The sequence below is a fragment of the Notechis scutatus genome, chromosome 2 (assembly GCF_049901735.1).
Source record: "Notechis scutatus isolate UNSWTSFEM ecotype Mainland chromosome 2, rNotScu1.2, whole genome shotgun sequence".
Classification (NCBI taxonomy): Eukaryota; Metazoa; Chordata; class Lepidosauria; order Squamata; family Elapidae; genus Notechis; species Notechis scutatus.
Window position 1 is genome coordinate 162,276,989 of NC_142010.1, and position 144,179 is coordinate 162,421,167.

The window sequence follows — 144,179 nt, forward strand, 5'->3', positions numbered from 1 at the left end:
CAAATAGTTGTAAGTTGAGGACAATATGTAATGTGTAATAGGATTTGCAAATAATTGTGGTCTGAATTCAGTCTATAACATTTACATAGTATGATGCAGCATAATAGAGAGGCCTCATGTTTGAAAATCCTTTGGTGCTTATTATTTTAAATGCAGCATTTAACTGTAAAACCACTGAAGTTTCCTGGTCAGTAAATTTTTAAAAACAGTTCTTGATTAGTCTTCTCCCTAGCAAGAAGAATTAAGAAAACTACCAGGTTTCATGAATTCCATTCTGTATTAGAGTAATCAAAACAACAAATCTCAGAAATGTTGCTTTATTACTGCATGTTATAAACATTCAGAATTGTTGTTTAAATACAATCTGTGACACTTATCTATTCTCATAGATGGCATTCAGATGATAATGTTGAAGTCTAATTGGGTTGCTAAAATGGTATGGTTTGGGCTGCTGAATATTCTTAATAGACATTTTCAACTAATTTATTTGATTTATTGTATCATCACCAGTTATAAAACTGGTTTGTGGTAGTTTTCTTATGTTGACCATAAGAGGGCATTCCAAAGCAAAATGGTCACAGAGAACATTCCTCTTTTCCATATAGTAGTTTCCTTTTTCTCTCCCCACAAGAGGGCAGTCCATCACCGCTGCCACTTTTTTAGTCTTTTAAGATGAAACTCTTTTTTAATGAAGATTCTATTAAGTGAATAATGTGTGAATTTATTACAATGAAGGCATTCTTAATACAAATATTCATGCATTTATTTAATTCAGTGTTGATATATATTTTTGATTTGACTTTAGTTTATTATACTGAAGGGACCAAGACAGTGTTTTTGAAATTCAAGCAAGTTGTGCTCTCTTCAGTGAGAAACACTGAATATATTTGCCTGAAATGGTGTAGGGGTCTTCTGCTTGAGTGGGGAGTTGGAAGATCTCCAACATCCCTTCTAACTCATTATTCTGTTATTCTGATTCTACATGCATACCACAGTCAAAGCTTCTTCAAATGTAGAGATGTACTGTATGTTCCTAGTTTACTTGTGTGAAATAGATTATTGTAAGCTTTACTGAAAACATTGCAAAGTCTATGAGAAAATTGGCTGCATTCAAGTAAACTCCACCCACCGTCCAGGAGACTTTTATGGAACCCTAAATTTCCATGAAACAGATGTTTTGAAAAACTCTTGGCTTGGTCAACTCTTGTCTTCATGTGAAATTGTAAAATCAGTTCCTAAGCTACCTAGAAATTTCTTGATTCAGTTATGAAAACTATGAGCACCACTATTCCTAGTTTTTCACTGACTTATTGTGAATATTATTAATCAACATTTTACAATTGTTTACAACACATTGCTAAGCATTTATTGTTGGAATTACTTATAAATACATGTGTTTTATCAAATTAGGATGAATATATTGAACAATTTTCCTAAAATTAACTATTTCAGACCAATGGTTCCTAGATATCATGCTTCTCCTTAAAATATCCTATTTTCCTATGTTATTTTATATAGAAAAAGTATATCAATTAGTACATCAAGAAGACGACTAGCACTAACTCTGGTTTGATCCTTCTGGATGAGGAGTACTTAAAATGCTTATAATACAAAGTAATATGACATTTCTACTTTCTATAGGCAGAATGAAGACTCATATCTCATAGAGAACTATGTTAGAAAAAAACTGGTATCTTGTGTTCTTTATCCAGTAGTTTTATATATCTGTATGTGGAAAAACATTCAGTCACTTGAACTTGTGAGGCCATCCAGAAACTTTAAATTTTCTCCATTATAAACTCTAGTTATATCTAAACTGTAATTAATTTTATGTGAGCTGTCAAAATGAATAGATTGCTTTGTAATTCACATACATACAGAACTGGTTACAATCATCTGATGCTCCTCTTTCTCAGAGGGTGGTTCAAAGTTTCAGGTTGATATATTTTCTCCTCCCTCTGCCTTGCATCTTGGATATAAACTTTGAGCTCTCTATACCCTTTGCCAGTTCTCTTCTCAGACATTCAAGAAACAGAGAGACAGCAACATGGACTTCCTTTGGGTTGTTACAGTCACTATTTGTTTTATGCCAGTTTTTCATCTAGCAGAATCTTCCACTGCTCATTATGACAAGATTTTGACCCACAGTCGAATCAGGGCACGTGATCAAGGGTAAGCAATATGTTTGACATGGATAAAAATTATTGTAAGTTTTGTTTTTGTGGAGTTTAAACAAAATGTTTACTGTATTTTAACTTATTAATAAGCTGAGTCTTGTTAATGTGACTCTCCAGAATACTTTGTTTTAGTTTTAAAACTTATGTAGCTATTCTACATTTATCAATAGATATGATAAGATAAAGTCATGGAATATTATTAAAATTATCACTTTTGCTTTATGAACTGTTTCGCTTAAACTATAGCCATGTGGCAAAAGTATTGGTTAATAATTGAGTTTTATCAAAATTTTGACACAAGAAATTCAGAATGAAATGCATTTAATTAAATAGTTTATTAAATACATATATAATGTTTTTATGTTTGTATATTTTTAGTTATGATAAATACAATATTGCATATTTTGCAAAAGTGAACATTAAAGGATTAAATAGCAAATGCATTTTTATATAAAAGAAATATTTTAATTTATTACAATATTGTTTGAAATTACTAAAAAGGAATAATATTATAGAATGTATTCAAACGTATAGAGAAAATTATTTTTCAGTTTAAAATAATTCATTTTTATTAAAAATATTATGTTTTTATTTAGTTGTGGAATAATTTTATTTTAATGATTTTATTTCAAACATGGGTAATCAAATCAACCAACTGAATTATATAATATAGATATTTCCAATGGGAAAAATGAGAAGCAAAATACGTACCATTCTCCTATAATTTTACTTTTATTTTATTATTTAAAACATGTATATATGAATAAAGGCGAATATATGTGTCCCAGGAGAATGTTTCAGGATCCAATCTGCGTCAGACAAAACCTCTGATTCCAGTGACTGACCCAGATTGGCTTCTGCAACATTTATATAGCTGTCCATTTTATATCAAACTCTAACAGTAATCACAAATTCACCTGCTGGTGAGTTGATACATATTCATGTTACTAAACTATCATTTCTGCAGAAAAAAGGCTATATACTTTTCTATTAAATACTTGTGAGTATAATAAGGACAAATGCCTTCAGAGGCATTTCACAGAGTCATAGGGCTGGAAGGGACCTTGAAGTCTTATAGTCCAACTCCCTATTCAAGGCTGGAGTCCTTATACTATCCCAGCCAAATGGCTATCCAATATTCTTTGAAAACCTTTAGAAATGGAACACCACAACTCAGGGAAGCAAGCTGTTCCAGTGTTTAATTGTTCTCATTCTCAGGAAATTTCTCCTTAGTTCCTGATTGGATCTCTCTTTAATAGCTTCTACCAATTGTTTCTTCTCCTGCCCTCAGGTACTTCAGAGAATAAGTTGATCTCCTCTTCTATATGACATTCCCTCAAGTACTGGAAGACAACTATCATGTCACCCCTAATTCTTCTCCTTGATAGGCTAGAATGTAGAACATAGAAAAATAGGGTTGGAAGGGACCATTTCAGACAAATGGCTGTCCAGTCTCTTCTTGAAAACCTCCAGTGATGGAATACCACAACTTTTGGAGGCAAGCACAATGCATACATAATGGACATGCATTCATTCTATGGTCACAGCATCTGTTTTGCATTGTGGCAACCAGAACTGGACACAGTATTCCATGTAGGGCCATACTTGTGCATTGTAGAACATTGTGATATTGATGCTATCCCTTTGTTGATGAAGCCTAGGATTACATTGGCCTTTTTAGCAGCTGCAACATATTGGTGGCTCATACATAAGTGATGATCCACTAGAACACCTCAAACCCTCTCACAGTTACTAATATTACCGATCCATAAAATTTAGTCCAGGATTCAATAATTCACTTCAGTCTATGTTATGGATGTTTCCTTATTCCTACTCTTATCCAGGTGTGACTTACTCCATTGCTGGTTTCAGAACAGTACCACAGAAGTATAAGCCCATTTTATCTGGAAACAAACAAAACCTGAAAACAAATAAAGCAAGCAGAATCTGTGGATGGGAATAATTGTCCGGTCAAATATGATATTATTATTATTATTATTATTATTATTATTATTATTATTATTATTATTATTATTATTATTATTATTATTATTATTATTTATTATTATTATTATTATTTCTCGCACTGAGAAAAAGATTTTAGCTCTTGAATAGATAATGGAATGGCATTGTCACAACTATATGTATGTATGAAAGCTTAAGAGGCAATTCTCCAAGTATATGGATGGCACAATAAAAGCAAGATGATTTTGTATTGTAACTTGGCAAGGATTTTTAGAAATGTCTGCCATTGCCTGCTTTCTAGATCTACCCTTACACACCTATGAAAAAGTAATTATTGGTCTCCAGCCTTTAGTCATTTAGGCATGACAAAATGAGAATATAAGAGAAACAACTTTAGACAACAGAAAATTGAGTGATAATTCCAGCAAGTAACCAAACATGGCTTTATCAAAGTCCCATGAGGCATTTTCTGTTGATTTCTTATTTTTTATTATATGGAGTCAGAGTAAATAATCCTGCACCTGCAGGATTGAAGGCTTTCATAAAAATGATGAAAGCAGCTTTCCATTAGGATACAAACTTGGTCTTTTGCATACTTGCACAAATAAGAAGACTGAAACTTGTGATGTAAAGGCCACAATATTGTTTTTGTTATTTGCTCACTGTCCAGTAGATTCCACTCCCTCACAGCCATATTAAAGTGTTTTTGCTGCAGGCTCTGAAGAATCAGAAATTTTGCATTGCCCTCACTTGCTGGGCCTTATTCGTATTCAAGTTTCTAGGCCAGAGAGTCATGCTGCCTTACAGTTTTCATGTAGGACAAATCAAAGGGGAAGTGATTGGGAGAATCCTTGGACTGTGGACCTTTAGCTATATCTTCCATGCATAAATTGGCTGGAAATAAAAGGTGTCTTAAATATTTTCATCTGAATCAGTCAGTCAATCAGAATAGAGCTGAAAGGGACCTTAGAGATTGTCTAGAACAACCCACTGTTCAAGCAAGAGACCATTTCAGAGAAGTGGTTGTCCAGTCTTTTTTTTAAAAAAAAAACCTCCAGTGATGAAGCACCCACAATTTCTGAAGGCAAGCTCTTCGATTGAAGGAGCTGGCAGATATTATCTCAGAACCATTGTATCATATCTTTAAAAAAATCTTGGAGTGCTGGGGAACTACCACAGTACTGGAAAACAGCTGAATGTGGTTCCCACCTTCAAAAAAAGGGGAAAAAACAGACCCAGGAAACTACAGAGCAATCAGCCTAACTAGCGCCGTATAGAACATTGTGATCTTTTTTTTTTTTTTAAAACAAGTTTTATTAAAAGTTTCAACAACAAACAAATCATTACATATTGAATCTTTCCCTATCTTTCTACAATAATTTCCCCAATATTCTCATAAAACACAAACAAACACAAACAAACATAAAAAAAAATCTTTTAGTAAAGTACCTTGGCCCCAGTTACCTCTCTTTGCATGGGCTAAAATAATAGCACATATCACTCTTCACATTTCTATCTTATTTAATCCATCTTAATTAAATCATTAAATTTGTATCTTTTGCCCATTCAATTATCCCTCTATCTCTTCTTATAATAAAAAAAAAATTTCTCCTGAAATCACTAATCAGAGTATGATGCCTTTCTATCCTCCCCTAAGTTAGTAAAATTAACATTCAGCATAACAAATACCCAATTTGGTTCTGCTTGGTACATTCTATCCACCAAAAATGTTTAAATACATTGTATCCTCTTTTCCTTCGATATTTTATTACATTTTAAAAATCAATCATTATTAAAAACTTCAACATTTTAATTTCTTATTAAATCTTAAACCATTCTAATTTACTATTTCAAATATAAATGTTACAATACCATCTTCTGTACCTTAGCAGAATCTTTCTTACAGAAAATTACATTTCATCCTTTGTCTCTAAAAAAAATCCCTCTTCTCCCATCCAATTTTAAAGCTTTGAGGCTTTTCTCCGCCTTTCCCTTTCTTTCTTCCCCCACCAAATCTTCCTACCCCCCTTCTTCTTCTAACCTCTGCCTTGCTGGGATCCCTTCTCTGTTGTGTTCCCTTTTTCTCTTGTTTGCTATCATTATATTTACTTTGCATCATATTTTTCTCTTTCTCAAATGTTTTTTTAGATCTTAAGTCCTTCATTTTCCTTGCTCTCTTCCTTCCTTCTTCCTTAGATAAGTTTTGGAATTCAATGAAGATGGCGTCTTCATCTCTTCCTTGTTGTTCTTCTTCCGTTTCCATCTGTTCCATTGTCTGTTGATAATTGACCAGCGCCATTTCTAGAAATAGAAAAGCTTTTTCCATGCCATCTTTGCAGGCTGCTTTTGTTTGCTCATATTCATCCCTCAGGTCTTCAAAAGGAAAGCCATTATAAATAAATCTTTTCTTTTCTTTATTCTCTCTTTCTTCTTACACCAACCAAATATTCGAGAGAAAGGCAAAACAATCCCAAAATCCACAATCCTCAATAAATCCAAGCAAGCCAAAATTCCCCCTTCCTCTTCCAGGGGTGGTATCAAACAAATAAAAAAAAAGAATCCAAGTCTATATTTTAAAGCCTTATTAAGATTGTATTTCTGTCCTCAAGTCTTCAAGGCATCTCCTCCAACAAGATCCAAATTAATATATTTTCTTTATCCTCTCCCTTCCGGCTTAATTCCGTGGGAGGAGAGTAAACTTTCCCTTCAGCACCTCAAAATAGCCGCTTTTTTTTTCTCTTGTGGAAGAAATCATCAGAAAACCATCTTTTCCAGGAATTAAATTAGATAGATCTCAAAGCCCTGGGTCGACCAAGAAGAACTTTTACTTTCAATAACTTTCTCTTCTTCCTCCTGCGCATACTTGCCCGGCTGTCAACTTCTTTGTGGCGGCCATTACGGACCGCCGCTGCACCGTCCTGGTAACAGGGGGTTCTGCCGGCCAGGGAGGGGGTCTGCAACACCCCCAAACCCTTCCTCCGGATCCCCTTACCTTCAGCTACCCCTGCAGGGCAGCCTTGCTCCGCACCCGTCCGGTCGGAGCCCCAAAACTAGCGCGGCAGGATCGCGCAGCTTCGCGAATCCCTACCGCTCGCGAAGCCGACAAACCGGAAACCCTAGAACATTGTGATCTTGATGCTATCCCTCTGTTGATGCAGCCTAGGACTACACTGGCCTTTTTGGCAGCTACAGCATGAGAAGATACTAGAAAAAATAATAATAAAAAAAGATCTGTGAACATCTAGAAACAAACAAATAACAAATGGATTTGTTAAAAACAGATAATGCCAAACCAATCTTATTTCATTCTTTGACAAAGTGACTAAATTACTAGACCAGCGAAATGCTGTGGGCATAGTATATTTAAACTTCAATAAGGCATTTGACAAAGTAAACCATAATCTTCTTATTGGTAAGCTAGAAAAATGTGGGATAGACAGCATCACCACCAGATGGATTTGTAACTGACTGACAAACCGTACTCAAAAAGTAGTCCTTAATGGTACTATATCTACATGGAGGGAAGTAAGCAGGACGTATCACAAGGTTTTGTCTTAAGCCCAATACTCTTCAATATCTCCACAAATGATTTAGATGAGGGAATAGAAGGGGAACTCTCAAATCTGCAGATTATACTAAGCTGGTAGGAATAGCCAAAATCCAGAAGACAAACTCAGGATCCAAAAAGATCTTTACAGACCTTGAACATGGATGGGCCCTATCCAACAAAATGAAATTTAATGTGGAGAAAAGCAAGGTTTTACACCTGGGCTGGAAAAACCAAAGATACAAGTACAGATTAGGTGAAATCTGGCTCAAAAACAGTAATTGTGAGGGAGACCTTGGAGTAGAAGAGCTTAAACATGAGTTTAACAATGTGTGACAGCAGTCAAAAAAGCTAATGCAATCCTTTGCTGTATAAACAAAGGTATAAAATCAAAATAACTGAAGTACTCGCACTGCTTTATACAGCCTTAGTAAGGCCACACCTGGAATACCGCATCTAGTTTTGGTCACCACATTACAAAAAAGATGTTGAGACCTTGGAAAAAGTGCAAAGAAGAGCAACTAAGATGATTAAAGGCCCAGAGACTAACACATATGAATAATATTTGCAGTATTTGGATTTGGCTAGTTTAGAGAAAAGAAGGACAAGGAGGGACAATATTTCAATATTTGAAAGACTGTCACAAAGAGGGGGCAATTTATTTTCCAAAGCACCAGAGGGAAGGACAAAAAACAATGGATGGAAACTAAGAGAGAGAAGCAACCTGGAACTAAGGAGCAACTTCCTAACAGTGAGGACAATTAACCAGAGGAACAGCTTCACTTCAGATGTTGTGGGTGCTTCATCACTGGAGGTTTTTAAGAAGCAACTGGACAGTCACTTGTCTGAAATGGTATAGGATCTCCTGCTTGAGCAGGGGACTGGACTAGAAGTCCTCCTGGGCCCTTCCAGCTCTATTCTAATTTTGATTCTGATTCTTTCAGTCCCTGGTTAATTGTTCTCAGAAAGTTTCTCCTTAATTCCAGGTTGCTTCTCTCCTTGATTAGTGTCCACCAATTGTTTCATGCCTTACCTTCTGGTGTTTTGGAAAGTAAAAAACTCCCTCTTTTTTGTGGCAGACCCTCAAATACTGGAATACTGCTATCATGCCACCTGTGTCCTTCTTTTCTCTAGACTAGCCATATCCAATTCCTGCAACTGTTCCTCATATGTTTTTGTCTCTATGCCTTTAATCATCTTAGTTGCTCTTCTTTGTATTTTTTCCAAAGTGTAACATCTTTTTTGTAATGTGGTGACCCAAACCCCATTATGATGCAGAATTTCAGGTAAATTGAATTTCAGGTAAACTGAAATTCAGTTCCTTCCTCCCCTTTGGTCATTTATTCTGTTTGGAGAGTCGTTAGCACAGCCTCGATTATGTATTTTCCTGCTTCTTTGCCCCCACCAATTGCTCTTTTTTCTAAAGGTATGGATTTGGAGGACTGATAGAAACATTTGTGGTTTTTACAATTCTCCCTTTTTTCTTCAGCCAAGAGAAAAAAAATTGACAGTACTCTTATTTATTTCACTGATTTTTTTTAAAAAGAAAGAAAAGATTAACTTTTTATCATTTCTCTGCAAAAATGTATAGACAACAACAAAAATATAGACTAACAGTTATGGTGCTTGTGGAAAAAAAGAGAAGAATTGAGTGAGAAGGATGAACTGTTCAGTGTGGATTGTGCTGCAGAAAGTCGAACATACCACTTTTGAGTTGCTTTTGCAGTTGGTTGGAAGCAGGGTGTTTCTTAAGAAATTGTGGGAAGTGGGAAGTAGCCCAATCTTACAGACAACTTTGTCATCCAAAAGATATGGGAACCAGAGGGTCAGCTATGCTTGATTTAATTGTTACTAATAGGGATGAAATGATTGAAGGTGTGGAAGTTTGGGGAAGTTTGGGGGAGAGTGACCATGCCATACCAGAATTCAGCACAATGCAGACAAAAATAATACAACAAAGTCAAACTAGTGTCTTGGACTTTAAGAGAGCTGACTTCAACAAATTTAGAGAGAGCTTAGGGAAGGATGCATGGATAGAAATCCTAAAGAGGAAAACAACTCAAAATTCTTGGAAAATTCTAAAAATGATATTATAAAACTCCAGTCCAACGCAATATCACATGGCTTGGGTCTTTGAACTTTGATTGAATTTTGACTTCTCTTTTGTGTGTTCTTAAATAAAGTGAAACTACTCAGATAAGCTTTCTTTCCAAGATATTCTATTTGATTTACCTTGATTTATATTCCTTTGCTTGTCTGTTATTTTTCTACTCAGCCTAGTAAATTGCTACCATTTAACAATTTGGTACACATCAAAAACCTGAAAAACGGACAGGTGATGATAATATTATTGGGCGGGATTCAAATGTCTTAACAACCGGTTCTGTGGGTGTGGTCTAATTTGTGGATATGGTTTGGTGGTCATGTGACTGAGTGGGCATGGCTTGCTGACTGGGCATGGTTTGGTGGTAACATGACTTGGTGCGCGTGGCTTGTATGCAAATATTGTAAATATTTATGTAAATATTGAATTTTTTATTAAAGAAGAGCAACTTTTTACCCAAAATCAGGCAAAGCAGGCAGGCAGATTGAGTTGCTCACAGAATCACAGAGTCACTCACAAATCAACCTTTCTGCAATCTGCTGCCTGAGTCTGTTAACATAAAATTTTCTTGCAAGCAAATTCATAATATTTGCTAGCAAGCAAACTCACAAAATTAACTCACAGCACACCATGGATGTAAATATTGATATATATATTTTATAAAAAGCAACTTTTACCAAAAATCAGGCAAAGCAGGCAGACAGATTGAGTTGCTTGCAGAATCACAGAGTCACTCACAGATCTACCTTTCTGCAATCTGTTGCCTGAATATGCACTGAAAAATAGAAGCTTTAGTCCTAAGGAAGGTTCAGCTCTTGCTCTCAGGGAAGCCGCCTAGGTGAAGGTGAAGCAGTACAACAGCAATTTAGATTAGCTAGAAAGCAAGAAATCCAACAATTTTCTGCTTTCTAGCTAATCTAAATCATGCAGCACAGCTGATAGTTGGAACAGCTGATCATCAGGGGAAAAAAGCAAAAACAGCAACTTACCAAAAATTAGGCAAAGGCACAATGCAGGCAAGTTGGATAGTGTGCATGCAAGATAAGGAGTGACTGGGCGGGGTGGGTGGGGAGGGGAGGGGCCAACCAGTGGCACAATTTGCCAGTTCTCCAAACTGCACAGAATCGTGATAACTGGTTCTATAGAACCGGTCAGAACCGGTAGAAACCAACCCCCCCCCCCGAATATTATGATAAGCATTTTTCTGCTATGGTTAGAAAGATAAGCTGAGCACAAGTTTATTCCGAGCACACAGTGGACATTGTTTAATGCTGTTTTGAACTGTTCGTTTTTTTTTTCTAATCTGCCAAGTCAATTTTTGCCATGTATATGATTTAGCTGCTTCAGTAATGATATTGTTGGTGATGCAGTTCAGGGTGGGATCTACTGAGTTCCTATTGGCTAGTTTAGGCTGGTATAGGCATGCCTTCTCCCCACCAGTTGCTAGACGTAGGCCAAATTCATATTAATGGGTCTAGGATAGTATTGCTTTACACTTCTGCTTCTACAATATGTCAAATATAGTTAATACCATACATATACATCAATATAGATACATAAAGTGTCTGTTTAATATGACTGAAATATTTTAATATACTTTTATTTGCTTATGTTTTATTGTATTTTAAATTGTACAATGAAATCATACACTAAGGTCTAGTAGGCACTAGTCTAAGATTCCAAAGCTTCAAGGGCAACAATGCTGCCTCTTTCTGAATAATTCTAAAAATGTAAGTCTTCACCTCAGCAGTATAGAGGGCACCCTCAGTCGGGGTGGCTTAGAGCCAGCATTATTACTGTACAATCATAAAATGGTGTATAATTTTCTGAATATGACTCCATTCAAGCAGTATGATGATGATCTTTCTGGATCAACTCAAAAATGTGAAAGATACCAAGCAATGGGTTCCCCTGGTTAGGAGGTACCAATAAAGCTACAGGGGAAGAGCAAAGAGACTATTATAGTAGCAGGATCATTCATGATATAGATGGGGGCAGTGGTGGAATTCAACCAGTTCGCACCTATTCAGGAGAAACATTTATTAACTTTCTGAGCAGTTAGGAGAACTGATTGTTGGAAGAAATCTCCTTTTGTTTTTTCCCTACTTTACTTCCTGTAAGGAAGGCAGGAAGGAAACTTTCTGCTGTTGTTTCTAGCCTAATCTTTATTGCTCTGCTTATAGAAACTGCCTCTTGACTAAGCCTTATTACATTATAAGAGCTAAAGGTTCTTGGCAGTATGCCCAGACTTACTGTTGCCTGAGCTTCTCTGGAGTTTTCTTTTCTTTTCTCTTCTTTGCTGATACTTTGCTTTGCTTTATTAGGGGCTTGACTTTCTTAAAGGGGATGAGTTTTTTAAAGCTTTTTACACGGCTTTAGTGGTTCCTGGCACTATCCTTTTGGGTTGACTTCCAAGAGGCAGGATGCAAGCTTGGCATTGATATTTTTTACTGCCTTTCTGGGGGGCATGTAATCTTTTTTTAAATCTAGATGAGGTAAGTGAGATCAGCTATCTTTAAGTGGTGCAAATGGATCTAAGGATTGCTTCTCCTGGGTGTGAAAGGGTGCTTTGGCAGTTCACTGAGCACAGGAGTCTCTTGTTTATGGAGATTCTTCAGTCATCCAGGTCATGGCTGTCCCAAAGGTGCTTTTTTCAAGAGCAACTGGACTTCCTTGATTTCCAGAAAATCCAGTTGCCTCTTGAAAAAGCACCATGGCATATGATTGCTCACTGATAATAAGATTTAAGAAAATAAGTTAGGGATATGGATCCTCCAATTCGTTTTTGTTTTCTCTCATGATAATAAATACATTATTAGTAACATGGCACCAGGCTTGAAGTATATTTAGATATCTGTGACATGTACTAATTTTATTGTGATCCTGACAAGCTTGGGAGGCTTGAACCCGAGTAACCAAAGATCCACATACAAATACCCGCGAGAACCTCAGAAAACAAACAAATATATATATATATATATATATATATATATATATATATATATATATATATATATATATAAACATTAGTAAACAAAATAGTTATTCAAAATCATTCTAGTACTGGTATGAATCTTGTAAATCTTTCATGTTTCTTTTCAATATCTATCAATCTTTGAGAACAATTGAAATGTTTCCCTCCCTTCTTCATTATTACTTAACTGTTAATAAGCATACCATTGGATAGTCATACAGTTTTATCTTATAAATTATTTACTATTAATAAGCAAAATAATTATTCAAATTCATTCTAATAACTGGTATAAATTTCCTTATAAATCTTTCACATTTCTTTTCAATATTTTATCAATCTTTAGAAACAATTGCAATGTTTCCCTCTCTTCTTTATTATTGCATTAATTATAAATAAACATACCATTACATAACAATACAGTTTTATCTCATAGATTATTTACTTATTTCATTTCTAACTCATTACAGTATTCTACTGTCACAACACTATCTTTTGTACCTTTGTACCTAATTTAACCATTGTCTCTGGGTTTTCTAGCTGAGCAAATACCTTTAATCCTAGTATGTTTCCCCTTTTTTTTGTTTCCTGTTTTTGTCCCTCATAAGTTCTTTCCCTTTCTATCTTTCCCCCCTTTTTCTCATCCCCTTTTTTTATACCCTTCTCTCTCAAATTTTCCCTTCTGTAGTTTTCTTTTCTGCTTCTCCTTGCTGTTATACTTCTTTTTCAGACTATTTTTCTTTTTGGCTGTTCCCTTTGATCTCAAATTTTTAACTCCTTTCCCCCTTTTCCCCCTTATTACCACACTTTGCATTATTTGATCATTGAAAATGGCTTCTTCTTTGTCCCGCCCTTCTTCTTGCTCTTGAGGCTTTTCCTTTTGCTTTTCATAGTTCAGGATCTCCATTTCAAAAAATTCAAATACAAAGTCAAAGGATCTTCCTCCCCTTTCTGTATCTTCTTTCTGTTTTTTAAGACTCATCTTCAATTCCTCCAGGGGTGATGGCATTTTAAACACTTTTGAACAACCACCCGATTGACTTTAAGTAAAAACAGAAAAAGAAAGAAAAAAACAATGCCAAAAACTTTTTTTTAAATCACCAAATGATCCCAGACTGTTCCTTCTTATTTCTTTCCTTTAATTTTCCTTTCCGTGGGTTACTATATCTTTTAATAAGATTTCAGTTACAATGTATCCTCAGGAGTTTCAAAGTTTCACTGTTAATCCTCTTTATTTTTCCAGGTGGCACTCCATTTTTCCATTAGTCCAAGTCCCACCCTTTTGCCTCCACTCTTCTCCTTTTTAGGGCTTTAAAATGACCAAGAAAAAATATTTATTCTCCTTTTGACACTTAGATTTCAGTTTAAGATTGCCTATTAGTGTCAAAATAGATTAATATAAATTTCTTTCCATACCATTTGTAATTGTCAATATAAAGGTTAAAAAAAGGTTTTTAACCTCCTTTTCTCTCTCCGTCGCCACTTAAAGATCTTCTTTCAGAAGTATCCCTCTAGGTACTTTTAGATTCAGGGTACCTTGCTTAGATGTTCTCTGTTGTTTAGCCCGGTCTGTCCTGCTTTCCTCTGTCTTCCTCCTGCACAATCATATCCAGTTGGGTTCTTCTTTGAGGTGGCCATTCCTGACCACCGCTGCAACCGCCTTCGGGGAAGGGAGTTTAGACCAGCCAAGGAGGAGAGATGCGGCTCCCCTCCACTTGGCTAGCAATCTCCCCTCTCACACCTCGGGGGCTGCCCAACAAGGAGGGGCCCAGCGGCGAGCCAGTGAACCATGCATCACGGTTCTGTGTGCGAGAGAGCCAAACCGAGTGGGTCTGTCTCTCTCTGTGTGTGTCATCACACCCCCTCCATCTCATCCAGCACTATCCCTCCTCATCATCCCTTGCTCCATGACCACCCATCTATCCCACACTATCATCTACTACTACACACTACTACACTTCACATCATCTACATCCCACAACCATCCTGCACCCTCCTCACTACCCCATCATGCATCCACCCACCACCCCCTCATCTATCACACTCACACTACACATCTCACACACCATCTCCCATCACTACCTCCTCTCTTCTCTCTCACTCACATCACTATCACTCTATCCTCCATCCATCCCCATCTCTGCATCCCTCTCTGCATCCCTCCCTCCCTCCATCTATTTATCTCTCCCTCCCTCCCTCCATCTATCCATCACTGCATCCATCTACCTATCCCTCCATCTCTCCATCTCTCCCTCCATCTATCTATCTCCTGCCTAGCTTCACATATTGTGTGAATCCAACCACTTGGGCTGTGGAGGGAGAGTGGAGGCTGGCAGCAAAGCCAAGTGTTGGAGATCCATACAAAATAAGGCAACTCCAACCTGGATCCTGTCGGGAAGACACCCCTCTTCCCTCTCCCTCTCCCCCCATGGCAGGGACTCACCTCCAGCTGGCAAGAGCAGAGCAGGAAGCATGTACACGTTCTCCACCGCAGCGATGGCACATGCTTAGTCCAAAGAACTCTCTTTTTATTTCAATGCTGGGAATTATGTTCATTCCCAGCCCGTAATGAGTCCCAAACAGTCCCTCGAGATAAGCACCTACCTTTATCTTTTTGAATTGCTGCCAACAACTAAAGTGCCAAATTAACTGTAAAAAGCCAAACAAAGTACAAAGTCCACACAGAGCTTCAAGGTTTAATCTGAACAGAGCAAATAAAGTTGCTTCCTGCAAAGGCTCATGTACCTTTGCACTTCCTTTGTATCTTATAGGAGTGGCAATCAAGGATAATGAACATGTGATTTGAAAAATCCAAGCAGCAACTATACATACTGTGGCTATGTGGTCATGTGACTGGGTGGGCATGGCTATATGGTCATGTGACTGGGTAGGCCAAAGGAGAGAAACTCACTTTAACAATGCTCTTGGAGCAGGGGATTGGACTAGATGACCTCTGAGGTCCCTTCCAGCCCTGGATTGCTGTGCTGTTTCAAAGCATCCTCTGAATCTGTGTCTAGTGCCAGGGTTTGTGGTCCTTCCTTCCTCTCATTTTTCTCTCCTTCCTCCCCCTCGTCTATCCATCCAACCCATCCATCCATCCAACCATCCATCCATCCAACCATCCATATCTCCTTCACTTTCCCTTCCCTACACTCATTCTCCCTTCCCTCCCTTTCTTTCTCCCTTCCCTTCCCTTCTCTCTCTCCCTCCCTCCCTCTCTCCCTCTTTCTTTCGTTCCTTTCTCCCTTCCTTCCCTTCCTTTTTCTCCCTTCTCTCCCTCTCTCTCTTTTTTCTCTTTCTTCCTTCCTTCCTTCCTTCCTTCCTTCCTTCCTTCCTTCCTTCCTTTCTTTCTTTCTTTCTTTCTTTCTTTCTTTCTTTCTTTCTTTCTTTCTTTCTTTCTTTCTCTTTCTTTCTTTCTTTCTTTCTTTTGCTGCACCCCTTCATGCCCCATTTTGGGCCTAGCAAGCCTCCCTGGAGCCTCAGGAGAGCTAAAATGGGGTGCAAGGGGGTGCACCACACCCCCATGCCCTGTTTTAGGCCTACGAAGCCTCCCTGCAGCCTCCTGGGAGCCAAAATGCGGTATGCACCCCCCATTGCCCCATTTTGGGCCTAGAAGGCCTCCCTGCACTTACCTGGGAGCCAGAACCAGATGCATAGGGACTCCAGATGCATAGGGACTCCAGGGAGGAGAGGGATAGGGTGGGGCAGGGCTAGCTGGTCTTTGGAACAACCAGTTCAACAAACTGGATGTAAAATTAACATCCAGTTTGCCTAAATGAGCCCGAACCGGCTGAATCCCAGCACTGCCTAACCATGAAAATGTTCCCTAGTGCAGATTGTGAGTCCCACCATGAACTTAAATGACCATCCATGATTCAGAAATTTGATGTCAAGAAGATTCCCCTAGCATATGCAACTGAAATTAATAGATTTGAACTGTCCAACATCACAGAAAGACAACCAGATGAGCTATAGGAAGAAATAAAAATAACTCTTACTGAAGTAGCCAAAAAAATATTTTACTTACAAGAAACCAATGAAATTGCCCAAATGGAGATTGGAAGCTACAACAGAGACTGCAGAAGAGAGAACAAAAGCAAACACCATTGGTGACAGGGAAGAAATGAGAAAACTAAATGCAAAGTTCCAGCAAGTGGCAAGAAAATATAAAGAAAAGTACTGGGCTGAACAATGAAAGAAACTGCAGAAAGGAGCCATGAGAAGTCATACAAGAGAGAGTTTCACTTATGTAAAGAGGGCCAGAAACCCCTTTATGATAAGAAAGGCTATGGTCAGAGGACATGATGGGCAGAAATTGCATGAGCAACAAGCTTTCAGAGAAAGATGATGTGAATATGCAACTTTATGCAACAACTTTACATAAACGAAAACAAGGCCAAGCCATAAAAAGAGAAGCTGACCTACCAGAAATGGAACCAGGTATCCTGGAGGAGGAAGTAGTGTGGGCACTCAACCAGTTGCCTAACCTCAAAGTTGAGTTGCTGCTGAGTTGCTGAGACCACTGCCAACAAAAGCACTGACAGCACTTTGCTAAAGTATGTGAAAGTCTGGTCAGTGGCCAAAAGAATGGAAAAGGTTGATATTTATTCCAATACCAAAGAAAAGTGATGTGAAAGGCTGTTCCAACCACTAAGCCATAGTATTGATATCACATGTGAGTAAAATTATCTTGAAGATAAATCCAGCAATTTTTGAATCCAACTGCCAACAGAGAACTACCTGATCCACAAGCAGTATTTGTATTTCAGAAAGGGAGAGGAATGTGTGATAATATTGTCAATCTGCATTGGATGATGGAAAAAGCAAAGGAATACCATAAAGATATATGCTTCATTAACTACACAAAAGCCTTTGTTGACCATGACAAGCCCTGGAACTGCCTCAAAGTACTGGGAATATCACTACACCAAATCCAGCTCATTCAGTCATTGTACTCTGATCAGGCAGCCAATATAAGAACGGAATATGGAGACACAAAATGGTTCAGAATTGGAAAAAGCACCCAGCAATGTTGTATCCTGTTACCTATACTATTCAACATGTACACAGAAATAGTTATGAGAAATGTATATTTGGAGGAATCTGCCATTGCTTGCTAGTCATCTTAGCTGTCCAAGGAATATGCAGGAGCTTTCTCCACACCTCAAATGAGTTGATTTTTCTTCCTATCTTGCTTTTCAAAGGTCCAACTTTCACAACCATAAAGGCAATATATAAATATTTTAAGTAAGTAAACATTCAAATTGTAAAGGATGTTTTTTGTTTTCTTCCAGGCCAAATGTCTGTGCTCTCCAGCAAGTTATGGGAACCAATAAGAAATATTTCAGCACATGCAGGAACTGGTACCAGGGAACCATCTGTGGAAAGAGAGCGTAAGTCCTGTTCAAGACTATTAACTATAATGATAATAATAACTTATAATTTTATTTATTAATTTTGTGTGGATTACCTATAGTGTCTGTGTAGCAGAGCCAGCTTGATTTTCATGGTACTATTTAGATGGAAATAAATGTACAGATAGCCCTTATTGAATGATCACTCATTTGGCAACCATTCAAATGTATGGCAATGCTGAGAGGTATTTTTGATCGGTCCTAGTAGCTGTGACCATTGTAATATCCTTGTGTTCATCTGATTGCAATTTGGGCTTGCAATCACATTGCAGCATCCCATTGAGACATGATCAACTTTTGTTAATTCCTGTCAGCTTCCTCATTGATTTTGTTTGTTGCAAAGCGATATTGTGCCTTATGACTGTGTTCAGTTTCTATCAATAAACAAGGACTATTGCATATATATTTCAGAGAGCAAATTTTATAGATTAGAGTTAATCTTTACTGGAATGGCATAAAAGCTGTATCTAGGTTATGGGAACCTAGAATTCCTTGAGTTGTACAACATTTATATATTGAAAACTGTATTTATTTTGAACTTATTATGACTATAATAAAGACTGACTTGTTTTGATTGTCACTATAAAATGTTAGAACTGCAATACAAAACTACAGCTTCCAACTCTGTTTCTGGAAAATAGCATTGAAATTCGATAAATGACTTGCAGGAGGATGACTATTGGAATTTAGGAGGTTCTTTTGATCAAGACATGGTCCTGAACTTAATCAGAGTACCGAAGGAATACTGAGTAATGATATGCCCCATTTTAAGAGCAAAATGTTATGTAATAAATGGTAAAATAAGGCTCTGTTATACTGCAAACGAGTTTTGCTATAATTCTTAGAGACTATCTCTGTAGAAAATTAAATGTGCAATATAAATTATTGGGATTTCAGATGCAGGGTTTTCAATAATGATTAATTATCCTTCTTGTGGAAATCCCTTTTTAAACTGCCTTTTACTTCTCTGTGTATCTCTCTTGTTCCTAGCTTTTGCTCTGATTACAGACTTTTAATGCATCTGTTCTTATTGTTGCTTAAATATAGTTTTGTATTGTGTATTTTGTTTTTATATATTTTATATATTATATATTTTTATATATTCTATATAACTCCTCTAATCCACTTCAAATATGTTTACATTAAAAGTGATACTAAATAAATATTAAGACATAGGAAGATAAAATAATCTTGCATTGGTACTCTGCAGAACTGTTTTATATGAATGCTGCCCTGGCTACATGAAGATGGAAGGAGAACGAGGATGTCCTGCAGGTATTATCATGGAACTATTTAATATACCCAATGTATTTATTTTTAAATATTTTATATTTAAGACATATACAGAAATAAAAGAATGCCTTGAAAAAAATTAAAAGATGCCCTAGAAAAACTCTATTTTTCTTCCTTTAATGAAGAAAAAATTATTCTGGATTATTGGTGTTGCTACCACAAACAGTCTCATTACTTCAACTTCCTTTATTTCCCAATGATAAAATGATAGGAATAGATTCCCCTAAATGATCTAATATGTCAAGGCAATTCATGTTGGAGTAGGCAGCCTTCTAAGTGCACAGGTGCCAAGCCATCTATGTAAAAAAAATTGTACCTGGAAACTAATTGGTAGTCAGTGCAGGGCCTGTAGTATGTTCTCAATGTTGGAAACTTTTAAGCATTTTTGAAAGGTCCCATGTGAAATGTATTGCAGTAGACTAAACTGGTGGTAATTAGTGCATGAATTACTTAGGGCATCTTGTGCTAAGTAGGGTCATAATGGGTGCCAAAGCAGAGCCAAAGCCTTCTTAGGTAGCAGAAGCCATGAATTCAGAAGAATCTCTGATCATGAATCTGTTCTTTCAAAGGTAATGCCTGCTTGTCCAGAGATAACATAACTATTGATGGAGAGCTTTGATGTACAAACTGTACCTGAACCATGTCAGAATTCAATTCTACTTCTGACAGAAATCCTGTCAATTACAAGACACTATGAGACTTCAGTGGCATCTCCCCTACAGCCTGAAATGTTGATTTAAAGTTGGGTATTCTTAGCAATTTGGTGATATTATTCTGTTGGACGATTCAGCAGCTTTATAGACATGATAAAAAGGATGTTTGATTATCCTCTGCCATGTGCAAGTTCAACCAGGATAAGCACAGATCAAGCTTGCACATAGCAGGGGATAATCTAAAATAGTGCCCTGTCTGCTTCCTTGAATTTCACAGGCCAGAATAAATCCTGGGTTATTCAAGTCATTGATCAACACAAAAGATCCTAGGGAACTTTATTTGCATTAAAATCTGGGCATTAAAACAGGAAGCAATTTAATACTACAGTAAATTCCATTAATAATTCACTAGAAAAAGAGCAACTAATTTAGAAAAGGATTTGATAACTAGTATAAGTTATTTTTCTTTTTCAGTGGCTCCAATAGATCACATATTTGGCACTTTGGGCATTATAGGAGCTACCTCCACTCAACGTTATTCTGAGATGTCGAAACTGAAAGAAGAAATTGAAGGACCTGGCTCTTACACATTCTTTGCACCAAGCAATGAAGCTTGGAATCTTTTAGATCGTGTAATTATATCAATTTTGATTTTTTATAAAAAGTTTAATGCTAAGAAATTAATAGATGAATAAATTATGAAGAAACACTAACACTCAGCTTTTGTACATATTATTGGAACTATTGATTCTGGTTAACTTTATACACATATATTTGCAAGCAGGGGTAGGATTTTACCAGTTCGCACCTATTCGCTAGAACAGGTTGTTAACATTCTAAGCAGTTAGGATAACCGGTTCTTAGAATAAATTACTGGCCTAATTCTGTAAGGAAGGCAGGAAGGAAACATTCTGGTGTTGCTTACAGAAACTGCCTCTTCATTAACCTTTATTACATTCTTGGCAGGACTAGACTTCCTATCTCAGGAACGTTTCTGGAGTTTTTTTCCCCTCCTTTGCTGATACTTTGCTTGTGAGGAGTGACCATTCAAAGTTACAATGGCACTGAAAAAAGTGACTGATGACCATTTTTCACACTTATGATTGTTGCAACATCCCCACAGTCATGAGAGGCCAGGCGAGGAGATGCATGCCTCGATGTGAGTGATATTGAGTTGGCCACACCCAGCCAATAACATGACCACCAAGCCATGTCCACCCAGTCACATGACCACCAAGCCATACCCACCACCTAAGCCACGCCCACAGAACAGGTTGTTAGAAATTTGAATCCCATCCCTGTTCGCAAGTTCACTTGCAGACACACACATAATTCTAAATAATCAGTGTTTGGCATTGCAGGCATGAGGTAAGATGGCTGGAACAGTAACTTAAACTTGGGTTTTCACAGTAGCTTCTAGAATGCAACTTCTGGCTTCAGAAAGGCAGACTTTCAAATTCACAGGACTAGGCTGCAGAAAATCTGTTTTCTAGTCTATTGTAATAAAAATGTATTATTGTGACAACCAATCATGTCTTTCCCAATGTACCATGTAACAAGTAAAATTATGATTATGTTCTTCAATTGCTGACTCCTATGTGAAAAGCCCTAAGATTATGTAGGGAGAGCCCATGATCCTCCCTCAGGTTATCATTATATCTTAGAAAATGGAATTAATGCTGAAATGGAGAGAATGCCCAGTAAAGGCTTATTTTGCCTGGTTTTTAGGCTTTTCCAATTACCCAGCATTGATGCATTAAATGAATATAAGAAGCTAGGTGTAAAGTAAATTGAAGAGGATAAAGCTTAAAGAGACTGCACAGTTTCTGACAGTGGAATAACAATGATATGAAGGACACTGTTGGCAAGTGTCTTGAGTTGGCAAGTATTATGGCAGGTTGATCTAAGAAAATATTTGCTAATGAGGTAAGGAGGAATAGAAAAGGTGGGGGTGTGAATATAAATAAACTTTTTCTGAAGGAGAAAAGCTAGATGGAAAAAAGGCGATATAAAAATATAAAGATTACCAAGAAAATGAGCTGTAAGAAGAACATGCTTAGTAGAAGAAGTAGGCAACTGAAATAAAGGCAGTAGGCAGCAGTAGTAGCATGTGGCTGATCTTTTCTGGTTGCCTGCTTTGTACTTAATTGTGAGGTATCCAGAGAATTTCAGGGCCAAAGGCTGGAGCAGAAAGTTGAAGCTATCCTGGAAGAAGGAAATGTTTAGCCACTTGTTATTGTTGCCAAGTACTGGCTATGTCAATGAAATCACTACTAGGCTGGTAAGTCAGAAGATTCAGAAAATAGTCAAAAATATCTCACTAGTTAACTGAAATAATGGAATTAATGGAATATCTACCTGAATTCAACTCCCCTGCCTCCAGGAAATCTACAATGGTCTGATTGAGAATGTAAACATCGAACTGTATAATGCTCTCCACAATCATATGGTAAACAGACGGATGTTGACAAAGGACCTTCGGAATAGCATGACTCTGGTGTCTATGTACAACAATCAAAAACTGCATATAAATCACTATCCCAATGGGGTAAGCTTATTTGTATAACATAAATGAACAACAGGATGTGGCTTGTACTATTTACATCATACATTTTGGAAAGAGATCTAAGATTCAATGTTCTAGTTTAAATTTCCCTTGAAATTCATATGAGTAATTTGTTCATATAAGATTATTATGTTAAGATGATTTTCAAAAATAGAAAATAATCAAAAATAACAATATTTTAAAACCCCAGGTTTGGTATAGAGGGCACTATTGGTATTTATTAATTGTCCCATGGACACGGTGTTGATGCACTTCAAATACTGCTAAACTTTCATTGATCCTAATTAATTTCCACTTCCTATTAGAATCCTTGGATTAGTACTCAGACAACAATCTACCCTGTTTCTCCAACAATACGGCCTCCCCCAATAGGAAGTCCCAGCATGTTTTATAGGCATGAAATGAAATTAAGCCCCTCCCCCCAAATTAAGGCATGCGAATTAAAACATGCGAAATGGTGGGGAATGGTGGTGGGGGGGTTGCCGTTAGGAAGTACTTTTGTTGCACACCCAGATATGGTGCTGCCTGCATTGACCCCGATACGAAGTGCCCCACCAACACCGAGGTCAACATCCAAGCCATCGCCACCCGCCCGCCCAAAGATGCAAGGGGGGGGAATTAAGTCACCCCCAAAAAGACAGCCTAGCCATTTTTTCGGGGCTCAAAAAAAAAAAAAAAGACCCGGCCTTATTATATGAGAAACACGGTATATGAAAGCAGTTCAGTAATCATGTTTGCTATAACTTTTTCAGTCACATAAAATGAAATGTAACTTAAAGGGCTATGTTGCAAAATATTTTCCAGCTACTGTATTTTTCGGACTATAAGACGCACTCCCCCCCCAAAAGTGGGTGGAAATATCTGTGTGTCTTATAGAGCGAATGTTGCTGAAGCCCCGCCCACCCACCGGCCCCCACTCTTCGACCTCTGCCTCCCAGCAATTTGCCTCCTTGCAGCAAACAGCAAACAGCCTGGTCAGCTTCAGCACAGCCTGATGTAGCACGAGCAGCTGATTGGTGGTTGATCTGCCTTTTGGAATACTGATGATGAACTGTTCCAAGCTAAGGGGATTGCCACTGCCCATCGGCACCAGTGCCACCCATCATTGCTGCCATCTATCACCGCCTCTGTGTGCCCCATTTTTGCCCTCTGTGTGTCCTGTTTTCAGCTGCCGCACCCCCATTTTTGGCCTCCGTAAGTCCCATGTTCAGTCTGTTCCAGGCACCTGGAACAGGCCAAAAATGGGACGCACAGAGGCTGAAAATGGGGCACATGGAAACCAAAAATGGGATACGCGGAGGCCAAAAATGGGGCACATGGAAGTGGTGATAGGTGGCAGCGGCAATGGAAGGCAGCAGCACCAATGGGCAGCAGTGATCCCCACAGTCTGGAATAGCAAATTGCAGGGTTTTTTCTTGTTTTCTTCCCCAAAAGTTTCTTATAGTCTGGAGTGTCTTATAGTCCAAAAAATATGATAAATGGTTTCCTGAACTTTTAAAAACAAACAGTACAAGTTTCATAAGCAAGTTATAAAATTAATTGAAAAAAAAAGACTATGTAAAGCTTGTTTGGTTAAAGTGGGAAGCCAAATTAATGCAAATATTAATTCATGCTTTCTCCCAATTAGGTTGTGACTGTTAATTGTGCCAGAATCACCCATGGCAATCAAATTGCTACAAATGGTGTTGTTCATGTAATTGATCGTGTGCTAACTCCAGTTGGCAATACCATTCAAGACTTCATTGAATCTGAAGATGATCTTTCATCTCTCAGAGTAAGCTTTTATTTAATCTTATTTTCTTTGAATCTTGTCTTTTAAAATAGTTGGCATATATAAGTAAAAATCAAGCTAAATTGCATGTAATGGAAGAAGATAGTACAGTAAAATACTATTTTAAAAATAAAAGTAGTTTGATTGCTAATTAATCCTCCCACCAAGATCTATTATTAGGCCAGTGGTAGAAAAAGTTATGTAGAAAACTGTTGGTTTTCCAGAATTAGTAGTATCAAGTGATATTGTAAATAAAATATAATCTTCCCACTGACAAATCTGAATCTCACTCTCTTGAGCTACAGAAGCTACATTTTGATCATCTAAACTGCAAATGTGTGATGCCATATTTGTATCCCCCTCTAGAAACATTATATGCTCCTACTCAATCTACTAGTTAAAAAGTCCATTAAACATAGCTGAGTTGAATTGAATTATTCAACAATTTCTAAAGCTGTCTAATGAATGGAGCTTAGCCTAACCTTCCTTGTGTTGTATTGAAAGCACATCCTGTTCCCCAGACAAACTGGGAATATTTTTATCATCTGCTTTTCTTTCCTTAAAGTGGTTGAGAAGAAGGAATCCGTCTTTGCCATTGTGAACAGAACTGCAATATTAGATATCAACTATCTAATTTAGATTTTGCCATGACCTTTTGTTATAAAATAAAGGAATGTGTTAATTTTGTCACAGTTTGTCACAGTTTAGATTGTTCCTGGAATTCTTTTTAATGAAAGTTTTTATACAATAGAGAAAGTTATACTGAAGAGAAGGAGTGAAATTAATGGACTTTATGTTGATCAATTTTCAGTGTTAGAACATTGATTAAATTTGCAAGTGTAGGAGAAGAGTAGACAGAAATGAGGGTGGAGTTAAGCAAACCATCAGCCTAGCATTTTTACATTTGCACAAATGATCTAAGACCAGCCCCTCTTGAAATGCCGTGGCCTTTGTCTGATGTTAATTTAGTACTGAACTTTAGTTGACAAGATTCTTTTTATTTTTGGGACATAGAAAATAAATTTTATTCTCTGTTCAGGTGTCTACAAGATTCTTATGTATAGCTTTGAGCAATAAATCTGAACTGCAACTTAACAAATGGCCCTGATTCTTTGCACCTGATAGCAAGTCCGCTATTTTATATTTGAAATACTTTTTTCTTTACCTCTCTCTCTCTCTCTCTCTCTCTCTCTCTCTCTCTCTCTCTCTCTCTCTCTCTCTCCCTCCCTCTCTCCCCCCCCTCATATATATATCTCAGAGATGGGATTCTACCGGTAGCTCTGAAGTTTATCTGGGAGCAATCTGGTTCTCTCCGATGATCAGCTGCTTGGGCCCCTGCTCCATACTGACCTTTATTTCCTGCTTTTGAAGCTCAGCTGCTTCGTGTGGCACAGTGGATTGCTGCATGTCAGCTGTTAAGTGCAGGAGAAGGTCAATAGGAAAGCCTTTGCGCATGCATGAAGTGCATATTTGCCACCAATGCGTGCAAGGCTCATGTGTACATAAGTGCACACCAACCAAGCCATGCCCACAGAACTAGTGGTAAAACAATTTGAATCCCAACACACACACACACACACACAGACAAACATAGACACACACAGATATATATACTTAAGAAAATATATATGTTTTCTTAAGTTTTCGCGGGTACTTACATGTATGGCATTCAGCTTTGTTCGGGTATTTTCCCATGTCATTGTAGTTGTGCTTTTAAAGTTGTAGCAACGTTTCGGCAGAATCTCATCTGCCATCATCAGGCTTCTGTATAGTGTTCATCTGTGAGTCATACACACACACACACACACACACACACACACACACACACACAGTGTTTTTCACAAAATAAGGCTAGGCCATCTTTTGGGGGGTGACTTAATTTCCTCCCCCACTTAGAGCGGCCCATACGCACGTACCTCGCCGTGAGGCTGCTTCTATCGGCCGACGAAAGCTCCCCGAAGGCAGAGTCCCCAGCCGCTTTGGGGCGAGGCGTGGCTGCCCGTGTCCCCTCGCCATTAGGCAGTCTCTTTCGGGCGATGGAAGCTCCCCAAGTGCAGTCACCAGCCACTTCGATCGGCCGGTAGAAGCAGCCTCAGGGCAAGTGAACACACACACTCCCCTCACTGCAAGGTTGCTTCTATCGGCAGATGAAAGCTCCATTGAGGGCAGAGTCCCCATCTGCTTCAGGGCGTGGCATGGATGACCATGTCCCCTCACCTTTAGGCAGTCTCTTTCGGGCGATGGAAGCTCCCCAAGTGCAGTCACCAGCCACATTGATCGGCTGGTAGAAGCGGCCTCGGAGCAAGTGCACACACACACTCCCCTCGCCGCGAGGCCACTTTTATTGGCAGACGAAAGCTCCCTTGAAGGTAGAGTCCCCAGCTGCTTCAGGATGAGGCGTGGCTGCCCGTGTCCCCTTGCCTTTAGGCAGTCTCTTTCGGGCGATGGAAGCTCCCCAAGTGCAGTCACCAGCCACATCGATCGGCCGGTAGAAGCGGCCTCGGGGTGAGCGCACACACACACTCCCCTCGCCAAGAGGCCACTTCTACCGGCCGATCAAAGTGGCTGGTGACTGCATTTGAGGAGCTTCCATCTACCCTTTTCTTCTCCTACCTAAAGCATAAACTTATGAAGTTAATAGTAAGAGTTGGAAGGACCTTGGAGGTTATCTAGTCCAACTCCCTACTCATGCAAGTGATTTATACTATTTCTGACAAAGGGCTATCACAACTTCTGAAGGCAATTAGTTCCACTGGTTGAAGGTTCTCACTGTTAGGAAGTTGCTCCTTAGTTCCAGGTTGCTTCTCTCCTTGATTAGTTTCCATCCATTGTTTCTTGTCTTGTCTTCAGGTGCTTTGGTAAATAAGTTTACCCCCTCTTCCTTATGGCAGCCCTTCAAGTATTGGAAGACTGTTGTCATGTCATTCCTGGTGCTTCTTTTCACTAAACTAGGTATATCCTGTTCCTGCAATCATTCTTTGTATATTATAGCTTCTAGGCCACTAATTATCTTGCTCTTCTTGGTACTCTTTCCGAAATCTCAAGATCTTTTTTTGTATTGGGGTGACCAAAACTGATCCTTATAAAGTGGTACTATTACTGTTATATTCTGAGCATGGGTGCAAGTAATTGAACTATTACTTTGTGTGATCTTGATTCTATCCCTCTGTTAATGCAATCTAGTATTGTATTAGGTTTTTTTGGCTGCTGCTGCACAATGTTGGCTCATGTTTAGATGGTTGTCCACTAGGATCCAAGATCTTTCTTGCAGTTACTACTATTGAGCCAGGTTTCACCTAGTCTGTGCCTGTACTTTTGCTTTTTCTTCCCTAAGGGTAAGATCTTGCTTTTCTCTATGTTAAATTTCATTTTGTTAGATAGGGCCTAGTGTTCAAGGCTGTTGACATCTATCTGGATCATGATATTCTGAGCAGGGGTGAGATGCATATATTTTTATTATCGGTTCTGTGGGCATGGCTAGGTGGGAGTTGCCATGTGACTGTGTGGGTGTGGCTTCTTCTTTTTGCAGCACCCCCCCCGCACTCCATTTTTTTTTTGCCTCCAGGGCCTCAGGAAAGCTTTCTGGGGGGCATTTTTCTCCTAGGAGGCTTCCCTGAGGCCCAGGAAGGAAAATACCGGAGTGTGGGGGGGCACGCAGCATCCCCCCATGCTCCATTTTTTGCCTTCCTGGGCTGCAGGGAAGCCTCCTGGGAAGGCGTTTTTGCTCCCAGGAGGCTTCCTAAGGCCCAGGAAGGCAAAAAATGGAGCACGGGGGCTGTGCAGCACCTCCCTGTGCTCCATTTTTGGCCTCCTGGGCCTCAGGGAAGCTTCCTGGGGGCGTTTTTGCTCTCAGGAGGCTTCCCTGAGGCCCACGAAGGCAAAAAACAGACATGCAGCGAAGCAGTAAGACAGCAAGAGGGATCCTGGCACATCTGATTGTCGGAACAGCTGATCGTTGGGAGGAAAAATAAAAGAAATACCTTAAAGAGTGACTGGGCAGGGGAGAATGCAGTCAGAGATGACAGGCATGCACACGGTGTTGCGCATGCGCGATAAGGACTGACTGGGAGGGGAGGGGAGGGGCGGGCAGAGAGAGGCAGGGCCAGCCAGGGGCACAATTTGCCAGTTCTCTGAACTGCACAGAATCATAACAACCGGTTCTATAGAACTGGTCCGGTGGAATCCCCCACTGCTTCTGAAGTGTTGGCTATTCCTTCCAGCTTAATGTTATCTGCAAATTTGATGAGTTCTCCTTTATCCCCTTACCTAAATCATTTATGAAGATGTACTGGGCCTAATACAGAACCTTGGGGAGCTCCCCTGCTTACTTCCCTCCATGTAACTATAGTTCCATTAAGGACTACATGTTGTGTGCGATTTGTCAGCCAGTTATAAATCCATTTGTTGGTGATGCAGTCTATTTCACATGTTTCTAACTTAGCAAGAAGTAAGTTGTGATCTTTGTCAAATGCTTTATTGAAGTCCAAGTATACTATGCCCATTGCATTTTGCTGGTCCACTAATTTAGTCCCTTTGTCAAAGAATGAAATAAGGTTTGTTTGACATGATCTGTTTTTGACAAACCCATGTTGACTACTGGTTATAACTTTTTCTGCTTGTAGTTGTTTGTAGACCTGTTGCTTGCTTATCTTTTCTAGGATCTTCCCATGTATTGATGTCAGGCTGATTAGTCTATAGTTTCCTGGATCTGTTTTTCCCTTTCTTGAGATGGGAACCACATCAGCTATTTTCCAGTCTTCTGGTATTTCTCCAGTTCCCAAAATCTTAGAAAGTTCTGTTTAGTAGTTCTGATTTTGCTTCTGCTAATTTCCGGTCTACACAAAGGAAAATCTGTCACAATTCAATAGGGTTACTTCAAGTAACATACAATTTTCATGTGTATAAAGATATCATCTTGCAATATTTATGTATTTATATTTTATGCTAAGAAAAATTTTCAGTATAATTAATTACAATGTATTTTGGTATGATGTCAAAATATAACTATACTATTAGTTTTTGCATAAGAGTTTAAAAGATTTTTTATTCCCTATTTTTCATAGGCTGCTGCCTTTACATCTGATGTAATGGAAACTTTAGGGAAGCCCGGGCATTATACACTTTTTGCACCTACTAATGAAGCTTTTGAGAAACTTCCACGTGGAATCTTGGAAAGAATAATGAGAGACAAGGTGGCTTCTGAAGGTATTACAGTAACTTTACTCAAAATTACTTGATAATTAAATTACCAAAAGTAAAAATACAATGCTAAAACACATGTCATACCTATGACACAATGCATATTTTATTAATAACTATGACTAATACCAATTCATTTGCTATAAATCAGAATATGTAAAGCTCCATATTGAGTTGTTCAGTTTTGGATGCATGTTATACTGGAATCAGTTCATAGAATTCTGGAGTTGGAAGTGATCACAAGTATAATCTAATCCAACCCTTCTAATGTGCAGGAAAACTAATTAAACCATACTAGAGATGTGGTTTACCCATCTCATGTAAAGCACCTCCAAAGATAACAAGGCCACAAGCTTCCTTAGTAAATAATCAAGACGGTTTTCTTTTTATGGAAAATGGAGAGTTTTAAAAAGGGACTGGACAGCCATTTGTCTGAAATGATATAGGGTTTCCTGCTAGAACAGGGGGTTGGACTTGAAGACTTCCAAGGTCCCCTCCAACTCTATTATTCTGTTATAAATAAAATGTTGGTAGATTCCATTATTTTTAAAACTGATTTTTTGTGGCAAGGAAAAATAATTCCTTTTTTTTTTGAAAATTTTATTTGGATTTTCACAAAAACAAAATACAAATAAAACATCTTTTTTTGAAAATAGCATGGTCCCAGGTTATCACTTCTTCATACAGACACAAACTCAATTTCATGCTCATTTTTATGTTCTATTCCATATCTTATTACTGTTTTATGTTTTCTACATAGTTTTTCCCCTCTTTTAATTTTCTCAACTTTATTTTAATTATCTCATCTCAATTCAAATCATTATATTTATACTTTTGTCTGTCCTGTTGCAATTTCATATTATCTTTTCTCATTAAACAAATTTTCTCCTGTAGTTACTAATTGGAGTACGACACCTTTATATCTTTTAATTTTATCCATTCAAACTCTTATTTAAGCTTCAATGTATACTTTTAAAATTATAGCATTCAATATAATACATAACTTCCAATCGAATTCTGCTTGGTACATTCTTAAAATACACACTATATTCTTAAAAAGAAAAGATTATATATATATGTAAATAAATCACACATTCCATTCCAATTCAATTCTATCATTAATATTCATTAAAATCTTAACATCTTTAACATTTCTTTTCAATTAAATATCATACTTCCTTGGGAACACTTATAAACTTTCCATAATTAATTCTTTTTTTTTCATATTTCTCACTTATATTTTTATAAATAATTAATAATAATTAAAATGCTCCCATCCTTTCCTAATTTAATTATCTCATTCACTTTAATTCATTTATTTATTAACAAACATTCCACTACATTACAGTGAATATTTTATCCATCATTTTAGTCATATTTTCTAAAATTATTTCTATTTGTAATATAACAATGCTATCTTATGTACCTTTGCAGAATCCCTTTTACAATTAAATTTTCACCCATTATCTCTAAGCAGGCTTATGGTTTCAATCCTTATATCTTTTCCCTGTTTCTCTATATCTTGTTTCTGTCTTTTACAACTTCTTTTCCTTACCTTCTTCCCCCTCTTCTTCTCCCTTCCCTTTTTACCCCCTCGTCTCTCTACTTCTAATTCTCTCATCTGTAATCCCCTCTTCTGTTGCTTTCTAATATTATACTTATCTTTCAAACTCTTCTTCTTCTTTTTGGTTGTTTTTTCTAGTCTTAAACTTTTCACTCTCTTTTCCCCCTTTCCTTCCCCCCCCCCACTTAAAATAATTTGATCATTAAAGATGGCTTCTTCTTTGTCCCGATCTTCTTGTTCTGCAAGCGTTTCTTGTTGTTTCTCATAGCTCCAGATCTCCATATCTAAGAATTGAAATACGAAGCCAAAAGAACCTCTCCCTTCTTGTGCATCTTCTTTCCATTTTTTAAGTTCCATTTTCAGTTCTTCTAAGAGTGATGCCATTTTAAACACTTTTAAACAACCACCCGATTACTTTTAGTCATTTAGATGCAAAAACCAAAAATCACCGAGTAATCCAAATAATCCAGGGCTGTTTCTTCTTGCTTCTTTTTTCCACTTTCTCTTCCTGGGGTTCTATTATTTTGTTGCCAAGTTTCAGATAGGATGTATCTTAGGGGAATCCTGTTAAAGTTTCACTGTACATTCCTTTTAGTTACAGTTCCATTCCTTAGTTCCAGGCAGTCTCCTCCATTTTTCCAGATCCTACCCTTTTATTCTTTTTTTTTCTCCTTTCCTGCTTTTAAAAACTTTTAAATATCCAGAAATCTTTATTATCCCTTTGACTTTTATTTTCAGCTTAAATGCCTATTAATGTCAAAGTGGATTTTTTTTTTCAATTTCTTGCTTAAGTCTCTTAGCTGTCAGTATATAAAAGGGAAGAAAAAAAAACTAATCCTTTCCCTTTTTTCTCTCCTTCGCTGCTTCAAAATCTTCTTTGGGAATAATGGTATTTAGTTTAAATTCCAGGGTACCTTACATTATTGCTTTTTCAGTTTAACCCGGTTGACCAAAACTTTCTCTTCTTATCTTCCTCCTGCACATTCTTTTCCGGTTCAGTTCTTCTTTGAGGTGGCCATTTCTGACCACCGCTGCAACCGCCTTCGGGAAAGGGAGTAATGGCCAGCTGGGGAAGAGAGATGCAGCTCTCCTCGACCCTGCTGGCAGTCTCCCCCCTCTTCATCACCTCTATGGGGTGGCTTAGCCCCGAAGCCAGCCGGCTTGGGGCACTCCGGTGGCAAGCACAGATCGAAACCGCGCACGATCATGGATTTCGGTCTGTCGCTGAAGAGACTCAAACCGGAAGCCAAGGAAAAATAATTCCTGATCATGTTCACTGTAGCTTCTCTTTATGCATCTGAACATAGCTATCTTGTATCCCTAAATCTAAATTTCTACTGTCATCTTCCTGCCTTCAAGGATGCTGGCACTGCGAGAGGAATTTACAACGGTGTCTGATGCACTGGTTTCCCAAAACATCAGAACAGAACCTGATTGGACTACTTGCACAGGGGGGAGAGTTTTGGACATTGGGGATTGCTTTCAATATATGATTTTCACATGGTTTTCCTTCAAAGCTTGCCTCGCTCATGCTGCCCTCAGCACCTCTAATAAAAGTACCTTTTCTCTAACATCTAACAATCAAGGGTCATTCTTTCCTAGGGAGCAGCCTGTGGCCAGTCTGATGTCTACATTCCACATTCAAGTTCCTTCAGCCTGGCCTCTATTCATTTAGTCATTTATTTATTCCTCTGTTCATTTGTATTCTCCTTTGAATTTGACAACCGGACCCAAATCAATTTGGAAATGTTTTGCACAGTCCTCCATGTAGGATCTTATCAGTGCAGAATACATAGGGACAACAATTTGCAGCATATTTCCTCTTTCAATTGAAAGACTTTTTATTGCTCACTGTCCAGTTTTCTAACATGCCAGATTGCAATCTTATTTTTTTCATCATGTAAGGTTCACTGGTTAATAATTACTCTTTTTTCATTCTTGAAGGGAGAGCACTTTTGCTCTTCTCTAATCTTCTGGTACTTCCCCAATTCTCCAGGACTACTCCGAGACAATTGAAAGAGCTCCTGGCAGCTCTTCCACCAGTTATTTCAATATTCTACAGTATATTTCTTGGGAATTTGAGGTGTTCAGATTAGCTTTACTTCATTCCTACTAACTTGTAATTCCTTATTATATTCATTACTAATCTACAAAATCACATTTTTATTGGTGTAAAGTAAGTAATTCAATATTTATGCCTTTGACATTTTTTAAAAATCCTGGACAACTCACTGCAGTTTTCTTGGCAAGGATTTTTAGAAGTGGTTTGTTATTGCCTCCTTCCTTGGACTGGCCCAAGGACACCTGCTGGCTTCATGTATAAGGCAGGACTAGAACTCACAGATTCCCAGTTTATAACCTATTGCCCTAACCGGTATAGCAAACCTGTTTTGAAAGACAAGACAAAACAGGGACTGAATATGTCTGCTTCCTCCTGACCACCTATTAAGATGTGTCCATTTGGAATAAATAGTCCAAAATAAAAATCCTGTTTTCTTTGTGTTACTGATATAACTTAAGAAATCCTTCTTACTTGATTTTGCCTATCTTGCTAAGCCTTAAGCTTGCTTTTTATCTTTGTTGTCTTACCTCATTCCTACATTTCCAAGCTAAAGCTGTGTAGATTTTCTCTGTAGTCCAGGGGTATCAAACTCATGGCATCACATTGTCGTCATGTGAAACATCATGACTTTATTCCCCTTCACTAAAATGGGGTGGGCATGGCCAGCATATGACACATCTGGCCTGGGGGCTGCGAGTTTGTCACCCCTGCTCTAGTCCATCCTTCCTTCTACAATTTAGTTCCTTCATGAGCTGCCTATTCAACCATATTGGCTCCTTTGGATGACTCCTAGTTTTTGTTCTGAGAGGTGTTTTGAGGTTGTACCACCCTTAATACCTCTTTCTAGAAATCCAGCTGGCTGCATCTTTGCTTTTATGGTTTCTCACATGGCAATTGTTGTTGTTTTTTTGAAAAAGAAAGTGGCTCCCACTATCTTCTAACAACTCCTACCAGTTAGTAAGGGGGGAAAAAAATCCAAATTAACAGATCTCCCAGTGCCTAACTCAAACTTCTGAAATCATTACTAACCTATCAATAATTCATCTGATATCTTAGAACATAGAGTAACAGAGTTGGAAGGGACCTTGGAAGTGATATAGTCCAACTCACTCCACAAGCAGGAGAGTTTATATCATTTCAGACAAGTGGCTATCCAGTCTCTTTTTGAAAACCTCCAGTGATGGGGCACCCACAGTTTCTGAAGACAAGGCATTCCATTGGTTGATTATTCTCACCATTAAAATTTTTCTCCTTAGTTCTAGATTGCTTCTCTCCTTGATTAGTTTCCATCCATTGGCTCTTGTTTTCTGCTGGTTTGGAAAATAAGTTGACCCCCCTCTTTTTTATGACAGCCCTTCAAATACTGGAATACTGCAATAATATCACCTCTACTCCATTTTTTCTCTAGATTAGCCATACATACCTAATTTCTGCAACTGTTCTTCATATGTTTTTTTCCTTTAGGCCCTTAATCATCTTAATTGCTCTGCTTTTCACCTTTTCCAAAGTCTCAATATATTTTTGTAATGTAAAATTGCAGCATCTCCTTTTTTTGTGTTGCTGTTTCTTTGAAACAAGCTGTACCCATTAAGTCTAACCTATCAGATTCAAGAAAAGCTGGTCAATGGAAATGCCCATATACATTAAAGGAAAAAGGAAAATGGCATAGAAGATAAATCTGCTTACTCAGAGTCAGAGGTGGTATTCAGCAGGTTCTGACCAGTTCTGGAGTAGTGGATATTTGGAGTAGTTTGGAGAACCGGCAAATACCATCTCTGACTGGAGATTTTACAGTATCCTTCCCCTGCCATGCCCACCAAGCCACACCCACAGAATTGGTAGTGAAAAAAAATTGAATCCCACCACTGTTCAGAGTGATTGACACTTGTACATATGTGAAGCAGGGGTGGGATGCAAATATTTTTACTACCAGTTCTATGCACATGGCTAGGTAGGGTGTGGCTAGCTGGGCATGGGTGGGTGTGGCTTCTTTTTTTTTTTTTACAGCACCCCTCCTGGCACTCCGGTTTTTTGCCTCCTGGGCCTCAGGGAGCCTCCTAGGAGGCTATTTTTGCTCCCAGGAGGCTTCCCTAAGGCCCAGGAGGCAAAAAACAGAGCATGGGGCAGGGGGGCAGGCTCTGTTTTTTTTTGCCTCCTGGGCCACAGGGAAGCCTCCTGGGTGAAGCAGTAAGACAATGAGATGTCAACTCATAAAATATTTCTATGGTCTTTTTAGAGTTGCCAACAGAAAGGGAGGGGGGAAAGAGGTTTGAAAGAGCAGTGCAGTAGCTTGGAAAGAGAAAGTGTATTCCATAAATAGTTTTTCAAAGATAGTAACTAGGTCATTGAAGTTTCTGTTGCGCAAAATTCTAACTGGAGAACATGATTGATGACTCTTGGCTATGGATGTGTCTTATTGGAGAATATGAATTATGATACACCCGGGGGTGGAGGAAAACCAGGGTCAAGGGTGACAATGAATTATGTGTCTCAGAGTCGGCTACACCCAGGCAGTGCTGGACATGTTAACTCCCAATAAATCCTTTTGAAGTTTTGGAAGTTTGGCTCAAGACTCATGATTTAATTGGCTTGGCTGCTGGAATCCTGACACAAGGGGTATCCCAGCACAGCTGATCGTTGGAACAGCTGATTGTTGGGAGGAAAAAAAGAAATACCGGTTCAGCCAAATATGGATACAAGCTGTCCATAACCAAAGGATACTCAGTTCAACAAATCTCTGTGTTAATGTAACTAAAAAGCCTTCAGATGTAATCCCCATTCTAGGGAATAGGAGGGAATGGGGAATGTAATCCCCATTCTAGGGAAGAGGAGGGAATGGGGGATGGGATAAGCTACTTTCCCATCTTGCAGAACAAATGGTGAGAGATAAATGTGCAAATTATTTTTTTCTAAGACGGGAAAAAAATCAGATCATGAATGTGTTTAGAGATGATGGACTTAGATAACTATGTTTGCTACTTGACTGCATAACTTTTGACCAATCAGTGTGTCTCTGCTCAATTTAGGGCTGTTTATGATGGGACAGAATGAGGAGAGGACAGCCAAATTACTGCAATACTTTAATATGATAATCTTGTTTTTCATTGGAGCATGGGTCTTTTTGTTCTCTTTCTTATTCAGCTCTGATAAAGTTCCACATTTTAAATACTCTTCAGTGTTCTGAAGCCATCATGGGTGGTGCAGTCTTTGAGACCTTGGAAGGGAATACAGTTGAAATTGGCTGTGATGGTGAAAGCTTGTCAATCAATGGAGTCAAAATGGTGAACCGAAAAGATATTGTGACAAGTAATGGTGTCATTCATCTCATAGATCAAGTGCTTATTCCTGATTCTGGTAAGTGAAGCAGGAGTAAATTCAATCTCATATTTTTCATATTATTGGTCACCAGACTGGACCAATAGGTGATCTAATTTTTGTCTCAATTAAGGAGAGTCATGATATATAGCCAAAATTGATAACTATAATTCCTTAAATTTTATATGAAATATTTATCTGTCTGGTGACAACTTTGAAGCAAATCAAACCTCTGTTTTCTGTTTTATTTTCAATTTTAGCTAAACAAGTTATGGAACTTGCTGGCCCCCACCAAGCTACCTTCAAGGACTTGGTAGCTCAGCTTGGCTTGGCTGCATCTCTACGACCAGAAGAAGAATATACCCTGCTAGCTCCATTGAATAGGGCTTTTTCTGGTAGGTGGGCCATATTAAAATTGTGTAAGGATTAAAGAGAGAAGTAGTTGGAGTCCTATTTTTTGTCAGGATTTTCAAATAGCTGTCAGCTTTTAATAATTTAATCTACCATTTACTATTTTCTCCATGCTTTTGACATAATTATCCGCCACTGATATTATGGCATCATAGTGAGGATCATGATGAAAAAAAATCAGCTCTATTGTTTCTTTCCTGATTACTTGATGCTGTTTTCTGCTCATCTAAGTAATGGTGTGATCTGGGCTGCTTGTTTCCCTAGACTTTTGATTATATATTTTAAATGGTATGGTTTATCTCTGTGTGCCTGTTGATGGCTACTTTGGAACTGCTAGGAAGCCCCTAGCTGTTTTGGATTTGGCTTGATCTAAAATGTCAAAATTTTCAAGTTGAAATTGTAGTTTTTGAGAAATCAAGATATTTTCATAATGCCTTCTGATTGCCAGTTAATTTCATGGATACTTATGGGCTGATATCTACCTGCCTTTTTGTATCTTTGGTACGAAGGCATAGCTGGCAGGCTCTCTAACATATACATAATAGACACACTCAACTCATTTGCTATGCAACCCAGATCCAATTTACCTCAGTGTCAAACAATTTATTCCTGGCTCTGCACCACAAGAAGTGCTGATCCTTCTAGCATCAAGTGTCATCTTAGCCTCAAATTAGCCCCACCATACAAGATAAATGAAGGGACAACTGATTTTTCTGACCTTCATTCTCAAGCCCTGGTTGCTATCAGTTGACCAATCGACTTAGCAAAAAAATCTTACCACCTTTTCTGTTTGTGCTGGGGAGGAATAGACTACCAGCATTGATGATTGCCTCACCAACCACAATGCCAACTAGTTGCAGTACTGCCAAGGAAGAGGCAGCATGTTATTCCCCACAGAATGAATGAATACTGACTTCCGGTTTGGGCATCTTTGGCGACAGAACGAAATCCGCGATCATGCACGGTTTTGATCCAAGCTTGCCGCTGGAGTGCCCCGAGCCTTCCGGATTCGGGGTGAAGCCACCCCGTAGAGGTGGTGAAGAAGGGGGAGTCATCAGTGGGGTTGAGGAGAGCCACATCTCTCCTCCTCGGCTGGCCATTACTCCCTTTCCCAAAGGCGGTTGCAGCGGTGGTCAGAAATAGCCACCTCAAAGAAGAACCCGACCAGACAAGATTGTGCAGGAGGAAGTTTAAAGAAGAAAGTTTGACTGATCGGGTTGAATGGAGAACACATCTATTTAAGGTATCTGGAACTTGAATTATAAAGACTAATACTATTCCGAAACAAGATCTTTAAAGCGGCAAAAGAGAAAGGGAAAGGAAAAAGAATTGGCTTTTTTTTTTGTCTCACATTGACAGCTTTAATTGACTTTGAATGTTAAGAAGACGAGATCTAAACAAGAAATTGATATTAATCCACTTTGACATTAACAGGCTATTTTTAACTGAAAATAAAGTGTCAAAGGGATAAAGACTCTTGGATAATTTAAGAATTTTTTTTTAAAAGGAAGAAAGCAGAGGGGAAGAAAAAAAAAAGAGAGTGGAATCTGGGAAAATGGAGGAGACCACCTGGAAGTAAAAAGAATTGATAGTGGAACTTTAACAAGACTTGTAAAGCAGTGGTCCCCAACCTTTTTTGTACCAGGGACCGGTTTCAAGCAGAAAATTTTTGCAAGGACCGGGAGGGGGTGGGGGGAGAGAAGAGAAGGAGAGCTCGCTCTCTCGCTGCTCCACCAGCCCAGGAAGAACTGCTTCAAAGAGCGGGGCTTTTCCTGTCGCCGCAGCTATTGAGCCTGAGCGCCCGTTTCACCCCCACCCCCACCCCGCCCGCCCGCCACGCTTCAATCCACAGTGTCCCGTTCTGCCTGCCTGCCTGCCTGCCTTAATTTCTGGTTGTTTGGGAGCAGCTTCGGCTGAGAATAATAACTATTCGCCTCTTTTACTCAGCCGAAGCTGTTCCAATTCAACCATTAACGAAGGCAGGCAGGCAGAACGGAGCACTGGGTTGAACCTCGACGCGTGCGCACGTGCGCGGGCGGACGGGGGGGGGGGGGAGAACGGGCGCTTTGAGGCGCTGCGGCAACAGGAAAAGCCCCGCTTCTTTGAAGCAGTTTCTTCCTGGGCTGGTGGAGGAGCGAGAGAGCGACTGAGAGAGCTGACCCAGAGAGAAGGACAGGCTTCGGTTGCTTCCTCCCTCCCTTCTTTCATTTGTGTCCTTGATCCCGATCCCAGCAGCATTCACCGAAGGTGAAGAAAGCCGCCATTTTTAAAAAAAATTCTTTGCGGCCCGGTAGAGAGTGCTCCACGGCCCGGTACCGGTCCGCGGCCCGGTGGTTGGGGACCCCTGTTGTAAAGGATACGTTGTAGCTGAAACTTTGTTACAAGTTAACAAAGCCCCTGGAAAGAGAAAGTGAGAAAAGCAAGAAACAGCTTGGGATTATTGGGTGATTCCTGGAATCTTGGATGGTGGATCCTAATGAATTGAAATAAAATCAACTGGAGATTTTGAACTATGAAAAACAACAAGAAATGCTTGCAGAAAAAGAAGGGCGGGACAAAGAAGAAACCATCTTTAATGACCAAGCAACTTTAAGCAGGGTGAAAAAGGGAAAGGGGGGAAAGGGAGTTAAAAACTTAAGACTTGAAGCAACAACCCCCCAAAAAGAGTAATTTGAAAAGTAACTATAACATTAGGAAGAAGCAGAAAGGAGGATCACAGAAGGGAAAATCAGATAGAAAAGGGAACAAAAAGGGGAGGGAGAAGAAGAGGGGGAAGATGGAAAGGAAAAGAAGTTATAAAGGACAGAAACAAGACATAGAGAAACAGGAAAAACGTACAAGAATTAAAGGTATAATCCTATTTAAAAGACACAGAGACAATGGTTAAAAATTTAATTTAAAGAGAGGATTCTGCAAGGGTACATGAGATAGCATTGTTATATTAGAAATAGAAAAGAGTTAGAAAATATGATAGATGACATATAACATTTGCATTGTTATGTAATGGAATATTTGTTAGTAATTAAATGAAACAAAGAGGATAAGAGAATAAGGCTCTCAATGGTTTTTTTAAAAAAGTATATAATTGAAAAGAAACATGAAAGATTTTTAATGAAATTAATATCAGTTGACAGGATGAATTTGAATAAGAAGAATAATTTTATTGACTACTGTTAATAATTATTTTTTTGTTTTCTGTTTAAAGATAGTAATGAGTAAAATATAAAATATAGGTGATTAAAGTGAATGACAACTGATATTATTAGGTAATGAAATGTTTCTTAAAAGATGGAAATGTTCTAAATAGAAATGTAAAAGATTGCTATCAATATTAATGGTCGAACTGAACTCGAATAGAATAATTATTTCATTTACTAATGTTATACATATATATACACATACACACACACACACACACACACACACACACACACACACACACACACACTTTTTTTTCAAGAACTTAGTGTGTATTTTTAAGGGAATGTACCAAACAGAATTCAGTTAATAATAGTTATGTGTTATAAAATAGAGGTTAGAAAATGAATGTTATAACTGTAAAGGCATAAATTAAACTTTAAACAAGATTTGAATGGATAATAATTAAAAGATACAAAGGTGTTACACTCCAGTTTAGTAACTACAGGGGAAAATTTGTTTTATGAGAAAAGAAAATATGAAATTGTAAGCAGGACAGACAAAAGTATAAAAATATTGATTAGAAAGATACTGAAAATTAGAAAAAGATATGTAACTGAACTTAGAAAGGAATGAAATAATTAAAAATAAGGTTACAGAAAGCAAGGAAAGGGAAAAACTATTGAGAAAATTGCGAAAATAGTTATAAGATATGGATTAGAATACACAAGATGAATATGTAATTGAGTTTCTTATGGAGAAGTGATAATCCGGGAGCATGCTGTTCTCAAAAAAAGATATTTTATTTGTACTTGTATGTTTTGTGAAAACCCAAATAAAACTTTTAATTAAAAAAGCTGCTCCCAAACAACCAGAAACTAAGGCAGGCAGGCAGGCAGGCAGAACGGGACACTGTGGATTGAAGCGGCTGCTGGCGGGCGGGTGGGGGTGGGGGTGAAATGAATACAAACTGTTTGTGAATATTTTCCAAGCAAGGTTCCAGACCTTGGGCAGAGGAGTTGGACTAGAAAACCTCCAAGATCCCTTCCTATGAACTTCTATAACCATGTTTTTAAAAACCAGGGTAGAAGATAGCAAATGTTTTAAAATTAAAATATGTTAGGCTTCAAATAATTTAACAACCGGTTCTCTGCCTGGTTGCTGGGTAGGAGTGGCCTAGTCAGCCTCCTGCACCACCCTGGGAGTGAAAACAGGCCATGGGGGATCCGTTTTCATCCTCCCTGAGCTCCGGAGGCTTTCCTTGAGCCTCTGGGAGGGCAAAAATGGCCTCCCTGGGCTTTCCAGAACTTCCAGGAGGCCCATTTTTCACCTTCCTTGAGCTTCCATGTGGGCCCTGCACTTACCTGCGATCCAAAACAGACCATATGGGGACTCCTGGGTGGGGAGGGGTGGAGTGGGCAGGGCCAGCCAGGAATGAGATTTGGCAGTTGGCTGAATTGGCCATAAAATTAACAACTGGTTCACCCAAACTGGTGCAAACCAGTAGTAGTCCATCCCTGGTTATTAACAAGCATGTGACAAGCAGCACAGCAGTTCTATGAGTACTAGAGAATACAATGCCATCTAACTGAATAATTAATTTTCCTGACATATCTTTTGAACTTTAAAGAATGATGTATTAGAAAACAGAAGATGGTCTTCTTTTTTTCTTTCTTCTTCTTTTTTTGTGGATGATACTAAGCAGGCAGGAATAGCTAACATCCTATATCAGGAGTGTCAAACCTGCGGCCTGCAGGCTGGATGCATCATGTGCTGGCCCCACATCCACCCTGAATAGCAAGGGGAAGAAAGTCTTGATATGTCACGTGACGTTGTCATGATGACACGAGTTTGACACCCCTGCCCTAGATGATAGGCTCAAGATCCAGATGGATCTCAACAGATTTGAACAGTGATACCTATCTAAAAACAATAAAATTCAATCTGGAGAAAAGTAAAGTCTTATACTTAGACAAGAAAAACCCAAAGTACAGACTGGGTAAAATCAGACTTAATAGCAGTAACTGTGAGAGGGATCTTGGAGTATTAGTGGACAACCAGTTAAATATGAGCCGGTAGTGTGTGGCGGCAGCCAAAAAAGCCAATGCAATCCTAAATTGCATTAACAGAGGGATACAGTCAAGATCAAGTGAGGTACTGATACCACTCTATGAAGCCTTAGTAAGACCACACCTAGAATACTGCATCCAATGTTGGTCACCACATTATAAAAAAGATGTTGAGTCTCTAGAAAAAGTGCAGAGAAGAGCAACCAAGATGATAAGGGGACTGGAGAATAAGACATATGAAGAACGGTTGCAGGAACTGGCCATGGCTAGTCTAGTAAAGAGAAGGACCAGGGGAGTCATGATAGCAGTGTTCCAATATTTGAGGCTGCCACAGAGAGGAAGGGGTCAAGCTATTTTCTAAAGCACCTGTAGGCCAGACAAGGAATAATGGATGGAAGCTGATCAAGGAAAGGTTCAAACCTAGAAGTAAGGAGAAATTTTCTGACAGTGAGAACAATCAACCAATAGAACAGCTTGCCTTCAGAAGTTGTGGGAGCTTCATCACTGGAGGCTTTCAAAAAGAGATTGGACTGCCATTTGTCAGAAATGGTGTAGGGTCTCCTACTTGGGTGGGGGGTTGGACTAGATGACCTACAAGGTCCCTTCCAACTCTGTTAATCTGTTATCTTAATTTTATCTCCTCCTCCTCCTCCTCCTCCTCCTCCTCCTCCTCCTCCTCCTCCTCCTCCTCCTCCTCCTCCTCCTCCTCCTGCTGCCTCATTTGCCAGTCCCTATAATATATTAGTTCAACTGGCGTCTATGAAAAGACTGTTAAAATAAAACATGTGAGAGGGATTGCCTCAGTGAAGTTCCAGCAGTAATAGCAACAGTTGCAACTGGTAAATGAGAATAGGCTTGAGCCTGTGCAAGAGAAGCTCACAATCCATTATGTGCTTAAATACTTTTGGTTGCTGATGCTTCATTCCTAGTCTAAGAGAATAGCACAATCACTCTCTGTTGCTCTATTGGTTACATTGGGAAAGCAAAGTAAAATCAAGGTTTCAGACTTTTTAGATATCTAAAAAATTAGACATCTCTATGAGTGACTCTGCAAGTGGAAATAGTACAATGATGGAATCATCAGCCAGAAGATGGTTCTGTTTGACAGAAATTTATCTGGAAGAATAGAAATCCATTTGTGCTTTAGAACAGCTGCTCTTTGTAAGGAGACTGCAGGTATTTAGTTTCTTGTGATTGATTGCGGTCAAGTGGCTAGAGAGCCAAGGGAATTACAATATACCTTTCGCTTTTATACAGCCTGCATTGACATTTGGCAAAAGCCTCATCTTCTTAAGAACTTTATGATTTGATTACTTTAGAATCTGAGAAATATTCCAAAAGCCAGGGAAAATTGAAGACTCAGTAAGTGCCTTCTTTTTGAAATTAAGAAAGGGGGAAATGCTATTTCATAGGATTTTAATTTAAAAGCTGAAGGCTTAACAAGTTCAGGATCTAAGAAAGTTTCAAACAGATAAGGACAGCTATTTTAACAAATAGAGAAAATAGAGAAATAAAGAAAGTGTAATTGTGATTATGGAGAGCCAGTATGTATGTTTAGTTTTAGAACACTTGAAACATTAGTTTGAACTTAAAATGTTTTCCCCCCAAGTGATCAAAACTTATGGGAGAGAAGGAGAAAGAGAATGGTAAGGGAGGTGAATTTTAGATTTTGGCAGATGAAGCTGATTGAGTTGTAAAATGTCCTGTGAGAATCCTTCCTGTGCACTGGGTGTTTCAACAAGACCTAGATAGCCATTTGTCATGAATGATTTAATTTGGAATCCTGCAATGAGCAGGGGATTTGTTTCAATGCTGTAAATTATATTTTCTGTGATTTTATGAAGACATTTGGTGATCATGTACATGCAATTAAGATAAAATGATGGCATGTTAAAATTGATGTGAAAAGCTGAGCCCTAAATTATGACTATGTGTAGATAGCGTTTTATTTTATTTTATTTATTTATTTATTTATTTATTTATTTATTTATTTGATTTGCCAATTGTTTACAAGATAATAAGTATAAGTGTATACATAGTTGTGAATACATGAAATGGGTACATATAAGAAAAATAAAAGAATAAGAGAAACAATAGGACAGGGACGGTAGGCACGTTGGTGCGCTTATGCACGCCCCTTGTATTTAAAATTAATATCATGGATATGTTCCACAAAAGTTTTTCGTTCCACAAAAAACTTAATGTAGATTTTATGTTTTTAAAAAATTGTTAGATGATACTTTAAATATGGATCAGAGAATCCTTAAACTGATGCTGCAGAATCACATTTTGAAAGTGAAAGTTGGCTTGAATGATCTCTACAATGGACAATTCTTGGAAACACTAGGAGGAAAGAAACTAAGAGTATTTATATATCGAACAGTAAGTAAAATTAAAGATTTCAAAAATTATTATAGTAAAAGATGGTAAAAATTTAACTATGTACATCATATTTCAGTCAAAGGTTATGGTTATGCCATACAGCCTATTAAAAAGGTTAAGGCTATATATTGAGAGCGGAAAGTAAGTTATTTGAACATGCAGGGAAAATATGAATAAACTCAGCTGGGATAGTTGTATAAAATAATGGAACTGACTGGGTAACCAAATTTCAATTTGATATGGTTTCCAGCAACCTTATGTTTAATCAGTCTGTGCAATAGGTAGCTGTAAATGCTGTAGTTGGTCTTTTGTTTCTTTGTTTGTTTGTTTGGAATACATTTCCTGATCTGTATTACGGGAGCAATTTTCCAGCTTTGGAAATGAAAGTAGAATATTGGTGGATTTATTCAATATAGAATTTTATCAGCACAAAATCCAGTATCTAAACTCAATATCATGTTCTGATCAATTTATGTCCTTGATTTAATTGACTATTTGGATTGACACTGATTTCAAGATGAGCAGAATCTGGTCCTAAAACAGGAACAAAATGTGCTTGTTTTGTTTCTAAAGGTAATTTTTTCAGAGAAGAAATTTATGAAATAACATAACTTTTGGGACAAAAGTATATGAGTAATATATGCATAAACAGTGTGGTACAGTATTTCTTGGAGATAAGCTTCGTTTGAAAGATTGAAAGCAGCATGGCTTCATGTACTATAATTTTATTTTATTATAATAAATAAATGTAAATATTATGTTTATTTCATAAAGAAAATCTATGATTCTGGATTCAACAGCCTTAGTAAGATTCCAAAGATTTAGTTTCTGTGGAGTTATTCAGATAGAACACAATTCTTTACTGATTAAAGTTTTTATGCTTGGGCCTGAATGACCATTTTTGACCTGTTCAGAAAAAGTTATTAAAATCACAATGATGTTATTTTCATGGTGCCTTTTATTCAGCCATCAAAGAAAATATTATATTTATTTTAGCAGATTGCTTGCACAAGAACTAAATGGATAATATTTTACGCTACTTGAACATTTCCATACAAAATGTTTTTATGTAGTTTCCAGTGAGATTTAGCTCATATGTTGTTTGTCTTTTGTATTGCTAGGCTGTGTGTATTGAAAATTCATGCATGATTCGAGGAAGCAAAGAGGGAAGAAATGGATTTATCCATATTTTTAGGCAAATAATCAAACCAGCAGAAAGAACTCTGCATGAAGTATTGAGATCTGACAAACGATTCAGGTATAGTAAGAATTTTTAACTATTAGGAGGAAGGAGAGCAAAAATATGAAGCTATACAATAATGCTTTTCATATTTAATATTACAAATGTTAGTAAATATTAGTATATAATTACAAAAATTATGTATTGTTCCAGAAATACATTATCCTACTCTGGTTTAGGAATACACCAGCACAATTTAGAGATGCTCCAGAAAAGGATTGAGAAAAACAAAGTTTTGTTCTTTGTAGGGACATTTACCTTAGTCAAAACAAATTCTTATTATAGTCATAGACCGAAGTTAATATTTAATCTAAGTCTAATCAAATTACAGAGCTCTCTAGTATGACAAAATAGATGCTCATTAAGTTTAAGTTATGGCACAGGTCATACTATGACCAATTTTAAGCACTGCTATGCAGAACCTGGCAACAATGTAGGGTTGATATCTAAAGGTATAGAATTGAGAGGTATAAAATAGTCCTATGCACCTTGGATGTTTATGAAGTAATGGTGAGATGAGCTAATACAAATGTTTTTGTAGCACAGTCATCAAGAAGCATGTACTCTGTTATTTATGTGTGTTCAGATTATAGGGGCATTACCTCTCTAAGTAAGGAATCTTGGTGTATTAGTCTTCAAAGATACCTGAGGGGAGGTCATGACTTTGTGCCAGAGTAAAGGTCCTCCTATGTTTAGGTACTTCAAGATTAGTTATGCCATAGGGGAGGCAGATTACCTATGGGATTCACTGACAATAAATATTGGGATCCTGGCTACGTCCAATTTGTGTCTGCTACATGCTGTTTAATGAACCCTTTGGAAAGATCATATACTATGCTGATAAGAAGACCTGAGAAAAGTTCAAGGGTAAGAATTTCCTGACAGGGAAAACAATTAACTAATGGAATGGCTTGCCTTCAGAGTTTGTGGGTGCTCCATCACTGGAGGCTTTTAAGAAGAGACTGGACAGCCACTTGTTTGAAATGGTTCTCCAGCTTGAGCAAGGGTTTGGACTAGAAGACCTCCAAAGTCCCTTCCAACTCTATTATTCTGTTGTAGTTGGCAGTATCTTTTTACATGTGGATCACTCACAGTTAATCGGAGAAGACCAAGGGGAAGAAAAGAAAGTCTGAGCAAATGGCTGAGTATAGTCATCTACACACTATCTTCCACTTTCATGAGGCCTGTTTCTATTTGCAGGTGGCATTAGAAACACATTTAGAATATGAAGGGCTGATCTTAGAAATTTGGATTGTGTAGGTCAGAGGTGTCAAACTCAATTTCATTGAGTGCCGCATCAGGGTTGTGTTTGACCTGGGGGACAGGGGCATGGCCAGGGTGAATGTGGCCAGCTCAACATCACTCATTGAGGCTCCGTTTTCAGTCGCGATGGCCTCCTGGAACCCTTGGCCAGCAAAAATGGAGCCCAGTGTTCTGACCAAGGCTTCCTGAGACAGTAACAATCACACGCTGTTCCCAAAAACCTTTTGTTTTATTTCAATGGCTGTGAATTATATGCATTCACAGCCCATAATGAGTCCCAAACAGTTTACGAATAGTCCAACAGAAGTGTGCCACAGTCTTTTGGGATAAGGCTGATAAGCACCTACCTTTAACTCCCTTGAAATGCTACCAATGATTAAATTGCCAATTAGCTGTACAAGGCCAAATGGAGCACAGTCAACACAGAGCTTCAGTGTTTAAACCGACCAGAACGAACAAAGTTGCTTCCTGCAAAGGCTCATGTCCCTTTGCTCCTCCTTTATGTCTTATGGGAGGGGCCAATCATCTCCAAGCCTTACTTCTGAGTCGCCCCTTTTGTCTTAACTGTTCTTGCCTTCTGGCAGCTCTGCACAAGCGCACAGTGGAAAAGGATCCCCCTGTTCCTCTTCCTTGCTGATGTCAGATTCTGGAGGCTCTGGAGCAGGGGTGGGATACGACAGGGTTAACTACCAGTTCGGAATTTACGACCTTCCCTGCAGGCTGCAAGCCGTGCGCCTGTAAATCAGCAGCAGCAGCTGCCTGCAGAGAAGTAGCCTTTGAAACAGACCTCTTTTCTTGCTTTTCTAACTGCAGCTGTGCCTTGTTCGGCAGCTGAAGTTGAAAAATCAGGAAATAAAGATCAGGTAAAAGCCCGGGTGGGTGGGCGGGCAAAAACATCAGCAGACATAGAACCGGTTCTATGTCTGCTGCTCTTCAGAGCTACCGGTTCTACAGAGGTGGACAGAACCAGTAGAAACCCACCCCTGCTCTGCACTCAGCACATAACTCTCAGATGGCCCTGGCCCATCTCTGTGTCGGATGCAGATCCCTCGTCTGAGCCCTCCCTAGACTCCAGAACTGGCCCATGTTCCTCCCCACTGTCCAACTCTGCTGCCAGCTCCGCAGGCTGCCAGCAAACCACAATACCCAGGGAGGCTGCCCTGGGAGGCCCCAGGTTCCGTTTTTGCTGGCAAAGGGCTCCAGGAGGCCATCAATCATGGCTGCAAATGGAGCCCAGCTGGGCTGTGTTTTTGTTGGCTGAGGCACCACAGGCCAGTCCTTTGCTGTTTCCAGGGTGGGTCCATGGTTCAGATTTAAGCACCCAGTGGGCCTCATGCGGCCTGTGGGCCTTGAGTTTGACACCCCTGGTGTAGGTTCTAATGGTAAAAATTGGAGAAGGGGCTCAGTTGGCAAACCATAAAGAATATGTTATTGGCTTGACTTTGAATAACTTGAGTGTGGCAGGCATATAGTGTACACCTCTTGTTTTAGAGAATTTAAGAATGACAGATAAGCAACTAGTACATTTTCTGCAATATTTATGGTGGTGCAGCACAGTTATAGCTTTCTGACTATCAGCAGAAGGACGGACTACCCTCTGGTATTTGAATCAGGAGATGTGCTCAATTTTGTGTCATCTATGTTCCAAGAATGGCTCTTGGGTCTTTTGGCAAATGCCATCATTTTAGTTTTCTAATAATTGATAAATGCATTGGTGGTATAGTGGTGAGCATAGCTGCCTTCCATCATCCTTAGAATAATCTGTTCCTTTTAGGAATTATTACCCTAACCCCAACTTTTTTATTGAAAGACAGTTGGTGTCTAGCCACAGTAATCCAATTCAAGAGTTCAGGTCCATTTTTACCCCCCGCCTCTCCATTATGCACCTGTCTAGAGTTTTTCTACAGGAATTGCATACAGATAGCTCAAGCTGAAGACTGCAAAAGCACCCAATTATAAGACTATACTAGCCCTGCTCCAAGAATAATAGAATAACAGAGTTGGAAGGTACCCTGGAGGTCTCCCAAGACTTTAGGGTATGGGTAGTTGTCACTTATCAACTGCCTATTTATTGATTATTTGAAGTTATGACCATTGGAGGAAAAATTGTGACTAGTCCTCCAATTTACGGTTATGTCCGTCTAGCATTGCTATTTGGGCAATTCATAACAAGCAGAATTAAGCAGCTGAAACTGAATACAAAATAAAAATGGTTTTGATATTGACAATATTGCACATTCTTCTTTCTATGTACAATTTCATTTTAATATTCTGTCAAATGGCAAGAGATATATTATATTTGGTATTGTTTTCATCGCCAGCACTTTCCTTAGTCTTCTGGAAGCTGCAGGCTTAGAAGAGGTTCTGTCCCAGCCTGGTGATTGGACTTTCTTTATTCCAACAAATGAGGCTTTCAAAGGCTTGACTGAACAGGAGAAAGAAATTCTGATAAGTAAGTCATAAAAAGATAAATAAGGGCATTCCCTGGAATGAATTATTTCATTTCTTCTTTTGCATTATGTGAATTGTAATGTTATTTCTCCTGGTCATTTTGGTTTTTTAAAATGGTCTTTATGGTTCTAACATTATACTGCCAAAGTTTAGCAGCAAAATCTAATTACCAATAATGCAATTATTTCTTTTTTCCTCTTTTTTATAAATTAAATCTTATATATTAAACTTGGATTTTTTTTTAAAAAAAAATGGCCATTCCCCTCCTGTTGGTGAGCCTCCCCCCCAAATAAAATGAAGTGTGACTCCATGGCAAGTATTCTCTCTCCCTCCCTCCCTCCCCCCTCTCCCCCCCCCAGGAGGACCCTTTGGCTTATCAGGGAATTTATCATGGAATTGTTTCACTATCTGCCTTTATGTCCCAGCTCTTAACCCAGGTAGCCTCAGACAAAGGGTATTTGTCAATCAACCCTTATGTAGTTTAGAATCTAAAATTCTCTTAACTTCATAATGGATCTCCCCTTGTACCTCTATTGGCTTGAGTGCTGGTCCCTTTTGTGGTCTCAGTTTTGAACTGACAGCAGGCTTTAGCAAGCTGCTGTGAAAGACTGGATGCACTTTTCCTATTAAGCGTGGGAAGTTAAGCTGAACTATTACTGGGTTAATTATTTTCACTATCAGAAAGGGCCCTAAAAATTTAGGTCCTAGTTTTTTGCTGCACAATTTCAATTTAATGTATTTGGTTGACAGGTAGACTCGATCTCCTACATGGAAGGGGGGCTGGAGAGATCAGTGCTTGTCGGCTTGTTTTTTGAATGCTTCAGCAGCTTCTGCTAGGACTTTTTTGGTGTCTTCCCAGCCCTTTTTTAATGACTCCATCCTAGAGTCATGGAGGAGAGTGGCTCTCTCGGTAGTTCGGGCATGGGAACGAAATCCATGCCACTGGTGGCCTGAAATCCATGCCACTGGTGACCTATGCACCGTGTTGTTGTAAGCCACTTCTGCAAAAGGCAGCAGGTCTGTCCAGTTTTCTTGCTGATAATCCACATAACATCTTATGTATTAAGCTATCATGGTGTTTGTACATTCTGTGGCTCTGTTCGTACTCAGATGGAAAGCCAAGCTAAGCCCCTGGGTCAATCCGATGGATTTCAGGAACTCTCTTCAAAATTTAGTGGTGAACTGGATGCCTCTGTCTGAGATCACCCTGTGGGGCACTCTTTTCAGCCAATTGTCGAAGTCTGAATCCAAGGAGGAAGACGAACAGCTTGAAGGGAGTGGGAGAGGAGGCTGTGGAGGAAACTGGGGAAGGACAAAATCAGGCTGGATAGAACTGGGGAGAGGTAGAACAAGGGAGAGGGGGTTCACACACTCCCAACTGGTTTGATTTACTGCTGTGATACTTCACTTCTGAAACTCCTTATCTTGCCCTGCCGAATTTATTACCTTATTTTGCCTTGTTGGATTTATAACTTAAGGTTAATGGTTACAACATTTGGATTGGAATATCTGCAGCCAAAGGCTGTTGCAGGTTCATGGGAGAGTTTTTTTCTCCACACTGGAAGGTAACTGGGGCACTCGGGGCAAAGTTGGAGCTAATAAAGGGACCCATACTTATTCTCTGGCTGAGTTGCCTTTGTGCAATGCCCCAGGTCATCACATCAATAAATCTGTTTGATGAACATTTTTGCCAGCTTCTTTGCTGAGGGTAATCCTGAGCAGGCAGTGAAGTGGACTTGCTTAGAAAACAAGTCAATTTACAGTCCAGATGACTGTATTCCCCCCACTCTCCGGGACCTCTATGATGAAATACATGATGATTTCCTCCCAGGGCTGGCTGGGTTAGCCACTTGTTGGAGAGGCCCAGGAGGTTTTCTTGGCCTCATCTTCATGGTGGCGCAGGTGGCACAAATTTTTACATATTACTCCACATCGGCTTTTCGCCCACCAGAACTGCCTTTGGGCCAAGTGGAGGGTTTTTAGAAAGCTGAAGTGACCAGCCAGTCATGAATTGTGGCTATGTTGCAAGACTTGCAGTCCCAAGCTGGTGGGGATATATAACTTAGATCCCTTCCAAGCTAGCCCCTCTCATGGTTAGAGTGTCCCAGTTCTCATTAAACCATTGGTCGGCTGGAAGCACCATTTTTAGTGCCACTGTGTAAGAGAATTTGCAGCATGACTGCCATTATGAGATAACCCAGGAGCAAAACACAGCACACACAGATGTATACATTTAACAGTGGTGGTTTATCTACAACAGTTATATACAGAAATAAACATGGTAGGCAAAATAACTTACAAACACACTTTCTTATTCTCTACACGGAGAACTCTGCAATGAATACTAGACACAAGGAGAGAGAACACCCCCTTTATAATGGCTGCCTTATATAAACACCTCTTAAAGGGATCTTTAATCCCTAGTCTTAAAGGGAAATACCCATGCTAGTGTCGTGGTCCGCCAGCAGCCTGCGGAGCTTGCAGCAGAGTTGGACAGTGTGGAGGAACATGAGCCAGTTCTGAAGTATCTTTTCTGCCTGTCTTTTCTTTCTGTTTCTCTTTCCCGTATATATTATTGTTAGCCCTTTTATATAAACTTTTGCTGTACCCTATACGTTTTGTAGCGAAGTTTTCTCTTTTCTATTTTTCTCAAAGAAGAATTTCAATTCTTTTTCCATGTATTTAATGTACTCCTTTTCTCTTAGTATTAAATTGTTCATCGTCCATCTTGGCCTCTTTCTTTGTCCCTTCCATGTTGCCTACTTTTCCTTCCACATTCCCTATTTTTTCATCCATTCTCCCTATTTGCTCTTGTAATGCTTGTAGGATCATTTTAATTCTGCCTGTATTGCCTTTTCTTGCTGTAACATCAAATCAATAGATGTCTGTCCTCCTGGGCTGGAAGCCGCCAAGGAGGAGGCTGAAGATGGGGTGGATGTTGTTGCTTTTTTCATTTTTTGATATTGTATTTGTTGTCTCTTAATAATCTCATCGTAATCCATTTTGTGTTCAAAATCAATTTCTAATCTGCAATGGGATCTTTCTCCAGATTTCTTTCTTCGAGCTCTTCTATGCTTTAATCCAATAAATTCCAAAAGGGGGGGGGGACTGTAGAAATCCAGTGAGAAAATCAGCAATTTTAAAGCAAAATCCAATTTAAAAAATTCCAGGAAAAAAGAAATAAAAGTAAAAATGACTCAAAAGATACTTTTCTTATTATGCTAAGTATAAAAAGGTGAAGGAGATTGGAAAAAAGGATACCAATCTCCTTAAAAAGTTAAGAAAAAACCCCAAAAATTAAAAATTGAGAAAGAGAAAAAGAAAAAGAGAAAAAAGATTATATAAGAAAAATATGCATAGGAGAAAAAAAAGAAAAAATGTTGTAATATCCATAAAGTTGTTCTAGTATTATGTCCCAATAAAATTTTAAAAAAAACAGGAAGGGTATGGGTTAATTATCCAGTTATAATCCACATGTCACCAGGTCTCAGCATCCCCAGCCTTCAGTGGTTTCCCTGTGTTAAATTCCAGAGTGCAGCTTTGCTAATGCAATGAAAACAGTTCATGAGAAAGAGATTTAATCTTCTGTTTCTTTTTTTTTTTTTGAAACAAATTTTATTAATTTTAAAGACAAACAAACCATCATTAACCATTGAATACATAAAACCTCTTTCCATTATAAATTTTACAAGTCGAATAAAACATTATTTTATACAACATAATTCTATTTTACACCATTTCCATATGAACATATAAATATCTCTTAGCAAATTTCTCATTATTTCTCTTTACTCTTATTCAATTTTATTATTATTTTTTCCTATATTTATCCAATTTATAGTTATCATCTTCATTTCTCTCTGACTTGGTTACCGTTATTCTCATCCAACATTCCTCCAAGGTTTTATTAATTCTCACACAGACATAAACACACAAAACACAAAAACATAAAACTTCTTTTTAGAAAGTAACTTGGCCCCAGATTACCTCTCTCTATATGGACTTCAATTAAATTCGTGCTCATCTTATATACCATTACCTATCTTAGTTACCATTCTATATCTTCTATATAGCTTCTGCCCGCTTTTCACTCTTCTTAATTCTATTTTATTTAATTCATTCTAATTTAAATCATTGTGCTTGTATCTTTTGTCCATTCTTTCCAAATTATCCATTTATCTCATTCCCTATAGTAAAAAAAAAGGATTTCTCCTGGAATCACTAATCAGAGTATGATGCCTTTCTATCGTCCCCCTAAATTAACATTTAAAATAACGCCTAGTACCCAATCTGATTCTGCTTAGTACATTCTACCTACTAACTTTTAAAAAGAAGAAAAAATAATAAATCCAAAATGATTAAATACATAATTAGATAATAAATCTAAATATTAAATCTTGTAACATTCCAATTATCTATTTCAAAAACAAATGCTACAGTAATAAGTTTATAATAACATCAACACAATAGTCAATTAAACTCTTTAATTAAACTCAATATTTTAAACATTCCCTTTAATATTTTGTTAAATTTTAAAGTCTATCATTACTAAACATTTCAATATTTTAATCTTTTATTAATTCTTATAACATTCTAGTTTTCTATTTCTAATACAAATACTACAATACCATCTTATGTACCTTGCAGAATCTTCTTTTTTAAAGAAATTATACATTACCCTTTGTCCCATCTTGTTTTATACCTTTGTGGCTTTTTCCCCCCTTTTCCCTTCCTTTCTTATCCCACCTGACCTTTTTACCCCCCTCTCCTAACCTCTGCCTTGTTAGCTTCCCCTCTCTGTTGTATTCCTTTTTTCTTTTGCTTTCTAACATTGTGTTGATTTTGCATCTTATTTTTCTCTTTCTTGGGTGTTTTTTTAAGTCTTAAGTCCTTCATTTTCCTTCCTCTCTTTCTCCTTTCTTTCTTAATTAAATTTTTGGATTCATTAAAGATGGCATCTTCTTCTTCTTCTTCTTCTTCTTCTTCTTCTTCTTCTTCTTCTTCTTCTTCTTCTTCTTCTTTTTCTTTTTCTTTTTCTTTTTCTTTTTCTTTTTCTTCTTCTGCTTTCTCCATCTGTTGTTGTGTTTGCTGATAAATAGCAAGCACCATTTCTAAAAAATTAAAGGCTTCTTTCACAGCGTCCTTGCCTTCTTTCTTTATTTTTCCATATTCCTTTCTAAGTTCATCAACAGGTAAAGCCATTGTAAATCTTTTCTTTTTTTCTTCTTCTTAAAACAACTAAGATGTTTCAAAAGTTGGAACAGTTCCCCAAAGTCCCAGAGTCATCAATCAGTCCAAACAAAGCACAAAGTTCTCACTTTCTCTTCCTGGGGTAATATCAATAAAAAGAAAAGAAAAGCCCAATCTATATTTTAAAGCCTTGTTGCAATTAATTTCTAGTCTCAAAATCTTCAAGGCATCTCCTCCAACAAGATCTTAATATTTTTTTTGTCTTCTCCCTTCCCACTTATAACAAGGAGCCAAATTTTTACCTTCTATAAAAAGACAGGTTTCTCAATATCCATTTGTTGATTCCATAGGGAAGGAGAGTAAACTTTCCCTTTCAGCACCTCGAATTTGCCGCTTGAAATTCTCCTCTGGAAACAAAGTATCATTCAAAAAGTCATAGTTTTCAGGATGTTAGGTGTATCTTAAAGTCCTGGGTCAGCCAAGAAAAAACTTTCTCTTCCAAACTTTCTCCCTCTTCCTCCTGCACAGTCTTACCCAGCTGCCGGCTTCTTTGTGGCGGCCATTACAGACCGCCGCTCCACCGCCTTGAGAAAAGGGGGTTTTGCCGGCTGGGGAGGGGGTCTGCAACACCCCCAAACCCCTCTCCGGATCCCCCCTGTCTTCGGCTGCCTCTATGGGGCAGCCTTAGCCTCCAGACCCGTCGGGATCGGAGGCACCAAGACGGCTAGCGCCACAGGGATCGCGCATTATCGCGAATCCCTGCCGCTGCTGAAGCCGACAAACCGGAAGTTCCTTAATCTTCTGTTTCTTTGTATCTCCTTTGTTTCTTATACTGTCCAAGACTTACACTGTTTTCAATATAAGTTCTCAGTGTAGCTCTCTATGTCTGTCAACAATGTTTCTTTATCTCCTCGTTCTCCAGCTGTCAAGGTCAAACAGCCAAGTAATCAAATAGTTATTTTTTCCCTTCTCCCTCTGTCTTCAAATTCTTCTTCCCTGCAAGTGGCACTGCTACACTGCTTTCCCTTTCAACTTTAACAGTTCTGTTATCTTTCAAAATTTATATTTAAATGCAAATGTTTAAAAGTTTAAAAAGTCAGGAAAGAAAATTAAATTAGAAAAAGATCCAAATTTCTTTTTTTAGTCTTCTTAGTTTAGTCCAATAAATTCAAAAAATCCAGTCCAGTTTTTAAAAGGTTTTCTGTCCTTTAATCCTTAATTAATGGCTTCCTCTTTCTATTTATGCTGGAAACTGCTTTCCTCAACACTTTCTTCCGGGGGGGGGGGGATTTACCCACCACCACCTTTAATTTTGGCTTTCTCTTTTCCCTGTTCTTTCCTGGGGACTCTTCCTTTAATGTTTAAAAAGTTTAAATTTCTCACCCAGTTCGATCATACTCTTCCTTTCTTCTTTCCATCGGTAGCTGCCCCAGCCTTATAGCAGTTTGCAATGACCACTTTCCTTTTCAGTTGGCTAGAGAGGCTAAACCTGGATCTACCAGGGATATTGTGGTATCCCTGGGATCTACAGAATGTCCCCTCCTCGATGATCACCTGTCTGAGATGATTAGGTTCAGATGGACCACCAGCTGTCAGGATTTTGATGGGTGCCCCCCAGGAGCTCCTAGGGATTCCATTGTGTCACCATGGCGTCATTTCCGCCCTCCCAAGGGCCCTGCTTTTAGTAGCTCTATTAGGGGCAGTGCCACCTCTGCAAATGCTGGAATGAATTGCCTGTAGAAGTTTGCAAACCCCAGGAAGCTCTGGAGTTGCTTGCCTGTGTGAAGGGGTTGCCAGTCTAGCACTGCTTTCACTTTTCCTGAATCCATCTTGATCCCCTCACTTGACACTCGGTAGTCCAGGTAGTCCAGGGAAGTCTTATGGAATTCAGACGTACAGAGCTTTGCATACAGCTTTGCAGCTAGGAGTTTTTTCAATACCTGCCATACTAACGTAATGTGTTCTTCCTGCATTTCACTGAATATGAGAATGTTGCTCAGATAAACTATGTGTAACTATGATCCCTTTGTACAGATCCTCATGCAGCAGTTTGTTAATTAGCTGCATGAAAACTGCGGGGGCTCCCTGGAACCCAAACAGCATGACCTTAAACTGGAAGCTGCCCAGTGGGCAGTTGAATGCAGTCTTCCATTAATCTCCCTCCTAAATCTGTATCCAAGTCACACCTCTCCAAGTGCAGGCTGAACATCCTTGACTCCTAGAGAAAAGAATGTTGTTATGGCTATATATCTCCACCAATTCCATGCAATTCCCCTCCCATTTTCCCACTAAATGTGGCAGCCCTGAAGATCCAAAGAAAAAGATGGTCTTGAGCATCCGGCTGACGTCGCGGCAAGATCAGACATGAAGAGCAGGTCTTCACACTCTCATGCCGAGTTGTCCATGTTGATGACCTCCGAAAGGAGCTAAAGCTGCCCTATGGGGCAGAAAAGCAAAGAGGGGTGCCCTGCAAAGTCATGGAGACCCGCATCTCTCCTGCCTGACCCGGAGCTTTTTTTCCCTCTCAGCCACAATGAAGAGAAGAGGCTGTCCAAAGATGGCTGCCAGGAAGCTGGTACAGCCGGAGACCATTTAAGATTTGTGCTGGAGTGAATTTTGGTAAACAGTGTGGAATTGGGTAAGAGGATTCTTTTTTATTAAAACACAACCCAAGAAAAAGTTCAGCGGAACTATTTACTCAGAATTATTTTCAAAGCAGCAAGCACTTTGAGAAAATTACCAAACCGAAAGGAAAAGAAACTGGAAATCAACAATGATACCCACGGACCTGGCAATAACTAATAAAATCCACCAATGCACAGAAATGGTTAGATTAACCATGTTACTAAAAAACAAGGAAGAGGGGGAGTTTTTTACAATTTGGAATATATGGTACAAATGGTTGTATAAAAAGGAAGTAAAGATGTCTAGTGAAATTGATTAAACAAACAACAAGGAAAAATGGAAATAAGGATAAATGTATATATAGCTATGTATATATGTAAAATAATATAATTAAATAAATATTGTATTATAATTGTAATAATAACATAAATAAGTAAGGATTTCGGAAACAAGTTATAGATTTACTTGTAGCAAATGACTTTAATTGACACTAATAGAAATGTACACTACTATGAAAACGTTACAAAATGTGAGAACATGTTTCTCTTTTTTTAAAATATTCTTTTTTTTTTGAAACTTTCAATAAACATTATTTTTTTAAAAAATGCTGGCATTATGGATTTAAAAAATTAACACTGCTTTTATACTTGAATTACAATTCAAAATAATTAAAATCAGATATATTGTTACGTAGAGAGTGATATCTGCTGATGAGAGGAAAATATACAAGCTTGAGAACATTTATTTGAAGGACTGTGAAAATACTTACTGGGTTTCATTTACCTACCCTAAGACCACTGGAGATTTAAATATGAGAACATGGAAGATATTCAATTAAAATGACCTCTGGATGTTATGTTACATGATTGAACTTATAAAAGTGACTTAAGAAGGCTTGGATAACTCCCTAGACTATTTAAATGGAACTGACTGATTATCTGTGGGACATAAAGAACTGTGACTAGTGTGCATTATTCAAACCTCAGCTTTGAATAAAGGGTTCTTAAGCTATTGGCCAAAAGTGGGATTCATTAAAAGAAGACAAGATGCAACACAAGGAGGAAATGAGCAGAACTTTAAATGAGATGGAGCTGATGTTTCAAAGCATAAAGGATATTATACAGAAAGAACATAAGGCGACTAGGGAATTAATAGATGGCATTGATGAAAAACTGGAAAATATTATACAAGGGATAATGAGTAAAGACCAAGATGCTCAGGAAAATAAAGAGCCAGCAGAAGGAATGAAAGGAAAAGCAGAACCAGGAAATCAGCAAAAAGAAGACAACAAGGAGGAGATACTAATAACATTAACAATGATTGATGAATCTAACAAAGGGGAAAACACTTCAATAGATCTAAAAAGAGAATTGGAGAAGCAGGAAGATGCTTTGGGGTTTGAGATAGGGGTTAGAGCAGATAGTCATAAAGTTAAACAGTGGAAGAGGGTAGGGATGGGAGAAATATTTAGATTGAACAGTCAGGATGTAGATGTAGATCTAAATAGAGACAAAGATCCAAAAGAAGAATATGGGAGGCAAGTCAAAAAAAGAAGACTTAAAAGTTTTGATGGATAGAAAAAAAAGAGAAAAATTATTTTTATTTAAGAACATATTTTAACATAAACATGTGTATTAACGTTAGAATTATATAGACAGGATGAAAACAAAGAATATGAATAGAATTATTTTGTATGTATTGTGATAGGTACTAGAATAGTATACTGAAATATTGAACAATGAAATAATAATGAAATAATGAAGGACAATATTTTAATAGAGATAAATGTGAAGAGTGGAATATGGGGCATATGAATAAGAATTAAGTATTAAAATGGGAAAATTAGAATTTGAACGATGGTACTATTAAATATGCTTAAATAATATGATTAACAGTGAAATAATAAAGTCAAATAGCATAATGAAATAATGAAAGAATATATTTTAATATAAACAGTTGTATTAATAGCAGAATCATATAGACTGGATCAATGTATAGAATATGAATAGAATCATTCTGTATATTTAAATAATATTGTGATTGGCATCAGAATTGAATATTGCAACATTGAATAATGAAATAATGATGAATTAAAGTATTAAAGCAGATGAGAGATGAAAGACAGAAAGGAAACATCTTTTAATATAATGGTGACATGAGTAAAAGTTAGAATAGAGACAGAAATAAGAGAAAAGGGGAATAACAGTATACACATTTTTACATAATAAGATAAATGTAGTAACAAGAGGGAGGTTTAGAAATTGTATCAGGTATGTTCAAACAATATGAAATGAATATTATTATTATTACAATATGAAATGTGTATTATTACTAGAAATATATAAGCTGGATAAATGTAATAATCATGAGTAATAATATTATTTGTAACAAAATGTATGGCACCCAGGTGTCACACTGTTCATGCATTGATATGTATATGTAATATAAAATAAAAAACTTGACCAAAAAAAGAGAGAAAAGAATGGCCTCCAGGGCTGACACTGCCCCCCCTCCCCCCTCCCCCCCCCTCTGATTTGGGTACCACCCATTTTGTCCAGAGGTCATGAAAAGTTAGCACTACTTTATTATATGGAATTCATATTTGTTTATGTTTTGTTTTTGATACCTTATAGGTATATGATTATTGCTTTGGCAATATATTCTGCCTCTTGCTCTCTTAAGTGACCAGAAGATTCCTTATGTTTTACTGACAATGTTCTCCTTGATTTGATCCTGACCAATTGTCAGTGTTGAAAGGTGACCATAAAAGTCTGGAATTCTTGATTTTAAAAGGATCTGAAGTTAATATGTACATCTATTAATCTTCAAAGAGAGTGGGGTATTGCAGCAATTATTATATGAATCTATGGCAGAAGTTCAGTACTGTGTAGTCTTATATTCTTAAAAAAGGTAATACTAATAACAATCATAAATAATTTCTCAAAGAAGAGGTTAACAAAAGAAATTAAAATAGCTGCCCAAATAGCTTGGTAAAGATCTGAAAAATACATACTGGGTTTTCCTGAAAGTAAGACCCTGTCTTATATATATATTTTTGCCACCAAAAAAAGGCACCAGGTCTTATTTTCGGGGGATGTCATCTACTGACTAACCTCACTTGCGTGCGTCACCCTCCTTTTCGTGTCAGAGGCCTTCAGGAACTTTTTCTGCGGCCAGCAAGGCTTTCCTGAAGGCCTCTGCAGCTGATAACAGAGCTCCAGATCGATGTTATCAGCTACAGAGGTCTTCAGGAAAGCCGGCTGCAGAAGAAATGGGCTGGCAAGGCCTGACTACAACTATCCAAAGGTAAGTAGTAGGTCAGCTCCACCCTCCCATTCCCACCCTAGGTGAATTTTTCACCTGTGCACTCGAGTAGGCAGGATCTTAATTAGGGCTTATTTTGGGAGTAGAGCTTAAACTGGGCACATGTAAAAATCAAGCTAGGACTTACTTTCAGGATAGGTAGTATTTTCAGGGAAACAGGGTATAAGAGATAGAAATTGAGACAGGTCACCAAAGAAGAATAACAACTAGAAAATAACTAGTCAAAAAGCTAACAACAAGAACAAAAAAAATTCTATAGATATGTTGAAAATAAAAGGAAGAAGGAAAGTACATTATCTATTGAGTCAAAAAAGTGCTAACAGTTCTACCCATCTCTTTTGGTTTATTCTTATATCAGAAGTGTAATATGAATTTCACCAGGCAGCTATGTAGAATAGAATAAATTGAAGGACCAGAGTTATATTATGAATAAATTTAAATTTCCAGGATCAAATGAATTGTATTTTAGGATAATGAAGGATTTTGCTCATGTATTTTGAAAAACGGGGGGAAAAGGACACACCAGTCAGATTTTCATTGGTATTTGGAAAATTTCATAAAACAACAAATGTGTTGAAATCTGTAGAGATGTCTCAAGAATAAATCTTTCCAGGCTGGAAGGGGTGGGGAGAAGGAGAAGGGAAGATGGAGGGCAGAGAGAGAGATTTTGGTAGTCTCGTTATCACTGAATATGTTTTCAACAACTAACTGTTGTGGTTGATTTAGTTTAGATTTCTGTATGGGGTAGAGGATAGGATCCAAAAACACATAGATAACCACTTTATGATTTCCTTCCTAACCTCTTTCAAACCCAACCTCTCCCCCTTCCACATATAGTGTTATCCTACCTATAAGCATTTTCCATTCTTGTGTCATCCTGTGACATTGAGATCCTTATTCTTTCTGGTACATGAGCTATTTTTGGCTTGTTCTCACTTGTGAATTATATGTTAGATCTCAATAAATGATTTATTTTCAAAGAAGTTGCAATTTTGCTTTATTTTGTTTTAAAATTTATGTTTTCCTTCTTGTTGTTTTGGAAAATGTCAAGAGGAGGACTTCTTTGAACTCTCCCATAGTGCATAAAATCCAGTTGCAAGTCCAAATTGAAAACCTCTGTGTTTTTTTGTGGAATTGTAAGATGAATTAGATATACTATTATTGTTGTTTATAAGATTTCCATTGCATTCAAGATATAAAATCTCTTTGCTAATTACTTCATCTTAAGTTCAAGTTTTGATTAATTTGGAATTTTAAAAAAAACAGAGTATTGAAGTGAAGGAGTATTGAAGGAGTGTGTTGATTGAAGGAAAGTAAGCTCTTTGTAGCAGTGGGTTAGACTAACCAGTGCCCATATCTTTTGCATTTTTTTCACTAGGAGACCAAAACGCTCTTAGGAACATTTTGCTTTATCATTTGATACAAGGAGTTTTCATTGCAAGTGGAATTGAACCTGGTGTGACTAGCATTCTTAAAACTATCCAAGGTGGCAAACTATATTTGAAAATGGTAAGTAGTTATAGCTTTTTAAAAAAGGATCCTTACCTTTATTCACTGACCTTTACATATCCAAACTGACAATGAGGAGCACCCTTGCAAACACTATGCATTACTGTTGATTAAAATTCTATCAGCTTCTTTAAATTTACCTAAATCTCCAAATTTCTTTAATATTAAAGATGAAAACATTTCACTAATTGTGGATAATTTTCTTGTTTTAATTCTTGTTGATTATTGCTTAGATAAATGACACTCTGCTAGTAAATGAACTGAAATCAACAGAATCTGATCTCATGGCAACTAATGGTGTGATTCATGTCATAGACAAGCTTCTATATCCTGCAGGTAATTTAAGGATTATTACTATGTATTAATGAGATATAGTGGCTATGAGATATACCGATTTTTCCCACAGGTTCACATCATCATAGAAAAGTCAATATAGTAATTTTGTGCAATTGTTAAAGAGTGATAATGGACTGGGTGGGAGGGACCCATGGCTGGCATTTTTGAGAATTTTTGGAAGAAGGATAACTTGGGATGGTATTGTGTAAATCACTCGAGATTTTCAAAAATAGACTGGACAACCATTTGACTGGTATAGTATAAAACTCTTGCCTTGAGCAGGGGGTTGGATAGAAGATCTCCAACCCCCTTCCAGCCTATGATTCTATGAAGTCTGTGCTCTTGAAACAACTTCCAGTAAGAAATTTTAAGATCTCACTTAATGTGATGCAATGTCTAATATTATGTTTCATCATCCACTCTGCACAAGTTAAACGGAATAGGAAATTTGAGAAAGCAGGGATTTTGTAATTAATACCAGACACCAGTGACAATTTAATTCTTGTTTACAGTCCATATGGTCAGTATAGGAAGTTTGGAAGTAGTAATATGATCCATATTGACAATATATTGGAATGATTGGGGAGGGGTAAATCCATAATTTTTGTGCTATATTGGTTGGTCCTGATAAAAATATTTCAGAACTATAAAGCTGGAACATGTATTCCTGATTACGGTATTCCAACAAAATATCTGTGGCCTTTTGAAAATAGAATTCTAAACCATTGGTCTGAACCTATGAAACATTAAATATACTTAGTTTAATTATCACAAGCAAGGAGAAGTTAGTAGCACCTAGCAACAGAATTGCCAGTCCCAAGCACGAGGACTTCCTGTATTATATAACTGACATCAAAATCTATATTAGCCATGAGAAGAAATTTGTACTCCTAAGGAGCTGAACTCTAGCAGCAGCACTCAGGCTTTTTGAAGCTAAAACTTACCTGTCAGGATTGTCCCAATCAATTCTTAGGAAAGAAAACCCTTGACTCCATGAATTTAGAGAAAAAATACTTTTACTAGGAAAGATCAAAATGCAGCAAATGTCAGACAAGGTCTGAAGCAAGCGCATGTGAAAATTACAGATTGAAAGTCACCCCAGGTTGAGAGGTGGTATTCAGCAGGTACTCTGAATACCAGAGGTGGTATTCAGCAGGTTCTGACCGGTTCTGGAGAATCGTTAGCAGAAATTTTGAGTAGTTCGGAGAACCAGCAAATACCACCTCTGACTGGCCCTGCCCCCATCTATTCTCTGCCTCCCAAGTCCCAGCTGATTGGCTGGGTCTTCTTTCGTTGCCCTGCACAGAAGAACAGAGCTGGAAAGCAGGTTACTGAGGTGGGGAAGGAATGCATATTTTGTAGTTTCCTTCCCCTGGAGTGGGGAGGGAACAGAGATTTTACAGTATCCTTCCCCTGCCATGCCCACCAAGCTATGCCCACCAAACCAAGCTAAGCCCACCAAGCCACACCCACAGAACTGGTAGTAAAAAAAATTGAATCCCATCACTGGGCGCATCTCTCCCCCCCAATAGTCAGGCAGACAGAGTCCAATCATCATTCAGTAAGATGTTTTGGAAACATCTCCAATCCAGGTGTCCTGTGCTACCACTGTGCATGCCATTCCCAGGACAATTGGCTTTGAAAATGTGAGATAAACCCTTTTAGTCTCTCTGCCTACCATGAGTTCAATCCTCCCCATTGGTTCCTAGCATTTCACTCCCCCCCCCCCGTATACTCCCCCTCCCAAATGCCCATTGCTCCCTTTTTTCCATGGCAGCTGGCAACAAGCTTGAAAGAAAGTGATGATGACCAGGCTGACTTAGCTCAAATACTCGATGCAGTACAGGTTGTATATGAAGAATGCTTTAGAGACAGTAAAAGTGGAAATTTCTAAGGCCCTACTTGACACACCCTGGGGTATCCCAAAAGTAGTACTCATACTTGAGTATGAGATGCCTTAAATTGAATTTAATATGTTACATGTTGTTTAAGGATTCTTCTTTCAAACCCCACTCCTTATTAGCACTGATGATGATACCTAGTTTGGGTAATGAAACATCTGCAAGAAAACTATCAAGCTCAGAAAGCACCAAGGAGCTTTCTCCTTTAGTGTTTGCAGTATGATATGTTTTTAATTTCCCTGTTGCCACATGTACATGTTTGCTTTGCTATGGGGGTTTTAGTGTACCTGCCGGAGGGGAAGTTATTAAATCTTCTTCTTAGCCATGGAGCCATGGTGACACAGTGGTTAGAATGCAGTATTGCAGGCTAACTCTGCCCACTGCCAGGAGTTTGATCCTGATGAGGCTCAAAGTTGACTCAGCCTTCCATCCTTCCAATGTTAGTAAAATGTGGACCCAGATTGGGGGCAATATGCTGACATTGTAAACTGCTTAGAGAATGCTTAAGCACATGAAGCAGTATATAAGTCTAAATTGCTAGCTCTAAAAATGCTATTCTGTTCTTAAGAAAGGTTAGATTTTTCAGATATCTTGCTGGTTCCTATATACCACATCTAATCCTCTCCTGTGGAGGATTGACTTCAAATTGGAACTCCATATCTCCTATTCTGTTGAATACCAATTACTTGACTTGAATCATAGCCTAGTAAAATTAAGAACAATGGGGAAAGCCCAGTTTGTGCTCTATTGCCTGTTTCCTGGGAGAGGAGAAGTCCAAGGAGAAGTCAGGATTGAGGAGTCCAAGCTACCAGGAATAATTGCATTTTCTGCCAGGAAGTTATCATCTTCTAGGTCCCAACTTGAATTTGAAGAATTCTTGTCCAAATTCTCAACTATCCTGTTGGATATAACTACAATTGATCACAGGAATTTTGTTTTCATGGTTTCCAATGACTCTTTCATTAAAAAAAAAAAAGTGCCCTGTAGAGAATTGTCAATGTTTTAGCCTCAAAAAGGTTTAAGGCTGCAGGGACTAATAGTCCTCCACCTATAAAAAAAATGATGGCATTTGTGGACCTAAGGGCTGATTGCACCATGTAGTCCAGATGTGCCTTCCAAGTACAAATATTTTAATAAATATGAAAGATCAGAATACATAACTGTATCAGCTGATAGTAATGGAAATGAAAAGTTTATTTTTCTATCATCCCACCATCCTCAAAAAAATGACCCATAATTTCCGTTTCCCAGAAATTTTAGGCTAACAATGATTCCAAACTAGCTTTTATTTTTTCAAATAGAATAAAATAGAATAAAATAGAGCTGAAAAGGACCTTGGAGGTCTTCTGGTCCAGCCCCCTGCTCAAGCAGGAGAACTTATACTATTTCAGACGAGTGACTGTCTAGTCTCTTCTTAAAACCTCCAGTGATGAACCACCCACAATTTCTGGAGGCAAGCTGTTCCACTGGTTAATTGTCCTTACTGTTAGGACGTTTCTCCTTAATTCCAGGTTGTTTCTCTCTTTGATTAGTTTCTGACCACTGTTTCTTGTCCTGCCCTCTGGTGCTTTGGAGAATAATTTGACTCCCTCTTTTCTGTGGCAGCCCCTCAAATACTGGAATACTGCTATCGTGTCACCACTAATTCTTCTTTTCTTTAGATTAGTCAAACCAAATCCTTGCAGCCGTTGTTCATATGTTTTAGTCTCCAGGCCTTTGATCATCTTAGTTGCTCTTCTCTGAACTTTTTCCAAGGTCTCGATATCTCTTTTGTAGTATAGTGACCAAAATTATTTGCAGTATTCCAAATGTGGTCTTACTAGTATTTTATAAAATGGTACTAATACTTCAAGTGATCTTGATTCTATGCCTCTGTTTATACAACCCAGGATTGTATTAGCTTTTTTGGCTGCTGCTGGTTCATGTTGAAGTGATTATCCACTAACACTTTAAGGTCCCTCTCACAGTTACCATTTTTGAGCCAAGTCTCATTTAATCTTTACGTATACCTTTGATTTTTCCTGCCCAGGTGTAAAACCTCCCTATTCTTAAATTTCATTTTGTTGGATAGGGCCCATTGTTCAAGTTTGTCAATGTCTTTTTGGATCCTGAGCTTGTCTTCATGGGTGTTGGCTATTCCTAATAGTTCACTGTCACCTGCAAATTTGATGAGTTCCCTTTCTATTCCCTCATCTAAGTCACTTATGAAGATATTGAAGACTACTGGGCCTAAGACGGAGCCTTGTGGTATCCCACTGCTTACTTCTCTCCATGTCGATGTAATACCATTAAGGACTACTCATTAAGTACAATTTGTCAGCCAGCTACAAATCCATCTGGTGGTGATGATAACATTTTTCTAGCTTACCAAGAAGTAGGTTGTGGTCTACTTTGTCAAATGCTTATTTAACTAAATATATTTTGTTTTAGATATGCCAGTTGGAAATGATCAGCTCCTTGCAATTCTCAGAAAATTGATTAAGTACATTCAGATCAAGGTATGATTATTTGGTTGTGTTTTGAGGTAGAAGGAATGCAGACCATATTTATTACCTCTACCTACCTACGATTTTACCTCTTCCTTTCATTTATTATGATTATTAAATTTATATGTCACCCATCTCACCTACAGGTAAAGTATTTTAGAAATATTTTAGCAACATTTAGGGCATATGCACTAATAATTAAGGAGAATTCAGTCTTAAATAAGATGTGGAAATCAATTACCATCTGGGAATATGTCTATAATTTTTCTGTCACAAAACATTATTTTGGAAACAATTTAATGACCATGAATTCCATCAAGTCTGATGTAGATAATCACTCTTCCTCATGGCTATGTTAATGAGCATTTTCCTGTCATTGAAAAGTGTGTCAACATAAATTATGCTTCTCACACAGCTGAATGTTATTTTAACTCTGTAATGAAGTTGGGAGCTACAGCTGCCCTTTGAGATTTAATACCAAGCAATTTTAGGGCAATGATTGATGGACACCCTGGATTCTTTTCCATTCCCATTCAACATCACCTAGGAAGAACTTTGTGGAAAAGGTGGGGGTTATGGTTAGGATGCAGAGAATTCCATTCCATTTTATCCATGTCCTTTTAAGGCTCCAATGGACAGTTAGTCATGATAAGGGTCTTTTTCCATAGTAATTTCCTCGGACAGTGATAGTCCTGTCAAAAGAAAAAAATAAAAGGAAAAATACTCCCATCCTCCTCCTTCATAATATTTAAAAGCATTTTTTTTAATTCTTTGCTTTGAAAAAACACCAGTTTTAAGAAGTTTTTCTCTCAAAAATGATTCTTAAATCTATATTATTTATATTTCACAATAAAATGAATATAATTGGCATTTACTTCCCAATTTAAGATTACTCTAATCTTACACATATTTACTCAGGGATAAATCTCGTTAATGGTGGCGAATATTGGTAGTTCAGGTATAGGATGAGGGTGGAGGTTCGTTCTCTGAGCTTGCGGGTTAGTTTTCTAATATTTTATTACCAGGCTAAGTAACATCATTAGTGGAGTTTCCCCTAAATTCCACTATCAATGTTACCTAGCCTGGTAATGAAACATTGTGAAACTAACCCACAAGCTTGGAGAATGAACCTCCACCTTCATAAATCTCATTGTTAATACAAATATATTTACTCATGATTACTGACTGGGGTGTATGCATAGTATTTAAGTAATTCCCTGTCAAAAAAGAGCCCCTTTCTCCTCTTCTTTATATTCAGAATTATTTCTGCATCTTCCTTGTGGCTTTCAATGAGAAGGAAAACTTGCCAGTAACAACTCAGCCAAGACATTGGGTTATTAGTTTTGTTCTTTTCTTACACAAAAATATGTCTCCTGGGAAATCAAAATGCTATGTAAAAGAAGAAAGTTGTCTTGATAGAGTTTGTATGCAGAAAGACATAATTCCTTCTTCTTCATTCTGTGCTATTCTACAGCTACTTGGCCATTGAGCTTATTTTGTCCTAGATTTTAGTAGTCCAATGCAGTGGAGAAATGCTACCGAGAAATGCGGTATAGCCGAACTGGTAGCAATTCAGCTGAACCGGTAGTAAAAAAAAAAAAGCTCAGACAATCAGCTGGAAAGAGAAAGAAGAGAAAAGTGCAGAATTGGCCCTCCCACCTGCCCCTGCACTTTTCTGTTCTTCATCCTCTTTGCCGATTGGCGCGGCACAGCCTCAGCTGGTGTTTGGAAAGCTATGCATATGCACATGTTAGATGTGCGTGCACACACACATACACACGTGATCACCGAACCGGTAGGGAAACTGGTAGAATCCCACCACTGGTCCAGTGTCTATCTAACCAACCAACCAGCCAGCCAGTCAGCCAACCAACCAACCCTTATTGAAAGCTATTAAAAGAAAAAGATGGGAGCTATGCATCCCTACAGTAGATAAAATCATACAGTAGGTCAGAATATTACTGACTGCACCATTCCTTAAGTCTCTGATCCAGAATAGAGCTACTATTAAGGACTTTGAAAATCTTCCAGAAGCCATTCTCTGCATGATTTCTCTACTTTGTTTATTTTCAGGTTTTCATTAAGCTTTTTGTGTAATAGAATTAGCCCACTTAATGCACTGTAACTCAACAGTTTTCATTTTCTTGTTTCTTATAAATACATGTGATTTGATTGAATGTTAATTAAATTGATATCTTAATTTTTTTTCAGTTTATCCATGGTAGCACGTTTAAAGAAATTCCACTAACATTTTACAGTAAGTAGTTTAAAAACTAAAATGTTCAATTGCAAATAATTACAGGAATGGAAAATCATATAGCAGTTCAGATAAGGGCAGTGTTTCTCAGCCTTGGAAGTTTGAAGATGTGTGGATTTTGAATGTTTGAGGCAGTTTTAGTCATGTTATGCTGTACATGACAACATCACAGTGATCTTCATCTGCCAGAGAGGGTGAACATATGTGCAAACCTCATGTCTCATTGGGATGCTTTTAGCTCCAAAAAAGTTCTTTCAAAATTATCTTTAGATAATTTGAGTTGAATCCATAATATCCTAATAAAACAGATTATTTGTTTGCAGACTTTGTTATAAGGCTTTTAACCTTGATCAGTTAGTGAGTTGGAAACAGAGGAGTAGTATCAAGATCACATGAAGTACCAGTTTATACTGCACTGGTAAGACAACACTTGGAATACTAATACAGCTGAAATAAGCACAGAAAATAGTAGTTCTTTAATTCCTTTATGCAGCCAACAAATCATTGGTTGCCATCTGGCTTTACCCCAGGATATGATTAATATTGGAGGGTTTTTAAAAATCATTGCTTAGAATACCATTGCTGATGAGTCAACAATAGTCCTCTACTTTATATACAAAGATGTTATTTATTCAACAGTTTTTATAACTTTCTCCAAACCATAGACTCTGGGCAGCATACAACAAAGTAAAAATACAAAATGAAAAGAAAGACATATAATTAATTGAACTCCCTCAGATGGTGGCTAGAAACATTTAACCCATCTTAAAAATATGATGGAATAGTTTAAAAAAATAATGTTATGAAATGCCAGAAGGGGAAGAGCTGTGTGAACCTTCTGAAGCAAAGAGATCCAAAGTATAGAGACCACAACAGAGAAAGCACATCTTACCTCAAACTAAGGGGAGACTCTAAGCAGACATTCTTGATTTGTTATTATTAGAATGGCAGATTCAACCAAGGAAAGGTGGGACTTGAGAGAATTTGAATTGGACCTGAAAGCCTACTAATAACCAATGCAGTGACTTTTGTAGTGGTTTATTGTTTGTTGTGAAATCGTGTCTGACCCATCGCAATCCCATGGACAATGTTCCTCCAGGCCTTCCTGTCCTCTACCATCTCCCATAGTCCATTTAAGCTCATGCCTACTGCTTCAGTGACTCCATCCAGCCACCTCATTCTCTATTGTCCCATTCTTCTTTTCCCCTCAACCGTTCCCAGCTTTAGGCTCTTCTTCAGTGAGTCCTTCCTTCTCATTAGGTGGCCAAAGTATTTGAGTTTCATCTTCAGGATCTGGCCTTCTAAAGAGCAGTCAGGGTTGATCTCCTCTAGGACTGACCGGTTTGATCACCTTGCAGTCCAAGGGACTCGCAGGAGTCTTCTCCAGCACCATAGTTCAAAGGCCTCAATTCTTTGGTGCTCAGCCTTTCTTATGGTCCAACTTTCACAGCCATACATTGCAACTGGGAAAACCATAGCCTTGACTATACACACTTTTGTTGGCAGGGTAATATCTCTGCTTTTTAGTATGCTGTCTAGATTTGCCATAGCTTTCCTCCCCAGGAGCAAGCATCTTTTAATTTATTGGCTGTAGTCCCCATCTGCAGTGATCTTGGAGCCCAGGAAAATAAAATCTGTCATTACCTCCATTTCTTCCCCATTTATTTGCCAGGAATTGAGAGGGCCAGATGCCATGATCTTAATTTTCTTAAAGTTGAGTTTCAAGCCAACTTTTGCACTCTCCTCACCCGCAACAAGTGGCTCTTTAGTTTCTCTTCACTTTCTGTCATTAGAGTGGTATCATCTGCATATCTGAGGTTGTTGATATTTCTCCTGGCAAAGTTAATTCCAACTTTTGATTCATCTAGCTCCGCCTTTCTCATGATATGCTCTGCATAAAAGTTAAATAGGCAGGGTGACAGTATACAGCCTTGCCGAACTCCTTTCCCAATTTTGAACCAATCAGTGGTTCAATCCAGTTCTCACTGTTGCTTCTTGACCCACATATAGGTTTTTCAAGAGACAAATAAGATGGTCTAGTACTCCCATCTCTTTAAGGACTTGCCAAAAGTCCTGATCCACACAATCAAAGGCTTTAACATAGTCAATGAAGCAGAAGTAGATGTTTTTCTAGAACTCCGTAGCTTTCTCCATGATCCAGAATATGTTGCCAATTTGATCTCTAGTTCCTCTGCCTCTTCGGAATCCTACCTGTACTTCTGGTAGTTCTCGATCCACATACTGCTGGAGCCTAGCTTGTAGGATTTTGAGCATAACTTTATTAACATGTGAAATGAGTGCAATGGTGCAGTAGTTTGAACATTCTTTGGTATTGCCCTTCTTTGGAATTGGAATGTAAATGACCTTTACCAATCCTGTGGCTAATGTTTGAGTTTTCCAAATATGCTGACAAATTGACAAATTGAAGACACTTTTACTGCATCGTCTTTTAAGATTTTGAATAGCTCAGCTGGAATACTGTCACCTCCACTAGCTTTTTTGTTGCTCAGATTTCCTAAGGCCCATTTGACTTCAGATTTTAGGATGTCTGGTTTGAGGTCAGTGACCACTCCATCATGGCTATCAGGGACATTAAGCTCATTCTTGTATAGTTCTGCTGTATAATTTTGCCATCTCTTCTTAATCTCTTCTGCCTCTTCTGAATTGAGCCATTGTCATCTTCTCATCCACTTTTCCTAAAAAGGGATGGCTGGAGACTGATAAAAGTTGTCAAAGCTAACTTACAGAGAACATCTCCCAGAGAGGGTGAATATCTGTGCAAACCTCAAGTCAACTATGGAAATGTGTTGGCCATATTCTGTTCACATGTGGAAAAGAAAGATTTTATTTTTTTTCCTAGACTTTAAGGTGAGAAAGGCCATAATGAACAAAACTCTGATACCATATTTTTTCTTCTCATATTATGTATGTTTTCAATATGCCATGTATTTTTAACATATTTGTATAGAAAGATTCAATAGATTTTACAACTCCCATAAATAAAGGAAGATAAAACCCTAGCAGAATTAATTAGATTAGATTACTCTAATTGTGTAAGAGACAAAAATCATAAGTGAACAAATCATTTCTTCTCACAGATATTAAAACGATTACAAGGGTAGTTGGTGGTCCCACAATTCGAAAGGAGATTGAAGGTAAGCTGTGTGAAAGGGAACAAAGAGAAACCTCTCCAAGTATCTCTCTTGGAAGTAGCATGTAATGCTGGAATAAAGTTCAGTAACAATTTGTTCCTATAATCAATTATGCTTTAATGAAAACTTTACAAAATCTATAAATTTACTTGGAACTGCAGGAAAGCACATAGTCAGAGAGGAAGGATCAATCTATATTTTCAGCAGAATTCCTATACTTAATTTGAGATTGGAGATAGAAGAGATGGTGTGGCTTAGTGGTAATATCACTCCATCATCTGAGCCATGTTTACCCAAAAAGCAACAAAAACCAAAATGGAGGCAACTTCCTGTCCTAAAATAATAATATATATTGTTTTGTTGTTGTTCATTATTATTTTCTGCATGTTTATTATTTAAAAAGTTGCTTGGACATTCGAGATGCCTTATAAAAAATAACAAACAAATAAATGATGTTAAAAATCAAAATGGCAAATGGGAATTATGATTTCCTATAGTTATATCAAAGAACTGCAAATTTCTGAATCTGCCCATGCATGCAAACATCTATGATATTTTTGCTTACATAATATACATTATATCAAAATAAATAAATACCAATATAGGTTAAAGGATACAGTATTTCAACAATTTTTCTTATTTTAAATCTGGCCAACTTGAAACCTCAGTCAAAAGGATTTAAATTAGTTTAATGTTACACTTTGATTATGGTATGACTATATTGTTCTGAATATGCTCTGCTAAATTTAGAAGCTTTAGAACTGGCTCTGCAGTTGATTTCTAGATATTGTGTTTTCAAGAGTATTTTTCTCCGAGATATTTTTAAACTTACATAAAATTTTCATGTGTCATTTTCATAACACATTTCATGATGTTTTAACAATGCTTTGCAGTGCCATCTATTACAAAGTTCACCAAAGTGATTGAAGGGGAGCCAGAATTTAAGCTGGTCAGGGAAGGAGAGACAATAACTAAAGTGATTCATGGAGGTGAATATATTTCGTGGTCTGGGCAATACTAACTAGAAGGATTTGGGAAAGAGTTTCAAATACCAGTTCCAAAGTTTAAATACAAGTGGGAAGACTGAGTCTTGCAGCTATAGAATTGTTTTTAGCATGTTTTAATCATATATATTGCATCAGAAAATTAAATTTTAACTTTCATTTCTTTCTTATTAATGCAAATAAAAGAAATAATTTTTCACTCTGCATGCTAAAAAGTTATTGAATTGTAGACCTAAGATGCAATGTAGCAATAACAATTTGCCAATTCTATTAATTTCTTAGCAGAATAATCAAGAAACATGCTATTTTTGTTATTCAAAGCTCTCAATAAGCCAACAAAGCAAAACAATTCAATATATGTTTTAAAATAACTACCTTTATTCAGATTTTAGGAAAACAGCAATTTTTAGTTTGAAAGTATGTAGTCTTGGCAAAACTTGGCTTGCTCTTATTTTTTTTCAAGGCATTTCTATAATCTAATGAAAACATTTGAATGAACTATTTCTAACACTTTCCCCACTGTCTAAAAATCCAAAAGCAGCCCAGTGTATTGCAATGATTTTGCAATTAACCATTTAAATTTTTTTTCTTATAGAGCCTATAATTAAAAAATACACAAAAATAATTGATGGGCATCCTGTGGAAGTGACTGAAAGAGAGGTGACTGAAGAAAGAATTATTCAAGGTAAAATTCATTTAAAGTAGTTAAATGAATGGGGAATAATATGTACTATTTTAAATTTTCTTCTAAGTTCTGATTCTGGCACATTTGTGTTTAGTTTTGGCAACAAAAATAATCTCTTAAGAAAAGCCACAAGAAATAAAACTAAGCTTCAGTTATCCAACTAAAATATCCTAAATATATCCTCTGCTCTCTATACAAAAAGATGTAATTTGTGCTCAAAGTTTCCTTTAGTTGTATGTGTTCCACTTACTGATTTTTATTTTACTGTATGCATGTTTACAGTACATTTAAATCTCAGTCAAGTCAATAAAAGTTTAATCTTTTATAAATAATGCGATAATGAATTCTATGAGGACATCTTTCAACAATTCATTTACTTAGTTGTCACAAGTGTTCATCTTTTGAAATCTCATTCTGCATATGACATGCTAGCTACCAAACACATCACATATAATATAATTTTATAATCATATAACATTAAGATCCTAATGATCACAATTAAGAGTATAGAAAAGAAATTATAGAAATTCCAATTAAATTTTTTTGAATCTTTTTCAGGCCCTGAACTGAAATATACTCGAATCACTGCTGGTGGAGGAACAGATAATGAAGAGACTCTTAAGAAATTGCTAGAGGAAGGTTAGTAGGTTAGTTTAAGATTAATTTGAGAAGACTTATGGATTGCATTGAAGCATGTTCATTATCTGAAATGGCTACATTTCTGCAAATTCAACAATACAAATAGAAGAACACCTGAATTCTAAACTCAATTCAAAGCCTGCCTGACTCATATAGTATGTAAATAATGATTAAAAATAAAAAAGCAATCTCAACATCATTTACTGTACTGAATGTTGTCAATGGAAATCTTTATAAAATAAAGATTTTCAGCATTAAGTATCGATATTCAAATTGTTTCAATTGAATTTTACTGAAAAAATAGCCAAATACTGATTATTTATGAGTGAAATAATTATAAAATATGTTTTTTACATTTACTGTAGTAATATTTTTTCATATTGTCCTATAAAACATTTTCATGCCATAAATATATGTCCTGTCAGAGGTTACCAAGGTGACTAAACTAATTGAAGGTGATGGTCATTTACTGGATGATGAAGAAATCAAACAACTCCTCCAGGGAGGTTAGTGAGTCCAAGAAAACTAATTCCATCCTAATGAACTTTAAGAGTTGACAAGCTATTGTCTTAACTTTTTAAAGACTGGTTCAAGTAAAGAAAAATCTATGGATCAAACTTCAAGAATTGTATATGAAACAAGATATTTGGGTATTCTGCTTACTTCCACAAATCCATACTGAGGAAAAATAAATGTATAGTTTATGCTCAGTCTTTAAACAGTTTCAAGTGAGCACTGAAGATTCACCCCTCTCCCCATATAACCCAATACATTTGGAACTCCCAAGAAATGTTTATAAAAACATTGAGAAAATTCCAGATCTTTTGCCTTATTAATTATTGTGAATATTCATTGCTCATAAGTTAACAAAGGCATGCTTAATATTCTTTTCGATCATACAGATTCTATGCTTTAATCTTACAGTTAGAAACTTAATAATTACAATTCTTTGCATATGGAAAGTACCTCTTAATATTAAATATGTTGATGTCAGCTTTTTAAAAGTTATTAGTTAATTAACTTGAAGAGTTTCAAGATTCCAATCCTTTAATTTATCATTGTAATAAACACCCTGTTGCTATGGCTTGGCACCATGATTCAACAAACTAAAAGCCTTCAAGCAATACTCAGTACTGCTGGGGAAGCAGCAAGATGTATTGCCAGATATATATTATAGCACAGGGGTGTCAAACTTGATTTCATTGAGGGCCGCATCAGGGATGTGCTTGACCCTCAGGAGCTGGGGTGGGTGTGGCCAGGAGGGGTGTGGCCAGCTTGAGGTCACTCATGTCGGAGGCAGCTGCGGTGGCGTGAGCATTCTGCCAGAAAAAAACGGGCTCCCAGGCTCCGTTTTTGGCCATGACTCCCTCCTGCAGCTCATGCAGCCTCCCCGAGCTCCATTTTTGCTGGCAGAGAGCTGCAGGAGGCCGTCACAGCCAAAAAGGCAGTGAGGGCCACACACATTTTTTCTGGCAGACGCACCACAGGCCATTCCTTCACTGTTTCTATGGCAGCCTTGCAGACCAGATCTAAGCACTCCATGGACCGGATCCTGCCCCTGGGCCTTAGGTTTGACACCCTGTTATAGCAGTATCATGAAAACTTTAGCTGACATAAAAACTGCATGCAAATAATGAATGACTGATAGAGTTGAAGAATGATTCATGCATATATTCTAAAAAATTGTGAACTACTCTTGAAGAAGCTACTTCAGAATTATGAGAACCTCATGTTTTGAGTAATGGTCTTCAAATTCACAGCAAAGGTTTGATATTATTGCCTTTCAAAGGATGCTGTAACATGCTGTACATGCTGCTCCATTCCTAACCTCAGCTAGATATGCAAGGCAGATTTTACTTCCATTTTATTGTTAGCTTGTCATAACATATAAGGATTTATTCTATTACATAGTCAAAAACAAGATCCTGGCTCTTCAGCTTAAGTATTCTTTGCAAGAAAGAACTAAATTATCTATAACTTTTAAATCTCTACTTTATTTATCTTTATTACTTTAGAATGCTTTTGCTTACTTGGCAGATTAGAATTATCCAAATAGCTAGAATGAAGAACAGAACAGAACAGAATAACAGAGTTGGAATAGTCTTCTAGTCCAGTCCCCTCCTCGGGCAGGAGACACTATACCATTTCAGACAAATGGCTGTCCAGTTTCTTTTTGAAAGCCTCAAAGTGAAGAAGCACCCACATCTTCTGAAGGCAAACTGTTCCTCTGATTAATTGTCCTCACTGTTAGGAAGTTGATCCTTAGTTCCAGGTTGCTTCTCTCCTTGAGAAGTTTCCATCCATTGTTTCTTGTCCTGCCTTCTGGTGCTTTGGAAAATAAATTGATCTCCTCTTTGTGGCAGCCTTTCAAACACTGGAATACTGCTATCATGTCCCACCGTTCTTCTTTTCTCTAGACCAACCAAACCCAAATCCTGCAACCATTCTTCATATGTTTTAGTCTCCAGGCCTTTTATCATCTTAGTTGCTTTTCTTTGCACTTTTCCCACAGTCTCAACATCTTTTTTGTAATGTGGTGACCAAAACTGGATGCAGTATTCCACGTGTGGCCTTATTAAGGATTTATAAAGCATACTAATACTTCACATGATTTTGATTCTATGCCTCTGTTTATACAACCAAGGATTGTACTTTTTAGCTGCTGCCGCAAACTGCTGACTCATGTTTAAGTGGCTATCTCAGAGGTTCCTGTGAGGTCCCTCTCACAGTTACTGTTTTTGAGCCCGGTTTCTACCTAATCTGTACTTGTACCTTTGGTTTTTCCTGCCAAGGTGTAAAACCTTGCTTTTCTCCACATTAAATTTCATTTTGTTGGATAGGGCCCATTGTTCAAGTTTATCAAGATCTTTTTGGACTCTGAGCTTGTCTTCTGGGGTATTGGCTATTCCTGCCAGCTTAGTGTCATCTACAAATTTGATGAGTTCCCCTTCTATACCCTTTATGAAGATATTGAAGAGAACTGGGCAAATGCAGATGTAGTACCATTAAAAACTAGTCATTGAGTACTCTTTCTCAGCCAGTTATAAATCCATCTAGTAGTGATGCTGTCTATCCCACATTTTTCTAACTTACAAAAAAGTAGGTTGTGGTCTACTTTGTCAAATGCCTTGCTGAAGTCTAAATATGCTATGTCCACAGCATTTCACTAGTCTAGTGATTTAGTCACTTTGTCAAAGAATGAAATAAGATTGGTTTGGCATTATCTGTTTTTAACAAACCCATGATGGCTACTAGTTATAACTTTATTTGTTTCTGGATGTTTCTAAATCTGTGTTTTATTATTTTTCCAGTATCTTCCCAGGTATTGATATTAGACTGATTGGTCTGTAGTTTACTGGGTCTGTTTTTTTCTTCCCCCTTTTTGAAGATGGGAACATCAGCTCTACCTCTAGTAGTTCTTCACTGCCCCGAGATTTTTTTAAAGTTTTAACGATTTTTAAAAAAAGGAATTCAGTAGTTTGGGCACTATTTTTCTGAAGCTCTTGATTTTCTAACCTCATGCTAAAGTTAAAATACCGTAATGTATAACATTTTTATACATTAAAATTATTTATATACTTTCCATTTCTCAAGATTCTTGACAGGTTGCAGCATTAAATTACGTTTTATATTTAGCATATATGTGTATATGTACAGCATATAACTTTTTTACTTCAATAAAAGATGTACAGGATTATTATCTATGTGTATCGATCAGTAGATAAGATTTTAAAACAATGCATTACCTTAGTTGTAAAACAGATTCTATCACCTCAAGTATAAAAACAAAACACGTTCAGATATACATTCCAAATCACTAATCTATTTTTCTTGCAATTGCTTAAAAAATAGTCCATTAACAAAAATAACCTTTCCCCCCTTGTAATGAACATAAATTGGCCAGCCTTCCAAAGCAATGAAGCCATTGGTAAATTTATGAGTTAAAATGGCAGTATTCCTTTGCTTCCACCACCTCATCTTTACCTGATCAAGCTCACTAGGGCAAAAGAATGTCAACATATCTTTCTAGCAGGACAGTACAAGAATGAATCATGATGTATGTTACTGTTTTTTTTAAAGAGTCTTAAGAACCAAAATACATGTATTCCACAAATTAATGACAATTCTGCATTTAAATGAGTGAATGAATTCTTGTTGAATTTGGATAAGGCATATATTACCTCAGATTGCAAGCTATGAATCTAATAGCAGACAGATTTTAAAACAGCTGAACTGCTTGCCGCCATTGCTAAAATGCTCCTGTTAATAATTCTGTTTTCATGTACTGAAATGCTTGTTATAGCTTAAATGATTGCTAAAGCTTATTCAGACTCATGTATCAAATACAAATACAAAAATCTAAAATACCTCAGTCTTTGTTCTTAAGAGCTGTATGCATGCTTTGGGTGTCAAAGATTTCAGACTTCTCTATCTACAGTAAGCTATATTCTAGAATCTTTGCTGACATCTCTAGAACATTTCCTCTTTTCTGCAGCTCAAGCCTTTATCTCTAATTAGAGAGTATACAGCAATTTAAATTTCACTTGGCCCATAGACATTTGAGATAATATCCAGAACTGTTTAGGCCAAAATACCACAAACAAATTATTCTTCGTGTATAGCAACATAAAACCTTGGAAGCTGTGAGAAAAAGCTGCGTACTCCTTGCATATTTTATGAATGCATCAAATAAATGGCCATACTGAAGTGGGTGGGTGTGAAGCATTGAATCTTGGCAACTGTCTGGATTAGTCCCTGAAGTTTTCTTGGCATGGTTTTTCAGAAGTATTTTGCCATTGCCTCTTTCCTAGGGTTGACTGACCCAAAGTCACCCAGGTGGCATTGTCCCTATTGGTTTCTAGCTTGGGCCTTCATTACTTCAGCAAACTGGCTTTCTATACCTAACTACCAGTCCTAGAATAAAAGTCTCAATGGTAATTTCTAAGAAAATGTTTAGGAATTTGTCATTGCTTCCTGACTATTGCTGCCTCAATCTACATAATAAAATTTCAGAATATAATGCCTGGATTACTCTTTTGCCAAAAATATTCTCCTTATATTAACCATTGTTTTTTTTAATGCTTATCATAGCTGGATCTGAGTATACTAAAGTTACTAAAAGAGTTGAAGGACAGCCACAGATTATTGAAACAGAAATAAAGAAAATTCATCTGGAAGGTCAGTCATACAATAAATGGAATTATTCTTATAATTATTTTCCTTGGGGCATTAATTATCTATATGGAGGTAGTTATGGTGAAAGCTAGAAAAAACAGTATTTCTGGTAAAATTGCTCATTAGAATGACAAAAAATGCCTGAAACTTCCCTATATCTTTATCTTTATATCTTCCCTATATCTTTATCTATGCTAAATGAGAGGCTTTAGAAATGGTTTCATGCTTGCTCTCTCCCTCTCCGTCTCCCCCTCTCTCTCTGTCCTATAGCTAAACTGATGTGTATATGCAATACATTTATTTATAGATACAAAACATTATTTCCCATTTTATTTTTTGCATAGTATTGATTAAATCTTTTAAATCTGAATGAAATAAAAAACTTAAATTTTTGTCTTGTTGAAATGTTGACTTAGTAGTTTTACATTAAATTTTTAGCATTGTTGACAGAATCTAGAGAACTAACAATTACTGCCATGTTGCTTGAACTTTTCCCCCTATACTGTACAGTCAGAAAATTGAACTTTTGAACCTATGTTATTATTATCAAATGTTTACAACAAAGAATATTGGTTTCAACATTTTTAGACATCCCAGTAAGAAAAGTACAGTCATCTAGAAAGGCACAAGGTATGAAGAGGTTTCTAATATTAACATGTTCTAACTATGTTTAACTAAAATGTTTAAATATGTTCTAATTTAAAAATGGGGGCAAGATTCTTTATGTGAACTATCTTATAAAATATAATAATACTAAATATTTAGAGAGAAATTTGTTAAATCCATTTACACAAAATATGAACTTACATTATACTAGCCTGAGCATGTAATATCAAAGAATGAAACAGTTATCATATTTTTCAGAGTATAAGACGCTCCAAAGTATAAGACGCAACTAGCTTTTGGGGAGGAAAACAAGGGGGGGGGGAAATCTGCCTCTGCCTCCCAGCAATTTGCCTCTTTACAGTAAACAGCAAACAGCCTGATCAGCTTCCGCACAGCCTGATTAGCACAAGCAGTTGATTGTCAGTTGGATTGGCCTCCTGACGACCAGCTGTTTCAGGCTGTAGGGATTGCCATCACCTATTGCCGCATACATGCCTCCATTTTCAGCCTCCTCACCCCATTTTTGGCCTCCGCATGCCTCGTTTTTGGCCTCTGCATGCCCCATTTTCTGCCTGTTCCAATCCCTGCTGCCTGGAACGGATCGTTGGGAGGCTGATCCAACTGACAGTCAGCTGCTTCTGCTAATTAGGCTGTGCTGAAGCTGACCAGGCTGTTTGCTGCAAGGAGGCAAATTGCTGGGAGGCAGAGGCCGAAGGGTGGGGGCCAGTGGGTGGGTGGTGCTTTGACAACATTTGCGATATAAGATGCACAGACATTTCTACCCACTTTGGGGAGGGAGTGCATCTTATACACCAAAAAATATGGTAACTATTCTGAATCACATAATCTTTCCTCACAAATAGATATTGAAGGAAGAATACTACCTTTGAACTCATACATATTCTAGCTGTTTATGTGTATGATTTTTTGTTATAAGCATGTTTTTATTTTAAGCAATAATAATCATAATTAATGTATTTTGCTATATTTTATGAATATTTAACTCATAAAAACAATAAATAAAATAACCTTATCTGACTTATTTTTGGATTAACAGGATCACTACGGAGAAGAACAAGACTTGTTCATCCTGGCACAAGAAGACAAAATCCATAGAAAGAGAACTGAAAAAGCTTTGAAAAATTGAAACAAATTTTAAAAAATTAACAAGGGAAACTGTTTACTAACTCATGTGTTCGCATTAGGAATTGGGTATAGTACTCACTATTGAATAAAATCTCACAACATTTTATGTGTTAGAAGAAATAAATTTAGAATTTATCTGTTTTCTATGAATAACTGATTAGAGTAGATGTTCTGAAAGTATGCAAACACAGATAAGTTCCATTGATTTTGGTGGATCTTATTTCTGAGCCATTTGTATTAAATAACCTGAATAGAATATATATGCGTGTATCTCCATTATATCATTTATGTACAGAAGACAACTATAACGTTTCTGAAATATTTGCCTTAAAAATAAAAAGCAATCTTATTTGAATAATTACTTCTGTTGGGAAGTAATATAAAATTTAACATTCATTTGAAAATGTTTATAATACTATGCTATTAATCATTATTAACATGGTATTGTTTGTAAATTGTCATTTTTAATAACTACCTTATTTGCTTATTCTTCCATATTTTTGTATTACAAGAAGCTTTGTAAATGAAATAACAAATTTAGTCAAGGTGCTTTAATTCTGCTGTGTTTTGTCAAAAAGAATTCAGGATTTCTTTTATACTTCTAGTTCAAGAATTTCCCCTCCAATAATGTGTGTGAATTTCAATTTTTAGTAATATTTTTTTAATGAGAAAAAAGACATGAGATTTTCTGGATGGCAGGGGGTGGGGGTTGGGAGAATGGTTATTTTTCTGATTCCTTATACATAGTTTCAGGCTGTGTTTCTAGAAAGTCTAGAGTTCTGCAGTGAGATCAGAAACAGCCAACTACACACAAAAAGGCACAATACTTCAGAGAGCACTCTCAGACAAAAGGACAACGGTGAGACCCAGGAAGGCACAGAGATCCAGCACTGTAAGAATGTGTCCTGGAAGATATGTTAAGATCCTCTGCAGCTTATGAAGTCCTTTGAGAGTATGACTAAACTACGTTATTTATTGATTTTACTTATTCCTTGTCTTTCCATTTAGCCAGGACAGTTTCATAAATTGTTAAATACTTAACAATCCACCCACCCCACCTTTCCTGATTTTTTTAGCAGGCATGCACATCCCTCATGATATTAGTTTCTGGTGTAAGCAACTTTACAAAGCGTGCAAAAATGAATTAGTAGAAGGCAAAGGACATTAAAATAAATTCACTACATACAGTTTACATAAAAACATTCACTGTCCCTTTCTATATCTTTTATTCTTGCAGATCATTCTTGCTTTCTAACATATTCATACTTCATACATTCTCTTTTGTTTCTATACCTCTATTTTTGAGAAACTTAACAATTCTATCTAACCACAATTTTCTGTCTTATCCTTTCTCTTCATATATTTGTTTTATAATTTGATGCTCATTCAATCAATCAATCAGAATAGAACTAGAAGTCTTCCAGACTAATCCCCTGCTCAAACAGGAGACTCTATACCATTTCACACAAGTGACTGTCCAGTCTTTTCTTAAAAACCTTCGGTGATGAAGCACACACAACTTCTGAAGGCAAACTGTTCCACTGGTTAATTGTCATCACCATTAGGAAGTTTCTCCTTAATTCCATGTTGCTTCTCTCCTTGAGAAGTTTCCATCCATTGTTTCTTGTCTTGCCTTCTAGTGTTTTAGAAAATAGGTTGACCCTCTCTTCTTTGTGGCAGCCCCTCAAATACTGGAATATTGCTATCACCCCAATCCATCTTTCCCTAGACTGTCCATGCCCAATTCCTGCAACCGTACATATGTTTTTTTTTTCTCCAGGCCCTTAATCATCTTAGTTGCTCTTTGCACTTTTTCCAAAGTCTCAACATCCTTTTTGTAATGTGGTGATCAAAATTGGATGCAAGTACTCCAGGCATAGTCTTATTAAGGATTTATAAAGTGGTAGTTTTACATCACATGATTTTGATTTATGCCTCTGTTCATACAACCAAGGATTGTATTAGCTTTTTTGGCTGCTGTCACACACTGCTGGCTCATGTTTAAGAAATCGCCCACTAGGACTCCAAAGGTCCTCTGACAGTTACTGTTTTTGAGCCAGCTTTCACCTAATGTGTACTTGTAAACTTTGTTTTTTTTCTTCCTAGGTTTAAAAACCTTGCTTTTCTCCACATTAAATTTCATGTTGTTGAAATTGAAATCAGGTTAGTGGGGTGGGAGCGAATGGGGATTTTGCAGTAACCTTCCCCCAGGAGTGGGGAGGGAATGGGTTTTTTGCAGTATTCTTCCCCTGTCACGCCCACCAAGCCATGCCCACAGAACCGGTAGTAAAAACATTTGAATCCCACCACTGAACTATATCATATCTGCCTTCATGTACTAATACTTAAAGTTCACCCTGTTTGTTCCCTAAACTTTGAGCATTAATGTATAGGCATTTGAGTCCTTTATGGGTCTTGGGTATGTTTCTTATATCTCTTATTTTGTAACTGGGATTTCCATCCTTTCCATCACTCTCAACTTCATTATGTATTTTTTAATTTCTTCTTTCTCTTTACCCCCTTCCTCCTTATGTGATTGATTATCTAGTGGTTTTTGCTTGGACTTAGGTTCCAGAGGTCATTAAGATTGCCCCCCTCCCCTCTCAATTTTAGTTTAAAGCACTTTTGATAAGATGAGCCAGTCGTTTTCCAAATGTATATTCATTCTCTCTACATGTCCAGCCTTCTTCAGTGTTAGATCTCAGATCTAGGTAATTTTTGGGTAGAAGCAAAGAATTAAAGGGTTTAAAAAAAACAAAAAAAACCTTTGCAGCTCTCTTGTCATCATCCATATTTTAAGATTTTTTAATGTTTCATTTTTATATAATAATATTTTATTCATTAGCATTACCAGAATATAAAATATAAAATAATATAACATTAGTAAGAAAACAGAGTAAAAGACATAAGAAAAAGAAAAATGCAAATTAAATTTGTGAGTCATCCATACAATTTACCCCAATCCAATCCACATATACAATTATCAGTTGTATAGATTTGATCTGACAAAGGGCCATATCTTTGGGTTCTGACTGCACATGTCAAAACTGAAAAACTGCATATATTTTTTGAAATATGAAATGTATTGTTTCAATGTAAGAATCTCAATAGGCTGCTCCTTTTAAGGTGGGGTCCAAGATATTGATCTATTTCTTATACAACTGACATTCCCACTACTACTGTATGTCCTGCCTCTGGGGCTCAGCAAATATGGTTTATGTCTTATGCATTGGCCTTTAATTTTTAACTATTATGTGTTAACTCAACAAATGTGAACAGTTGTATGCAACTCAGAACCAGTCAGTTGATTGGAGATGTTCATAAATTAATCCATCCATCTAGTCATACTTGATATACTTCTAGCCTACTGAGTTTTCTCTTTCATAGTCAGTCCACTTTCAATCTTCATTCTTGATCCTATTTTTTGTTGCTTTACCACACACACTGTCAGATCCATGTATCTGCCATTCTTCAATGGAAGAAGAAGGGGGGAAGTTGGTACAAGTAATCCTTTTTGATGTAACCTGAATATCTTAAACCTTATATTGAATCTGTATAACTTGCACATGATATACAACTGGATGAATGGAGCCAGATGTCTAGAAACTTGTCACCTCTTGGAGAGATAGCAAGAGGAGAAGGTACCATTAAAAAATCCAGCTCTGAAAGATACTCCCTGGGAAACTATTTTAAGATATTTTCCCAGAAAAGGAGGGGGGGGATTAACATGTTGGTTCTTTGTTTGACTAAATCCACATCAGAATAAGGGGAGGGGTTCTAACTCCCTTTATCTATTACTGTATGCTGGAAGCATCTTAGATTCTGCTTTGACTAGTACCGAGATCACTTCCTTTCAATAAAGAATTCCTTTTGAAGTACCTAGCTTTCAGAAGTTCATTCTTTTCAGTTGAAGGGGAAAAGTCCGGTGCTTACATAAAGCAGAATCTAAGATTTACATAAAGCAGAATCTAAGATTTACATAAAGCAGAATCTGCAATAGAGGTAAATCTGGAGAGGAATTTTTTTTAAAAAAAGAACTTCACTCTACCGAGGGGACCCTGCAAAAATGTCTGAATATAGCAAGGAGCAAGGGGAAGCTGAATGCTGGGGAGAAACTTTGACAGCTACCCAGCCAGACACTGACTTTGTGTACCCCATCGAAGACAGTGAAGCTGCCTGAGAAAATTCCACAAAGCCCTGGTGGTCTATAGGCATAGGAAAGAGAGACAGCTGGGATGGAAGAACCAAGGGAGTAACCCTCACCCAGGGTAACCGTAAACCCAGGTGGAAAATGGAGCTGGAGGCCCTCTCCGATCAGGAAGAATGGGTCGAGCAACCACTGGTAGATGACTGACTGAAACGGTACATAAATCGCCTCATGAGGGAAGCCCTGGAGGACCTCAATGTGAGGGATGAGCCAGGTCGCCAACGTAGGAGAGCGAGTGAACCAGAAATTGAGAGAACCTGAGCCGTCACTCCTGATCCAGCTGAGAATGATTGGGCATTGGAAGAAGCTGGAGGACCAGCAGCCATACCAGGTACCCAACCACTTGCCGCTCCAGAGCAGGGGATTAACCCTGGCCAACCCAGAGACATACAACTGCAGAGAAAGGTCCCACCCTTGGGGGTAAAATTCGATGGGAACCCCCAGGAACTGGGATTTTTCCTGGCGCATGTCCTCACCTACATGCAAGAATACGGGTGGAATTTCCCGACCCAGGGGGCCCTAGTGCAAGTCATCACCCTGGCTCTTGAAGGGGCAGCAGCCAGATGGATGGTGACTCTCCACAATGTCATCGTCCCAGAACTGAGAAACTGATAGTTTCATGACAGCCCTATGCCACCGCTTCGAAGACTCCCTCGCCGATAGAAAAGCCCATGACCGCATTAGAGTCATAAAGCAAGGCTGTTGCCCGCTAGCTGAGTATACTGAGGAATTTCATAACCTGGAGGCCGAGTTAACTGGCCAGAAGATATCCTAGTCTGTTAGTTCAAAGATGGACTCAACGATGACCTGTACACTGCCTGCCTGGCCCGTGGGGCCCCAAACCTCCTGCATGAATGGTACCTGATGGCAAAGGAGGCGGAAATAGACATGACCTGTAACCAGTACTGCAGTGGCAGAGTTTGGAGAAGACCCCCACCCCAGGGAAAGTGGGAATTTTTCAAACCCCAAATCACCATGACTCCAAGACCATCTGGCTGCTTTAAGTGTGGAAAAGGGGGCACCGCACAGCAGAATGCCAGAAACCCTGCCAGAAAGCCAGACCACCCATTGGGGGGAAACCTGGAAAATCCAACCCTCGAGGAAAAGAAACTGGCCTGAGAAGCCGAGAAGCTATGAGGTTCCGGTTCCCCCCAACCCGGAGGAAGACTCCCCAATGCCCCAAGGAGACCTGAGCTAGTCCAAAAGCGATCCAGAAGATGACCCATTGGTAAGCGACCTAATTGAACCACTCACTCTACCCCTAAGACTGTTTATCCCCAGCTGAGGGAAGGGGGAGGAAGTTGCAGCATTACTGGATTTGGGATGCACCCGGTGCCTAATCAACCTCACCCTAACAGAGAAATTGGGAATCCAACTAAGGAAAATGGAAAATCCCATCGCTTTCTGCCAATTAGATGGAACTATAGGGGGAGGGGGGAGCCAGCCAGTTTTGCCACAGAACCATTGAAAATAAGACTAGGGAACCATAGTGAGATGCTCATATTCATTGTAGCATCAGGAATGGAAGGACCACTACTCCTAGGACTCACACGGCTATGGAAATGGAATCCAAAAATAAACTGGAAGAGAGGAACCATACATTTCCAGAAACATGTAGCATTTGCAAACAGCCCAGAGGAAAGGAAAAGAAAGAAAACAGAGAACAGAGGACCAGCCATGGCCGGTCAGCCGGCTGAACCCATTAACATCCCCAAAGAGTACCAGGATTTAGCCCAAGTATTTAGCAAGGAGGCTTCTGATGAACTCCCACCCCATCACACCACAGACTGCACCATTGAAATCCTACCAGGAGCTAAACTTCCAAAACCAAAAATGTACTGCATGTCTCCCAGAGAACTAAAAGAACTCCACTTATCGATAAAAATCTAAAAAGGGGTTTCATCGAACCTACCCGACCAAAAATAACAGCCCCAGTATTATTCCACAAAAAGAAAGATGGCTCGGTGCGCTTTTGTGTGGATTACAGAAATTTAAATACCATCAGTGGGGAGAATATGTATCCACTCCTCCTCATGAAGGACATGCTAGCCCACCTCTCTAAAGGAAATTTTTTTTCAAAGTTAGACCTACAAGAGGCATACTACCACATCAGAATAAAGGAGGGGAATGAGTGGAAGACAGCTTTGAATATCCCACTGGGATGCTACCAATTTAAAGTGCTCCCGTTTGGACTACAAGGAGCACTAGCCATGTTTATGCAATTAATTAATGAGACTCTCCATGATTTTTTGTACAAAGGGGTTCTAGTTTATCTCAATGATATTTTAATCTACACTGAAACAAAAGAAGAACACACCAAATTACTCCGAGCAGTTCTCACAAAACTCTAAAACGCCAAACTATATGCAAAACTCTAAATGTGAATTCCATCAAGAAAAAATTGACTACCTGGGATACAGAATATCCAACGAGGGAATAGAGATGGACCTACAAAAAGTAAAAGCTATCACCAGTTGGGAGTGACCCCATACTCGCAAACAATGGCAAAGCTTCCTGGGTTTTGCAAATTTTTACCGCCAGTTCATTCCAGCTTTTGCGAATATTGCCCTCCCCATCACAAACTTGTTAAAAATGAAAGTGGGGGAGAAACCCAAAGTGAGGCAACCCCTTACCTGGACGATGGAATGCCAAGCGGCATTCGAAAAACTTAAACAACTGTTCTCAGAAGAACCAATCCTGAAACACCCAGACCCTGAACAACCATTTGTCATCCAAGCACACAGTAGTGATGTAGCAGTTGGAGCAGTTCTACTCCAAAAGAATGGACGTGGACAGTTACAACCATGTGTTTATATTTCCAAGAAACTGACAGGAACCAAGCAAAGATGGGCCATATGGGAGAAAGAGGCATATGCTGTGCGATGGGCACTCCTCACATGGAGACATTTCCTAGAAGGGAACCAAATCCCCTTTGAAGTCTGGACTGATCATAAAAATCTTGAAGCCACAGAAACTCTCAGAAAAATAAGTAAAGGTGGGCTCAATACTTTAAATGGCTTAATTTCACTCTCAAATATCTCCCAGGGGAAAAATATTTCTTGGCAGATGCCCTGTCCAGGAAACTCCAATACAACAGCAAAAAGATTGAAGTTATAAAACCCATGATCCAACCAACCCAACTTGCAGCCAAAGTAATCACCTGGGCACAAGAGAAGAAAGAATCACTGACTGACAATGCAATAACTTCAATATTTAAGGAGGCACTACTTAAGGACAACTGGCTCCAGGCTAACAAAAACATTTGCTTACTCAAAGATGGTCTAGCCTGGGTAGAAAACAAACTTTATGTCCCTGCCAGCCAGAGGATGGACCTCATGAAATGATGCCAGAACTCAAAAATAGTGGGACACTTTGGTTTTGTAAAAACCCCGCACCTCATCAAAAGACAATTTTGGTGGCCATCTCTCAAAAAGGACATTGAAAACTATGTTGCTAGTTGCCCCATCTGTGCTGCTGCAAAAAGAAGACAAGGAAAATCTCCTGGATTTTCAGTGGCAGAAGCTTCAGCACCCTGGAAAGAGATCTCTATGGACTTTATAGTGGAGCTCCCTGAAAGTGCAGGAAATACTGACATTTGGGTTGTAACTGATCTTTTTTAAAAACAGGTTCATTTTATACCATGCCAAAAGATCTCAACAGCTAAGGCATTGGCAAAGATGTTTTTAATACACATTTATCGCCTTCATGGAGCTCCCCAAGGGATTATCTCAGGTAGGGGTGTACAATTCACACCCACATTTTGGCGGGCGTTTTTAAGCCTATTAGGCTCCACCCAGGGGTTGTCGTCTTCCAATCACCCCTAGACTAACAGTGGAGCAGAATGATCTAACAGCATATTAGAACAATATTTAAGATACTTTATTAATTATCAACAGGGCAATTGGACTGACCTTCTTCCTTTTGCAGAGGTAGCATACAACAACTTGGTCCACAGCAACACTGGTTTCACCCCATTCCAGGTAGCCACAGGCCAAGAATTCAACCCCATACTACCAAGGAACCTGAAATTCCCTCCCTTAAGGAGTGGATAAACAATTTGCAAACCACTTGGCCAGTGGTCAGACTAGCCTTACAAGAGGCTAAAGCAGCTTTTAAAGCTCAGGCGGACAAAAAACATTGTGATCCTAAACCATTCGAAGTTGGGGACCACGTATATTTGTCTACAAAATTCCTAAAATCATTGCAACCCTCTAAGAAGCTGGGACCTAAATTCATTGGGCCATTTTCCATCTCCGGAATTATTAATCCTGTTATGGTAGAGCTTCTGCTTCCCAAAACACTTAGACAGGTTCATCCAGTGTTTCACTGTAGCCTACTCAAACCAGAGATCACTTCAAACCGTAGACCACCCCCCGCTTCCCACACCTCCAACTCCCATTATGGTACACGGGGAACAACATTTTGAAATTAAAGATATCCTTGATTCGCGCACTCACCGTGGATCCACACAATATTTGGAAACACCTTCCTTCCTCAGAAAATGAGTGGGTAGCCAAACGACATGTAAAAGCACCCACATTACTATGGAAGTTCCACCTGAAATACCTTCACAAACCATCCTAAGTTGTAAAGGTAACACGTGTTTTATGTCTTCCAGGTGGACTTCTCAAATTTTTGAGGAGGGCAATATGTCAGATCCGTGTATCTGCCATTCTTCAATGGAAGAAGAAGGTGGGGAAGTTGGTACAAGTAATCCTTTTTGATGTAACCTGAATATCTTAAACCTTATATTGAATCTGTATAACTTGCACCTGATATACAACTGGAGGACTGGAGCCAGATGTCGAGAAATTTGTCACCTCTTGGAGAGATAGCAAGAGGAGAAGGGACCATAAAAATTCCAGCTCTGAAAGATACTCCCTGGGAAACTCTTCTAAGATACGTTCCCAGAAAAGGGGGGGAATTAACATGTTGATTCTTTGTTTGACTAAATCCATATCAGAATAAGGAGAGGTGTTCTAATTCCCTTTATCTATTACTGTATGCCTGGAAGCATCTTAGATTCTGCTTTGACTAGTACCGAGATCACTTCCTTTCAATAAAGAATTCCTTTTGAAGAACCTAGCTTTCAGAAGTTCAGTCTTTTTGGTTGAAGGGGAAAAGTCCAGTGCTTACACACACACCTCTGTTCTCACGTGTTAGAGCTTTGAAGTAGGCAAGATCAAGATCAAATCAGGCATGCAGGGATTTCAGGAATTCTCTTTATTTTAGTAAGACAAAATAACAGAGCCTATTCAAGTTTCTCTCAGTCCATCTAATAATAAAAACAAGATGTGTTTATTTTGATTGTTTCACCCTCATGCTGTTCTTTTTCTCAGGACTCGGTGATCTTTTTCTCAAAGTCTCACTATAAAGGCTCATTTATTCCTTCCCTATTCCCATGATCAGTTCTATGTTCCTTCACATCACTTCTCAGACTTATTCCCTCATTCCCTGCATGAAGACAGACTTTGTCAAGGGCAATGGACCCAGATTCTCTTCCCCAAATTTACTTGCAATGGGCCTTGGCAACTTACAAAGATCACCAGAAGTGTTTGGCAGAGAGGAATTAGTTGGAGGAATTAGTTGGAGTTCTAAATGCCCCTTTCTTTCTCTTACACAGTAACTGCCATCAAAACTCTAAATCTGTAGACTTAGGGTTTGCTGTATTTGATAGTGGCAGCAAGATATGGGGATTCCAGATAATACTGGCAGACAGGTTGAGGTACATGGACATTTCTTGTCCTTCTTCCATGGCCTATTTGATTCAAGGTAACCCTTCCAGTGAATATTTTAAGCATCCTCTCATGTCTCTAGAATCCAGAAAACATTTATCTTATTCATATCATAAACAAGGAACGACCAGTGAAGTACAAACTTCCAAGTCCATACAAAGTCCAACTTCATTAAAGCAGACAACTATAGATGGAAGGCCATTGGGTTAAACTGATGTGTAACTGGAAAAGGGCGAATAAATTTTGAAGCCAGCTTCTTGAATAGGTGGAAAGAAGATACAAATCTAATGGAAAGCAACACTAAATTCCCTCTATTTTGATATGTCTATTTGCATTTGCGGCATACCTGTACACAGCAATTGGCCAGATCTATTTCTTTAAGAAGAGCTGAGCAGCTGTCTCCTGGGGAAAGTGAAAAGCTGAAGGAACAATAAAGGCAGGAATCTTAGAGGGCAAGATGTGAAGATGGTAGCTGTAGACCATATGAAAGGGGAACATGCTGATAGAGGAATGCAATGAGTTATTCTATTGAAGTACTGCAAAAGACAAAAATTTAGTCCAATTGTCCAGCTGATAAAAAACATAGCACTGTAAACACTACTCAAGTAATGTCGTCATCTCAGATTGTACATTCAGTGCCAGATGATGAGAGATTACTATGATTGTCCAGTAATTGGAAAATGGTTTTCCAAAATGTGGGTGTAACTTAAGAGATGCAATATGAGATTACATGATTGACCAAGTGTTACACTGAAAAATGTGGTCTAGTAAAAACTGAGCAGTCTCCTGAGCTGATGGTAGCTTTATGCAAGGAAATAGAATATGCCATATTGCTAAATAAATTCATTACCATTAAAATGATCTTGAAGACTTTTGCAGTTGGAAGATCAGAAACAAAATCCTGGGAAAACATGTTCCTGGTATAAGTAAAGTTAATAATCTTTTTTCCAGATACAAATTTCTGGTAAAATTTTATCTCATGCGGACCATTCACGGCCAGCAAGTGCACTGTGGCCACTTTAATAGATGATCATGATCAGAAATATTAGGATCACTTTCAAAAGCAGCCTATTGTTTTTTCTTTTGGGATATACTCAACTGTTCAGTATTTAATTTATGCCACTTAAGAAATAAACTGAAGGATCTCTGAAACATATTTATTGTAGGAGAAGGTATGTTTTACTCTATAGTGGCAAAAAACCAGAAGTCTGGTAGTACCTTTCCCAATTAACAAACATTAGTAAAAGAAATGAACTTTCATCAGCTGCAATCACTTTTTAGATGGGAAGACACAATTATTTTATTTATTTATATCATAGATTTATATCATAGTCTGATTCCAATGAGTGGCTTATATTTTTAAAGAGTAAAAAATCATATTAAATAAAATAAACCACATGTGTTTGGACAAGACAAACTCCATATACTGTAAAAAGCTTATGTGATTGGGTCTAAAAAGCCAACCTATCCCAAGGCCTCAGAGAATAACCAAGTTTTTTTTTTAAAAAAATATAGTTTATTAATTTTTACAATTAAAACCAGTCACAATACACACACGAATAAGCAAAAGAAAGGAAAAGAAGGAAAAGAGGAAAGGGAGGGAGGGAAAGAATTTGGGAAAGGAAAGAAAAAGAAAGGGGGAAGAGAGAAAGAAGGAGGTTACAAGGTTAAAAGTATTCTTATTTTAACAGTTTGCAAGATCTTCTTTTGTTTTCATAACCTTAACTTGTGTCATATAACCACACCTGTTTTTTACTTATATCGCTACCTCGTTATTATGGGTTGATACTTTTCTTTTATGCCTTATGATATATAATTTATCTTTGGTCAATCCAATTATACCAACAATTCCAACTATCGTAGTATAGTGAAGTGTCTTTGTTTTTTAGCGCCAAAGTCAATTTATCCATTTCTGCGCATTTTGAGATTTTTTCAATAATCATCAAGGCCTCAGAGAATAACCAAGTTTTAAAGACTTCCAGAATACGATTAGGGTAATGGACCACATGGATTTCTGTTTAACAAATTAACAGAGTTGGAAAGGCCCTTGCAGGATTTCTGACAAATAGCAGTCCAATCTCTTCTTGAAAGTCCCAAGTGATGAAGCTCCCACAACTTCCGAGGGCAAGCTGTTCCATTGGTTGATTGTTCTCACTGTCAGAAAATTCTCTTTATTTCCATGTTAAATCTCTCTTTGTTCAGTTTCCATCCATTATTCCTTGACTAGCCTACAGGTGCTTTACAAAATAGCTTGACCCCTTCCTCTCTGTGGCAGGCCCTCAAATATTGGGAAACTGCTATCATGTCTCCCCCTCCTCTTCACTAGACTAGCCATGCTCAGTTCCTGTAACCGTTCTTCATGTGTTTTAATCTCCAGTCCCCTAATCATCCTGATTGCTCTTCTCTGTACTTTTTCTAGAGTCTCAACATCTTTTTATAGTGTAGTGACCAAAAATGGATGCAGTACTCTAGGGGTAGTCTTACTAAGGCTTTATAGAGTGTTATTAGTACCTCACTTGAATTTGACTGTATCCTTCTGTTAATGCAATTTAGGATTGCAGTCGCTTTTTTGGCTACCACTGCTGGCTCATATTTAGCTGGTTGTCCACTAAGATTCCAAGATCCCTCTCACAGTTACAGCTATTAAGCAGGGGTGGGCTTCAAATTTTTTAGCAAGGGGCTTTCTGCCCTAATGGCTGGCTGGCTGGGCATGTCTGGGTGGTCATGTGATTGGGTGGGTGTGGCCAACTCGACATAGCTTCTTTGTTCTAATTACCACACACACACACACACACACACACACACACACACACACATTGTGCTTTTAAATTTGTTTGGAATCTCATCTGTCACACAGGCTTGTATTGTGTTTGTCTACTTTTTTTTTTATATATGACTAATAAACCAGGCTTAATAGCAGTGACAGGGATCTTGGAGTCTTAGTGGCACTTCTGGTGAATTACATGATTCTTATTATTTGGGAATTAATCCCCTCGGAGGCTAGTGGCTATGTTATCTGATATTCTCAATGGTTCTCCCTTGCAAGCGCTGAGTAGATTGTTTATCTAGCTTACAAGACTTTTACGAGGTGTGAAATGCTTTTGGCTGAATGCTCAGAAGTTCAATTAAGCCTATTTGTATTTATCAAGATCAGACATGTGTTCTCTTACTATTTTTTTTGCTTATTTTAACTTTTATTTCTAATCTGTCTTTTATAGTTATGTTTTGGCAGTTTAAGCTATAGTTTCTTTTTGTGTGAAGACTGATGCAAAGAATGAGTTAAGCAGCTCTGCTTTCTCTGTTGCCTGTTACTTCATTGCCATATTCTTTCTTTTAATGGACCGACTATTTCCTTGATTTTTTTCTTGTCATTTACATGAAACATTTTTTATTATCTTTGACATTTGCTGCAAGTCTTTGTTCATTCTGAGCCTTTGCTTTCCTGACTTCATCTTTGCTGATATTCTGCCTTAGTTGTGTGTCCCTCTTTCCATTTTTCTACTTGTCCATTTTGTCTTTCAATTTATCAGAAAGATCTTTGTGTAGCCCTACTGGTGTCTTCTTGGATTTCTTGTTTTTCTTTCTCAGTGATATTGTGCTGGTCTGGACTTTTATTGATCATACTTTTCAGAGTTTCCCAAGATTCTGGAGTTGTTTTCCCCTTTAGGATTTTCATCCAAGAAATCTTTCCCACGTTCTCTGAGTTTATTAAAATCAGCTCTTTTAAAATCTAAGACTCCGGTGTCATTATTTTGTATTGCTTGTGTTTGAATTACGTTGAATTCTAGTATGACACATTCACTCTCACCCAAAGTTCCTGCAGTTTCAACTCCCTCTATCACTTCTTCTCTGTTTGTAAGAATTAAGTCCAGTATGGCTGTCCCTCTAGTTCCTTCCTCCATCTAACAAAGTTGTCAGCTAGGTTGGTTAGGAACCTATTTGATTTCTCACTTGGTGCAGAATTAGTTTTCCAATTGATATAGGGGTAATTGAAGTCCCCCTTTACTATTGTAGTATATTTCCTACATATATTTGTTAGTTGGTTTGGCAAAAAGGACATCTATTTTTTCTGCTTGATTGGGTGGCCAATAGTATACACTTATGGCCATGTCATTCTTTTACATACATAGATACATACATACATACATACATACATACATACATACATACGTGTGTGTGTGTATGTGTATGTGTATGTGTATGTGTATGTGTATGTGTATATATGTGTGTGTATATATATGGTATTCAGCTTTGTTCGGGTATTTTCCCATGTCATTATAGTTGTGATTTTAAAGTTGTAGCGATGTTTCGGCAGAATATCATCTGCCATCATCAGGCTTGTGTATTGTGTTCATCTGTGAGTCAGGCTTTCACAGCCGTTTCTGTTTTAAATTTGGTGCTAGCCTACTGCTGTGTTAGAATGTTTTTTTTTCTTCATCCTGATTGGTTGGGAGTCTTGGTCTGTGTTTATTGGTCTTGGAGTTTGCTGTGTTCTGCTTGATTGGTGTTTCTTATATCTTCTGTCTGTTTTGTAGAGTTTTTTTGTCTTGATTGGCTGGCAACATTGTGTTTCATGTATTGGGGGCTTTTAGTGCAGCTTGGCTTCGGGTGAATGACCAGCTATCATTTATTAGGAAGCTAGGTTTCATCTGGGTGGCTGGTTGGGGTATGTTTGGGCTGGAGGTATTGGGGGAGGGTCTGTTTGTGCCCAGGTGTTTGCTTGGCTTGTGGTGTGGAGATTTTTTTGTTTGTGAGTATAGGCTTTCAGATAATTGACAGTCTGCAGTCTGGTGGAGTCATCTTTTCTATTCATGCTTTCAGTTCTTTTTTCAATCTCTATGGCTTGTCTGATAATTCTGTAGCTAGGGTTTTCTATAGTGGCTAGGGTTTTGGTGCCATTGAAGTCAATGCTATGACCTGTTGCTTTCATGTGTTGGACTAGTGAGGAAGTGTGTTCCAGCTTTTTTACTGCATTTTTGTGTTCATCCAGGTGGGTACTTATTCTTCTATTGGTCTGTCCAATGTATGTGGCAGGGCATGATGCGCAAGGGACTTCATATATGCCTTGGTTTTCCAGGTCAATTTTATCTTTGGGGTTTCTTAGGATGGCTGCTATTTTTCTGTCTGTTTTGAAGGCAGTCTTGATGTCATGCCTGTGTAGTATCTTACTGATTTTGTCTGTAGTACCTCTAATGTAGGGCAGGACAGCTGTTCCATAGGTCTGTTCATCTTGTATATATAAATATATATATATATATATATATATATATATATATATATATATATATATATATATACATACATACATATATACATACATACACACACACACACACACACACACACACACACACATACATACATACATACATACATACATACATACACACACTGACCCATATGCATTCTACGAGATTTTCATCTTTGGTTTCATGCATTTCTGTAGCAATATAGTGGTCCTTTACATACAGTATTTCAACTACCTCCTCTTTACCACATTTTTGGAAAGGCAAAATACAATGCTAACTCAATGCTTGGACATTATATTAATTGATTTTGTTTTCAGTTTTCTGATACTGATATCCTAAGCACTCAGATCCTCTGGAAATAGGGCACTGTATAAATTGTGGTAATGAACAAGTAAATACATGTATGCATGTTTTCAAGGCAAATGTGTGTGACAAAGATTGATTTCAACTGGATTGAATTAATGTGTCTGGTTTTAAGAAGCACTCTTTTTCAGAAGTATGACTTCAGTGATGGGATTAAAAATTTTTTATTACTGGTTCTGTGGGTGTGGCTTGGTGGGCGTGGCAGGGGAAGGATACTGTAAAATCTCCAGTCAGAGATGGTATTCTCCGAACTATTCAAAATTTCTGCTACTGGTTCTCCAGAACTGGTCAGGACCTGCTGAATGCCACCTCTGGATTACTTTATGCCCCTGTAAATAGACCTTGACATTTCATGTTAAATGTGATTATTCTATCTTGGGAGTCTCTCTCCTCATAGCATTAGCTATTTTCATTGTTAGGAGTTTTAACCTTGTAAAACCTGCTGTCTGTGAAGGTTTTCTTTTCTTTCACTTTTAAAATAAAGACAATATTACTTAAGCAACTTAAGACAATATTCAAAGACCAGGTAAACCAAGTAGGAGTCTAACCTCTGTATTTCTAAACATGATTAAAACATTTAACATGATTAAACATTTCTAAACATCCATTACTATCAACTATGCAAATGCCATAATTAATATATTAATGTATTGTATCTAAATAATTCAAAAAGTAAAGCAACACTTCCCCAAACCAGTTTTCTTTTTCTTCAGAAACTGCCTCTCTTCAGCTCATCCTCTGTAAGTGAGCAGGTGAATGGTGGACAAACCTTCCAAGTTCTTATTGTCTTGGAGATAGAATTTAATTGTGTTGCTTTATGCAGAACTGGTGGTGTGGACTTCCACCCCTCTCTGCACTTTTCAAAATTCACTACTGTAAGTGGTGCCATTTTGATTTTGCAAAGGGGTGTGTGTGTGCGTGTGTGCGTGCGTGTGTGCATGTGTGTGTCCCTCTTTACCGAGCTTATTGGACCTGTTTAGGGGATAGCTTCCTCAGGGTCATTAATGCCTCCAGGTTCTTGTGGTCAATCCACACTTCAAATGGGATCCTACTACTCTCTAAAAACTGCCTCCAGGTCAGAAGAGCCCATCAGATTGCATAAGCCTCCTTCTCCCAAATGGTCCATGGCCTCTCAGTATCAGATAATTTGCAAGATGTGTAGGCGTAGGGTTGCAACCCCCCCCACCCCCTTTCATTCCTTTGGAGTAAAACTGCCTCTATTACCACATCACTGGCACTGCCTGCATCACAAAAGGCTCATCTGGATTTGAGTGCTTCAAGACTGGCTCTACAGCAAAGAGCTGCTTCAGCTTTTTGAAGGCGGCTTGGCATTTGATTTTTTTAGTTTACTTTATTGTCATTGCACCTGGTACAATGAAATCAAACACCATCTTTAGTATGACTGAAAATAAACACAAACACACATCCTTCATACCCTATACATTGAATTGAAAACCCCTGATATTGCATTAATATTGCACTATGCAGTAGAATTCAATAGAGTTATTGCCCTGGGATAGAAGCTGTTTTTCAGCCTATTTGTCCTTGTTTTTATTATTCTGTACCGTCTGCCAGATGATAATAGTTCAAAAAAAGAGTGCCCAGGATGAGATGGATCTTTGAGAATGTTTTGGACTTTCTTAAGGCAGCGGGAGCTATAAAGCTCTTCCAAAGAGGGGAGAGGGAAATCAATGATCTTCTGGGCAATGATGTTAATCCTCTGGAGTGCTGTCCTATCTGCCACTGTGCAATTGGCAAACCATACAGTGTTGCAGTAAGTTAAAATACTCTCTATGGTGCAGCGGTAGAAGGTCACCAGCAGTTTTTCATTCAGTTGTTGTTTTCTGAGAAGTCTCAGGTAGTATAATCTCTGCTGGGACCTTTTGACCAGTGCCGCAATGTGAGCATCCCAGGTCAAGTCCTCTTTTATGGTAACTATGGGTGACATTCTCTGACATTCTGTTGCTATCTAAGGCAGGGGTCCCCAACCGCCGGTCTGCGGACCGGTACTGGGCGCAGAACAAGCCTTACCGGGCCGCTGGTTGCTGGGCGCCGCCATCTTTTTGGTAAAAAAGCAATTTTTAAATCAAAAGATGGCGGCGCCAGCGCCTTGGTGAGCTTTTCCGGTAGAAAGCCATTTCTACCTGAAAAAGCTCACCAAAGCGCTGGCGCCCATTTTTTTGACGAAAAATCACTTCGTGACATCACCGGAAGTGATTTTTTCGTCAAAAAAGATGGCGGCGCCAGCTAACGCCGAACCAGGCCGCTGGCGCCCAGCTGGCCGGAACCGGGCGCGGCGTCGAAAAGGTTGGGGATCCCTGATCTAAGGTTCTCTGCTGTGCTTATACTTTGATATCTTTGTTTACTGTAAATGACAAAGGCAACCAGTAAGACTTTGTAGTTGGCTATTCTTTGGACTGTTAAACGTATATGACCTGGACCATTTATTGGACTGTGCTATTTCTTAAAGTAAACTTTAACTCAATTTAGTGTATCTGTGTGTGGCTGGATAATTATTCATAACTATTCTCATAAACGTTTCCATGTGCATATCCTTGTTACTCAAGGGTTATTCTGTACATATCATAACAGGTAGACCAGCATTCCCTCAGGCCAATCTCTCAGGTGAGCCATAAGGTTATGAAAATCTTGGATGTAATCTGCCATTGGCCACTTGCCTTGCCATAGGAAGTGGATGTGATCTCTCCATGCCAGACTGTTATGGGGGGTCTTTGAATCTAGAGAGGGGTGCAGCCTTATGGCTGGTGTCTCTCCATGACATGGGGCCTCTGGAGCTGAAACACCTTCCCAGCCTTATCTGGGCACCCACAGACAGAGGACAATACTGCTGCATGTAGAAGCACGGAGATGAAAGTTTGCAGGAAGCAATTTCCTTTGAGTCCAACTTCTGCCTTGACAGATTTCTGGAAAGGAGGAGTGGGTGGGTGGGGGATCTGCATGAGGGGAGGCTGCCCAAACAAGCCAGAATCCTTACCACGCATGATTGGAAATGGGGATTTCCTTTTGAGGAAGGCCAGCCTCCCTTGTGCAGGATGGGGGAGAGCTGCTGCCCTGCCTCCTCCTCTTGCTCTCCAGAGATCTGTCAAGGCTGTCAGCTTTGGAAGCTATGTTAGAACTAGAAGCTTCCACGCTGCCACATTCCTGTGTCTGGGAAAGTAGGAGGGGTGAATGATAGAGTGTTGATAGTTAGACATAATAGCATTCTTCTTTTTGGTCAAGGTCATGTTATTCGTGCACCTAGAGGAGTGGTTAAAGGGATGTCTCAAGTTGGGACAGTTGGTGATTGGACCATGTGATGGACCATGTGATGGGGCAGGGGTTGGGTTTTGACTTTTGAATTACTAAGGGAAAACCCAGAAGTCTCAGATTCGGGTTTTCCCAGATGTGCCAGTATACCTACTCTAATAAAATGAGTTTTTAATTGGAGTTGGGTTTTTCTGGAACCCTGACAAAGGCAGAACTTGGAGGAAACAGCTTCCTGCAAATTTCTCCTCCGCGCTTCTACATGCAGCAGTGTCTTCCTCCACCTCCTGCTTTACTGGGAGGGGGCACCAGACAGGGAAATGCCAATGATGTCTGGGATTGGGAGAAGAAAATCTCCTTTGGCATGCTGTGCACATGCATACACACACACACAGACACACACACACCATTCCAAATTTGGAGACTTTTATCTACATCTGAGCTTGCAAACTGCCAATCATGCCTGGGTTTGGGGAGAAGGCCCTCTCCTTCTTCTGTGGATAAAAGTTGCCAAACTTAGAATGTAGAGTGTGTGTGTGTGTGTGTGTGTGTGCATGTGCTTGGCTGCCAACAGTTTGGGGAGGCAAGGAACTTGTGGTGCACCAAATTGTCCCCATGTTGAGTTAACCGGTGCAACTTGTTCCGTCTCCACCCAGCCATCCCAAGTCAGCTGCACCCATTGTGTGGCATCAAGCCAGCCATGCCACCCAGCCACACCCACTTAGTCATGGCAACCTGGCTGTGATCACCCAGCCGCACCTACCTAGCCACGCCCACCTGGCCTCTGTGAGTCATCATAGTCTTGCATGCAACTGGCCTTTGATGTAGCCCTCAGTGAAATTCAGTTTGACACCTCTGTTCTAAGTGTTCATCAGTTGAGTCATTTAGAATAGAGACCAAATCTAATGGCTACTTCATTTCCAATATGGTAATGAAGCAATAAATATTGCTCCTGGTATGGAGCAATAAAAACCAAGTAAGTGGCAACTTGCTGAATCTAAGTACTATTGAACTGGAAGAGAAGAAATTTTGTCAGAATTCATTCTGGCACTGAAGTCCCTCATTAAAATCTTCTCTGAACTTAGAAATTGAGTTATCAGTTCTAGCAGTCACTCTTCAAGAAATGTTCCAAATTGTCTTCATTTGTGAGACAAGCCTGTATGGAGGAATTTATACATTAATCAGTAATAATTTTATGATCCACTTTTAATTCAGTAATCAATGCAAATATGTTGAGGGAAATGGGGCATGACATAGTTGTACAAAGTTTTGAAGAAATAAATGTAGTAATGCCTCCATTAGCACACCCACTCTTCAGGCTAGGTGTTATTACCAAAGAGTGTGTAGTTGTTCAATTTTATGGAGTGGAGTTCCCATCTTTCCTGGAGAAATTCAAATTGTCTGAAGAGGAAAGAAAATTAGGTTTTCATATATAGCATGCAATCCAGCTATAATCCAGGAAAGCAGATAGATATTTGTCACTTTGCAGAGGATAATAATTGAAAGAAATCTGATGAAATTTGTGTCTTCTTGATCAGAACCAAAGTGTTGGTTGTTACATTTATTGTTTTTAAAAGTTGAAGTGGTTAGATTATTAGATTTCTATTGGGTTTCATTAAAGACTCCTGAGTTGACTTTGTCTCTCTGTTTCTGTAATATAAATAAGTGGAAAGTGAGATGGATGTAAAGGGGTTGGTGGTCTGCTATTGTTCTGCTCTTGCTATAGAAGAAGTTATAGAAGGGTTATTAACTAGAGATGTATGGGAGGAGAGTATAATGAATTTAACTGATGCTACTGGGAAATTAATTATTTTGACAGCTTGAGTTTGAAAGAACAGATCATTTACAGCTTTTCCAGGGCACTAGAAGTTGGAGTCATAATCCCATATCAACTTTGAGATGTAAAGTAATAAAAGGTTTTTTTAAAAAAATTGTCCAGCCTTTTCAAATAGTGCAGTTTGTTACTTGGGAACTGTGAAAAAACTCTGAGATTTCTTCTGGTAAAAATGTCAGAGCTAAAAAGTTTTCTGGTCTTAGTTTCTGTGAAAGTGGAAAATAATTCTTGATTCCTTCCCTATGGCGTTTCTTTGTGTGCCTGAACCCTGATACCGTCTTCTTTTCTCTGGATTGAATATCCCCAGTTTCTTCAGCCTATTTATATTGAACATAGCCTCTGCATCATATTTCTCTGAACCTGCTGTAATCTGTAAATATCTGTCTGTAAATGTAATGTACAATCAAACACAGTATTGTAGGTCTGGTCTCACAAGTTCAGAATACAAAGAAGTAAGACTTCATGCATTTCTCATAAAATGCTTCATTTAATGCAACCAACAACTGTGTTTGTTCTTCCATCAGTTTGTTCTTCCACACTACTGGTTCCAAAACCAAGCTCGTCTTCAATGTAGTGTTCCTAGACATGAATCTCTTGTTTTCTATGCATATCCCCTTTTTTTCTTGCATAGTTTTAGATAGCTGATGTTATTTTATGCTAAGTCTAATAACATTCCTCATGATATGTTTATATATGTTTAATGATTGTTTTAACCATATTGCTACTTTAAGTTTCTGTTAGTGTTGAGCATCATTTGTTGGTAGAAAAGATAAAACATAAACCCCGGAATGATTACACTTGCTGCAACCATTTTCAACTACTATCCATCCATCAATCAATCAGATTTAATCAGTCAGCTTTTAAACACTGTTTTAAAATAGTTAATAAGTAACTTATATAATTATATGGCCATCAAGTTCCCCTGTTGAATCTTACTATAAATGAACAGAGTTCTCTTGCTGATTATAAATTTTGGACAGATAAATTTAGGAGTTGACTGTCTTTTAAACAGTCTGATTCCAGTCAATATTGGGATTTCAAAGATACTTGCATCTACACCTGGAGAGAAACCAACCACTGGGACTTGGAAGAGAATTAGTGTTGCAGTAACATGGATCTGGTCGTCACAAGCTAGTGCATGAACAAAACCTTCTGAATTATTTTCAAAGGCAGTTTCAATAGTTCACCAAGATAGGAATCCATATGACAGATTCTGATCTCCCTAAGTCTGGAGAACCTGGTAAATCAGCCACAATTGGGAAACCCCTTCTTCTCCAGCCACAGCAGCATCTGCTCCTCTGCCTATTATTACATGTAATTAAACATTTGAGGATATGGTTTACCATCTCTTTGCAAAATGACTGAATCAGATAATCTTTTTAGTTGTTCCTTTCTTTTCTATAATTCAAGAGATTATCTGATTTACAGATAGCCTTTTGGGAGGAGATAATGTCAGCTGGAAATCCTAGTCATTGGGGTAGGAGTGCACTTTTTCTATAGTGAAAAGTGCTTATCTGACCAAATTTTTTAAAAGTGCAAGCATCAGAAAGATTCCTATGTGGCAATGTCATTTTGAAAACTTTAAAACCTCATAAGTACATTTTTATCTTAAATAGATATGATAAAGAATAATATGACCTTGCCCAAAATAAAAGTCAGTTGGACCAGGCTCCCTTTGGTAATTTATGTTTTACATTCTCTGAACCCAAGCTCACAAGGCAGTTTACAAACAAAACATAAATCAAGGGAGATTAAAATAGAAGAAACTAATTAAAAACGGAACTACTTTTAAAACAAGAGAATCAATCAATAGCCTTCTCTCTCCCAATGCTTTCAAAACAGTTTTCATTAAATACATAAAAGACAGCCATGAAAAGACTAGGAGAGATTAAGGAAGGCTTAGATGAAGAGTTCTGAGATTGAAATAGGGATCATGTTGTTCAGCTCTGCTTATCAAAATAAATCAACAGAGAATGGAGATGATGGATAAGGAGTATTGTATGATGGAGATTTATTTACTTACTTACTTACTTATTTATTTATTTATTTTAATTCTATTTATTTATTTTAATTCTATTTATTGATTGATTTATTTATTTTATTTATTTTAATTCTATGCCCCAATCAAGATCATGATTTACTTCAATTCTCCACCAAGCAATTGTACATAGCTAGGTAATATGAATAACATCTATCTAGTTTGGCAATCCCGATTCTAGTAGCTATGAACTTAACTTTTTAAGTTATTCCACTGAAAATAGGTATTGAAAACATATTTAATTGTGTACTTTGAGACAAGGATACACAGAAATATCCTTGTTCCCAGAGAATCTGTTTAAATGGCTTGAAACTATTAAAATATCTGACAACGTATGGGATATCAGAATTATTTCTACACATATTTAACATCTGCTACAGTAGATATATTTTAAAGGCAAAGACAGAAAGTGAGGAGACAGCACACTTTTGCTGTAACTAATAGTTCCAATGTGTGCTTAATGTGCAATTTTAATAAAGTTTTGCCATGGCAGGAAAGGAGGTAAGGGAATAACTTATGGGAAATCCTTTGTAATGGAAAAAGAGACAAATTGCCTCATGTTTTTTTTCTGGCCAAGAGAATTCATGGCTCTCATACAGCAAGCCAAGCCATTTTTCCACAATCAGTCTGTACTGCAGAAAGACTGACAATACAACCCAATCTTTTTAAAAAATCCTTCACATTTACTCAGTTCTTCAAACAACTTTCTTGATATACCCATCAGTCTATTGTTTTAAACACAAACCCCAAATATTAACATTTACCCCAAGAATACATCAAAAGACTTTAATTCTTTCAAAGCAATTCTCAGCTCAGAAAATAATGGACATTCATAAATAATAGCTCTTATTATCTGAATGATTCTCAATATTATATGCCACCCAATTTCCAGTGACTCTGAGCGGTTGTTATGCCAGCTTCTATCTTAATTCTTACTTTAATCCAATCTATTTTAGTACTGGATAAATTTCATGAATGTTTATTTATTTATTTGATTTGCCAATTGTTTACAAGATAATAAGTATAAGTGTATACATAGTTGTGAATACATGAAATGGGTACATATAAGAAAAATAAAAGAAGAATAAGAGAAACAATAGGACAGGGACGGTAGGCACGTTGGTGCGCTTATGCACGCCTCCTACAGACCTCTTAGGAAAGGGGTGAGGTCAATAGTAGACAGTCTAAGGTTAAAGTTTTTGGGGTTTGGGGAAGAAACTACAGAGTCGGGTAGAGTATTCCAGACATTGACCACTCTATTGCTGAAGTCGTATTTCCTGCAATCAAGTTTGGTGCGGTTAACTTTGAGTTTGTAGCTATTGTGTGCTCTTGTGTTGTTATGGTTGAAGCTGAAGTATTCATTGACAGGTAGGACATTGCAATGTATGATTTTATATACCATGCTTAAGTCGGACCGAAGACGGCGTAATTCAAGGTTTTCTAGTTCTAGAATTTCAAGTCTGGTGGCATAAGGTATTCTACAACGAGTAGAGGAGTGGAGAACTCTTCTTTTTTATTGTTTTTTTTTAATGTTGTTAATAGGCACAATTGGTTACTAAAATAATGATAGTGAAAGGGTTGTTTCTGGCATATTATGGATGCCTCATCTTGAGATATCAAGATAGTAGGAAGCCTGGAAGCCTCCTCATGCTGCAACAACGTGTCTTCCAAGGTCAAGATGTTTCCTTTTCTCATTAACATTCAGGAGGGCCATGAAGAGCTTTGGCATAAAGATGGCCAGGTTTTTGCAGGAGCTGTTTAATAAGTATCTGGTTCAAGGTCTGATTATTAGCGCTGGTGATGTAAGTTAGTTTATTCTGTTATAACGGAATACCTTTATGAGTTGGGATTTTCATTGTTCTATTGTTTTTATGCTTGTGAGATTCTTGAAGTCTTGGATAGAGGCAAGCAAACAACTAATGGAACACACAGACGTAAACATTCAGAGCTACATTTGTATAAGCTTTCCCATCATAAAATCCAAAACTAAGCATGTATTTACTAATTGTTTTACAGTATGTGTTCCATGCAATTAGCATAATAAATCTTAGCATAGATTTGCTGGACAAGAATATTTTCCCACTGAATCCTAACTCAACAGAAACTCTCAACACAAAGGAGTTAGGGGAGAGTAAATCTCCAGCCCAATGAGATCCCATTTTAAGTATTTCCTATTTACATTTTTATTTTTTTAATTCGTTGTGTGTGATCACTGTTCCACTTAGCACATTGCACTCACACCTGTTAAATGCACTTGAAAACTGTTCACTGTTCTAATTTATTTATTTTTAATAACAGAGGGATAGAATCAAGATCGTGTAACATATTTGTACCACTTTATAAAGCCTTAGTAAGATCACATTTAGAATACTGCATCCAGTTTTGGTCACCATATTTTTTTAAAAAATGCAGAGAATCTGGAAAGAGTGCAGAAAAGAGCAACAAAGATGACTAGGGGACTCAAAGCTAAAATATATGAAGACCGGTTGCAGGAATTGGGTTTGTCTAATCTTGTAAAAATAAGGACTAGCTGTGTTCCAATATTTGAGGGGCTGCCACAAAGAAAAAGGGATTAACCAATTTTCCAACATACCAGAAGGCAAGACAATAAGCAGTGGATGGAAAATAATCAAGAAGAGAAGCAGTTCCTATCAGTGAGAACAATTAATCAGTGACACTGCTTGCCTTCAGAAGTTCTGGGTACACAAACACTCTATGTTACTCTTCAATAAGTAGCAGTACCCAGATCTGCTGTAGTCATCTACAATGACCAGCGCATACTTTGCTCCTCCCAAACTGGCTTGCATTGGCCCTGCCAATAATGCACATACCAGCTGTAGAGCTCTTGTTGTCTGTCTTGTGCTACTTTTGCTCACTGGGAATGCCTTAGACTTTGATGATTTACATATTGCACAATTCAAGTATGCCTTACACCCTTTTAAGTTCAACCCTTCTGCAAACTGTTGCATCTTTTGCAAAACTCTGAAGCTGGCATGGCCAAGCTTTCTGTGCAAGAATAATCATGAATCATGATGTACCACATTTCCAAATGTTTGAGCACATTGAACTTTTTGTCCCTGCAACACATAAAGATTATCCTGTTTTATGCCCTGTGCACATACACTCCCATTTCTCTTTATGAGACACTTCCCATTTACAAATGGTCTGAAACCCTTTGTCAGTGTTCCAGAAAACCTCAACTCCAATCAATAACTCCGAGATAGACATTTTCTCAAAGTTTTCTTTTATTAGAGTAGTAAACTGGCACATCTGGGAAATCCTGAATCTGAAAGTTCTGGGTTTGTCTTCAATAAGTAAAATATTACAAATCCACCTCCTGTACCCCTCATTGCATCACATGCCCCAATCACCATCCGTCCCAACTTGAGACATCCCCTCAACCACTCCTCAGCCTGGTGCAGAAATAACATGATTTTGACTTAGAACAGGGGTCTCAACCGCCGGTCCGAGGACAGATCTGGCCAGAAGGCCGGCAACAAGCCTTACAATATCCCCGAACAGCTGGTTGCCTGGGGCCGCCATCTTTTTGGTAAAAAAAAGCAATTTTTCAAATCAAAAAAGATGATGGCACCACTGCATGAGGTGAGCTTTTCCGGCAGAAAGCCATTTCTACCCGAAAAAGCTCACCAGAAGCGCGCGCCGTATCATTACGACGAAAAATCACCGGTGACGTCACCGAAGTGATTTTCGTCAAAAAGATGGCGGCGCCAGCTGACGCTGGAACCGGCCGCTGGCGCCCAGCTGACGCCGAACCGGGCCAGCGGCGTCGAAAGGTTGGGATCCCTGACTTAGAAGAAGAATGCTATTATGTCTAACCATATACACTCCAATTTTCCCAGGCTCAAGAATGTAGCAGCGTCTGGAAGCAGCGTGGAAACCCTTTTTGATCTAGAAACACTCAGTAAATTATGCTCCATTTCAGGCACAAAGTTTAGTTACTAAACTTTTCCTTCAGACATGGAATCACCACACTGCCTTTCCCAGTGATTTTAGCCTTCTAGCCATTTGCCAAGGCTACTGTGTCACCTCCAGCTGGATCCATTCTGAAAAACAATTTAGAATTATTAACAATTGTTTGACTAGCCCCACTGTCTATTAACCATTTGTCTCTGCTATTACAATAGCTAACTTTTGCAGCAGCAGCCTGTTCATCTGTTGTTTTTCTTCCTTGCAAACAGTCTTTATTCAAATGAGTCTTATCATCACAGATGAAACACCACCTTTCTGTCTTCTTTTTTGTTTCTTTTTTTTTTTTTGTAGAAAAACTTTGCGGGGCTGTAATCTGTTCTCTGCTCTTTCTCTGGTCTTTGTAGATCTCCTGTCTCTCCTCCTTGGGCCCCCACTTCAGGAATTTCTTCTCATGGCTTTTTCTAAAATGTCAGAGCTTCCATTCATAAGTCTTGTTCTGCTTGCACTCAAAAATTGCTGAAACAATGTTCCACATTTCATCAACACTGTTTAACACCAACAGCACCCTCTGAGATTCAGGAATCTTCATTCCATGCTGTTCCAACTCAATAAATAAAGTCTGCATGTGCAACAAATGTTGCTCTACACTCACTTGTGATTGCAGCCTGGCTCTATACAATTGTCTTGATGATTGCACAATATTGCATGCTGATGCACTCACATACACACTTCTCAAATTCAGCCAAACCTCATTTGCAGTCTTTAAATCAGCTGCTTTCAAAAATAATTCATCTTCTAAATTTAAGATGATGTAGGCTAGTGCCTTATCATGCTGCCTTTGATCTGCTGCTGCTAGTGGTGCCTGGAGTGGATTAATAATAATCCCAGAGTTCCTTAGCCTTCAGGAAGCATTCAAATTTTGCAGCCCAAACAATATAATTCTTCTGTCCAAATTGAGGCAGAGAGCTCTCTTTGAACTCATCAGCCACCCTGCAAGCCTTCTCAGCCTTGTTCTCTTTTCCTCTCTTTTAACACAGGCTGTCCTTCAGCTTAATTACAGTTCAGTCTTAATGTGTGCTTGGTGTGTTCTGGGCTCATAACCTGTTAGAGTTTGCAGCAATCCGACCAACACACAAGTAAATAATTCAGCAGGTTTCATTTATAGAAGAAACTTGTTTATATACAATAATATAAAGTATGATGCATGTATACAATACCCATGCAGAATCCAGAAGACATAATCAAAGAAGCAATATAAACACAGAAGCAAGATATTACAGAGGCACTTATACATATATATATATAGATCAGTGGACCTAAGCCATGCCCAGGCTCCAAGCCATCTGGGTCACCAAACAGTCTCCATTGGCTGACCTGTTACCAATTTAATGAACCTTATACACTGACACATTCTATGTTCTGGTTTCTCATCCCCATCCCCATTTGCTCTTCTAGCACACTTTTCTTTCCTTTGATATAACAGGTAAAATTCTTTGAATGTACCTTAGAGCTAAACTTTAGTTGTACTTGAAATCTTAATTTCTCCAGAAGAGCTCAAATAGTGGAAATGAGAGAGAGAGAAAAAGAAAGAGGGACAGATAGGCAGAGGTAGAGAGAGAGGTGTGTGGCCAAGCGTGGCAAATAATTTTACAATTGTTTCTCTGCCCTAATGATCAGCTGGGTTGGCATGGCTGGGGAGGTCATGTAACTGGGTGGGAGTGAGTGACATTGAGTTGGCATGCCCACACAGGTTTCATGGCTCCTGTTGTTTTCTTTTCTATAGGAAATGGGTCCAAATGTCTATTTGAGTGTTTAAAGTTGCTGACTCCTGGTATAGGTATTCCTGCTTGAGCAGGAGTAGAGTTGAGCAGGGGCTGGACTAGAAGACCTCCAAGGCCCCTTCCAGTTCTATTCTATTCTATTCTATTCTATTCTATTCTATTCTATTCTTTCTCTCAGCACACCTAACTTTTTTCATAACCCACTCGGCCTTCCTCCTCCTCCCAGAAGGTCCTGTTCTCCAGCTGACTCCACTTGCTTTCCAGAATTCACCAGTAATAGTCTGGTGGGAATAGCAGTGACTATCTTTGTGGCTAGTAAAAGCACGGAGGGGACAGGATCCAGCTGTCATCGGAGGGCTGTCTCACGCACACACTCGCTCTGACTTTTACTGTTCAGGATATTAAAACTATACTTTAAAATGGTACTTACCCTCTTTCCTCGTGGCTGTTGAGCGCAAGACTCAAAAACTCTCTTTACTACCTGGAGCCAACCTGGCAGGGTCTGTGGAGCTTACCCACAGATGAAAAGAGACTGTTGCTAGCAGGGTGGTGGCTCTTCCAGGCCCAGTCCAGTGGCTGGTTTAGCTGGGAGTCCCTTTGAGGTCACCATTTGTTGGAAGAAAAGCTCCCTCAGGTTCATTCTTCCAGTTGGGATGAAGCTGTTAGCGTTGGAGGACAAATAGACAAGGAAGTAAGCTGCCAGAAGGAAGTTTAATTTCAGAAGCCAGAGAACAAGTGACAATCTATCAATGGGTTCCGGTCTAGCTAGCTGACCTGGGAATCTGGTACTGACATTTTTTACTCTTTTCCCTCTTTTGAGATTCTGATTTTTCTTGCCTTCCTTTGGGGCTTGGTTATTCAGGAAGGAAAAGATTAACCCTAGCCACTGGGAAGGAGTGGAGATGCAAATCTGATGAGTTTCTGTGTGCTATTGTGTTTATTCTAATCCTGATTGCCTTAGCTGAAAAGGAAAGATAATTTTTTCCAGCTGAATTCTTGTGGTTTCACAGTTTACCTTTAGGCTGTTACTTTGTAACAGCTCTTATCGTCTTACCTGAGGCAATTCCTCTTAGCTGAGCATCAAGTGCCCCCCCCCCCTCACCTTTCTGAGGCACTTTATTCTGAGGCTTTTGTGCTAGGGCTCAATTATTGTGGAAATGATTATTATTTGGTTATGTTATGTTTTCCTACATGCTTAGGGGATGGGGTGAGTTGCTTTTCCTTCCATCACAATATAAGCTGGTTTGGGGCAATCATTGTCAAATATTTATTCCTTGATTCTCTAATGATATTTACATGTATTAGATGAATAAACAAGTTTTACAAATGTATTAGAATATATTAGCTGCCTTGCCTAAGAATTACCTAAAACAGATCCTGAAAGCAGAATAAATTTGACAATGGTTAGAAATGTAAAATCAGGAAAGCATATATATATATATATAGCCAGCAGGGCATTCCTCTGCAGGATAAATTACGTTGTGCAAATCATGGAAAGTATACATCTAGATGTGTATAAATACTGAGCAGCTAAAGAGGAGACAGAGCCAAGCCAAAAATTAATATTGATATATGTCAACTCTGAAGCGAACTTGGCTGAAGCCATCTTTTGCTGCCTCATAGCTCATGAACTCAGAAAGGGGGAAGGGAGGGGGAAGTAGATAGACGGGCTAACAGTCAAAACAAAACGTTTTCTTGTGAGAACCAAGATCATCCTAACAGGCAGCAGTTGAAGGAAGAGAGGAGTGACCAAGCAACCTGCTAGCTACTTACATTGGACAATGTGACCAGTGACATCTGGGGAGGGAACCATTTGTTCTTTTAATTAGGTAAAAAACCACGGGAACTTTTAGCGTTGGTTTTCACTGGCTTTGCCAATATGATGTATCCAATAAACATGTTCTGTTGGCTAAAAACAATTTCCAGTTCACCCACCACTTGGACTGGAAAATTAGGTAAGCTCTGCTGATGAGGTAGCTTCTTGTTTTTGGCGACTGTTGTTTTAATCAGGGTCTCATGGCTTATATGCTCTTATGGTAGTTTTAATTTTGTTTGCCACTCTGAATCACTGCTGTGAGACGAGCAGGTCTATAAATCTTTTAAATAAAATACAATAAAGAAGAAATTTAATATTAAACAAAATTCTACCAAGGAATATAGCAATAGAGTCTTAACAATTAAAAATGACCAAACACAATCAAATTAAAAATGATCTATTTTCAGGCCCTTCCCCCAATATCAAAGTATAATGCTATAGAATCCTCTTTGAGTCAGTGAAAAGCTACTGAAATTCACCACTGGCATGCCCTCTCCTGTCTTTGTTCAAAGTCAGCAGTGGGTGATGTTGTCCAAATGATCTGCATGCAACATGTGATTTAAAAAGTGATTGGTTTAATCCCTCAGCTTTGCTCCTTCAGCACTGTCAGACCTGCCTCAACTTAGACCTTTAAGCAAGAATGATGACTCCATTTCTTGAGAAAGATATAGTTCAACTGAAATACAATACAGCAAAGCCAAACCAAAAAGCATGCACCCAAATCCCCAAGTGTAACTTTTCTGCCCTTAGGTGCATCCCCCTACTGGGCCCCATTGTCTAAACAAATTCAAATCTCCCCCCTCCTATCTAGTCTCCCCAGACTTCACGGTAGACTGGCACCAAGTGATAGTAAAGCATAAACATGAGTTGGCAGTTCTGGCATTCTGCCTTCCTTAGAAAAAAGGTTAAACCTGGAAAAGAAAACAAGAGTGAAAGAAAGGTTATTAATGTGTGGCATTCAGTGTGACTTGTCAAGGTACATAGGTTAAGGAGATGAGTCCTTGGGTAGGTCTTAGTAGCTTTAGGAAATCTTGCTAAAAGCAGGATGTGAATTGTACCCCTCGGTCAGAGATCATTCTTTCAGGAGCCCCATGTAGGCAGTAGAAGTATTGCACAAAGAGCTTTGCGAGAGTTTGTGCAGAAGGGATCTTAGGGCATGCCACAAAGTGGCATGTTTGGAAAATAAGTCTGTGGTAACCCATGTCACAGTATTTCCAAAGCTCTCAGGTAGTTCAACAATGAAGTTCATGGAGATTTTTACTTCCTTCTTTTCCCTTTCCTCAACTGGATGCTCCATCTCAGCTTTGAGAGACAACTGTCCACCAGGGGCGGAGGCTCCCTCATGGGACGCGGTTGAATTTCCAACCCCAATGGTGGGATAGGTCAAGTGGGAGGTGAGGCGATGGCAGAGCAGCCACAAGTGCGGTAGACGCCAAAGGTAGCCAGCAGGTGGCACCAGATTTGCACCGCAAAAGCCTCTTTTTCCCATGCAGCCCATTGCCTCTCAGTGTCCATGAGCTTGCGGGAGGTGTAGACGCAGGGCTGTAGGCTTCCTTGGTTGTTTCTTTGGAGTAACACTGCTCCCACTGCCGCATCACTGGCATCTGCTTGAATGACAAAGGGTTGTTCAGGGTCAGGATGCTTCAATACTGGTTCTTTTGCAAAAAAGTTATTTCAGTGTTTCAAATGCTTTTGGGCAGGTTAGGTCCCACTGTAGGGGTTGCCCTGGGTGGGGTTTAGTTCCTGGAATCCCTGTCTTTAGGAGGTCTGTCATGGGTTTGGCAATCCTTGCGAAGGAGGGGGTGAATTGTCAGTAGAAGTTTGTGAACCGTTCGGTCTCTGGGGTTTTGTCGGACGTGGCTGCTAGTTGTTCTGGTGAGCCCTCTGGGAGGGTTCCCTGCATGGGCAGTGCTTCTACTTGATGTTGAGGAAGGGGTTGGGGTCACTTTGCGATCCTAAGTCTGAAGCTACACCCCTGCCACCAGATGATTGGGCCCCACATGTCTAGCCAGGAGAATCCCAGTATGACCGCATCTGTCATTTTGGGAGCCATTATGAATTGAATTGTTTCCCAGTGATCAGTTAGCTCTAGTCTCACTGGTTTGGTTAAGTGAGTGGCATGGGCTCCCCCCAACAGGGAGTCATCAACCTGTTTGAATCGGATTGGGTGGGCCAGCTTTTTCGCTCTGATCCCCAGTTTCAGGACCATGGTTAGGTTGATCAGACACCTAATGCAGCCTGAATCTATTAGGGATTGGAAAGTCCTGATTTCCTGTTTTGGGGGCTTTGATCTGTATTGGGAAAATGAAAGAGGAAACTGGTCCACTCACCATTGAGTCATTTTCACCCTCGTCCTCACTGTCATAGGAATCCGGCAACTGGTCATCATTGTCTGGGTTTCTCCCCCCCTTTGGCTCAATGGGGAGAGATCTCTACAGCCTGGAGGCCCTTCTGGGATGCATTGGTGGCACATCTCGGGCCTTGTTCCAGTCATGCCCTGGGTGGTGGTTCCGGCCTTGGTTTTGGGTCTGGGGTTGCACATGCCGTTGCCATGTGCCCTACTCCTCCACATCAGTAGCATTTAATTGGGCTTCATGAGAGGGCTGGTTTGGGGGCCAATTGTGGTGCTGTGTTGTCCAATTGGCTGGGTGGTTTCTGGTCTGGCTGACCTCCCTCTCTGGTTCCCGGTGGCTTTCTAATGTCATTTGCACATAATACCCCATCAACTTTTATAGCCACTCGGAACCACTCAGCAAGTTGGTTTGAGTTGTCTCAATAGGTGGTTATTTGCCCAGGTTTGTTCTAAAAAATGGGAACCAGCATCTGCTCAGGCAAAAGGGGTAATTTCCCACTGATTCTCCTGTATTAACAGAAATGTTCCTTGATGGGTTGCCCTCACTGCTTTAGATTGCTGAGCTCATCTTCCACAAAAGGGTCCTCCTCTGACTCCTCAAATCTGGCCTCTAGCAGTCATAGGAAGTCATCTACATCCTGCAGTTGGGGGGCCCTTCTCTTCTGGTAGCCATCCTCTTGCTATGGGTAGAGGTGACCATAGCATTCTAGGTGGATCTCAGCTGAGTCAAGGAATAGAGATAGCTGGTCTGGGTTCCCATCAAATTTCCCCTTGAACCGGGGCAGTTCGTTGAGCACTGCTCCTCCCTCCTAGGGATTTTTCCCTATCTTTTCCTTTTCTGTCAGCCACCAGTTTCTTCATGCTGACCTCAAGGGACAAATGAGGGAAGGTTCATTCTATGCCATTTCATTATTATGCAATCAAACCATTTAAGCTTTGTGCCAAATCAGATGAAACCATCTCCTGTTCTTTTGCAAATGTGTTATACCACTGGCACAATGATGATCCAGGTTGGCATAGCTTGCAAGACACTTTGGAGGCCAAAATGCTGCAAAACTGAGAGAAGAGCAAACCAGAGGTGGTATTCAACTGGTTTGCACTGGCTCAGGCGAACCAGTAGCGGTGATTTGGTGTGGGTCACTGAACCAAATGCCCCCGACCCGGTCACCCAGGTGCTCATTTGCCCCGGTCGCTCTCCTAGCTTTCCCTACCATGTGGCAGCTGTGGCGCAGCTTGGGCGGATATCCCAGGGCTGCTGCACAGGCGCACTGCTTGTGCAGCCACTACACATGCAGTGTGCAGTGCAGCTGCCTCAGGACATCTTCCCACCTGCCTGCCCTCCCAGAGTACGTTTTCTTCCTGCTCCTGGCGGATGCCCCTCTTCCGGCCCAGCCTGGCCCGGCCCAGCCAGTAGGCGGATATCCCAGGGCTTCTCACCCGCCCCCTTGTCGCGAGATGCCTGCAGCTGCTGCGTGCTTTTTTTGGTGTGGCTGCAGTCCAGCAGCCACACCCAAAAAAGCACGCCCTGTTCTATGTGCCGGGCCTGGCAAGTCTGAGCAGCTGGTACATAGAACAGGGCGGTGCTGGACTGTTGGAGAAGCAGAGTGAAGCTGGAGATCAGTAGCCACCTCTTTAACAACACAGAAATCCTCCCCGAGTTGGCCATCTGGTCTTCTCTTTCTCCACCTGTTTGTTTTGTATGGCCGAGGTGGAGGAGACCAGCCAGCCAACTTGGGGAGGATTTCTATGCTGAAAAGAGGGCTGGAGACTGAAAAAGAGGCACCTCCAGCAGCCTCCCCTTTGGCCAGCTGATCTCCTCCTTGGCCATACAAAACAAACAGGCGGAGAAAGAGAAGACCAGCTGGGCGATTCAGGGAGGATTTCTGTGCTGCAAAAGAGGCAGCTACTGATCTCCAGCTTTGCTCTGCTTCTCCAATGGTCTGGTGCCACCCTGTTCTATGCACTGGCTGCTCGAACTTGCTGGGCCTGGCACATAGAACAGGGCATGCTTTTTTAGGTGTGGCTGCTGGACTGCAGCCGCACCAAAAAAAGCATGCAGCAGCTGCAGGCGTTGCCCGCATCCTCCTTTTCCCTGGGGGAAAGGAAGAAAGGCATGGCCACAGCATGCTCCGGCTTCCACTACCCCCACCACCTGCTTTCTGCTTTCTCATGCCACCCGCTGTTCTGGAGCTTGCCAAGACGTGACTTGTGTCTCTGTAGTGGTGCAAAGCAATCGTCCTTGAGCAAATGGTAGTGTGTCCCCCTGCTTGCTTTACTGGACTTTTTTGCACCTCTTTTCCTCTTTTCCTCCTTTCTCCATCCTGCATCTTTGGCACTTATCCCACAGGTGGAAAGAGCCAGGGCACCAAGTAAGTCATCTAGAGACTATCCTTCCCATACTCTCAGCCCCATTTCTATCTTGCCACCAAGGGCCGGACCTGATGCAAAATGCGCATAGCCTCGGCGCCCTGAGTTTGGATTGCTGGACACTGTCTGGGGGCGTTTGTGCGACCCTTGTGGCATCTTCTGTGATGGGCATGCAGGAGGTTTTAGCTCCTTGGGGGTTACCGGCTTTTCCTGCTTCCTGTGCTGGATTGGAACACCTCATTTTCTGGGAGTCAGTGGGGCTGCAGACAACAGAAGGCTCTCCTCTCAATTGGGGAAGGGAACTGGGCTGTTGGGTCCTGCTGTGGCTGAAGGAGAAAGTGGCACTAGTGTTTTTGTGAAGGGAGGAAACATGAAATATTTTATCCCCTGGGAGAAGCTTCCAGCAGCAGAGCGCTCTGACCAGGAGGGCGGGATCCCGGCTGCCTCCCATAGCAGCGCCCGCTGCAGCAGTCCTCTGCTGCCCTCCCGACCAGGTGTGTGTGTGTGTGTGTGTGAGCAAGAATGAAAGAGAGAAAAAAGAGAAAGAAAGAGAAAGAAAGAAAGAAAGAAAGAAAGAAAGAAAGAAAAAGAAATAGGAAGAAAGAAAGAAAAAGAAATAGGAAGAAAGAAAGAAAAAGAAATAGGAAGGAAAGGAGAGAAAGAGAAAAAAACTGTGCTATTATTTTTAATTGACAAGGAATGGCTGGGAGGGGAGGGGCCAGGTGAGACACCCCTTGTCATGAGCGACATTGAGTTGGCCACACCCACCCAGTCAAATGACCATCAAGCCACGCCCACCAAATAAGCACGCCCACAGAACCAGCAGTAAAATTTTTTGAATCCCACCACTGGAGCAAACATGTATTTTCTCCTTCCTCTCCAAAGAAATTAGAACAAAACAAAGACAAAAACCTTAGGGGAACATTTTTCTCTGCTGATAACTCTATTGTTTCCCACTCAACTGAAAAAATAACTGTTCTGAGAGTGATAAGAATCCCAAGGTGCTATAATAAATAATAAATGTACAATAATCTATTGGGAGAATGGGGAAAAGTGAGGAAAATGTCTGAAGTCACAATTCAAGGAACATTTTTAAGGTGGCAAGAAAATTAGTCAGCTCTAGCAATTCAAACATTCTTTTTTTTTTTTTTTTTGTTAAAAAATTAATTTGGGTTTTCACAAAACATAATACAAATAAAATATCTTTTTTTGAGAATAGCATGATCTCAGGTTGTCGCTTTTCCATACAGACACAAACTCAATTTCATATTCATCTTTGTATTCTATTCCATATCTTATTATTATTTTAGTATTTTCTCAGTGATTTTTCCCTTCCCTTAGTTTTCTCAACCTTGTTTTTAATTATCTCATTCCTTTCTAAGTTCAATTGCATCTCTTTTTCTAAGTTTCAATATCTTTCTAATCATTATGTTTATACTTTTGTCTGTCCTGTTTCAATTTCATATTTTCTTTTCTCATTAAACAAGTTTTCCCCTGTAGTTACTGATTGGAGTATGACACCCTTGTATCTTTTAATTTTTGTCCATTTAGATCTTATTTAAACTTCAAATTATGCCTTTACAGTTATAACATTCAATATCTAACCTCTATTTTATAACACATAACTTTTGCCATTCAAATTCTGCTTGGTACATTCTTAAAATACACACTAAGTTCTTACAGATAATATATATATATAACAATAATACATAAAATACTCATATTCCAATTCGGCTCAACTATTAATGTTAGTTACAATCTTCCATTAATATTAATTAACATCTTTAACATTTCTTTTCAATTAAATATCATACTTCCTTAGGAACACTTGTAATATTTCCATATTTTTTTTCATATTTCTTTCATATTTATCGTCACTTAAATTTTTATAAATCATTAATAACAATTAAAATGTTCCCATCCTTTCTTAATTTCATTCTCTCATTCTCTTTATTTCATTTATTTATTAACAAACATTCCATTCCATTACAATAAGTATTTTATCTATCACTTTAATCACACTTTTCATATTTTCTAAATTTATTTCTATTCCTAATATAACAATGCTATCTTATGTACCCTTGCAGAATCCTCTCTTTCAATTAAATTTTCACCCATTATCTCTATGTCTTCTAAATAAGATTATACCTTCAATCCTTGTACATTTCTCTGTTTCTCTATATCCTGTTTCTGTCCTTTATAACTTCTTTTCCTTTCCTTCTTCCCCCTTTTCTTCTCCCTCCCCTTTTTGACCCCTTGTCTTTCTAATTCTAATTCTCTCTTCTGTAATCCTCTCTTCTGTTTCTTCCTAATATTGTAATTGCTTTTCAATCTATTCTTTTTTTGGTTGTTTTTTCAAATCTTAAATTTTTCACTCTCTTTCCCCACTTTCCTTTTTTTTCCCTACATAGAATTACTTGATTATTAAAGATGGCTTTTTCTTTGTCCTGCCCTTCTTGTTCCTCAAGCATTTCTTGCTGTTTCTCATAGTTCAAGATCTCCATTTCTAAAAATTGAAATATGAAGCAAAAAAACCCTCTTCCTTCTGCATCGTTTTTTAAGTTCCATTTTCAGTTCTTCCAAGAGAGATGCCATTTTAAACACTTTTAAACAACCACCCAATTGATTTTAGTCATTTAAATCCAATAACCAAAAATCCAAAAATCACCAAGTAATCCAAGGCTGTTTCTTCTTGTTACTTTTTTTCCACTTTCTCTTCCTGGGGGAAAGATTTATCTTGTTACAAAGTTTCAGTTAGAATGTATTTTTTAGGAATCTTGTTAAGGTTTCACTGTTAATTCCTTTTACTTCCAAGTGGTTTCCTCCATTTTTCCAGATCCCACCCTTTTGTTTTTTTCCTTTCTCTCCTTTCCTTCTTTTAAAAGTTTTTAAATATCCAAGAAATCTTTATTATCCCTTTGACATTTTATTTTCAGCTTGAATGCCTATTAATGTCAAAGTGAATTTTTTCCAATTTCTGACTTAAGTCTCTTAGCTGTCAGTATGGGGAAGGAAAGAAAAAAACCCAAATCTTTTCCCTTCTCACTCTCCTTCGCTGCTTCAGAAATCTTCTTTGGGAACAATGTTATTCTTCAAATACCAGGGTACCTTAGGTTGTTGCTTTTTCAGTTCACCTGGTCAGTCAAAGCTTTCTCTTCTTATCTTCCTCCTGCACAATCTTTTCCGGTTGGGTTCTTCTTTGAGGTGGCCATTTCTGACCACCGCTGCAACCGCCTTTGAGAAAGGGAATAATAGCCAGCTGGGGAGGAGAGATGCAGCTCTCCTCAACCCTGCTGGGAGTCTCCCCCCTCTTCACCACCTCTACAGGGTGGCTTAGGGCTGAATTCAGCTGGCTCCGGGCGCTCTGGCGGCGAGCATGGATCGAAACTGTGCACGATCATGGATTTTGGTCTGTCGCCAAAGAAGCCCAAACCGGAAGACATTCTTAACTGCTCTAAAAGTCTATAAGGTAGGAACTATGAAGAACGTTGATAAAGCTTTTCCAAACTGCATTATGTGAAATCAGTAAGCTGAAGGAAGCAGAGAGATTGGAGAGAGGAGAATTTCTCTAGAAAGAATTTGGCCAGAGACAGGAGTAATCCAAGCAATCATTGCCCCTTCCACCCTCTCTGCCCTTGGGACTGAGGAATGAATTTGTAAGGAGGCAAAGTGAGAAGCCAGGCTTGTCTTTAACAAAAGAAAATACTGTTTTCACCAAACTCTTTTTCATAAGGTTTCTTCTGGCCAGATTAAATGTAAACTGCTCAGAGGTCCATAGACTTAGCATGATAATTTTTGAAATTTTCAACAAAATTCTGGCCAGTACAAAAAAAAAGAACAAAGTTCTATGCCAGGTATATTTCCTTTCTTTTTGGGTAGAAGGTGAATTTTTTTCTCAGAGGTAAAAAAAAAACCTTATCAATTGAATTCTAAAAATTAATCTTTTAGCTGCTAGCAGGAACTCTGTCAAGGACCTAGGAGTAGTTATCTCAAGCGATCTAAGCCCCAGAGCTCGCTGTTGTCAGCGTTCCAGCAAACCTCCATTCAAGCCAATAACTCTGAGACAGACATCTCTCAAAAGTTCCTTTTATTTGGATAGTAACTGGCACAACTGTGGAATCCTGAATCTGAAAGTCCCAGGCTTCCTTATAATAAGTAAAAACTGCAAATCCATCCCGTGCACCCATCATGACATCACATGGCCCAATCACCATCCGTCCCAAAGTAACACTTCTTTTCACTATGCACAACATGATCTGACCTTGAATCAGAAAAAGAATGTTATTATGTCTAACTAGATATAATCCAATGAATTTCCCCCTCCCACTTTCCCAGGCTCAATTGTGGCAGCGTGGTAGCATCGGAACTCAATATGGGTTCCAAGCTGACAACTGTAACAGCATTGCCAAAAAGCCTTTAAGAATTATTAACCTTACTTTGCAAAGCTTCTTCTCCGGCAGCATTGAATTGTTAACTAGGGCATACAAAACCTTTGCCAGGCCAATTCTCGAATACAGCTCATCTGCCTGGAACCCACACTGTATATCAGACATTAACACAATTGAGCGGGTTCAGAGGTATTTCTTGAGAAAAGTACTCCACTCCTCCACTCACAATAGAATTCCCTATGCCTCCAGGCTTGAAATTTTGGGCCTGGACAATCTGGAACTGCGCCACCTGGGGTCCGATCTAAGCATAGTTCACAAAATTGTCTGCCATAACATCTTGCCTGTCAACGACTTCTTCAGCTTCAACCACAATAATACACGGGTAAACAATACATACAATTGATACAAACTCAAGGTAAACTGCTTCAAACTCGATTTGCAGAAAATATGACTTCAGAGTGGTCAATGCCTGGAATGCTCTACCTTACTGTTGCTACAGCCTCAAACTCTCGCAGCTTCAATCTCAAACTGTCTGCCATGGACCTCACCCCATTCCTAAGAGGTCCATAAAAGGGGCGTGCGTAAGCACACCAGCGTGCCTACCGTTCCTGTCTTACTGTCCCCATTTATCTGTATTTACTTCCTTTGTTCATGTTTATGTTCATACCTATACTTATTATCTTGCACATGTTTGACAAACGAATAAAATAAATAAATAAATAAACTTCTGATAACCAGAAGAAACATTAGACAGAAAAGTAGTTATACAATATTTTGAAAAATGGACAGTGAAAACAAATTTGCTGGCCTTTAATTCTACAACAGTTATTTTACCTCAAAGTAAAATTGCATGTTTTTGTTTCATCCACAAAAATCGTAATAAATGTGATTTTGTTTAGGCACCACAACATTATAGTATTGCTTCTGTAATTAATAGATCTGCAAAGGATTTATTTAATTATACAGCATACAGTTGTTCTCTGTTAAATGCTCTCATTTAAGATTGTTGTTTACTGTCAAATAAACATCTGCGTAAAAATTCTAAACCCTTAAATTCATATTTGTCATGAAGATAAAAACAGTTGCCTATTGCCATTATTTGTCCCCAAAATTTAGAATAATATTTTATAACATTCCAAAAGCTTCAAAATATTTTTGTTCTTCACAGTAAATGTTTTAAAGTTGAAGGTTCCAGTAACAGTGGAACTAAAGTACTAGAATGGCTTTATTTGGGCACTTTCATATCTATATAATACAAATTCTTACAGACTAGGATGCTAGCAGATCTGTGGAATTTGTTCCATAAATTCACTGAGCCTATGATATGATAATTAGAAGATGTTAAATCCTCATGTAAATGCTTATATTTTGGTACATGGAAGATATCATAGTTCATAAAGTTCAAAGGAGTGATGTAAGACATTGAGTTTAATCTCCTACTTAGCTCAGAAATCCAAATTAAGCCCTCTTCCACATATCCAGTGCTCCCTTGAATACATCCTAGAAAGGGGAAATTGTACCTCTGTGTGAAAATAATTTCACAGTCAAGTCTCCACTCAGATGTCACCATATCTGATCCAGCCTGGTTGGACTCTAGGCTAGCCTACATTCCACTTTCCAGGCTCAGAGAGCACAGCAGTCCAAAGTGAGACTTCGGCTTCATTCCACTTGGCACTGGCTGGACCAAGACTCAGATTTCCATTTCGGGACCCAATCTGTCGGAGCCATGGCCCAGCAGAGTACAGCAGCCGGGCAACACTCTGGACCCCTGGGACACTCAAGCCCAGGTACCAGGGGAGGAACGAGAGGATTACCCAGCCTGCTAATCATTTCTGCCAGCACCTCCCGGATTACCACCAGCTGACCAAATTCTACCCAGATGGGCCTTTTACCCAGGTCAGGGGTGAATCCAGTACCAGTGGATGCCAGCTCCTGTCCCACCACTGATCCCACCAGCTGCAGGAGCCCCACCAGCATCTGTCCTCCTCAATTCCTGGCAACCTTTGATGGCACCCTGGGGAAGCAGGCCTATTTCCTAAACCAAATCTGGGTTCACATTGATCAGTATGGGGCTCAATATCAGTCAGATCAAGACATGATCTCAGTCATTGCAGATAATATGAGAGAGGGGGAAGCCACAGACTGGATTGCTCAACTCCATAATGAAGGAGCCCCTGAGTTGGAAGATGTGAATGAGTTTGTGTGGTCCCTAAGAGCCTGATTCAAGGACACGGGAAACCGGGAGAAAGCTGAAGCAGAAATCAAAGGACTGAAATAGCACGGTCGGCCCCCCAAGGAGTTTGTGTGGGAGTTTAGAAGAGGGCTGGTAAATTACAAGATTAGCCCAAGTGGCTCTTCAACCACTACTTTAATGAAGCCCTGGATCAAGACCTTAGGCAAGTGTGTGCCTTCAGGGGGGTGCCCAACCAGATCCAAGATTGGTACCGGATGGCAGTGTCTATGGACTTAGACATTCACCCCCACTGGAGATCTGTGCCAGAGAAACCACCTAAGCAGATGTTGGGACACACACTGACTAGCAAGCCAATGGTAGAGATGTGACCAGCAACAGTCCCCAGGGTCAAGTACTTCAGGTGCGGTCAGCAGGGCCACTGAGCCTCAGGATGCCTCACAGCAATCCCTATTACCCAGGCATACAAATCAGCTGCAGCTAAGCTGAAGAAAACTCTGCAAAAGCCACAAGACAAGGGGAAGTTTGCTCAGCAAGCTATGGAGGTTCCCCCCTTGCACTTCAGTGAAGGGGGAACTCTGGTTCTGGAGATTATTGACTCTAGCGGGAGTGGCAATAAGGATCTGATGGTAAGTGGAACCATCCGCCCTTTCACCAAAAAATCTCACATAGTAGATCCCCGGACAGGAACCCATGGGAAGCTAGAGACTGTAATAGACACCGGCTGCACCTGGTGCTTAATCAGCTCTCAGACTGTGCAAAATTTAGAGATACAAATGAGACTGCTGAGCCACCCTATCTGCTTTGAACAAGTAGATGATGCTCTAATTGGGGGAGAGCCAGTGACTTTGGTCATTGAACCTGTAAGGCTAGAGATGGGGCAGCACTGGGAAATCATACAATTCGTAGTTGCCCCCAAAATGACTGAGGCACTCATCTTTGGCTTGGCTTGGCTTGGCTTGGCTTGGCTTGGCTTGGCTTGGCTTGGCTAGACAAATGGGCCCCTATGATTACATGGGAAGATGGCTATCATAAGATAAGGATAGGCATTGGGCTACTACCACCTCTCCCACAATCAGGGAACCAGCCAGTTTTGGGGGCCAGCGATCACAGCCTGAAAATGGGAGTGGCTTCCACAATGGAGGTGCCACCCAGTTGCCTGCATATACCCAAAGAACGCCAAGACTTAGCAGAAGTTTTTAGTGAAAATGAGTGCAATGTACTTCCTCCCCACCGACCCAATGATTGAGTGATAGAATTCATACCAGGGCAAAACTACCAAAGCCAAACTGTATTCGATGACCCCTAAAGAAATGGATGAATCGAGGAAGTACATTGATACCAATATAAGTACGATATAAATTGGACACTTGAATGTCAATGAGCATTCATTAAAAGGATTGTTTTCTAAAGAGCCAATCCTATGGCTCCCGGACTCCAAATGGCCATTTGTCGTGCAAACTGATGCCAGCGATGTCAAAGTAGCTACAATGCTTCTACAGGAATACTCCCTGGGCCAACTGAAAAAAAAAATCAATCAAGATGGTGATCGAGGCAAATGCCTAACCACATCGCTGGAGATGGGGTCTGGGGTCTGGGGCCAACGGAGCCACGATCTACCTCAACCGGGACTGTCAGAAGGTTTTGGAAGGTTCTGAGAACAGAGAACTTGCCAGCAATCCTGAGAGTGAGTGGTGAGAGGGAGAGGAGAGGCCAGGACACCATCCCAAGTGGAGAGCCCAAGACTCCATTCCATAGGATGCCATTCTGAATGGGTGAGGACAAAAGAGTAACTATAGAGCCTGAGACTATAGCTTACCAGGACCCAAGAGGGAGATCGAATTAAATATCCAGTAACACTAGCTGATACTGGAAGGAGGCTGAGAAACACGATTCTGAGCTCCATGATCTATACTGTGATCAGCAGAGAGCGACTGGAGAGGAGATAATAGCAGAGAGCTCCGAGAGAGGCTGAGATCGAGGGAGTCTGGAGAGAAGCTGATAGCAGAGAGCCGTAATAACAGGGAAATAACAGGGACACCAAAATTTGAGAGAAATCAGTGAGGTCTGAGAGACTGAGAACAGCATGATTCTGAGCGGGAAGTGGGCAGAGAGCAGGTTGCAAACTCCTCATCCACTTTCAGCTCATGATTCTGAACTGAAAGTGGATGAGGAGTGCGATTCTGAGCTAGAACTCTTTACCTTACTCTGAGTTTTAAAACGTTAAGAATAAGCCAAGGAGAAACCCTTTCACTACTAATCCCTACCTCACCAATAATCAATCTCTGTGAAGCCATTCAAACAAACATAAACCGCATGCCTTCAACTTCTGCATCACCAAGATTCCCTGGGCAGAGACTCCCTGAGTGGAGATTTCCTACCAGCTGAAATTGGAGTCAACTATACAAGTAATCCCCAAATGGGATCCCCTGAACAGAGTCAGCGTGTTTCAGTAATTCAGCGTGCTTTACTCTGTTTCAATAATTCAGCATGTTTTTAGTCATCCTGTTACATCCACTTTCAGCTTTTTCAGCATCTCTCACCCAGCAGCCATCAAAGCAATAAATCCTTCTCACTCTGTGGATCAGATATCAGCAGCTAGCAAAGCAATTAACCCCTTACTTGCTGACTCTCAATACTACCTCATTACTTTAATACTTAAACACTGATTACTTCATTACCTCAAAACTTATAACTTTTCTACCTCATTACCTATATCAATGATTACATAATCAATTTGTATAAAATAATTAATGAATGGATTAATTGATTTATTGTTGTGATTGATTAGTATGATTAGAGTGTTTAGTGCAAATAGTGTGATTACTGATTAGTGTAAAAGATCAGGATTCATGTAATTTAATGGATTAGTAAAATTACTGATTTAGTGAATTTAATTGACCAGTGTGATTAGTGATTAGTGTAATTAATTGATAAGGCTGATTGTTGCTTAGCAAAATTATTTGATTAGAGAGATTATTATAATTGATTAATTGGTGTGATATTGGCTATATTGATTACCCAAAATTGTTTCATTAAGCAATTTAATCAACGTACTATCTCAATAAACCTACCATGCCAGGAAAATAATCCAATGCCAAAGCACAAGCTAAAGAGAAAGAAATCCCCACCAATGAACCACAAGACTCCTGCACATGCTGTGGTAATATAACCTATTGATCATTTTATCATTTTCTGGAAGGCCTTTGAATACTAGCAGTAAGTCTAGGAAGATGTGGGCATTCTTGGTGGGGGTAGGAGTATCTTTGCTCAGAGTGCCTCATTCTGTTTTGATTCTGCCAGTTTAGAAGGAATAGGAAAATGGGTGAAAGTTCAAGGTACAAGATACACAGTTGTGCTTTCTCATGGGACTTTCCAAACTTTCCCATGAGACTTTCCGTGGCTGAATGATCTCACCCTAGCAAGGTAACATCTGGGACTTTCCAAGATTGTGTGTTCTCATGCTGGTGAAGTAATCTCCTGTTGAGGTCATTGTTTTCTGAATATGCATACTGTATTTTGCTTGTGTTTTTCTCAATAAATACTGCTACCTGAGTTCTCTCAGGGTTGGCATTTTTCTCAGAGACAGTTCCCTGTGTCTCATTTCAATGTCAAACCACCATACATGCCTTATATGCAATGAAACTCTAAAGGATAATGAAAATTCCATCAAATGTTCTCTATGTGACAACTACGCTCACCATGGCTGCTTGGGATTACCCAAGCAAATGACTCAATTCCTAGAATCATCCAACCATGCATTTCAATATTTCTGCCCATCATGCAGACCCAAACTGGACAAATATATTGCCCTGTTTGAAAGAGTTGATACCATAGAAATACGAATTATATCCCTTGACACCACAGTAGCATCCCTGGACACTTTAAAAGAGGGATTAACTAACCTTGAAAAAAAAGACACAACACAAAAACCGAACATCCAATAGCTATAAACCACACCTCTACCCAACAACCGAAACCCAATCCACAAAAAAACCACAAATCCAACAAATAATGATATCCCAATCCTTGTTAGAGAAGCAGTCAAGCACGAATGGAAGCATCCAAACACCATCTTATTTGGTCTAGAGGACATCAATGACAGTGATGACATCACAATTGTCCGCAACTTCATCAGTGACTATCAAGCATCAACCATCTCCCCTGATGAAATACTTGACATTTCCCGCATCGGCCCAGAGTTCAAAAACAGAGACAGTTCAGTGGCCCCACACTTCTTCAGGGTTATTTGCAAAAATGAATCAAGCAAACGTAAATTCATTTATACTATAAATTCACTCACCAAAAGCAACACCAAACATAAGAACCTCCGTTCTCACCCTGACCTAACCTTACAGCAACGTGTCTGCTCCGTGAACTCCACACAGAACTCATAAATGTCTACACAATGGAGACAAGGACCTGTACATTGACTACCGTGCTGACTGTATCAAAAGTAAGTCACACAACCCACAACTCAGCATCCAACCCTACTTCAACCAATCCACCATCACCCAAGACTAGGCACGCATGCCCCTAACTACCTCAATTCCAACTACAACTGGCCTTAAATGCAAGCTACTCAATGCAAGAAGCCTTGTGAATAAAATATCTGAATTTCTCCTCTTACTAAATACAGCTAAATTCAACATCATATTTGTCTGTGAAACATGGCTCAATGCATCTCTCCCTGACTCCATTACCACAGTAAGAGACTATCATGTTTACCGATCAGATTGTGAAATCCGTAAAGGAGGTGGTGTTGCTATCTTCTATAAAAAGTTCTTACATCTAAAAAACATTCAAGTTACCCAGGAGTTTGCTCTTCCTGAGACCATCTTCTGTGAACTGTCCTTAAATATCACATTTCAATTCTTACTATGTTACAGAGCCCCTGATTATGACATTGAACATGTAAACAAGTTAAATTCACTACTAACATGGGCAACATCCTGCCCACATGCTTTTATCTTTCTTGGTGACTTCAATCTACCTCATATTAACTGGACCCTAAACGAATGTAAAACTGAACCCTTACATGCAACCTTCTACAATGCTGTAACAAATCTGGAACAACTAGTAACCAACAACACTAGACTTAACAACTGCCTCGATCTCATCTTCTGCAATAGTTTGAATTCAATTTACGGAATACAAATTAAAGAACCCTTTTCCAACAGTGACCACAACATGATTGACTTTTGTCTCAACATACGTCCACACAAAAATCAGCATAATGATGGGATCCCCAATTATAATTTCAAAAAAGGCAACTATGATCTTATAGACCAGGGGTCCCCAACCACCGGTCCCCGGACCGGTACCGGTCCGTGGAACAATTTCTACTGGGCCGCCAGTTTGCTGGGCGCCGCCATCTTGTTTTGATGAAAAAGTGCTTCCGGTGAACTTTTCCGGGTAGAAAGCGGCATTTGGGTGCTGAAAGAATCCTTGCGCCTTAGTTTCATCAAGGGGGGGGGGCGGCTTTGAACAAAACTAAGGCGCGAGGATTCTTTCAGCATGCATGGCAAGGTGAGCCAAGCGACCGTCCCAAAGCCGTCGCGAAGCCCATCGACACAGGTACAAAGGAGGAGTTGAAGGTGGCGGGGAGAAGCGGGGGACGGCTGGCTGGCCGGTCGATCGGCTCGCCTTGCCACACGTGCTGATGCCGGTACCAGGCCGCGGATGATTTTGTGATGCCGGTACCGGGCCGTAGCACAAAAAAGGTTGGGGGCCACTGCCCTAAACAAATCCATTGGGTGCAATGCTTTAAACTTTTAAACTTTGAACTGAAGAACATCCCAGGAGAGAAGAACAAGCTGGCTGATGCTTTGTCAAGAAAACAGCCAATGGGAGGAAGTTGTGCATGCTGTAGTGTCCCAGTCTCAACAAGCTGCCCAAATCAGTACCCGAAGCCTAGCCAGGAGTTGAGTCAGCCCCACAGGAGATCCAATCACCAAGGCACTGAAGTCCATGCTCCCCGCTGACCCATGACTAAAGGACAACCCAAACACCCTAACCTTACATGATAGGTTAGCTTGGAAAGGAACTAAGGTGTACATTCCTGCCAGCCTGAGATTGAAAGTATTACAGCACAGCCACGACTCCCAATTGGCTGGTCATTTTGCATTTCTGAAGACCCTTCATCTAGCGAGGAGGCAATTTTGGTGGACAAAAATGAAGGCAGATGTAGAGGATTAGGTAAAAAGTTGTTCCACATGCAAAATGTTCATTTTTATGTTCCATGCCATAAAAATGAGACCAGGAAAGCCACGTGGTCTGCTCCAACCTGTGGCTGACCCCAGCTGACCATGGGAAGAGATTGCCATGGATTTCATAGTTAAACTTCAAGAGAGCGGCGGTAACATTGTCATTTGGACAGTGATTGACTTATTCTCTAAGCAAGCTCATTTCATCACTTGCTCTGGGCTACCAACTGCTAAGAAGCTAGTGAAAATGTTCATCAAGTAGATTTATAGACTGCATGGAGTACCCCGCTGGATCATCTCCAATTGAGGGGTCCAGTTTACAGCAAAGTTCTGGAGGGAGTTCCTACAGTCCATTGGGTCCTCTCAGGGACTGACCTCTGCTTTCTATCCGGTCATGAATGGGGCCATGGAATGAATGGACGCCATGGTGGAACAATACCTGAGATGTTATGTGGAATAACAACAAGACAATTGGGCTGATTTGCTACCTTTCATGGAAGTAGCCTACAACAATGCAGTCCACAGCAGCACTGGACTAACTCTTTTCCAAGTTACTAGTCGGATGGACTTTGTGCCCATACCTGAGTTCCTAGAGAACCTCCGTCCTCAATGTCCCTAACTGAATGGATGGACTCATTAAAACAGGGGTGGGAAAATACCAAGTGTGCCCTCACCCAAGCTGCCGAGAATTATAAATATCAGGCAGACAAGCACCAATGAGGAAACAGAAGCTGGAGTGATGCATGCGAGAAGTGGCAAGCAGCCACAGAAGAAGTGGGCTGGCAGCAGCCACACAGGCTCTGCTGGGCAGGGCTGTCAGTGCTGCTGCCAGAGGACATCCCCCCAAAATAAGACCTGGTGCCTTTTTTGGTAGTTAGCTCCCAATTGTTAGATATGCACAGCTTATAATGCTCCAACAAACTAAACATTTTCTTATTAAACGTAGATTAAGTATAGCTCTTATTATATGTAAATTACTTTCTCCTTAACCACTTAACCAGTTTCTCCTAAAATATTGGAAATTAGAGTAATATTTAACAATAAGGAACTTGACTGTGGTGAATATTTTATTTTCTGAAGCTCTTTCTTTGTTATTAGTATTCATGGAAGATTTTAGAATAAATTTTCCCCGAAATATTTAGTACACTAACAAAACAAAGTGATTGTTTAATTAAAGTTCACCTTTTCTTGATTCAGCATTGTTAACATTTGCACATGAAAATAATAAACCCCAAACACATGAGCAAATATGATTAATTATTTTCAATATTTCAATTATATCTAAGTATGGAAAGATTTTTGTTTTTTCATACACCTTTGATTCACTAATCTTGGCAACATTTTCAGAATCTGTAGAATGTGAAGAAATGAAGACGCAGCCAAAACACCTTTAATTCAAGTATCCTTTAACTCTTAGCTGTATGTATCTACTGTATGATTGCAGTACAACGAGAACACTGTGAAGGGCTATTCGATAAGGCAAACCACTTCATTGCTATGTCATTGCAAATAGCAATGCATGAAATCAAAACTTACATAACCACTTGGCCATTAAGTGTTAAAAATCATCCAGGTTTTTACAATCAGTATATAATATCCGTGGAGAAATACTTTATTGAAGCAAAATGCAGCTATTTGCATGTATATTGGCTACACATGCAGCCAAATGATATGGTAAAATCCTGAACTGATAATTTGGAGAGTATCACACTGAATCTCAATCACAAGAATTATATATATTTTGAATACTCTCCCACATTTAAAAAAACTTTAGAAAAATAGAAAATAAAAATGAGACCATATATAGCTGACTCGTTGATGTTTTCTGCCTACAGGGAACTTTTCTATAGAGAAGCATTAATCTGAGTTCTGTTACCTGACATCTGAAATTATACAGTCCATCTGTCCAATGTATGATTACACTCATTCTGCTATGTGTATAGCATAGACATATGTTAATATGCTGATCAGGCAATTTGGTTTGCTGGATAGAAATGAAAGGCTTTGTTTTGCCAAACTGAAAATCACATGAAGACAAAAACTACAGTATATTTAGTAAAGAAGCGGAAACTCCAAAACTCAATTCCAGCAAAAAAAAAATAAAATCCTCTCTTGTTTAGTTTTCTACTTTTAAATACATTTGGAAGCAAATGTAAAGTTGTTTCCATCTTTAATGTTTAATGCTATGTTTACTTTCTTGTTAATTGATAGTTATTTAATTGAGAGAATATGCATATTTTATGTCCTTCATTTCAGGCACTACAGTGAGGAATCATAAAGCTGCTACGGAGAGATAGATAAGGGATCATTTCCAAATATCTGCAATTTCATATCTACTTATGAGAAAGTAAACATATCCCATGTCTTTTAGAACTTTTTATGGAAGATATGGGCTTGGGAGCCTTTCCTCTAGTGCAAAAAAGAAGTTCAACCTTACCTACTCCTGCCCTTGCATAATGGGTTTGTCCACATTATTCCTTCTGTTCAGCAAGTTTTGTATGCTCTCGTGATCCCTAATTCATCCTTGCTGCTCTCCTAGCTCTCAAGATACTAACAATGCAGATTCCTTAGTTATATATGCAGCCAGCATACCTCATGAATTCAAGATGTAAATTTAGATATAAAATGTGAGATAGCAAAGGAGTGCAAAGTAAAAATAAATAAATTATCTCCTCTTTCAAAAATTGATTTGTCCACATGTTCCTAAATAAAGCTCTTTGACCACACAAACGTTTGTCTCTTCACTCTGTCTCCCAGTTCTCAAGTTATAGCTTAGAAGCCAACAGCTTCATCATCACTCGCACCAGTTCTACTGAGACTGCATTATGTTAATTTTGCTTGGTCGAAATGAATCAGTTTGAAAGCATTTGGAGATACAATCAAACTTCTCTGTGTCTTAGGCCTGAGATTGCTTGTGTTTGAGTGTTGAGTGGTCAGTTAAAATTTTTCAAAACTGAATAGGAAGACAATGTCCTGGGCTGGGTCCTGCCTCCCCCTGTTTCTTGAACAACTGTGGAAGCTTTGGTCTGGTCTGCTTTTGCAAATTGTAACATATGTTCCATTTGTGGTGATTTCTGGAACAGAATGGTTTCCATATAGTCATTTACATGCTTCTCTCCTTACAGCTGTCTGTTACAATTTGCTGTACACAGGACTGACCTTGAAGAACATTCATAAACTTGGGCTTATTTAATATGCAATGGCCCATATAGTTATGGGAATATCGAGGTTTGCTCATGTAACACTAATATGGTAGCTGAACAAGCTTCTGATGAATTTCTGAGTATTGGTTGTCACCTTTAAAAATTCTTTGTGGCTCAGGGCTGATAATTTTGATAATGCCTTCTCTTGGTTGAATTTACCAGTCTAGTAAGATCAGAGATGTGGAGGATCCCATGAGCAAGAGAACCACCACTGCTGCCCACTTCCTTTTGTCCCCTGGAAGAAGCGAGCAGTGGCAGAGGTGCTCCGACTGGGAGGGCTGGATGCCCAGGGCTGCCTCCCACAGCAACATCGCTGCTGCCGCCTGCTTCCTTTTGTCCCCCAGGAGAAGCGAGTGGTGGTGGAGATGCTCCAACCAGGAGGGCAGGGAAAGAAAGAAAGAAAAAGAAATAGGAAGGAAGGGAGAGAGAAAGAGAGAAAAGTCTGTGTTATTATTTTTAATTGTTCCATTATTTATCATATATTAATATTTTACACTCTCCCTACACTTAGAGTGATTTTACTGCCTTTCTTTTGCCCAGGGTTACCACATATTTTTCAGGGTTTACATGCAGGGGTGGGATTCTACAGGTTCACACCTATTCGCTAGAACCCGGTTTTAACATTCTAAGCAGTTCAGAAAACCTGTTGTTAGAAGAAATTACTGGCCTAATCCTGTAAGGAAGGCAGGAAGGAAACATTCTGGTGTTGCTTACAGAAACTGCCTCTCTGTTAACTCTGATTATATTCTTGCCAGGACTAGACTTCCTGTCTCAGGAACTTCTCTGGAGTTTTTTTCCTCTCCTTTGCTGGTACTTTGCTTGTGTGGAGTAACCATTTAAAGTTACAATGGCACTGAAAAAAGTGACTCATGGCCGTTTTTCACACTTATGACTGTTGCAGCATCCCCACAGTCATGAGGCCAGGCGAGGAGATGCATGCCTCGATGTGAGTGATATTGAGTTGGGCCACGCCCAGCCAGTCACATGACCACCAAGCCATGCCCACCAACTAAGTCACGCCCACAGAACCAGTTGTTAAAAAATTTGAATCCCACACCTGTTTACATGCATTCAATGTCTATAATCCAGAACATAAATAAATGTGTGTTTAACAGAGTTGAAAGGGACTTTGGAGGTCTTCTAGTCCAACCTCCTGCTCAGGCACGAAAACTGAGGGTGCCAAAATCTAAGTAAAGGTCCTGGGAAAGGTGTCAGAATAACAGAATAACATTTAGAAGGGACCTTGGAGGGAACCCTATACCATTTCAGAGAAATGACTGTCCAGTCTTTTCTTTAAAACCTTCAGTGTTGGAGCACCCAGAACTTCTGGAGACAAGCAGTTCCACTGGTTAATTGTTCTCAAAGTCAGGAAGTTTCTCTTAGTTTTAGGTTGCTTCTCTCTTTGTTCCGTTTCCATCCTTCTGGTGCTTTGGAAAATACACTATTTGCCTTCTGGCACTTTGGAAAATACATTGCCTCTCCCTTCTTTCTGGCAGCCCCTTAAAAGCCTGTTGCCTACCACACTCTTGGGCAAAGCATTTGAGCCATTTCCTCCTTTCAGTGGTCCATGAAAATACATCTATAGCAGTGGTGCCTAACCTTTTTGGGGTCCTGTGCCAAAAATTGTGTGCGCGCTTGCATGCTCGCACTTGCATGCCAGCTCCCAGAAGGCAATGCGCCCCCCACGCCTCCTACGCATGCATGTGTAATCCCCACCCCTTTAACCTGCACTGTACCTCACAGCTGATTTTCAGCCAGTTTGAGGCATTTTTCAGCCTTCCAAAGGCTTGAGGAAGGCTTCTTCTGCAGGCTTTGCAGGCCAAAAACTAGCCCCATTTCATCACTTCCAGTATTTTTGGAAAAACAGGCAAAACGGGGCTAATTTTGGCCTGCAAAGCCTGCAGTAGCCTGCAGAAGCCTTCCTCAAGCCTTTGGGAGGCCGAAAAAGGCTTCAAACCAGCAAAAAATCAGCTGTGAGGCACGCGCATCCCCAGTGAGGTAAGTTTGCTTGCAGCTTGCGTGCCTGCACAAATGGCTCTGCATGCCACCTGTGGCACACGTGCCATAGGCTCGCCATCATGGATCTATAGTATGTAGTCAAAAAAAGGTGAATAACATTTTTATAAAACTATAGATATGTTGAGGTGGGTGTGACAAGGAATGGCTGGGAGGGGAGGGGCCAGGCAAGGGACCCCTTGACATGAGTGACATTGAGTTGGCCATGCTCACCTGGTCACTTGACCACCAAGCCACGCCCACAAAGCAAGCCACATCCACAGAACAGGTAGTAAAAAAAATTGAATCCCACCACTGATCTAGGTGTCCTAAAGATCTTAGGACATTTCTAGAGATAATTGCCTACCAAACTGTACCGCCCTTTGCTCCATGTGAGTCTAATGAGTGATTATGCTCACACCTAGTTCTAGCCTAGCTTTGAGTATTGACAAGTTGTGATTGGATAAAGGCTGCACAATTTAATCAACAGCAAATCAGCAACAGTATTATCTAGGTCAAGAAAAACTGCTTCTTCTAAATATATAGATGGCAGTGGAAGTGGTGTCGGTCCTAGTTTTCAAAGATAGCAGTTTACCAAACAAATATTCCATCAATGTAACCAATTTATTGATTTTTATGCTGCAGACAGGAAAAAAATGACCTGGAAAAAAAAGAAGGCTTAATTCAAAGTCCATTAGTTTTAATGTAAAAAGCATGCAATAATATAGCATACTAAGTTAGTTGACTTGGCAAAGGACAGTTGAACATCCTGGGCTTCTTCCAAAGCCGACAAGAACTGACAGCATCTTTCCATTGGCTTCAGTGGCCTCTGGATAAAGATTCCCTGTAATTATAAAAGCAATTGGCAGAACCACACTTGACATAGCTACACAATTTTTCCTTTTCTTTCCCACATTATTTGATGGCACTGAAAGTTTTTTTTTTTTAATGCTCACTTTACAGAATAAAAGTGTGATCCCTTCCACTGCTGAATGTAGCAGAAAAGAAGATTGCATTCTCATTCCCAGACTTCTGCTCCCTAATCTGTTTCAGGGCTGAATATTATTAGTTAAATTCCTTTGCAGAGCAGAGTCGGAGCACCGCTCATTTGAGAGAATTCTGTTTCCATTTACAGCTAGCTATAGTTGGGCTGTCTGACTTGCCATTATCTTTGTTCAGGGAATTAGAAAGAATAGCTACTTTCTGACTTTGGCTCTTTTTCTCCTTCCCCAATTTGTTTTGTTTGACCGACATACTGTAAGCAGCTGGAACAAGCACAGTACATCCCCAGATTGAAAAGTAATAGAAAAGTATTTATAGCCACCCCATTTAAGCCACTGTAATGGTGGAAAGAATATGGATAGATAAAGCTTAAAAATGGTTTCTCTCTTAGAAGGCAGTTCAATGGAAATGATGACTTGCTGCTTAAACACATTGAAAGCCCACTTTTAAAAGATACCATCTTTCCACTATCCATATAGTATTTCATGTTAATGAAGGGATAGATGGACAAATGGGGAGAGGGAGGGAGAGAGAGAGAGAGAGAGACAGACAGACAGAGAGAATGTACAGGAGTTTGAGCTGAGAGGGCACTTAAATTTTCTGAAGTATTTTGCCATTTGGACATTTCTACTTCTGAGGTTCTAACAGATTACATTGAATGTGAGAACTTCAATTCCATTTCTGGAGGATGCTCTAAGGAGGGGAATGAGTGGTATAACAGGGCTTCTGATGCTGAAAGAAACTATTATAGCCAATAAACTTTATCATTTCATTCAATTCTCTATCAAAGCTATTTGGAGAGAATTTCATTCACTATATAACTCTCAGCCTTTAATGTGGCTAGCATAACTTTATATTGTTATACTGTTAATTCTTATTCAAGGTCACGTTGAACTCAGCTTTCAACACTCTAAATATAAGGTCATGGTTCACCCTGAGTATTATAATGTATTGACACAAACACAACTTTAATATCCTGCATAACTGGGCACACTTACTGAATGTGCCAAGCTTACATTGATAGCTACTGGCACTACACAACAAGAAATTATGACTGGAAACTAACCAGAGAGAGAAGCAACCTGGAATTAAGGAGAAATTTCCTAACAGTGAGGACAAGTAACCAGTGGAATAGCTTGCCTTCAGAAATCATGGATGCTCCATCACTGGTGGTTGACAGCCACTTATCTGAAATAGTATAGGTGTCAATATCTGAGACAGTGCGCCATTCAAAGTGGCCACCACACTCATTTCGGAGTTGCCAGTCACGCGCAGGGGGAGGGGGATGCATGGGGCCACAGGTGGGTGTTGGGTGATGGGACTCATGCTGGGAAGGCAAGCCAGCTGTCGTCAGTTCAGAAGCCATCTAGGCCAGAAGAATGCTTGCTGGAGCCAGGCCAAAAAAGTATTTGCAGGAACAGGAGGATGGAGGGTGTTGAGCCCGTATAGCTAGCTGGCTAGCAGAAACCTGTAATGCTGGCTAGAAACACTTTTACTTGTATTGTTCACCATGTGCCAAGCTGAGACTCCAGTAAAGAGACCCATTCTGCTCACAGTGTGGCCTCTTCTTCTGCTGGCTTGATTTGGAACCATGACAGGTAGCCAGCATCCATACCTTCTTTCTTTTGCCTTTAGAGCTGCTGTTTCCAGCCTGCTCATAGGGAGAAGTTGGCCACTGCATGCTGATGTTTGTGGAGTTAGCTGTTTATCAGTTTGTTCAGAATAGGCTGTTCGTTGGAGCGGCTTGCGGGATGGCCGAGGACCTGGCAAAGGAGACTGGCATGGGACCAGCAGAGGGGGCTGCATTGGAAGGTCTTGCAGCGCAGGCTGCTGGAGAGTGGGTGGGGGGGATTTCACAGCTGCTGCTGGCACTTGGACTCAACTACCAGGAGGCGGCCCTGACCATCGGCAGTCTGGTGTGGCCTCCTTGGGACAAGGAGCTTCTCTAGGCTATTGGCAGCCACAGCTGTGGCCCAGGAATCACATCTGAAGGTCACATATGACAGGGACACCACCAGATTGGCTCTATTCATATGCCAGGTCATTAGTCTCATGAACTGCTTGCTATGCACACCTATATCCCAGCCGGTGAGCCATGGTGGATTGGTGAGAGTGACCCTGGCTGGGGAAATGGCAGACTGGGTAGAAGATCTGTACAGTGACAATGCTTGGGAGTTGGGAAATGTCAACCTGCTGCTGGAAGCTTTACAATGCCATTTCGAGGACCTGACTCGGACCCACAGGGCTGAAGGGGAGCTGATGACATTAAAGCAGGGGCCTCATCAGGTGCTAAACTATATACAGGAGTTCTGCCAGCTTGCTGACAAATCAGCTTCCCTTCAGCCCTATGGAACCCCCTGACACCCACATCACAGAGCCCATAATTTTGGAGATGGCTATACACTGGGAGATGATCCACTTCATGGTCATACAAAAATTACCAAAGCAGTGATCCTGGGCTTGGCCTGGTTGGACAAATAGGGCCCAACTAGATGGTGGGAAGGTGGATACAGGAGGCTGAGGATATCCCAGGGCCCGTTCCCTTTACCGCACAAACACGTCTGTAGGGAGATGACCTGTGCTGGAGGACCATTACATCAGAGAACTGGGAGCCTCCCATATTCCTCGGAATATGCTGATCTAGCAGATATGTTCAGCTAGATTAGGAGTGCAATGTTCTGCCACTTCACCGGTCGACGGATTGTGCTATTAAAATTATTCCCGGGGTGAAATTGCCCAAACCCAAAATGTACTCAATGACTCCCTGGGAACTGGAGAAACTGTGGGAATACATTGACAAGAACCTGGCCAGCGGATTCATCCAGCTGGCACATTCCAGGATTGCTGCCCCAGTGTTTAAGGAGAAAAAAAAATGGATCGATGTGCTTGTGCGTGGACTTTCGGGGCATAAACAGTGTCTGTATTGAAAACATGTACCTGCTGCCCCTGATGAAGGATATGTTGGCCCACCTGGCTAGAGGTAACTTCCTCACTAAGTTGGACCTATGGGAGACATACTACAGGGTTCATATGGCCTTCAACTGCCCTCTGGGGAGCCAGCTGGGAGCAAAGTACTTGCTGGAGCCAGCCAGGAGCAACCAGGAACCAGGGTGGAGGGTGCTGAGCCCATATAGCCAGCTGGCTGGCAGAAGCCAGTAATGCTAGAAACACTTTTACTTGTATTGTTCACCACATGCCAAGCTGAGACTCCAGTAAAGAGACCCGTTCTGCTCATGGTGTGGCCTCTTCTTCTGCTGGCTTGGTTTGGAACAGACAACAGGTTATCCTGCTTGAGCAGGGGGCTGACTAGAGGACCTCCAAGGCCCCTTCCAGCTCTATTCTATTCTACTTTTGAGAAGGAGGAGAAATATACCACAGTTCTATGGCAACCTTTTTTTATTTTCTTTTTTTTAATATAAATTTTATTAAATTTACAATTAAAAACATATCAACATTACATACACAAAGAAAGAAAGAAAAAAACACTCGGCCTTACGAACCGGAAAGAGAAGAGAAGAAGAGATTTGAAAGGAAGGAAGAAGCAAAGAAAGAGAAAAAGAAATGAAAAGAATACTTTTAAAAACAGACAATATCCTTTTTGACATTCTGCGAGATCCAATTCTCCTAATTTAATTTGAATACGCACATCTTATCGATATCTATGCTTAAAAAAAGACGAAATTAATGACCAAAAACTTAACAGAAAACCAGAAGGAAGAATTAGAAGCAATGATGGGGATACAGGTAACAAAAAGGGTCAAATATTTAGGAATATGGTTAACACCACAAGGTAAATCACTCAAAGAGAACAATTATGATAAATTACTTCAACAAACAAAGAAAGATTTAGAATCCTGGAATAAGCTGCAGCTCTCCCTATTGGGCAGGATTGCCTCGATTAAAATAAACATATTACCAAAATTTATTTATTTATTCCAGACAATCCCAATTAAGTTGCCAAATTTTTTTTTTGAAGAATTAAATAAGATTACACTTAAATTTATTTGGCAGGGGAAAAAAGCCAGGATCAATGTAAAGGCCTTACAAGATGCGAAAAGTAGAGGGGGACTAGCTCTTCCAAACTGGGAATTATATTATTCGGCAGCTATCTTATTATGGTTAAAAGACTGGGTGAACTTACTTAATAAAAGAATTTTAGCATTAGAAGGGCATGACCTCCAGAGAGGGTGGCATGCCTTCTTATGGGAAGTGGGAAAACCCAAGCAGTCTTATTTTCACAGACACCTTATTAGGGACTCATTATTAATTAATTGGAAAAAAATATGCAAAAAACACTATCTAAAAATTCCGATCTGGCTATCAACAATGGAGGCAATGGTACATTCCAATAATTTGGACATAACAAAAATGATTAAATACAAAGATTTATTAGATCCGCAAGGAAAATTAAAAACTCGACAAGAATTACAGGAACAGGGATTTAAAATTGATCAGTGGTTATATATTCAAATTCATAGCAGATACAAACAAGACATTAAAGACTTCGGAATTTATAACAAACTGCAGTATTTAGATAAAATTTTATTAGGATCAAACAAAAAGAACATATCTAAATTCTATAAATATTTACTGGAAGTAGAATTAGAACAAGAGATAGTCAAAGGGAACATGATAGCCTGGAGCAGGAATGTCGGAAGAAGTATTACATTATCAGAATGGGAAAAGATTTGGAACAGAAATATCAAGATTACAAAATCGGCAGTGTATAAAGAAAATACATACAAAATGTTTTATAGATGGCACTTGCCCCCTTCGAGGTTGGCGAAAATGAACCCTAACACGAGTCCAAAATGCTGGAAATGTAAAAGCATAGAAGGAACCTTTTTTCACATGTGGTGGTCCTGCAAGGAAACCCAGAAATATTGGCAAAAAATCAGAAAATGGTTGGAGGAGATAACCAAAGAACAAATCGAATACAAACCAGAGTTCTTCCTACTAGGGATCTCTGACAAACATTTACCCAAAAAGATGAAATATGTAACAATTCATATTTTAACTGCGGCCAGATTAGCGTTCGCTCAGTGTTGGAAATCACCTTATACACCTACAGAACAAATGGTTATCCAGAAAATATGTGATTGTGCAGAAATGGACAAATTAACTATAGCACTTAAAAATAAAGAGCCTTCAACATTTTACGATAATTGGAACTCTTGGTATAATTGGTTAATCCAGAGATAAACTGCTTAAAAGACAATGGGTAATTTAGGCAACCTTTTTTTCTGTGTCTATCTCTATAGCATTGTATCTTACTTAGCCAACTTGCCCTTGTTGCTTCTGCTTACTAACTAATCTGGATATTACCAGGGAATTACAACTCAGTCTTGATTACATTGTGGAAGGGCTAAGCTTGTCCAACAAAATCAAAGGACTGGAAGCCGCAAACCACAAATTTGGAACACCCAGAACAGCAAGTAAGATAACTTCTAAGAAACAGCTTTGAAAATTTAGATTAAAAACAGGTGTTTTTTTAATTGATTTTTAAACTGGACACATTTGCTCTATAAATTCTTTAGGAGTCTTTTTGGAAAATTAGGAAATTTGGAGGTTGATTGTGTTTTCTCCTCAACTGGTTGTCCCTTTGCCTTAAAAATGTTATGGGTGAATAGTTTGGGATTTTACTGAGATAAAAACCTTGAGGTTTTCTGGCTGAGACTAGGCAGATGTAATATTTTCTGAAACATTTACTCTTCCTTCAATTTTCATCAAATTCTGCCAAAAAATTAAACATCGTCAGAAGTTTTGATGTTATAGTATATAAACAGTTTTTTTCCAGATCTAAACTTAGGTTATATACACATGATTTACTTTACTTCAGCATGCTAGTACTAGACTCTGGATTGAATTGCTCCTATCTGGCCTCCCCATAATTGTCAATATGGGCAGGGGGTGAAGGGCCAGTACAAAGAAGTTCTAAGGGATGAAATGACAGAAACAACATCTACATCTCCTTTGGAGGATGAGAAAGAGTGAATTCAGTCAAAATCATATGAGAGTTCACCTTAGGGATTACATCTGGGCATTAAGAGCAGCAAAATGTGTTAATTTTTCTGCTCTTATTACATCTGGCAAATATCCATTCAGTCAGGATTAAAGTCACCCATTTCCTGATAGGGAGAAATTGATCTCATTATCTGGCAGAGGTTTGATTCTGCATCTCCTGAAAAACTGGATAAGATTCTTGAAACTGTTAATCTGACCAATTGGCTTTTAAATCCTGTGATGATGTACCTCAGTTACACCTTAAGCTACAATGGTTACGGTATGTTTCCAGATGCAATTCAGGGTGCTACTCATGATCTATACAGTCCTCCGTTGCTTAGGACCTGACTCTCTGAGGGAGTTTTCTCCAATATTTTCTGCCAGTTTGGTAAGATCTGATGGAGTTGGCATTCTCTTGGTCTTTTCCTTAAAACAAAACCATCTAATGAGACCTAGGCACTAAAACTTTTCGGTTGCAGCAATTACTATCCCTCTTAAGACTCAAGTTCTCTGACCCTGCCATCCTTCAGACAGGCCTTAAAAACTCTTTCCCCAGATTCTTCATTAGGAACATGACTCTGGAAAAATTTGCTTAGGTGTGTGATGACCTGGGGCACGGCACAAAAGCAACAGGAAGCTGGAAGTTATTTTATTATTCATTATTTTGAAATGGGATGGAAATGGGATTTTGCATTATAATGCAAAATCCACCCCAACCAAGAGCAAAGATAATGCAAAATCCTCACTTCCACCTCATTCCAGAGCACCCACTATTCCCCCACTAACCTGCTTTCCAGCTCCCTTCTCCTCTGTGCAGGGCAACAAAAGAAGACCATGTGACTACCAGTTTAAAAAAAGTTCAGTCAGACTTCCAACTTCTCGGGGAAAAAACGATCTCCCAAAGTTGTAAGGTCTGAGAGAACTGACTGATTAGCCTCCCAGCTGATGGGGCTGCTGGTCCATTGCCACCTCCCAGCTGATCATCACATCTCCCAGTCATGCAGCCTAGTAGGCCTCCCTGCAGCCTCCTGGGAGCAAGAACCGGGCATGGGGGGCCCACGCCGCACCCCCCCATGCCCTGTTTTTGGCCTAATGGGTCTCCCTGCACTTACCTGGGAGCCAAAATGGGGCAGTGGGGACTCCTGGAAGGGGCAGGGCGGGTGGGAGTGGGGCCAACCAGAATTTTTCCTACTAGTTCCCCTGAACTGGCTAGAACTAGCTGAATCCCTCCATTGGGTATAATGTAATACTTGAACAATGGAAGAATATGTGGAATAAAGATTTTAAATTTACATTAAACTATAACTTAAAAGAAAATTTCTATACAATGATGTATCATTAATATTTAATGCCAGATAAGTTGTCAAGAATGTATAAAAGCATTTCAAATGAATGTTGGAAATGTAAATTTAAAGAAGGGACTTTTTATCATTTATAAATATGATAAATATGATATAAATATGATAAAGCAAAGAAATATTGGAGTAGGGTTCATATTTTAATACAGAAAATTCTTCAAGTAAATATAAAGAGAAAACCAGAGACTTTTCTTTTGGGTTTAATGAAAAAAGACCTGGAAAAAAAATTGGAACTTTGACGTTGTTAGATCGGGTAGATCGGTCCCCACAGAGAGGCGAGACCAAAAGTGAACATTCAGCTCTTTATTTCAGTATACAGTTCTGTACAAGACCTGCGATCCGCGGCAACCCTTCATATAGGGATTGCTCGTGGCTCGGCGGGCAATGACAGAGCTTTGAATCTCCCGCGATCGGCTTGGCCAATCGTGGTTGATTCTTAGCGCGCCAATCATGGCCGTTTAGTTGTCCAATCAGGTTGCGGTCCGTGTGGACCAATCAGGATTCAGGGTTTGGAGTATGTTAATATAGAACAGATGTTATATATGTTGACAGCAGCAAGACATTCTTTATGCAAAAAAATGGAAGGTCACTTCAATCCCCACAATGAATGAATGGCTGCAAAAAAATAATGCAGTTAGCAGAAATGGCTAAATTGACTGTTTTGATCAAAGAAAAAAATTAAAAAGTTTTATTTCTACTTGGAAACCACTTCTGGAGTTTGTGCTTGACATGGAAAAAATGAAACTTTGATTTTGGGTTTTACTGATTAGATAGATTTGTTGCTATAGAAATGGCTAGTTTATACTATTATGCAAAAGTAAAAGGTTGAGGTTTTATGTTAATGCCTTATTCTACTGCACCAAAGTCAATGTCTTTTTTTTCTTTTCTCCCTTTTCTTTCCCTCAGTTTTCCCTTCCCTATTTTCCCCTACTATTTACTTTTGTATTTTTTGGGTATGCTATATTATAAACTTGTTCTGTCTCACCTGTATCCACAGGTGAGAGTCCAAAGTTCCAAAGTACAAATGCTCAAACAGACAGTCTCAGACACGGCAGAGTTAACTGCTTTTGTTTACACAGTCCTTGGCAGTCTTCCTGGAATCTGTCTGGCAAGTCCGAACTAACCATAAATCAAGACGCTGCAGCCGAGTGTATCAGACGTAACACCAACCGAAATGACACCTTGCTTCGAACAGGGATTCAGAGCTAGCACGCTTCCTTATATTCCCTAAGGGGCATGTCAGTCTCTTTTCTGTGTCCATTGGATGGCCCGTTTCTGCTTACGTCTTTATATTTATTATCCAACA

The 144,179-nt window shown here is 39.1% G+C and overlaps 1 protein-coding gene across 4 annotated transcripts; it reads left to right on the forward strand.

The window, feature by feature from the left end:
- Positions 1-1,947: 1,947 nt before the first annotated feature.
- On the forward strand, positions 1,948-82,145 carry POSTN (periostin). 4 transcript variants are annotated; one of them, XM_026675486.2, is made up of 24 exons: positions 1,950-2,172; positions 18,059-18,157; positions 19,389-19,453; positions 20,599-20,756; positions 22,508-22,672; positions 24,318-24,464; positions 29,525-29,666; positions 36,428-36,640; positions 36,862-36,996; positions 44,453-44,601; positions 45,723-45,859; positions 49,426-49,556; positions 62,073-62,203; positions 62,437-62,539; positions 66,871-66,938; positions 69,138-69,183; positions 72,282-72,338; positions 73,229-73,324; positions 73,935-74,024; positions 74,583-74,663; positions 75,089-75,169; positions 79,755-79,841; positions 80,427-80,468; positions 81,502-82,145. In XM_026675486.2, exons 1-24 carry the CDS (start codon positions 2,048-2,050, stop codon positions 81,558-81,560), a joined length of 2,607 nt encoding a protein of 868 aa, XP_026531271.2. In that variant the 5' UTR covers positions 1,950-2,047; the 3' UTR covers positions 81,561-82,145. The 4 variants fall into 4 exon arrangements, with proteins under 4 accessions (XP_087813263.1, XP_026531272.2, XP_026531273.2 ...); XM_026675487.2 differs by lacking the exon at positions 75,089-75,169 and having other exon boundaries at positions 1,949-2,172; XM_026675488.2 differs by lacking the exon at positions 73,229-73,324 and having other exon boundaries at positions 1,949-2,172.
- Positions 82,146-144,179: the final 62,034 nt, after the last annotated feature.

Bases quoted from the DNA above. Each gene is read 5' to 3' on its own strand.
- POSTN (XM_026675486.2), top strand. From the start codon at position 2,048: ATGGACTTCCTTTGGGTTGTTACAGTCACTATTTGTTTTATGCCAGTT. The intron at 19,454-20,598 runs GTATTATCATGG...TTTCTTTTTCAG, and splicing joins AGAACGAGGATGTCCTGCAG to TGGCTCCAATAGATCACATA. The intron at 74,025-74,582 runs GTAAAATTCATT...AATCTTTTTCAG, and splicing joins TGAAGAAAGAATTATTCAAG to GCCCTGAACTGAAATATACT.